The sequence below is a fragment of the Pelodiscus sinensis genome, chromosome 32 (genome assembly GCF_049634645.1).
Source record: "Pelodiscus sinensis isolate JC-2024 chromosome 32, ASM4963464v1, whole genome shotgun sequence".
NCBI classification, from domain to species: domain Eukaryota; kingdom Metazoa; phylum Chordata; order Testudines; family Trionychidae; genus Pelodiscus; species Pelodiscus sinensis.
The window spans coordinates 270,208-410,200 of NC_134742.1; the positions used below are offsets into that span (position 1 = coordinate 270,208).

Genomic DNA, 139,993 nt, shown 5'->3' on the forward strand with positions numbered 1-139,993 from the left:
TCTGACAAAAGGGCCCAATCCAGTAGATGTTTTCTGAGCTTGCCTGCCTCTCTGGTATGAGAATCTTCTTTGGAGCCTTTTGGACCTCAGGATACTCACCCAGGGTGTGTGAGACTATGTCAAAGCCAATCCCTCCCCTTAAGCCAAGGTCTTAGAGCAGGGATCTGCCACCTCTAAGGAGAGTACCCAAGCCTCGCAGCTATCAGGACACCCATCTAGGAGGTGACTATCCCTGAATCCAGTCCCTTTGCTCCAGAGACTCTTAAATTTCCCTGAAGACAAGACCCTAAATCCTGTCACAAAGAATATTCCAGAAATCCCAGCTGCTAAGAAATTCACAGAGGTTTTGGAAATCAGCTGTTGTTGCTAAAATTCCAGAGGGGATTTCTGTGCAGCTGGGAAGTTGGAATTTCACCTAAGAGAGCATAATTCTTCCTTTCCTAGAACACTGACCCCATTAGAGTTCAGTTCTGTTCCTGAAAACTAGAGTCTTGGGCTGGTAGCTGCTGTTAACAGAAAGTTATCAGAGTCATATCAATCCAACAACTACTGGCAAGGATCCTAAAGTCATATGGCACAAAAGGAAAGAATGATGCCAGAAACAGTCAAAGTAGTACAGCCTTCACTTCTGACAACAAAACTGAATTTGGTTAGCGGTAGAGCCCTATCAAATTCTTGGTCCATTTTTGTTAATGTTGCAGTCATGTGATTTTTAAAAATAAATGTTGTGATGTCAGATACTTTAATGTGAAATTTAATGGTGGTGTAATTGTGGGAGTCCTGATCTAAAAAGGAATTGTAGGGAGTGGGGGTGTCACAAGGTTATTATCTGTGTGTGTGTGTGTGTGTGTTTTGGTATTACTACCCTAATGTGCTGCCTTTCATGGGGTGCTGCACCTCCCCAGCACCACACATCTGGATGTCTGGAGTGATTTTCAACCTTGACACCAGGCTGGTAAGTTATTATGCGGGTTTCCTCATCATTGCAAACCCAGCTGTCTATGTTTCTGATGATCAAATCCCCCATTACTAACACGTGTCTTTTCCTAATGACTGGAGTTCCCTCCCCCAGAGAGGGATCCTCCGAGCGAGAGGGCACAACATCATCATCTGGAAAGAGGGTCCCAACTACGGGATCATTTCCCTCTGCTCCTGTTGAATGTTCTCCTTTCCTGAGCCTTTCACGCTCCTCCACAGTACAGAGGTTGTCTGACCAGGGGGGCAGGTGGGAGGTCTGTTCTACTGTATCCCAGAAAGTCTCCTCTATGTTCCTTTCTGCCTCCTTTAGCTCCTCTGATTCAGCCACTCTGGCCTCCAAAGTACGTATGCAGTCTCTCAGGGCCAGGAGTTCTTTGCACTGAATGCACAAATACACCACCTCTCAGGTAATCATACATTAATCCCAGGGTTTGCTCAACTCCCACTCCACCTGAGACTCTGCTCCCAACTCCATCTGTTCCTTGAACGTGCAACTTAGACACGCCTCTTCCCACCCCCATTCTTCTCCTCTCTTCCAGCAGATGCCCATAAGCTGGGAAATCTAGAGTCATGTCCTGGCACAGTCCAAACCAGTCCCATTGAAATATGGCCGTTTAGGGCTGTGAGAGAGGCCGTCCAATCTGTCACCTACAGATAAAGAGGAGAGCCTAGAAGATTTAAAGAAAACTTAGGCTGATACCTCCTTGTCTGGCAAGGCCCCACGGATCAGTAGTTGGGGCTGTGAAATGCTGATTTCTTTATTATTTTGTTATGCGTTCCACCTCTGTATTGTTTCTCTGTACTGCCTGGCTCTGTCTACACTGGCACAATCTTGCGCAAAAGCATCCGCTCTTGCACAAAAACTTGCTGCCTGTCTACACTGGCCGTGTGTTCTTGCGCAAGTAAACTGACGTTCTAATGTATAAAATCAGGGCTTCTTGCGTGAAAATGCAGACATTCCCACTCAGGAATAAGCCCTCTTGCGCAAGAGCTCTTCCAGAAGAGGCCAATTTAGACAGGCAACATGAATTTCTTGCACAAGAAAGCTCTATGGTTAAAATGGCTGTCAGAGATTTCTTGCGCAAGAAAGGGTCTACACTGGCATGGATGCTCTTGTGCAAATGCACATGCCAGTGTAGACGCTCTCTTCTGGAAGAGCTTTTGCAGAAGAGCTCTTCCACAAAAGAGTTTTTGTGTGAGAACGTGCCAGTGTAGCTGTCTCTGGTTCTTTGATTGTTCCTCTTTGCTGTTTAAATAATTTTTCTGGGTGTACACCAATTAAGGTGGCGGGATATAATTGGTTAGATGATCATGTTATTGGCTAGCTAAATGTCAGTAGAAGGATTGGTTGAGGGATAGTTGAGAATATTGGGGGCAAACAAGAAGTGGGAGGGGAAAAAAAGCAGGGGAAAAAGGAAAGGATACTGGATTCATGCTTGCTGGAGGCTAACGCCAATACACATCAGATTGTTTACATCTCCAGACTTCAGGGCTACATCTACACTGCAGGCTTTTAGTGCAAGAACTGTTTTGTGCAAGAGTTCTTGCACAAAAGGTCTTGCACAAGAGCGTGTCCACACTGCCGTGTGCTTTTGAGCAAGGGATGTGCTTTTGCACAAGAGCATCCATGGCAGTGTGGATGCTCTCTTGCACAAGAAAGCTCTGATGGCCGTTTTAGCCAGTGGGGTTTCTTGCGCAAAAAACCCATTGCCCGTCCACACTGCCTTTTTGCACAAGAGCGCTTATTCCTCGTGGGGAGAGGAATAACTCTTGCGCAAGAAGCCTTCTGTTCTGACGCCTTACTGTAAATTTACTTGTGCAGGAATGCGCGTGCAGGATAGACACTCCACAAGTTGTAGTCACTGGGGCTGCAAGTAGACGTAGCCCTAGTAGTGGTTTTCTCAACCCAGGGTTCTCCCCCTTGCTTTCTCCAGCTGCTCACCACACCTGGCTCTGACCTGCTCCAGCCCCAGCTCTGCTCTGCTGTCACACTGCTGCTGCTCTGCCTCCTGCCCCCTGGATTGCTTCTCTGCCTCTGGTGGCTGCAGCCCAGCTCCCAGCACAGGTCAACTCCATAGGCTGCTTTCTGGTTGTCTCTGGATTATGTAGCTCTACTCCCCAGCTTGGCTCAGGTCTCTGCTCTCTCCTTAACTTGGCCCCACTCTGTCCTCTCCCTTTGCCCCAAGTGAATGTTAGTCTCAGAGTCCTGATTTCCCATTAACCTTTCTCCTTTCTTTTGGGGCAGGGGGCTAGCCCCAAGTCCCGCTGAGAATGAGGGGCCAACAGTCTCCCCTACACAGCAATGATCTAATGGTGAGCACTAAAAGAATTGTGGCGGAGTGGGATGGAAAGACGGAACAAACAGCCATCAGGTCAACACCCAACTCAGACGTGCAGACAGCAGCTGCTGCCACTGAGCCTCAGGTGGCCAGTCTGAATATAGAAAAAGCACAGCAGCTGCATGGGGCCATGAGGGGTAGGTAAGGTCCCATGGGAAGCAAGGCCAAGAGGAAAAACAATTGAAAAGAACTGGCAGTTTTTCATAGGGACTTTATTAAGGGCCCCAAAAGCAAACTATTCCACTGTGTAGGAAAGATAGGAAGTCTGGCAAGAGACCACCTTGGCTTAACCAGGAAATCTCGAATGATCTAAACATCAAAAAGGAGTCCTATATTAAAAAAAATTGGACTCTAGGTCAAATTACAAAGGGTGAACATAAGCAAATAACATAAGTGTGTAGGGGTAAAATTAGAAAGGCGACGGCCCGAAACAAGCTCAGCCTAGCTAGAGACATAAAGGGGAACAAGAAAACATTTTGCAAATAGACTAGAGGCAAGAAGAAGACCAAGGATAGGGTAGACCCACTGCTCAATGAAGAGAGGGAAATAACAGAAAATGTGGAAATGGCAGAGGTGCTTAACAACTTCTTTGTTTCAGTTTTCACCCAGACATGTGATGGTGGTTGGATATCTACAGTAGTAATGCTGGGGGAAAGGAGATAGGTTCAGAAGTTAAAATTGGAAAAGTCACCAGGGCCTGATGAAATGCATCCTGGAATATTCAAGGAACTAAGAAGATTTAACTTCTCTGGGTTTTAACTTCCCGTTTTTTAACTATGCTTTTTTTGTCTCTCACTGTTGCTTTTCTTGGTTCTTTTACTGTGTATTTTTTTTTTAAAAAATTGGGATATACATTTAAACTGAGTTTCTACTATGGTGTTTTTAAAAAGTTTCCATGCAGCTTGCTGGAATTTTACTTTTGACATTATTTCTGTTTAGTCTCCTCATTTTTCTATACTTCCCTTTTCTGAAATTAAACGCCACAGTGTTGGGCTGCTGTGGTGTTTTTCCCACCACAGGGATGTTACATTTAATTAGATTATGGTCACTAATTCCAAAATAGTCCAGTTATAATCACCTCTTGGACCAAGTCCAGTGTTCCATCTAGGACTAAATCTAGACTTGCCTCTCCTCTTGTGGGTTCCAGAACCAGCTGCTCCAAGAAGCAGTCATTTAACATGTCAAGAAATTTTATCTCTGCATCCTGTCCCATGCACCCAGTCAATATGGATATAGTTGAAATCCCCCATTATTACTGAGGTTTTTTTTTATTTGTACGGTCTCTCTAATTTTCCTTAGCATTTTGTCATCATTACCGTGGTCAGGTGGGTAGTAATATATCTCGACTGCTGTATTCATATTATTAGAGCATGGAATTACTGTCCATAGAGATTCCATGGAACAGTTTGATTCATTTAAGATTTTTACTTCTTTTGATTCTAGGCAAGCAAACACCTCCTAATCATGTATTGTAACTGACTCTCAGAACAAGAGACCCACAGCATACAGATTGTACCCTTGACAAGTTTATTGCAAGCAATTCAGGAGGAAATTTTAAAAGCGCTATATGTATATGTATATTTAGTACTTAAGCAATTAAAACAGCATGAAAAGACATTAAAAGGCATTAATCAATATTTAAATGGAATAATTAACAATCTACATCTAATCCTTAACCCAATTTAGCAGCCTAATTCTTAGTTCAAATTAACACACACATACACACTCACCCTCACCCTCTGGGGCTGGCCAGACCCCAGGTAATGTTGGTTAATTTGGCTGAGGCGGAAGCCCGATGTGCACGTCACCCCAATGTGCTGAATCAATGGACTCCCCATCGTGGGGGAAAATGGTGTGGTATGTATCCCCTCGGCAGGGGCCAGTCCGACGAGATGCCATCCACTGGTTGCACGCAGTCCAGATGAGGTGGTGTCCATGAGTGACAATCCCTTCTTCTTACTGGTGTGTTTATGACCAATCCAGAAATATCTGGTTTTTGCACCACTTGCCTCACCACAAGTGTGAAACAATGATCTGTCCTTGGTTAGCTTGTTACTTGTTAATTTTCTTATGTGGCAATGCTGGGAACGCTTCCTCGGCCACATACACAGTTCTTTTATTTCACAGTCCTTTTTCTTAAAAGTTGTAAACAAGTCCATAATCTTCCAGGGCTCTTGCTCCCTTCAGCTCATTTACTGTTGATTGACTCATGCTAACCAGTCACACTACCCTGATCCGTGCCAATGACGAGCTCAGTAACACAAAACCAAAGATGGGTTTGTCTGTGGTTAGAATGGGACTGCACTCAGCTAATTGAGACTGAAAATATACAGGATGGGATATCCCACGATAAACAATTCAACTTGACTTTGAAATAAACCTCCCCCCCCCCCCCCGCCACATTTATTTAAGTAATCAAACATGACAAAAGAAAATCTTTAAACATTTCAAGAAGGCTTATTCAAATTAGATGTGCCAGATTTTAAAAAGGGAAAATAAAAAGAGTGCTACAATGTAGCAACTTCAAAAACAAATTCTTAACTAAAAATTGAAATTCTGTAATCCAAAATTAAAACAAGGCTGGTTAACTCTGTTGAATGGTGTAGTGTTGTAAAAGTGGGGATAGAATTCTAAAACCTTTGTGTTATAACCACAGTGATATTTGCTTATTTTTCACAGCATACAGACCACACCCGTAGGTTGTTTGCTGTAACTCAAATTAACTACTAGCTAACAATTAGCAGAATTCAACAGCTATACTTAAAGAACCAAGTCTGGCCTACATTTCATAGTTATGCTGATGTCAATCATCTTGTGTCAGTCTAATTCTGCATGAGCCCCACAGAAGCCCAACCATGTAACACCCCCCATAGTTTTGAAATACTTTTTTCAGATTGCCCAGCCTGGAAAGCACCCCTAGCAGTGCTCCTGTGTTGCATATGGCTGCCCATGCTAATTACCTGTGCTAGACACATGCTTGGAATAAACAGGGGGCATTGGAAATCACTTGGCCCCCAAGGCTGCAGTTCTTCCTGGGGTCTGCAAATACCAGAAGGCTCTTCAGCCTGTGTGTGCAGCATTCATGACGCACAGAGAGAGCAAGAGGAGAGTGAAAGTGCTCTGGGGTAAATAGAAGCATCCCTGAGGCAAGGAGCCACGTTTGCAACGGTTCTACTAACCACGGCCACTTTCTGCCGCTGTCACTTGCATTGGCCACAGTTTGTAATGTGAACGTGGCCCTCACCTCAAATACATTCAGTGGAGTAACTTGGTTAAAACTATAATTTGACTGGCTCTTAAAACTTTTAAACTAAGCAAAAAATGAAACTGAACAAAACCAGAGCAATGGGATGGGACGAGCAAGTTCAAATTGGTGCCAACAAAAATCACTGATGTGTCTCTTAATTTGATTTAAGAAGGCATGATTCTTAGGCTTAGCAGGATTTGTAAATGAAATTCAGTCATATGCTCGCGGTTGCCTGAAATGCAGCAGCTTTTAGACCCATCTCTGGCTGAAAATGGTTAGAATCACACACACAGGAGGGGAGGATACATGACTCACCGGTTCCAAAGCAAGAAAGTCACCAGAACCAAGCCAGGGCTGCACACTGACAATCCCAGCCCATTCCCGCACCTGTGTGTATCCACTGTGCTAAGGAAAGGGGGAGGGATTCACACAGGTTCTCAAGCACCCCTGTGATTACCACATTCCCACTCCGGGGCCATCTCTTCCCATCGGCTCTGGAGCTCACTCAGCACCTACGCTGTCGCAATAAAAAACCCGCCCAATACCCGTGCTACTTCTGAATGTAAAAACCCTTCTGCTTCTGGGCATATATATGGCTGCCTCACTGTAGCTCTCCCCTAACCCCAGTGTGATTCACAAGCCAAGGGAAGGTGGGGCGAGGCCTGATCTGGCAGGCCTCACCAGAGGCTGCTTCCTGCTACACAAATGAGCCAGGGAGAGGGTGAAAGGAGATGGTTCCCTCCCAGCTTTCGGCCTAGGGTGCCTACCTAGAGTGCAGTTTAAATAGCACCAAGTCAGTTTTAGGCTACGTCTACTCTGGAAAAGTTTGGCGACAAAAGTGCTGTCGACATGCAAAAGTTGCCAAAAATGAAAACTGGTCAAACCGGTTTTTCTGCCTCCCATTGTCGACATTTCATGGCCACATTGCTAGCTTCCCTGTCGACAAATAGAGCAAAGCACTGTGGGTGAGCATCTCACAGTGCAGTGGGAAGGCAAAGCCGATCCCTGCACTTTTTGGGATTACCTCCTAGCTCTGTGAGCTCTCTGTGCAGAGGAATGTCCTTGTAACACAGCCATCTCTCTAGCCCTTCCCCTGCAGCAGCAGCCGGAACAGGAGCACTCCAGTGATTTGCTCTTTGTTTATTCCCCAAAAGGCAGCAGCTCACTTAGCTGTCAGACACTTGCTGGAGCTTCGAAATGGGAGGGGAACAGCCTGCAGGGCAGCAGAGATCATACAACACTGAGCACAGCTATCACAGCAGGCCTTGTGGTATACTGGCAGTAGTCAGTTCTCTCGGCAAAACAACAGAGTCCATAGTGAAAATAAAAACAGCCATCAGACCAAAGATATTTATCAAGTAATGCTTCTCCTGTCATCCATTTCCAGCCACTGACAAACAGAGGCTAGGGACACCATCCCTGCCAAACCTGGCTAATAGCCAGGGCTTGACAAATAATGCAATCTACTCGCCCGTGGCAAGTAGATTGCAACCCAGAAGAGCCAGGTTCGGGCGATCTGTGCTGGACAATGCGGCTGGCAAGCAGGGCTCGCCGCAGTTTGATGAGCCCTGCTAATAGCCATTGATGGACCTAACCTCCCTGAATGTATCTAGTTCTTTTTTGAACCCTGTTAAAGTCTTGGTCTTCACAACATCCTCTGGCAAGGAGTTCCACAGGTTAACTGTGCGCTGTGTTTCTCTCCTATGTGGGTTCTCTGATGAGCAAGAAGATATGAGCGCCGAGTGAAGTTTTTCCCACAGTCAGAGCAGCTGAAGGGTTTCTCTCCTGTGTGGGTTCTATGATGACTGTTAAGACATGAGCGCCGACTGAAGCTTTTCCCACAGTCAGAGCAGTTGAAGGGCTTGTCTCCTGTGTGAATTTTCCTGTGTCTAACAAGCTCGAAGCTCTGCCAAAACCTTTTCCCACAGTCAGAGCAGTTAAAGAGTTTCTCTCCTATGTGGGTTCTCTGATGTGTATTAAGAATTGAGCGCTGACGGAAGCTCTTCCCACACTCAAAGCAGTGGAAGGGTTTCTCACCGGTGTGCATCCTCCTGTGTCTAACAAGGTCTGAGTTCCCACTGAAGCTTTTCCCGCAGTCAGGACAGTTAAAGGGTGTCTCTCGTGTGTGTAATATCTGATGCTTAGTAAGGTATGAGCGCCTACTGAAGCTTTTCCCACAGTCAGAGCAGCCGAAGGGTTTCTCTCCTATGTGGGTTCTCTGATGATCAAGAAGATTTGAGGGCCGATGGAAGCTTTTCCCACAGTCAGTGCAGCTGAAAGGTTTCTCTCCTGTGTGGATTCTCTGATGATCAAGAAGACTTGAGCGCTGACGGAAGCTTTTCCCACAGTCAGAGCAGCTGAATGGTTTCTCTCCTGTGTGGATTCTCTGATGCTTAATCAGGGTTGCATTCTCAGTGAAGCATTTTCCACAGTCAGAGCAGCTGAAGGGCTTCTCTCCTGTGTGAGTTCTCCTGTGTTTAACAAGGTCGGAGCTTTGCTGAAACCTTTTCCCGCAGTGAGAACAGTTAAAGAGTTTCTCTCCTGTGTGGGTTCTATGATGACTATTAAGATATGAGCGCCGACTGAAGTTTTTTCCACAGTCAGAGCAACTGAAGGGTTTCTCTCCTGTGTGGGTCCTATGATGAGCAAGAAGATATGAGCGCCGACTGAAGTTTTTCCCACAGTCAGAACAGCTGAAAGGTTTCTCTCCTGTGTGGGTTCTATGATGACTGTTCAGACATGAGCGCCGACTGAAGTTTTTCCCACAGTCAGAGCAATTGAAGGGCTTCTCTCCTGTGTGAATTTTCCTGTGTCTAACAAGCTCGAAGCTCTGCCAAAACCTTTTCCCACAGTCAGAGCAGTTAAAGAGTTTCTCGCCTGTGTGGGTTCTCTGATGTGTATTAAGAATTGAGCGCTGACGGAAGCTCTTCCCACACTCAAAGCAGTGGAAGGGTTTCTCACCGGTGTGCATCCTCCTGTGTCTAACAAGGTCTGAGTTCCCACTGAAGCTTTTCCCGCAGTCAGGACAGTTAAAGGGTGTCTCTCGTGTGTGTAATATCTGATGCTTAGTAAGGTATGAGCGCCTACTGAAGCTTTTCCCACAGTCAGAGCAGCCGAAGGGTTTCTCTCCTATGTGGGTTCTCTGATGATCAAGAAGATTTGAGGGCCGATGGAAGCTTTTCCCACAGTCAGTGCAGCTGAAAGGTTTCTCTCCTGTGTGGATTCTCTGATGATCAAGAAGACTTGAGCGCTGACGGAAGCTTTTCCCACAGTCAGAGCAGCTGAATGGTTTCTCTCCTGTGTGGATTCTCTGATGCTTAATCAGGGTTGCATTCTCAGTGAAGCATTTTCCACAGTCAGAGCAGCTGAAGGGCTTCTCTCCTGTGTGAGTTCTCCTGTGTTTAACAAGGTCGGAGCTTTGCTGAAACCTTTTCCCGCAGTGAGAACAGTTAAAGAGTTTCTCTCCTGTGTGGGTTCTATGATGACTATTAAGATATGAGCGCCGACTGAAGTTTTTTCCACAGTCAGAGCAACTGAAGGGTTTCTCTCCTGTGTGGGTCCTATGATGAGCAAGAAGATATGAGCGCCGACTGAAGTTTTTCCCACAGTCAGAACAGCTGAAAGGTTTCTCTCCTGTGTGGGTTCTATGATGACTGTTCAGACATGAGCGCCGACTGAAGTTTTTCCCACAGTCAGAGCAATTGAAGGGCTTCTCTCCTGTGTGAATTTTCCTGTGTCTAACAAGCTCGAAGCTCTGCCAAAACCTTTTCCCACAGTCAGAGCAGTTAAAGAGTTTCTCGCCTGTGTGGGTTCTCTGATGTGTATTAAGAATTGAGCGCTGACGGAAGCTCTTCCCACACTCAAAGCAGTGGAAGGGTTTCTCACCGGTGTGCATCCTCCTGTGTCTAACAAGGTCTGAGTTCCCACTGAAGCTTTTCCCGCAGTCAGGACAATTAAAGGGTGCCTCTCGTGTGTGTAATATCTGATGCTTAATAAGGTATGAGTGCCGACGGAAGCTTTTCCCACACTCAGAGCAGAGGAAGGGTTTCTCCCCTGTGTGGATTCTCTGATGATCAAGAAGATTTGAGCGCCGGTTGAAGCTTTTCCCACAGTCAGAGCACTTGAATAGGTTTGCTACCTTGTGGTTTCTCTGGTGTTCAGTAACACCTGATTGGCATACCACGCTTTTCTCACAGTCAGGGCAGTCACAGGTTTTGTCAGTTGGATGCAGTCCCTGACTGAAGTTATTCCCACAGTCAGACAAGTCAAAGGGTTGCTTGCTTGTGTGGATTCTCTGGTGTGAAATGAGGACCCGTCTACATTGGAAACTTTTCCCACACTCACTGCAAGTGCAGGGTGCGAGTTGATGGGGGATTTTCTGTTGAATGGCGGTTTCTCTGTTTCTTTTCACCCCTCTGCTCCTGTGACTGGTTTTACGCTGTCCCTCCCTTGCATGGTTTCCCTGCTGCCATTCTGGGCTACGCTGACTCTGCCAGGTCTCTCCCAGCACAGGACTCCCATAAACATGCTCTTCAGATCTTCCTGGTAACATCCCACATGGAGCCACGTGCTCCAGTCCTTCCTGCTGAAGTCTCTCCTCATTGTTCTCACGCAGCGTCCCATCACCTGCTGGGAGAGAGAGAGAGAGAATCCAGACAGGAGTCATTCTTTGTGCTGAAAGGGGAACAGGAAAGGGGGAACACAGCCAAAGAATGGCTGGAAAGGAGGAATAATCATGAGCTGAATTCCTTCTCCTTCCTCACAACCGTTTCCCAAAGGAGAGAACCCAGCCTTCACCTCACCCCACCCACCCTCTGGCTGAACCGGATCACAGGCTGGCGAGTCAGTTAGACTTGATGAAAATGCAGAAGTGACACCTGCTATGAGGACACAGAAATTGAGTCAGTTTAGCTGATTGCTCACCTGTGTGGGTGTCACTGCCGAGCCCCCCTTCCTCAGAGCCCTGGAGATTTGGGATCCGCAGCTCCTCCCCACGCTCCACCCAGGAGATCGCGTGAGCTTTGGGGACTGGAAATCCTGCCCGGGGAGCAATGAACCCAGTGCTGATCTTGTACATTAAGGTCTGTGCCATTACTGCTTCCAGAGCCAGGATCCGAGTCACCCACCCAGAGAGGCTCCTCCCCCCTTGCAGAGACGGGGCTCTGGCTGCTACAAGATCCCATCTCACACTCACCTGCAGTAAAGGTGCAGCCCCCCTGCCTTGGGAACAGCCCAGCTGATTCCTGGGGGAGCTGAGCTCTCTGCTGCACTCTCTAGGGTGCAACTCAGTCTGCCTCACGGCCCCTCCCATCCCAGGGCAGGACGGGATCACACTGCTCAGGGGAGCTCTGGCCAGGGCTGACACCGAGGCCCCCAGGCAGGGCTCAGACTGCAGCTGCCACATGGCAGGTCACCGGGACCTGGAGAGAAAGGCCCCAGCAGCGCTCTGGCTCCCCAAGGACTCCACCCACACCGCTCCTGGCTGGGGGGGCTCGGCTCGCCCTGCTCTGTGGCTTGGGGGTGGGGGCTCAGCTCGCTCCGCTCTGTGGCTCGGGGGCTCTACTAGCGCCGGGAGGCGGCAGAGGAAGTTGTCTGAGCAGCAAAGCGAACCCTTAGTCCCTGCTCTTCCCTTTCCCGTAAGGGCCCCGAGGAGGGGCAGACTCTTGCTGACCTGCCCTGGCATCGGTTTCTCCAGTTTGGTTTGGGTTCCCCTCCCAGGAGAGCACAGTGTGGCCCTAGTGCCGTCCCTCCCCTGCCGCTCAGTCCCCATGTGACGAGGCTCCTCTCCCAGGGGCTGCAGCGGGTGGAGGGAGATCGGGTGGGAAGGGACATAGGGTTCCCTGGCCACCGTTCATACCCTGCCTTGGGATACCCCTGAGTGTGACCAACCATCAGCTCACCCTGGAAGGGTAATGGGGCTCTGCCTCCTCCCAGGGCTAATGCCAACCCCCGGCCAAGGAGAACACTGCTGGGTGTGTTTTCCTCTCCTTCTGCAAGGCCTCTGTCCACCAGCAGGGCCCACACCCAGGCCTCTGAGACGCCGGTCCAGGGCTGCAGTTAATTCAACCTCTACATCATCACCCAAGCCACCTGCCTCTGCTAAATCTGCATCAGCTCCCTCCAGGCCTCCACAAGAGGCAGAGAGATCGTTACCGCCTGTGGAGTCTGCCTGGCCCCGTGTGTCGCAGGCTTTGGGGGAATTCGTTGGGACTGCCCTTCCCTCTGGGGCTCTTTCCTTCTGCAGCAAGGCCCAGGGGCCATGCGGTTCGGGGGACGGTGCCCTGGGGTGGATGGAGGTTGATGTAGGAGAGGAGTTTTCTCTCTCTGGCAGGCAGAGCAGGAATCACTGAAGTGGAGCCTGCAAACTTCTGTTAAGTCTGTGGACTTTTTGCTTCCATGTTTCTCACGGGACAAACTGTGCCGGTTCCCAGAGTCTCTGTGTGGCACCGGGAGGGGTGCTGAATCCTGACAAAGCAACCCACTGTATATATGAAAGAGTCTGTCCGTCTGCAAGTGAGTGAGTCAGTCTGTCTGTTTGTCCAAGGACTCCTCCTACACGGTAAGAGCTAGCACCACCAAATTCGGTAAGCAGCTTCCTCTGATCGTGCCTTAAAGCAAGGTCGGGGTTTGGTTGTGCCAGGACAATGGGATGTGCCTGGAATATGAATGTTGCTCATAAACTGGAACAGGAAGGATCTAATCACAGGGAGAGTTATACTGCACACTGACCACAGGGTGGGCAGCAAGGGGCCAGACCCTATTGAAACAGCAGGGGTGGAGACAGGGACAGCTATCTGCTATATATTTGAGGGAATCTGTTTGCATGTCTGTCTGCCTGTCCCCCACCTGGGGACATGCACCTCTCCCGTGGCTGTGCCAGCTGCAGTGGCCATGGACAGTAACTTCCCCCCTGTCCCCAAACTGCTGCGGTGTGAGAGGACAGGGGTTGTCTCATCAGAGAGCTAGAAAGAGCCGCCCTGAGCAGCCATAACGACGCGCTGTAGCACCAGCAGCAATTCGTACCGCACCACAGCCACTTCAGGAAGCAAAGATTATCAGCCACAGCAGCACCTGGGATCCCTGGTGTCAGTCAGGACCCCACTGTGCTGTCGGGTTCTTATAGGGGGCTGAGCATCTCCCCTAATGTATGTATTCTTCCCCAGCCCTGTGAAGCAGGGACACACTGTAATAGCTATGAGGAGACCAGACACAGAGAGTCTAAGTGACTTGCCCAGGTTCACACAGGAAATCTGTGGCAGGGCAAGGAATTGATCGCAGATCTCCCAACGCCAAGCAGAGTGCCTGGAACGCAAGAGGAGCTCTGCTCATGTTTATTTACCTCAGAGCTAACCCCCACTGAATGCTCGCACGGCGTGAACGGCCTCATCCACCCCCCTCATCTCCAGCCCCCAGCCCCTCTCCCTGGCAGGAACCAGCATGTCACTGCGATCAGCCACAGCCAGGGAAGGAGTCCGGGAACCGCATCGTCCTTCCAGGGGCTTCTTCCATGGGTGAGATGGTGGGGAAGAGCATTGAGACCCTGGCAGTGGGAAAGGCAGTACTATTGGTATGTCTCTCAACTTGTGTCCCCTGGAAGGTGGCGTGGAGGGGACAGTCTTTCACACAGGAGCCAGGATTCTGGGGCTCAGACTCTCGACATTGGGGAGCAGGGAACAATGAGGGACTCTGAACAAAACCCAACCAGCTGCTCCCGAGGTCCCCCAGCTTGTGATACCCGCGGGGACAGGAATCCTTACCCAGCCAGCTCACAGCCTCGTAATTCTCCTGCATCACGTCCCAGTAGAGGGCTCTCTGGCCCGGGTCCAGCAGAGCCCATTCCTCCTCGGAGAAATACACAGCCACCTCCTCGAAGGTCACCGGCCCCGCCGCGGCCATTTCCTGTCCCTGGCTCTGCAGGCCTGGGGCTGAGCTGGAGACAGACATGGGTGTTCTACAGCCTGTCGGGGGAGAAGGGCCATTGGAGACATTTCAGAAGGGGCTTTAATCCTTTCCACGCTCCCATTCTGCCCAGACGCTGTCCCTGCTGACACACAGGCTGGACTCGGCCGCTTTGGGCGAATGCTGGAATCTAGATATCCCACGAACAGCACACACAGGTTAGATCCCAAATCCATATGCCTCTCCCTCAATACCCGGCTCGAGTTCCACATCACTGCGCCTGCCACAATGGGATTCGGTTCTGAGCGTCCAGTGGTTCTGACCCACAAGCCGCACGTTCCCCTGCCTAACGATGGATATAGGTGTCTATGTTCAGGCCCCTAGTCTCCCTCCATTTCTTTGTAGCACAGACCTAGGCTCTCTCACCAGGACTAAAGGGACAGAGACTTTATAAACCCTCCCCCAGCATAGAACCATAGAGCTGGAAGAGACCTCAGGAGGTCATCAAGTCCAGCCCCCTGCTCTAGGCAGGACCAATCCCAACTAAATCAACCCAGCCAGGGCTTTGTCAAGCCGAGACTTAAACACCTCTAGGGATGGAGACTCCACTACTTCCCTAGGGAACCCATTCCAGTGCTTCACCACCCTCCTAGGGAAATAGTTTTTCCTAATATCCAATCTGGACCTCTCCCACCGCAACTTGAGACCATTGCTCCTTGTTCTGCCATCTGTCACCACTGAGAACAGCCTCTCTCCATCCTCTTTGGAACCTCCCTTCAGGAAGTTGAAGGCTGCTCTCAAATCCCCCCTCACTCTTCTGCAGACTAAACAAACTCAAATCCCTCAGCCTCTCCTCCTAGGTCATGTGTTCCAGCCCCCTAATCATTTTGGTTGCCCTCCGCTGGACCCTCTCCAATGTGTCCACATCCTTTCTGTAGTGGGGGAGCCCAGAACTGGACACAATGCAGAGATGAGGTGAAGTTAAGGGGACCAAAAACCATTGCAGTGTTTGGAAGGGGCTGTCGCTTAAATATTTCACTGTGTCTCCTCCCATTTAGCTGGCGAATCCAACAGGGAAGATCTGCCAAGTCCAGACCCTGGGACACTGTGCCAGTCAGAGCACAGCTCCGGGAAGCGGCACTGAGATGGGAAACACTCCGCATGCCCCAGCAGCAGTCTCCCTCTCCCTGCCCCTCCCCTTGTCCCGAGAGAGGCTCTGCGGGGAGGGGGGGCACAGGGAGCCAGGACCCCCCCATTGCTCCTGCTGCCCGGGGCGCGCCCCTCACCTGCAGGCTGCGGCTCCGGGGCTGGGCGCGCGGGGCTGGCTCCAGCCGGGCCGGGCGCCGCGCGGCGCTGGGGACTGGACCCGGCTCCCCGCACCCCCCGCCAGCTGATCCGCGCGGGCTCCGGGCTCACAATGGAGGCGGCGGCGGCGTCTGACCCAGGAAGTCCAACCCCAGTCTCCAGCGCAGACAGCCCGAGAGCAGCGAGCAAGCAAAACCGGAGAGTAGCACTTTCTGCCTATACACCGGCCCCACAGCTGCTCCGGGCAGGGGCCGATCGCTTCGGCGGCCCCCAGGGGGGGAGCGTGGGGAGGTGGCCGCAGGGTGAGACCCGAGACACGCAGGGCCGCAAACACTGCAAGCCAGGCAATGGTATGAGCGACCCCCCCCCCCCCCACACACACACACACAAGCGCAGGGGTCACTATGTGAGGATGTGACATGACACTTGTAACCGCTGCGCGCGCACAAAACACACACACAAGTGCACAGCTGCACACACACGTGTACGGGATCACTGTGCACAGCTGCACACACACGTATACACAAGTGCACGGGATCATTGTGTGAGGATGTGACATGACACTTGTAACTGCTGCGTGCACACAAAACGCACACAGAAGTGCACAGCTGCACACACACGTGTACGGGATCACTGTGCACAGCTGCACACACACGTATACACAAGTGCACGGGATCATTGTGTGAGGATGTGACATGACACTTGTAACTGCTGCGTGCACACAAAACGCACACAGAAGTGCACAGCTGCACACACACGTGTACGGGATCACTGTGCACAGCTGCACACACGTATACACAAGTGTACGGGATCATTGTGTGAGGATGTGACATGACACTTGTAACTGCTGCGTGCACACAAAACGCACACAGAAGTGCACAGCTGCACACACACGTGTACGGGATCACTGTGCACAGCTGCACACACACATATACACAAGTGCACGGGATCACTGCGTGCGGGTGTGACATGACACTTGTAACCGCTGCGCGCACACAACACACACACAGAAGTGCACGGGTACACTGCATGCACAGCTGCACACACACGTGTACGGGATCACTGTGCACAGCTGCACACACACGTATACACAAGTGCACGGGATCACTGCGTGCGGGTGTGACATGACACTTGTAACAGCTCCATACACACAACACACACAGGGGTTGGCAGAATTCCATCCCCCAGACCAACCCCAGCTCCTGCCCCCCCAGTTTGCCCCCCCCCAGCCGCTTGTTCCCAGGCCACTGCAATCCCCCGCCCCTCGCCCAAGGGATTCTTACACACAGTGCGGGCAGAGCGAAGGGCAGCGGCTTCAGCAGAGCTGGCGCGCATGCGCCTCGCCCCCTGCGGTCTCCCGGTGCAGTGACTGGCGCCAAGTGAGGGCGGAGGCAGGGCAGCGGCCAACGCCGCGGTCACTGCGCGTGCGCCGCGCGGATGGGGCCGCGCACGCGCGGTGCGCCCTAAAGTTGCGCGTTCGGAGCTGGAGTAGCGCGTGCGGCTGCCCGGTCCCTGCGCCCCAGCCCCGCTCCCTGCGCGTCCCCCCCCTCCCGGAGCCACCGCCTGCAGGTGAGGTGCGCGCCCCGGGCAAAGGGCGGGGGGGTCCCAGCTTCCAGCCCCCCCAAGTCTTTACAGCCCCTCCTGGGGGGCAGAGCCTGGCAGGGGCAGCAGGAGCCAGGGGGGGGGGGGGTCTCATTTCCCCAAATCTCTGGGCGCATTCACTCCTGGCCTGTTCCCAGCGGGTCCATGGCAGGAGATGAGCAGGACACAGACCCGGTGTCCAAGGCAGATATTGCCTGAGGGGCAGGGACCGTGGGAACCATCCCGACCCCTGGGAGTTAGTGTTCAAACGTCCCTAGGGCTTTTCTGCCTGCACTCCCAGATCCCCTGGGTGACACCCGCTCCCCCTCACCCCCTGGGTGACACCCGCTGCCCCTCACCCCCTGGGTGACACCCGCTGCCCCTCACCCCCTGGGTGACACCCGCTGCCCCTCATCCCCTGGGTGACACCCGCTCCCCCTCACCCCCTGGGTGACACCCGCTGCCCCTCACCCCCTGGGTGACACCCGCTGCCCCTCATCCCCTGGGTGACACCCGCTGCCCCTCATCCCCTGGGTGACACCCGCTGCCCCTCACCCCCTGGGTGACACCCGCTGCCCCTCATCCCCTGGGTGACACCCGCTGCCCCTCACCCCCTGGGTGACACCCGCTCCCCCTCACCCCCTGGGTGACACCTGCTCCCCCTCACCCCCTGGGTGACACCCGCTCCCAGCTGCTTGGGGCAAATCATGCGGCGGGGGTTGGGAATCGGTGTGTGTGCAGGAGCTCAACTGAACACACGGGTGAGGGTGGGGGGTGTCACATAGCTGGCTGCAAGGAGCAAAATCAGGCCTGGCAAAAGGGTTCAGAAAACTGCAGAGGCCCTTCCAGCCAGTGGCAGAGGAGAAACCCAGGTATAGCGGGGGGCCGAAGGGGTGGAAGTGATCGCAGGTTGCAGTTGGGAGCTGTTTGTATAGAGGGGCAGAGGAGCTTCTTCCCAGTCCCAGGATAGGGCATCTCAGGGCCGGCTTCGCAGTGCTGTGCTCCGAGTGGCACAGTGTCCCCCAGGGACCGGACAAGGCAGCTCTTCCCTTCCGGATAAGATGCCTGCTAAATGGGACTAGACACAGTGAGATATTTTAGAGACAGCCCCTTCCACACACTGTAATGGCCAGACCTGGTCTTAGGGTCTAAATCAGTGTTTCTTAAACTTTTTAAGGCCGAGGAACACCAAACAATCATTTATCTTTATGAGGAACACCAAGTTTTTTTTGTTGAGCAAAAAAAAAAAAAAAAAAAAGGTCACCTGCCCCTTTAAGTTCTGTTGTTCTCCGCAGCCACAGAACACAGTGTAAGAAACACTGGTTTAAATGAATCCCCAGTGGATTTCTGCATCTGCTTAAAGCTTCAGAGGAGTTTGCATGTGTCTTGCGCCTGCTTTTCCCGTTGCTGGAATTGCAGGGCCTTTATCCTGTGGTGTCCTTTTATCCCTTCCAGTCTGTGCCTTTGGAAAGTTATTTCTGTTTATTTCCGTTACTCGGGTCCCTTCCCCATTTCCCTCCACTGCCGTTGTGCACAGAGCTGTTGTCGGCCATCGCGGTATATTCTGTGGCCAGAGATCCCGGAAAGCATTCGGTGGCTGGCAGTTTGAGCAGTCCCACAACCCAGTGTTTCTAGTGTAGCTCTTCCTGCTGGCGCTGCAGCTTCAGTTTCTCATTTTCCATTTTTGTTCCTTTCCCCCCCACAACAGAAGTTTATTCTTTGCGACCATGTGATGTCCAGGCTGACAGATTCCTGAATTGGCATCAAAACTCCTTCAGTTTCCTTCCATCCTCCACTGGGGACGGCCTTTGTTAGCTGTTGTTTTGCGCCTCTACCCGGCACATTAACGCTTTGTCACAGGTCACCACTTGGGTAGATCTCGGATCCCAACTGTTCACTACGGGCCAGATTTTTAAATGTGAAAGCTCCAAGATACTTTGGAAAATCCTTTTGCAATTGAAACATATTAAAAATCCTTATTTCTGTAAGGAATTCCCCAGTTTACAAAGACTGAAGTACACACTTTACCCTTCTACTACAGTAGACTTCCGATTATCCGGCACCTTTTGCACCTAGGTGGGTGCTGGATTATCAGATTTGCTGGAGAATCGGGAGTTCCCGGTACAGCTCCCTCCCTCTCCCCTCCCCTTTACTCTTCGCTTCTCCTCTGTGCTGTAACCTGATCTTCCTCTCCCTCCCCTCCCCTTTCCCCTTAGCTGAAGCAAAACTGCTCTTCTCCCTACTGTAACACGATCCCCTCCTCCCCCAACCTTATGCTCCCTCTGGTTACAGCCAGCATGTGTGCTGAGCGACAGGCTTTTTAATCAGCTGGTCAGGAGCGCTCGGCGGAACAATTGGATGCCGGACTATCAGAGTTTTACTGTACTTTGTGTATTGCATATTTAAGTGTTGGGTTTTCAACTTTATTGTTTATATGTCTAATTGCACATTTTAATGTCCTAGATTTTTATGTAGGCTCCATCTGTTGGTATGATCCATTTCACTGGTGTTCTTCCTTCTGACAGTGCAACCGTTCTGTGTGGCTGGAATCCAGGATTTTAAAATGCATAATCCTTCTTTGCGTTGGTGGGGTCTCTGGCGTAGAGCTGACCTGGCTGGATTTGGCTTTTTCCCTGGTGTTTCTACAGGAAACTAGCTCGTGCTCGTTAGTGGCTGGCAAAACAGGCATTATCTGAGCAATGAGAACATGGACTATAATACTGACTCACATGTGAGTCAAACGTTATTAAGACGGCTCTGGTACCGATTGTAGGGCTACCGGTACTACCTTGCTGTCACAGCTCTTTGCGTCTGAGTATCTGCAGCCCCCTGCATGCCTAACTGTTATGGAAAAGCAGTTAAAACATTTCAAACTAAAGGAATTAACTTTAGGGGTTTTTTTTTTTTACTCCTACTTCCCATTATGTCTTCCCCTTATGAAGGGTTTGTCTCCGTGGCATGATGCTAAAGGTGTGATGTTACAGCTCAAAAGTTACAGCCCTGAGGAGACTGAACGTTGAAATCTCTCCTTTTCAGTGTGATTAAATATTCTGTTGTTTTTAAACAGTAGGCCGAAAACTGCCTGGCTATCAGTCTGTTCATGGAGAAAAACTGCTGGAACCACAGTGGCTCCTCAGTCTGAGGATACGGCTCCGTGTGAACCAAGAACGGGAAGATGAAGCCAGAAAAATTCAGACGAGGGAGGGGGCAGGGATGTTTGGTGAGGAAGATGATTAGCCGCTGAATCAAATGGCTGAAGAACTGGTGGATTCTCCAGCTCTTGAGTGTCTTCAAAGCAAAACTCGACGACTTTCTAGAAAATATGCTCTGAGGGAATAAAGGTTCGTCCTGGGATAACGGGATTAATTACAATAGCTTGTGACACAGACCAGAGTATGTGATCTAATGATTCCCCCCTCCTCCCCAATTCTGTGAGTCGTAGGAGTCCATCCTGTAAACATTCAGCAGGTGTGTTTAATTGGTTGTTCAGAACCACTGGGCGCTCAGAACCAAATCCCGTTGTTGCAGACACAGTGATGTTGAAACTCAAGCTAGATATTGAGAGAGATGGATATGGATTTGGGATCTAATCTGTGTGTGCTGCGTGTAGAATATCTAGACTCGGGTATTTCCCCAAAACGGCCGAGTCCAGCCTGTGTGTCAACAGGGACAGAGTTCAGGGAGAACGGGGGCGTGGAAAGGATTAAAGTCCCTTCTGAAATGTCTCCATTTGCCCTTCTTCCCCTGATAGGCTGCAGGACGTCCATGTCTGTCCCCAACTCAGCCCAGGGGCTGCAGAGCCAGGGACAGGAAATGGCCGCGGCAGGGCCAGTGACCTTCGAGGAGGTGGCTGTGTATTTCTCTGAGGAGGAATGGGATCTGCTGGACCCGGGCCAGAGAGCCCTCTACTGGGACGTGATGCAGGAGAATTACGAGGCTGTGAGCTGGCTGGGTAAGGATTCCTGTCCCCTGGGGTATCAGAAGCGGGGGGGGGGGCGCGCCTCTGGAGCAGCTGGGTTGGGTTTGGTTCAGGGTCCCTTATTGCTTCCTGCCCCCTGTTGTCAGGGGTATGAGCCCCAAAATCCTAGCTGTGTTAGAGACTGTCCCCTCCACACCTCCTCTCAGGAGACACGGGGTCAGGGACATACCAATGGTGCTGCTCTTCCCACTGCCAGGGTCTCAATGTGCTTCCCCACCATCTGGCCCATGTTGTGCCTTGGCCGGAGGTGTCGGTGGAAGGGCCAAGGCAGGAACGGCAGGTACTGGAGTTCTGGGACAGGGTCCCCCTTGTGCCTGTGGCTGAACCCCTGAAAGGAGGGCGCTGTTCCCAAAGTCATTCCCTTCCTGTGGCTGATCTCTGTGCCACACTGGTTCCTTCCAGTGAGAGGGGCTGGGCCTGAGGGAGGGCGAGTGAGGCCGTTCACACACTGCAAGTGTTCTGTGGGGGCAGCTGTGTAGTATAGTACTAGCCTTGGTATCTGGCCCTTTAATGTCTCGAAAGCTCGGTGAACTGGCATCTGCTGTGGACGGTAACACAAATCCCCATTCAGTTATCCGGGAACGTTCCAATAGCCCCCCCAGCATCATTTCCCAGCCTTGGTGGAAGTTGCATTTGTAGACTTGTGGCAGTAAAGCCTGTTCGTGTCATGGGTCTGTGTGTAATATAGTGCCATAATCAGGTGTTATCTGACCCATCCTACAGCTATGGCTGGCCATGCACCATCAGCAACCAAAGGGCAGAAAAGAAAACGTGTGGTGCTGACGATCACCCAGAAACTGGACCTCATCAGGCGCCTGGAAAGAGGAGAGAAGAGGAGCCAGTTGATGCAGGAGTTTGGTGTCGGTTCATCGACCATCTACGATATTAAGGCGCGGAAGGCAGATCTCCTGAAATTCGTGTCGGTTGCCGAGACGAGCCAAGCCTTGGAGCAACGCCGGACTTTGCACAAACCCAAACTGGAGCAATTAGACAGCATGCTGTATGAATGGTTAACCTTGAAGCGTTCCGAGGGAGCGTCGATTTCCGGCCCAATGTTGATTGAAAAGGCCAAGGACTTGTATCAGCAGCTTGCAATGACTGAGCCCTGCGTTTTTTCTGATGGTTGGCTGGCACGCTTTAAGATGCGGCATGGTATCAGGAGACTTGATATCTCTGGAGAAAAACAGCCTGCTGATCCTGAGGCCGCAAAGAAATATTGTGTGTTCTTTAAAAAGCTGATTGGGCAGCATGGTATAACCCCAGAGAACCTCTACAATGCTGCCAAAACGGGCCTCTTTTGGCGTTGCCTGCCATCTTCAGCCCTCGCTGGTGCAGGTGAAGTTGGTGCACCTGTATTCAAGAGGAACAAGGACTGCGTCACCCTGCTGACATGTGCAAATGCTACTGGCACACACAAAATCAAGTTGCTAATGGTTTCAAAATTCAAGCAACCAGGATCATTCAAGGGTATTGTTCATCAGCTGGTGGAGTACAAGACACAGCCTAATGCATGGGTGGACAAGGACATATTTCTGTACTGGTTCCACCATATCTTTGCTCCTGCAGTGAAAGACCACCTGAAGGAACGTGGACTGGCAGAAGACACAAAGGTTATTCTGGTTTTAGATGACTCTCAAGCTCGCCCTTCTGAAGCAGAGCTTGTGTCTGGCAATATTTTCACCATCTTCCTGCCTGCAAATGTCACCTCACTCATTCAGCCCATGGATCAGGGAATTACGCAAAACCTAAAAGCCCTCTACAGAAGGGAATTTACGAGGGAGCTGCTCAACTTTGAAGGGGCGGTCCAAGAGTTTCAGTCCCGGTACAGCATCAAGGATGCAGTCTTCAACGCGGCTCGTGCCTGGTCTGTTGTCAAGCCCACAACTTTAAAGCGAGCGTGGAGAAAATTGTGGGCAGAAGGGATATTTGCAGAGGGGTCCTCTGAGGAAGAAGAATTTCAAAGCTTTAACAGAAGACCAACAAGTAGAGCGCATCCGGAGATAGTTGGTGTCCTTCAAAATGGTGACCCCGCACACCTGATCGCTAAACTGAAGGATGATGAATTTGAAAAGTGGGTCAAAGTCTATCAAGGCCTAGATGATGCAAAATCCCTGACGGACTCTGAAATGATGGAAATGGTTGTCTATCCGGAGAGAAATACCTGTCCTGCAGGTGACCTCGATTCAGAGGCAGAGGAGCATAGTGAAGAAACTAAAGTTTCTTGGGCAATGGCCGCCCAGTGTCTGGAAACGTTGGTGAAGTTTGCTGAGCAGCAACCTTCTTATTCTGCTTCGGAAGTCACCCAGCTGCACGTTATCCACAATAACTTCCTCAAGAAAAGGCAACTGACTTGCAGGCGGGCTGACATCAGCAAGGTGTTTCAAAAAGCTGCCACTGCGTGTGCCACTGGTCTAGCACCATGGACAGCAGCCGTTGTCAATCTTGAGGAGCAGTAAAGCACAGGACTGGGTGCAGTGAGTGTCTTGAAAGGCGTAGCGTGAAGTCAGGTTATTTCATTTCTTAAACATTTTTCGTTTGGTGGAAAAGCTCAAGTAACCAGTGTGATGTTGCTGGATTTTTATACGAACAGGCAGACCATAATTGCCCCACATTTTGTACAAAAGGGGGCTGAGTCAGGTGTCTGTTGAAATACTTTTCTGATTCTCTTTCTCTACATAGATATAGAAATTTTAGAGTGCGTCTGTCTGTGAGTCCATTTGTTCAAGACCACATCCTAAATGGTAAGAGCTAGGAGCTCCAAACTGGGTAGGCCGCTTCCTCCTCACCTAACTTAAAGCAAGGCCAGGGTTTGGCTGCACCAGGACAACTGGAAATGCTGGGAATGGGACTGTGTTCCGTATTCTGCAAAGGGAGGGACTGTTGCTTGGAAGGAGGTGATATGAAAGAGGCCACCGGGGGGCAGCCAGCAGCTGGGGTGGCAGGGAGAGATCAGGCCCCAGGCTAGGTGGCTTTGGGATGAGAGGTTGCCTGGGAGGGAGGGAACAGGTGTAGGGTGTTTCTCTGGTGTGGATTCTCTGGCGGTTCATGAGCGTAGTGCTCTCAGAAGAACTTTTCCCGCGCTCTGCACATCTGTAATGCTTTTCTCCCACGCGGCTTCTCGGCTGAGTAAGATGGGCTGATCTCCTAGGGGTGCTTTTCCTACAGTCACCCATTCGGTCTCTCTCCGGTGGGGATTCTCTGCTGAGCTGTTTCTTTGATTTTTCCAACCCCTCGGCTCCGGTGAGTGGATTTACCCTGTCTCTGCCCTGTCTCTTTCCCCTGTTGCCTGGGCTGAGTCTTACACGTTTTTCCTCGTCTCTGGAAAGCATTCAGCTCAGGTCTTCCCAGTCTGTCTCTGTTCTGGACTCCCAGCTGAGGATTCTCCTTCTCGGTCTCCCTCGGCATCCCGTCACCTGCTGGGAGAAAGAGAGAACCCGGTTTGGAGTCACGCTCTGCACGGCAGAAAAAAGGGGGCTCCGGAAAGGGGAGTGTGAAAAGAGAAACAAACCAAACACCTGCCCCAGAAAGGGAACCAATTCTGCCACCTCCTTCCCATGTGAATAAAGAGGAAAAAGTTTCCACTGGGCTGGCAGGACTGGTGAAAACTCTGGTGTGGAATTTGTCACGGGCACGTAACACAGTATTGGAGCCGCTTTTAACAATCCCTTACCTTGGCAGGCAGTTCTCAGTATTGGCGTTTCCTCGTCTCCTGGAGATCGGGTAGACTCCCAGCTCCTCCCTGCCAGGAGATCACATCCGGTCTGGAAATGGGTAACGTCACAGCAGGGCTCAACATTCAGTTCTCTCAGTAAATAGCCGGAGTTTCAAAACGTGGGGCCTGTAACACTGCAGTTCGGTTCCCAGTGTCCAGAACTGTTAGTAACCGGGCCAGGTATTCTGCTGTCAGAGTGTGGATTTAGAAATTTGCTTTTAGGCTACGTCTACACTGGCGGCTTCTTGTGCAAGAACACCTGTTCTTGCGCAAAAACTTGCCAGCTGTCTACACTGTACGCGTGTTCTTCTGCAAGTAAATTTACAGGATAGCGTTGTAAAACAGGGCTTCTTCCCGAAGAGTTAGTCCTCATGAGAACATAAGAACATACATAAGAACATAAGAACGGCCGTACTGGGTCAGACCAAAGGTCCATCTAGCCCAGTATCCTGTCTACCGACAGTGGCCAGCACCAGGTGCCCCAGAGAGGGTGGACCGAAGACAATGGTCAAGCGATTTGTCTCCTGCCATCCCTCTCCAGCCTCTGACAAACAGAGGCCAAGGACACCATTTTATCCCCTGGCTAATAGCCTTTTATGGACCTAACCTCCATGAATTTATCCAGCTTCTCTTTAAACTCTATTATAGTCCTAGCCTTCACCGCCTCCTCTGGCGAGGAGTTCCACAGGTTGACTACACACTGTGTGAAAAAGAACTTTCTTTTATTAGTTTTAAACCTGCTACCCATTAATTTCATTTGGTGTCCTCTAGTTCTTCTATTATGGGAACTAATAAATAACTTTTCTTTATCAGCCCTCTCCACACCACTCATGATTTTATAGACCTCTATCATATCCCCCCTCAGTCTCCTCTTTTCTAAACTGAAAAGTACCAGTCGCTTTAACCTCTCCTCATATGGGACCCGTTCCAAACCCCTAATCATTTTAGTTGCCCTTTTCTGAACCCTTTCCAAGGCCAAAATATTGCTCTCCTGCTCTGCCAGCTCCGAAGGAGTGGACAGAAATAAGAGAGGAACTTTTCCTTTGCAGGAAAAGGGTCGAGTGCAAGCACAGGGGGAGCCAGACTGGCTCAGTTACACAGACAAGGGCAACAAGTAATAGGTCGTACTGAGGCCAGGCACTAAAGTCAATACCAGCCTACATTCTCACAGAGGCTGGGTCCCCTTTCTGTACCTTCATACCCCCCTGGTTCAGTCTGTCCAGCCACATCCCTTCCAGGAGAGAGCAGGAAGGACGGCTCCTCAGATTCTGCTGCTGACTTCAGAGGAGTTAGATCACACAATATTTACTTCAGGGGGGGAGCTGAGTGAGTTGGTAACTGGAAAAACTTAAATACCCACAGATAGTCTGGTAGCACCTTAAAGACTCACAAAACATGTCGGTGGGATCGTGAGCTTTCGTGGGCACAGCCCACTTCTTCAGATGAGTGGAGTATTCAAGTCTTTTAATACTCCAGTCATCTGAAGAAACAAAATTTACAGTCATTCTGGGACCTGCGGCAAACTATTGTAATGTCTTTCTACAAAATATGCCTTATGACATGGGTCCTGCAATTGACAGGTACTTCTTCTGCTGTTACAGATCTCTTGGATTCTGTTATTTCCACCCCAATTCATCTGAGGAAATGGAGTTCACCCACGAAAGCTCGTGATCCTCTATGTCAGGGGTTCCCAACCTTTTTCTGTCCCCGTATCCCCTTGGCTTTTAGTAAACCTTCCCATATCCCCTATTCAATAGGAAAGGAAATAAATTCTAGACTCTAGAATCCACAACTTTTTTCACTCACACAACTACTTTTGGAATATTTCAATGAGGATAATCTAGTTATTTACCAAATATTCCCCGTATCCCCTTGACAAGCTTCTCATACCCCAGGCATACCCCAGGTTGGGAAACCTTGGTTTAGATGGTGCTTGGTCCTGCCATGAGGGCAGAGGACTGGACTTGATGACCTCTCAAGGTCCCTTCCAGTTCTAGTGTTCTGGGCTTCTAGTGAGAGTTGTGTGGTCTGAGATCTTAGGTTCAGTTACAGACACTGATACGTGGTTCCCAGCACATGACCAACCCTGATAACTCCATAGACCCCGTCTGCAGAGATGCCAGACCCATCTTGTTACCTTTCTGTTCCTGGAACTCTGTCTCCATGACAAATTTCCTTCCAGGGGAGAAGCTTTTCAGCTCAGAGCCAGGCGGCTGCGGCTGAGACGTGCGATCTTCCTCCCTGAAGACAATATTAATTCTCATCATTACCTGGCTCTTTCCCCGCTGTTGTGGGTCCGGACCACCGTACAGTGAATCTCATAGACTCACCTTTGGCTCCGGCTGTCTGACACCCCCTAGAAGGGAAGGGGGAAACGGCAGTCAGATGCCATTCTGCAATATGGTCTGTGCTGGTGTCTCTGTGGTGATTATAAAACAATCTGACTGGCAGGATCGTTTGTCTGAAAACCCTCCTCTTGTCCACATTGCTCAGCACCCAGCGGCTCCCATTTGGGGACAGAGGGACCATGAGGAGTCTCCATTGTTCTTAGCAGGAGCTGTTCAATGGGAGCCAGTGCCGGAGGGCAGTTCGTTTAAATGAAAAAATCGTCATTTGGACTGAAAAGATGTGCTGTGGCTGGTGCGGGCAGAAGCAGAGTTCAGTGTCAGCTGCTCCTCGCTGCGGACTCGCTCCTTCCCCTCTACTAGCAATTTCCCACAGAGGAGTTTTACCTTGAAATGTGCTGCTACTTTGTCTGGTAGTCTCTTGTGCTCCTTTTCTGGCACGCTCTAAGGACGGGGCTTGCAGTCCTTGTTCTCAAGCAGCTGCAGTTTCTCACAGGCAGACTCAAGTTTCTCCAGGTTCTTTCTTATTGTTTCCTTGAGCCACAAAAGTGTAAAAGAAACAAAAAACCATGTATGGGGGCAGATGCTAATGGCTGCCATCAGGCTGATCTTTGATCTAGACCCGGGGTCTCCAACCTTTTTAAGCAGGAGATCACTTTCTGAATTTAAGTGCAATCCTTCGTACCCCTTCTCTGAGGCCCTGCCCCTGCTCACTCCATCCTCCCTCCCTCCCCCATCCTTCCTCCCTTTCACCAGGCTGTGGTCTTGGGCTAAGGGGTCTGGAGTGTGGGAGGGGCTCTGAGCTGAGCCTGGAGCAGGGAGTTGGGGTGCTGGAGGGGGTTCAAACCAGCGTTAAAGTGGACTAATGTGCTACGTACCTTTTATATTGAATGGGAGGAGCTGTAAAGCTCTTTTATGAACTCTCCGTAAACAGGGGAAGCCACCGCCCAAGGCAATGGACTTCATGATAAGACCCAATCAAAAGCTAAACCACGTGAGCTGGGTGGTTCCCAAATTGCAAAGACGAGAAAGGAGGTGGCTGGCAAGCTGTGCGTGAGAAGAGGAAAGCCAGAAGACGGGAGAAGCACTTGTGAGGGAGACCGAGAGAGGCCGCAGCATCACAGAGCTTATTGGGGCACAGGACCGGCTGGAGAGAGGGGTCGGGGAATAGTGACCAAGGGAATGGCAGGCTTTATCTGATATATGGTGTTTAGGGAGACAAGATTTCGGGTCCATTCTTTGTAAAGAAACAGGGTTGCACCAGAGAAACACCTGACCCATTTCATTCATTTCTCCTCTGTATGGGAACAACCCACTGAGCCGTGAATACTGGAAAACTCCTTGAGACTTGGGCTTGGTTTGCCTAAAAGAGTCAGATTGCCATCAGTTTCTTTGTGTCAGCCTAGCTGGGTAAGGGTGCGTCTACACAGCAGGGCTTAATGCGAAATAAGCTACGCAAATTGAGCTATGTCAGTTGCGTAGCTTATTTCGAAGTAGCTTATTTTGAAATTGGGAGTGTCTACACAGCACTTATTTTGAAATAGAGCACTCTTCCTCTGACTTCCCTTACTCCTCATACACTAAGGCTGTGTCTAGACTGGCAAGTTTTTCCACAAAATCATCTGCTTTTGCGGAAAAACTTGCCAGCTGTCTACACTGGCCGCTTGAATTTCCGCAAGAACACTGACGATCTCATGTAAGATTGTCAGTGTTTTTGCGGAAATACTGTGCTGCTCCCATTCGGGCAAAAGTCTTTTTCCGAAAAACTTTTGCGTAAAAGGGCCAGTGTAGACAGCTCAGATTGGTTTTCCGCAAAAAAGCCCTGATCGCAAAAAAGTGCATCTAGATTGGCCACAGACGCTTTTCCGCAAAAAGTGCTTTTGCGGAAAAGCGTCCTGCCAATCTAGACACGCTTTCCCGAAAATCATGCCAGTGTAGACGTAGCCTAAGGGTTACAGGAGTCAGAGTAAGAAGTCCAGCGTGAGAGTATTTTGACATTATTTTGAAATAACTGGCTGCTGTGTAGATGCAGACTAAGTTATTTCAAAATAATACTGCTATGTAGACATACCAGAAATGTCTACACTCAAATGTGTGATAACTAACAGGCAGCATAGATTTGTCAAGAACAGATCCTGTCAATCCAAACAGATAGCTTCCTTTGACAGGATATCAAGCTTTGTGGATAAGGGAGAAGCGGTGGAAGTGGGATACTTAGACTTTAGTAAAGCGTTTGACACGGTCTTGAATGACCTTCTTATCAATAAACTAGGGAAATACACCCTACATGGGGCTACTAGAAGGTGGGTCTATAAATAGTTGGAAAACTGTTCCCAGAAGTTGTTACCAGTCAGGGCCACCCCTACCAAGATGCAGAATGAATTTTGTTATGTGCAGCAATAAGGAAATGATGTGTCACAATCACTTCCATCCTTATTGGTGCAACTAAAATGTATTCCATTCCCAAACCAACAATTCGGGGGCCCACTGCTTGCAAATGCTTTGGAGGGCAGGGCCAGAATTCCAAATGACCTGGACAAACAGGAGGAATGGTCTGAGGTCAATAGGATGAAGTTCAATAAGCACAAATGCAAATCCAATCGCTTCCACCATTCCCCCCACCAAACACATCATCTCTATCCTGGGGCTACCAAAACTCTGCCTTTTTTGATCAGACAACTTAGCAGTCTAGTCTCACTTTGTTACTAACTCTGTGGAGAGAGAGCCAGAGACCCCGTCAGGACTCCTGGGCTGGCTCCCAGCTCTGGGAGGGAAGTGGGGTTTAGCGGGGTACAGCAGATGCAGTACAAACCATTTCCAGCAGCATGCCAGGCAGTGGGACAGGGCAGCCCAGGGCTCTGCTTCAAGGTCAGACAGGGCTGCCGAGTGTCGCCAGGAATGTTTTCCTCTGCAACGCTCCAGCCGGGCCTCATGGAGGGGCCCGGTCTGTGTGAGCACCTGCAGTGTGAGACAGACTGTACCTGGCCCCAGATAACTCGCTGAAGGGGGAGAAGGTCTGTGAGGCTGGGCAGAGGCAGAACCCTCTGACTCGTTGAACCCAGGGTTGTAAATGCGCCCACAGAGCATCCCCCGACACAAATCTGTCAGGCTGGAGCTGAGGTGGCTGCTGCACTGGAAGGGTTTCTGCATCCAGCGGCCTGTGGGATTCGGAAAAGCCCGTTAGGAAGCAGGAAATGCTCAGCTCCAGGTGTCTCCACGTCCCCCCTCCATAGACGTTCACGTGCAGAACAAACACAAACCACAGACTCACACACACCGGGAAATGGTTTGTTACAGGTGCTGCTTCACACCCTGCACAAATACCAACACCCCGGTCTTATCTAAGATCAGCCTTTCCCTCCAGTCGTGGTACACAGTGGGCCCCGTTTCCACGGCTGCTCACCCAGGCTACATCTACACTACAAGGTTTTTGTGCAAAAACCTGCGGCGCGTCCACACCTCAAATAAGCTCTTGCGCAATTAAATAGGCAGTTACATGGCAGAACAGAGGGTTTGTCCGCCGTAGGTAAACCTCCTTTTCTGAGGCGTAACTGCTTTTAGCACTACAGCTATTTCACAAAAAGGCAAGTGTGGCCCCACTGGGAAAACGCACAGGTGCTCTGATGGCCATTCATCGAACTAAAGCCTAGTTCGAATTTACTAGTTCGAATTAAGGGGTGTGTAGCCACTTAATTTGAACTAGTGGGAGGCTAGCCCTCTCCAGCTTTCCCTGGTGGCCACTCTGGGCACCACCAGGGAAACTCGTCTGCCCCCTTCCCGGCCCCAGAGCCCTTAAAGGGGCACGGTCTGGCTACAGTGCTTGTGCCAGGTTCAAGCCTGCCAGCACCCAGCCAGCAGACCCTGCACCTGGCACGGCATGAGCCAGCCACCCGCTGCCACCCAGCCCTCCGCCTCTTCCCAGGACCAGGCTGGCGGCTCCCAGGAGCCTGCCCAGGGCCGCAAGAGGCGGGCGCCCACCTGGTCTAGTGCAGACATCGTGGACCTCATCCAGGTTTGGGGGGAGGCCTCCAACGGCCACGACCTCCACACTAGACACAGGAAAGTGGCCGTCTAGGGCAGGATAGCTCCCAGCCTGGCCACCCAGGAGCAGGTTGGCATGAAAATCAAGGTGGTCCACTGAGACCCCCGGCCCTGAGCTTAGAATGGCCGTACTAGGTCAGACCAAAGGTCCATCTAGCCCAGTATCCTGTCTGCCGACAGTGGCCAGCACTAAGTACCCCAGAGGGGATGGACTGAAAACAATGACCAAGCCATTTGTCTCGTGCCATCCATCTCCAGCCTTCCACAAACTTTGGGCAGGGACACCACTCCATGGACCCAACCTCCATGACTTTATCTAACTTCTCTTTAAACTCTGTTCTAGTTCTAGCCTTCACAGCCTCCTGCAGCAAGGAGTTCCACAGGTTGACTATTTGCTTTGTGAAGAAGAACTTTCTGTTATTAGTTTGAAGCCTGCTACCCATTCATTTCATTTGGTGTCCTCTAGTCCTTCTATTATGGGAACTAATGAAGAACTTTTCTTTATGCACCCTCTCCACACCACTCATGCTTTTATAGACCTTTATCATATCCCCCCTCAGTCTCCTCTTTTCTAAGCTGAAAAGTCCCAGTCTCTTTAGCCTTTCTTCATATAGGACTGTTCCAAACCCCTGATCATTTTAGTTGCCCTTTTCTGAACCCTTTCCAAGGCCAAAATATATTTTCTGGGGTGAGGAGATCATATCTGTACACAGTACTGAAGATATGGCGTACCATAGTTTTATACTTCCCCCTCCTCCTTCTTCCCCTGGCTTCCCCCTTCCAGCTCCCTCCTCCCAGGTTTTCCCCTCCCCTCTCCCACCCTCTCTCTTCCCCTCTCCCACCTCCTTTTCCCAGTCTCCCCAGAGGTTAATTCCCCCCCCCCCCCCCTGAGTTTTGGTCAATAAAGAGAGTTTCTATTTTTGAACACACGTGTCCTTTATTTTTTACATCAGGAAGGGGGGCTACGGAGGGTTAAGTGGAAGGAGGCAAGGGAGGAATGGGGTACGAGCCCCTGATGGGGAGGACTGGGGTGGCTCTGCGGGCTCCTCGGGGTGGAAGCTCTCCTGCAGCCCCCCATCGGGCTGATGGCCGAGTGCTGTGATGTGCTGAGTGCAGGCATTCAGGGCACTCCAAGCCAGGACTGCTTTGCGGTCCCTCATCAAGTTAGACAAGTGAGCGGGGGACCCCTGAGAACTGTCTGTCCGGGGTGGGGGTCGGGTCCCTTTAAGCACAGCCCTCGGCTAGCCTGAGACAGCAGCTCCACGCTCTAAGTCCTAACCTGATGCCCTGCCGGCACTGCTTCCGGCCAGCCTTAACCTCGGTTCAGGGTCCACTCAATGTGGACATACTAGTTCGAATTTGCAAAATGCTAATTCGAACTAGTTTTTAGGTCTAGATGTGCTAGTTTGAATTAGCTTAGTTCGAATTAGCTAATTCAAATTAAGTTAGTTTGAATTAGTGCTGTAGTGTAGACATACCCTAATTCATTTACACTGGCCCTCTCTGCCTGTGTGAAAGTAAACTACAACGTTAGAGCTGATGAGTTACACCCCGAAATTATAACTCAGTTTATATGAATCACCAGTTGAGGTCAGTGAAATGTTCATTGCAGGCAGGAGGTCAAGCGGATATGGGACCCCACAAACCAGAGGTGGAAGAAAGGGAAAACTTTCTCTTTGAACGTGGCCGTGAGAGAGGAGATCAGAGCCATGTTCTCAGCATTGTAAAATCTCACCTCTCCCCTTGCATAGTCCAGATAAACGCCGACCTTCCTGGATTTACAGGGCATCTGACAGGACTCTAGAGCCCAAACCCCAAAATAAGGAGTACAGGTGACATTTCCCTTCCTTTGCACAGAGTCTCTGGCAATTCCAATTGTCCAATGTTCCCCAGCCCCCACCTCCACCTCCCAGTAATGTTTCCCTGAAGTGAAGCCCTCAGACCCTAGCACAGAAGTAGAAACATCAAATCTGTCTTGGTTGTCGGGCAGAACCTGCCAAGGGTCTCTATATCTCACGCTTTTCCGATCCTCAGACAGGACGAGCTGAGGATGGGCCGTGGCTGGATCCAGAGTCACATTTGCTGGGGGGAGAGAGAAAAAAACCCACTTTTTACTATCAGAGCTGGGCAAAGGTCCCACTTTGATCTGTGAATTTTCATGACGCAGAATTCCCCAGAGCCTATGAGGAAAACATAAAAGTGGGATCCAGTAAACAGGACTCGGTATTCACTAGTTTCTGGTCTATAATTAAAGTGAGCTCTAGCAACATTCCCTGCCCCCAAAACCTTTAATGGTCAGGATGGCTTTGTCCCAATCTCCTCTTTGAACACAAGGGCCAGTGTTGTGTTCATTCCAGTTAAGGAGACCATGATATATGAACCCTCTCCTGAACATGAGAATGTCAGTTTAAATACAGGGTGTGGCATTGCAAACATTCCTCAACCACCCCTCTTTCGACAAAGTGCATTGGATTCCAGCCACTTTCTGTGCTCTTGGCCTTGGTGGGAGTGACACAAAATGCCAAATAAATGGGACGCAGCAGCAGCAGCCGGCTTGTGTGGAGACAGACAAGCAGATAGGCTGGCACTGCGGTGTGCCTTTAAAAATGCAGAGGGGCGGGGTGAGGGTTTTCTTGAGACTGGGTGGGGGACCAGAGAATGAACCAGTGTTTTTGCCTGCAGGCTTGTCTTTGGCCCTTTAAGAGTGGGGTGGGGTTAATAGTAATACCCAATACGCTCCTGCTTATCCAGTACTCAACTACTTGACTCTCCTTCACATCCTTAGAGTCTAAGGATGAAATAATCCCAGTGCTACTTTCTCACAGGGCAGGGCAGGACCCCTCACTTTACCTTCACACGCCCGAAACTCAGCCAGTATGTCCACATGCTGTGCAAGAGAGACGCCGTCCTGCCTTCTCCCTCTAGGATCCCTGGCTACATTCAGAGACATCAGACCCTGCGGGCTGGACAGGAGATTGTCTGTCAGTCTCGCTACCTTTTCCAGCCAGGGACACACGGTTCCCCGGGAAGGGGGGGAGCAGGAGCCTTGCAAACGGCAGCCCCAGGGATTCAGTGGGGACAGGGGGGTGGCAGGGAGACAAACCCACCTGTCACTGCGGGACGGTGCATCCGCCTAGGGGGGAAGCAGAGAGACGAGGGTTCAGATTTCGCTCAGCAGGAGGGTTCTGCCCCCTGCCCTGGGAACGGGTCGCCCTCTGGGCAGAAAAATGTGTTCACCAGGTTCATTTATGGGAATAATCCAGGGGGCCTCTCCCACTGCTGCCAGTTTCTCAGTAGCCCTGCCCCCACACAAACAGCCCACAGCTCCCTTGTGGCAGCAGGTAAGGTAAGTAACCCGGCCCCAGGGTTCCCCGACACTCCCCCCCACCCCAAGCCCTGGTTCCTGAGTCCTGCCCCTCCTCCCCACACACCCACATTGTGTGCTGGACAGTTAATTCGATTGGAATTTTCAATGATACTCCCGTGGGGCGTTGGAAAGGGGGGCGGGGACTGAGGCGGTTCTGAGACGCCGAGACGGGGAGAGCCCGGCCCCGAGGGGTGGCCCTGCGCTAGGCTCCCGGAGGGGCTGTGACTCGGCCGGTGCCTCATCCCAGAGTCGCACGTAGAGACGCCGAGACGGGGAGAGCCCGGCCCCGAGGGGTGGCCCTGCGCTAGGCTCCCGGAGGGGCTGTGACTCGGCCGGTGCCTCATTCCAGAGTCGCACGTAGAGACACCGAGCGACAGGCTGAACGAGTCCCGGGACACGGCGGTGGGAGAATAGAAATGAGTGTTCAATTTCTGGCTCCGTGAATCTCCCATCAGGCCAGACCGAAGCTTCTCTGGGCCCTGGGCCCATCGCTCTGTGAAGGGCGGCACCAATACCTGGCTGAGCTCACTTACCCCACCAATTGTGGAATGTCCCTGGGGATTTCTTCTGGCCGCCCACCTCGAGGGTGCAGCCTCTTTGTGGACACGAGTTTCAGTCGCTTCCTGCTTCTCCGGCGCCTCCCCCGCTGGCCCTGCGTGTGACACAAGGGTGGGGTCAGTCACACAGCTCGGCCCTGCCCGGCACCTTGCTCCTGCCCCATGACCCCCCCCCCCCGCCCACTGGCTGAATGGGAACAACCTCCCCCCACCAGCCCTGACAGGCTTCCAGCCCCTGCGCTATGAACCCCCTTCTCACACCCCAGATGAGAGCGTCCTTCAGTCTCTATGGCCAGGGGCCTGGGCAGGCCTGAGCCAGCAGCTGGGGGCAGGGAAACCCGCCCAGGGTTTTTCCCAGAGGGGGCACAAGGGGTGTCGGGCTGCCCCAGGGACCCAGACAAGGGCCTCGAACACACACGGGCCTATTGGACCCAGGCACTAATCAGAGCAGGGACCCCGTCGTCTGTCTGGGCCAGGCCCTTCTCTTTACCTGCACGGCCTCGCGCTGCCCCTCGGTCGGGAACAGCAGAGATGCCGACCTGCCCGATGCCGCCAGGACCCATCCCAGGTTTCACAGGGGTCTGGTCCTGAAAGCTGAACAAATTCACTGATGTCACTCGCTGCCTTTCCCAGGCAGGGACACACGGTTCCCGGGGAGGGGTGGGGAGCAGGGGCCTTGCAAACGGCAGCCCCAGGGATTCAGTGGGGACAGGGGGGTGGCAGGGAGACAAACCCACCTTTTTATGAGGGACTTTACATCCGCCTAGGAGGGAAGCAGAGAGACGAGGACGTTCAGATTTCGCTCAGCAGGATGAGGGGCAAAGCCCAGGCCCCACTTTGAGCAGCCCAGCTGGCCCATCACCCCTCTGAGCACTGCAGAATCTCTGAATCCCCACAGTGCGCCAGAGGGGGAGGGGCTGCTGGGGCCTTGGGCTGGGGGGGCTGAATGGGGCCTGCCCTGCTCCCCACCTCTTCACACACAGCTGTGTATCAGCAACCCTCCCCCTCCCGTCCTCTTCCAGTCCCCATGCTGTCTGCAAACGTCCCCTGTGAGCATTTGGACAGTTCGCTGGGACGGGACCAGGCAGGGCACGGGACCTTGGTTTGCTGGCAGGGCCTGAGGGCTGGGCAGGCTGCAGGCTGGGCCCCTCTGGGCTCCCACTCCCTGCCCGTAGCCTGCACCTCCTGGGCTGACAGCTGGGACTGGACGTCTGTGCGCTGGGCCAGCTGAGACGCGGGCTGGGGATTTGGCACTATTTTCCCTGTGTAAGTTTGGGGCATTGGCGCGTCAGCGACCGGCCCTGCTCCCGTGGGCCTTTGTGAAATGGAGTAGGGGGACTGAGGCGGTTCTGAGACGCTGAGACGGGGAGAGCCCGGCCCCGAGGGGTGGCCCTGCGCTAGGCTCACGGAGGGGCTGTGACTCGGCCGGTGCTTCATTCCAGAGTCGCACGTAGAGACGCCGAGCGACAGGCTGGACGGGTCCAGGGACACGGCGGCAGGCGAATAGAAATGAGTTTTGAATTTCTGGCTCCGCGAGTCTCCCTGCAGCACAGACCGGAGCTTCTCGGGGCCCCATCACTCTGTGAAGGGCTGCACTGAATACCTGGCTGAGCTCACTTATCACACCAATTGTAGCATATCTCTGGGACTGTCTTCTGGCCACCCGTCTCAGGGGTGCAGCCTTTTCACGGACACAAGTTTCAGTCGCTTCCTGCTTCTCCGGCGCCTCCCCCCCTGGCCCTGCATGTGACACAAGGGTGGGGTCAGTCACACAGCTCAGCCCTGCCCAGCACCTTGCTCCTGCCCCATGACCCCCCCCCCCGCTCCCGCCCACTGGCTGAGTAAGAACAACTTTCTGAGGAGATTCTAGCACCTACCTCTAAGCCAGGGGCCTCCAACCTTTTTAAACACAAGATCACTTTCAATTTCAGCGCGATGTCAGATCTACTTCAAACCCAAGATCTGAGGAAGTGGGTCTGGCCCATGGAAGCTCATCGCCTAATAAACCATCTTGTTAGTCTTTAAAGTGCTACATAGTTTTTCCTTTTGGTTTAGCAAGATCAGACTAACATGGCTACCTCTATATTACTAGAATACTCAAGGAACTGATAGGGGAGGTATCTGAGCCTCTAGCGATCATCTTTGAAAAGTCATGGGAGACAGGAGAGATTCCAGAGGACTGGAAAAGGGCAAATCTAGTGCCCATTTATAAAAAGGGAAATAAGAACAACCCAGGAAACTACAGACCAGTTAGTTTAACTTCTGTGCCAGGGAAGATAATGGAGCAAGTAATTAGGGAATCCATCTGCAAACTCTTGGAAGATAATAAGGAGATAGGGAACAGCCAGCATGGATTTGTAAAGAACAAATCATGTCAAACCAATCCAATACCTTTCTTTAATAGAATAACAAGTGTTGTGGATAAGGGAGAAGCGGTGGATGTGGTATACTTAGACTTTAGGCATTTAAGACTTTAGAATCTAAGACTTTAGATTTTAAGGCACTTGATACGGTCTCTCATGACCTTCTTATCAATAAACTAGGGAAATACAACTTAGATGGGGCTACTATAAGGCGAGTGCATAACTGGCTGGATAACTGTACTCAGAGAATAGGGAATAACAAGTGGGGTTCTGCAGGGGTCTATTTTGGGATCCGGTCTATTCAATATCTTCATCAACAATTTAGATATGGGCGTAGAGAGTACAATTATGAAGTTTGCAGATGATCCCAAGCTGGGAGGCATTGCAACTGCTTTGGAAGATAGGGTTTAAATTCAAAATGATCTGGACAAACTGGAGAAATGGTCTGAGGGAAACAGGATGAATCTGAATAAAGACAAATGCAAAGTGCTCCACTTAGGAAGGAACAATCAGTTTCATACACACAGAATGGGACTATATAGCACTTTAAAGACTAACAAGATGGTTTATTAGGTGATGAGCTTTTGTGGGCCAGACTCACTTCCTCAGCTGAGGCAGTGGGTCTGGCCCACGAAAGCTCATCACCTAATAAACCATCTTGTTAGTCTTTAAAGTGCTACATTATCCTGTTTTTGGTTTCAGCTAGACTAGACTAACACAGCTACATCTCTATTACTACACACAGAATGGGACGTGACTGACTAGGAAGGAGTACTGCAGAAAGAGATCCAGGGGTTATAGTGGACCACAAGTTAAACATGAGTCAACAGTGTGATGCTGTTGCAAAAAAAGCAAACATGAGTCTGGGATGTATTAACAGGTGTGTTGTGAGCAAGACACGAGGAGTCATTCTTACGCTCTACTCTGCGCTGGTTAGGCCTCAGTTGGAGTGTTGTGTCCAGTTCTGGGCACCGCATTTCAAGAAAGCTGTGGAGAAACTGGAGAAGGTCCAGAGAAGAACAACAAAAATAAAGACAGACCTAGGGAACATGAGCTAGGAGGGAAGACTGAAAGAACTGGGTTTGTTTAGTTTAGAAAAGAGAAGACGGAGAGGGGACATGAGAGGGGTTTTCAGGTATCTAAAAGGGTGTCAGAGGGAAGAGGGAGAACAATTGTTCTCCTTGGCCTCTGAGGGTAGGACAAGAAGCCATGGATTCCACAGAGAGCTAGATCCTGAACCCTGACTCTGGGAGGAGGGGGAAGAGTGGGAGGGGCCCAGGGCCTGTATCTCCGGGGCAGGGACAGGCGAAGGCCCTGCCCCACCAGCAAGGGACGGGCCCGGTTACCAGACACCGGCCAGGTCTTAATGAATGGAGGGACTGACGCGAATGCAGCGAGACCTTCTCACCGGGCCGGGCCCCTTTCTGTCCCCGTCCCCCCCGTCACTCGCCCGGAGAGGCCCCGTTCCCGTAACAGAGCCAAGCACCAAACCCAGCCCACGGCACCTTCCCACGGCGCAGGGCCCCGGCTCACCTGTGTCACCCCCCGACTCGGTCTGGGCGGCCCCTTTCCATCTAGGAGAGACACCGTTCTTCTGTCTCCCCACACGGAGCACCGACAGGGCTGGAGATGTTGGCTTTTCAAACCTAAACACAGAATTTCCCGTCATCACTTGGTGCCTTCTCACCACCCACCCACCGGCACCAGGGGGAAGGGAGGGACGTTGAGCTCCTGGCCCAGGGGTCACAGGGGGACGTGAGAGTCAGCGGGGAGGCAACGCCGAATGGCACCAGCCATGAATAGCACGTCCCTCGTTTCCTGTCCCCTCCCCTCCCTCCCACCTCCCCCAAGGGCTGAAATGACTCGAGGAACGAGTGAAATGTCCCCATGTTGATGGGAAGGCAGAGTGGCAGGGGGGCCAAAGGAGCTCGTGTCTGGGTCTCTCACACACTGTCCACAGCTCTTCCCATTGTGGTACCCGAGGGGCGGGAGGTTTCCCCAGCGCCCTGCAGAGCAATTCACAAACCCACCTGCTCCTCAGGCTCTTCACATCCACCTGCCGGGAAACAGGGAGAGAAGAGGCACCGAGATGAGATTCCATCAGAACGTTCCCCCTGATGCGCTGGGGCCTGCGTCACCCTCTGCCCTGCGGAAACCACCCCCCTTGGCGTCCATCCCCTCCCCTCCCACGGGGAGAAGGTCTGAGCAGAGAGGAGGGGAAGGGGCTGGCGGAGCTGGAATTTCCCTCCAGCACGGCCACAGCTGTTCTCTCGCCATGGCCCCTTGCCACCGATGGGCCTGACGGGCGGTTTCCGTGTCTCTCGCGGCTCAGGGGTTCTGCTCACAGAAGTGCAGGAGTGTCGGGGGGAGCGAGAATCCCCAACGTGCGTCGGTTGGAAATTCCCAGCCAGAGACCCTGGGGAGCGGCTGTGACACAAGCCGTCTCCACGTGCTTTACGCGACCGGGCCCCTCGGTTCTCCCAGCTGCCTCTTGTGGGGCTTCCCCAGCACTTTCAGCGGCTTCTCACTGTCTGGAGCCGCTGCCCGTCTGGAGCCGCTGCCTGTCTGGATTTCCCGCGCGGCGGCTGCTTCCTCTGAATTTCCCGGTGGACAATGTGATGGGCCCGGGTGGCACAATCCCTCACCCACATAAAGGGCGGGAGGAGGCTGTAGACAGACATCCCCAGGCCCAATGGGGAGAGGCCGATGCTCCAAGACTGGGCACCACAGGGCAATGGGGGAGGGATTCAGGGAGCCAAGACCCAGGTCGTGGGAGAGTCTCAGACTCAGACGGAGACTCAGAGGCATCAACCAGCCCCTGGGGCCCTCCTGGCGCTGGACTCTGTTCCCACCCCCCCGCCGAGGGGCTGCCGAGGGGCTGCAGCCGGGCAGGGCTGCAGGCGAGGGAAGGGGCAGGCAGGGGGCTGGGGGTTGCTGGGTGGACGCAGGGGGGCTGGGTGTTTGCTCGCTGGCTCTGTGGCTGGAATGTCTTCAAATCCCCCCAGCCCAGGGGGACCCTAGCCTGCTCCTCTTCCTCAGCTCCTGGCCACATTGCTTGGGGAAGGGCCCAAGGGTGGGAAGCAGCCTGGCACAGCTGAGAGCTCTGGGACAAAAGCAGGGGGGCTTCATTGCTCCGTTTCCTCCCCCCACTGCTGATGGGGAGTGTGGGGTGCCCCACCGCTGCTGCTGGCAAAAGACCTCTAGCCCCAGGATCACCTGTGTCGCTCAGGGGAGAGGGCTTGGGAGAAGAGGCCGGGCAGGAGGCAGAACAGGGATAGGGCAGGGGAGGCTGGAAAGAGGCAGCATCTGGGGGGATATAGTTCCAGCCCTCCCCCAGGGCTAGGGGTGACACAGAGAGAGTCAGGTGTGTGTGTGTGTGGGGGGGGGGGTGCAGTCATGTGTCTCATTGGCTAATCACAGGGGAAGCCAATGACGTTCCGCGGATGAAGGACGGAGCCTCCCGTTTCCAGTCCTTCTGCCACCAAATAGCTGCCAGAGTTGGAAAGTTCTGAGCAGCTGCTGTGTGTGTCACTGCCTGTGCGAGGGAGCAGGGGGAGACGGCGCTGGACTTGGGGACCCCCGACACAGACCCCCCCCAGCCCCTGCGGCAGAACGGGCCCGGTCTCAGCACGACCCCCTCTGGGTGCAGATCTCACAGCTCCCAGCGGCCAGGAGCAATTGCCGCGCCGGGGGCCGGCCCAGCCGCACGCTGACGGGACCCCCCTGCAGCTCTGGGACGCTGCTAAATCCAAAGGGGTCTGAGCGTCTGGTCCCAGAGCGTTTGCGCTGTCACTGCCCGGCCCGCGGAGAAGGGAGAAACGCGGCGACGCCGGACCCCTGTGGGCTGTGGAACATGCTCACGGCTCAGCCCCCGTTTCCTTTCTCCTCTCCCCCCTCCGCACGGCTCACTAGCCGCCAGGCGGGTGGGAGAGAGACGCCGGCTCCACCCCAAGGCCGCACGCTCCAGCCAGGCCCTGACGGAGCCAACACGGGATCTCACTTGCCCTGCAGTGGGGGAGTCGCACCCCCGTGTGGTTATTGTGTACCTGGGGCTCAGCATCTTCTCTTGTGTCACTGATCTTGTGAACTCCTGGGTCCAGGGTTGCCTGGTCGAGTCCATATTTGGGGGTCGGAGCCTCTTCACAGACGTGAACGACATGACTCCCCGTCTCCTCCTGCTTCTCAGCCGCTGGCTCGCTGCCGGGTTCCCTCCCTGCCGGTGAATGGACGGTGGGTTATTGGCACCTGCTCCCGGCTGCGAGTCGCTCCTGTCCCCTGCTGCCCGGCCCCCTCCCCGGCTGACAGGCAGCAGGAGCGTCTCTGACTAGAGCCCATCACCCGCCCCTCAGCTACACCCCCCACCCACAGACCCCTCCCCCTGCAAGCCAGCCTGGCCCTGGCGGGGGGTCTCCTGCAGCGCTCTGGGACCCCCATGGGCAGGGAGTGAAACGTGCCAGAAAGGACCTTCCTAAGTTATCATGTGGGGTGCTGACACCCCACCCCCACACTTGGAGGGGGGCTCAGCGCTCCCAGCCCCCTGAGTTCACTGGGTCGTTCCCCAGCAGCCCTGGACGTCCGGTCTCTGCTATCTCAGCCGGGCGCCCAGAGCCAGGGGCACGTCTGACAATCGGCCCGAGCTGCCCCCCAAGGCGGAAGGGGGGGCGCTGAGAAGCCCTGAGCTCTGGGGGCGGCCAGGCGGTGACTGTCTATGGGGAAGGGCAAAGGAACACGCCCCTGGGACCTGGATTTCACACCCAGGCCTGGTCTCAGTCCCTGCCCCCACCCACGTCTGAGCTGCGCCTGGTGCCGGACCCACAGACTCAGCGCTGCCGGGACAGGACTCCAGGGCTGGGATCCGGTGGGGGGGCTCTTGGGTCCGTCTGTGTCCCACGGCTCCTCGAACCAGGCAGAGGGACAGGAACTTGTCTGCTCAGTCGGATTTCCCTGCGTGGGGCTGGCTCCCCTGGGCTCTGGGTAACCTGGCCCTGCCTGACCCCTGACTCTGTTTGCCCTCTGGCCGAACAGGCTGATCCCCGGGGATCCAGCCCAGCAGGGCTCCCGGCTTATTGACGGCCCAGTGGCCAGGCCACCCCCACCCCAGCTGGGAGGCTGTCTGTGTCTGGCTGGGTGCTGCGCAGCCGGGGCGCTGATCCGAGACTGGGACTGGGGCGTTGCAGGGAGGGGCCGAGCGGAGCGATCGGGGGCTGCAGGTCCAGTTACACAAACACGGACCCAGCGCTCGGAGGTGCTGATCCACCCTGGTAGCTCCACAAACCCCCCAAGCCTCATGCGCAGGCACCGGGCCCATCGGTTACCTTGGCATTCTCGTAACTCGCTCCTCATGGCCACTCGCCTTCCACGTCCCCTCCGGTCAGGTTCACGTGGCTGGGGCTGAGAAGCGAGAGCTTCAAACCTGCGCAGAGCGACCACTCTCGTCAGTGTCTCCCCTCTTTACCCAGGGGCACGGTGAGTTCTTGGGGGCGGGGGGAGGGGGAGGGAGAGGAGCAAACACCTTGTAACAAGGGTACGAATGGCTAACACGGGACATGGGATTTAGCAGAGATGTGGCCAAATTATGGGAAAATTCTGCAATTTCTTTCCCCATTTCCTTTCCTTTCCAGACTCACAGACCTTCCTGCCGACATTAACCTGCTGCGCTAGCAAAGCAAAGTGACTCCAGATTGCAGAGGGAAACCCAGGATCTAACCCCCAGCGCTGTCCCACGCTGCCGAGCTCTCTGTACGCTGGGGCGTGTGTGGAACAGGGATCTTCCCCCAGAGACCCCCCCGCATCCCAGGGAATTTCACAAACTCACCTTTGCCTCAGACTCTTTGTATCCACCTGGAAGGGAAGAGAAACAACAACGCTCAGCTCCCGCCCTGCAGCGAGGTTCCCACGAGACGCGGTGCCAATGGATCTCTGCCCGTCGGACTGTAAAGCCGGGTCTGAGATCCCCTCCTGGCTCTGCTGGTGCCTCCGTTTGGCTCCTGGGCCCAGCCAGGCCAGACCCAGCTGGCTGTAACCCTGCCTAGTGGGTGCGGGTCACTTTCCTAGGTAGTGGCACCGAGAAACCACTTGTAGAGTGAGCTAAAACTGAGGGTACGTCTACACTACAGTGCTAATTCGAACTAATTTAGTTCGAATTAGTTAATTCGAACTAAGCTAATTCAAATTAGCGCAACTAGACTTAAAAACTAGTTCCAATTAGCGTTTTGCTAATTCAAACTAGCACGTCCACACTGAGTGGACCCTGAACCGAGGTTAAGGCTGGCCGGAAGCAGTGCCGGCAGGGCATCAGATGAGGACTTAGAGTGTGGAGCTGCTGTCTCAGGCTATCCGAGGGCTGTGCTTAAAGGGTCCCGACCCCCACCCCGGACAGACAGTTCTCAGGGGTGCCCCGCTTGCAAAGCAGTCCTGGCTTGGAGTGCCCTGAGTGCCCACATTGGGCACATCACAGCACTCGGCCATCAGCCTGGCTGCATTTGCCGCAGGCTGCCATCGGGGGGTGGGAGGCAATTGGGGGGCTGCAGGAGAGCTTCCACCCCGAGGAGCCCGCAGAGGCAGCCCAGTCCTCCCCATCGGGAGGCAGTACCAGTCCTCGTACCCCATTCCTCCCTCACCTCCTTCCACTTACCCTTCCCTAGCCCCCTTCCTGATGTACAAAATAAAGGACACGTGTGTTCAAAAATGGAAACTCTCTTTATTGAACAAAACTGGGGGGGGGGGGATTAACCTCTTGGGAGACTGGGAAAAGGAGGTGGGAGAGGGGAGGGGGAAACCTGGGAGGAGGGAGCTGGAAGGGGGAAGCCAGGGGAAGAAGGAGGAAGGGAAGTATCAAACTATGGTACGCCATATCTTCAGTACTGTGTACAGATGTGGTCTCCTCACCTCAAAAGAGATGTTTTGGCCTTGGAAAGGGTTCAGAAAAGGGCAACTAAAATCATCAGGGGTTTGGAACAGGTCCCATATGAGGAGAGGCTAAAGCGACTGGGACTTCTCAGATTAGAAAAGAGGAGACTGAGGGGGGATATGATAGAGGTCTATAAAAGCACGAGTGGTGTGGAGAGGGTGCATGCAGAAAAGTTTTTCATTAGTTCCCATAATAGAAGGACTAGAGGACACCAAAGGAAAGTAATGGGTAGCAGGCTTCAAACTAATAAAAGACAGTTCTTCTTCACAAAGCAAATAGTGAACCCGTGGAACTCCTTGCTGCAGGAGACTGTGAAGGCTAGAACTATAACAGACTTTAAAGAGAAGTGAGATAAAGTCATGGAGGTTGGGTCCATGGAGTGCTATTAGCCAGGGGATAGAAATGGTGTCCCTTGCCTCTGTTTGTGGAAGGCTGCTGATGGATGGCACGAGACAAATGGCTTGGTCATTGTCTTCGGTCCATCCCCTCCAGGGTACCTAGCATTGGCAGCTGTCAGCAGACAGGCTACTGGGCTAGAAGGACCTTCGGTCTGACCCAGTACGGCCATTCTAAGCTCAGGGTCGGGGGTCTCAGTGGACCCCCTTGATTTTCATGCAGACCTGCTCCTGGGTGGCCAGGCTGGCAGCTCTCCTGCCCTAGACGGCCACTTTCCTGTGCCTAATGCAGAGGCCGTGGATGAGGTCCACGATGTCCGCACTAGACCAGGCGGGCTCCCGCCTCTTGCGGACCACGGCAAGCTCCTGGGAGCCGCCAGCCTGGTCCCGGGAAGAGGGGGTGGGCTGGGGGACATCGGGTGGGTGGCTCGAGCCGTGCCAGGTGCAGGGTCTGCTAGCTGGGTGCTGGCAGGCTTGCACCTGGCACGGGCACCGTAGCCAGCCCGTGCCCCTTTAAGGGCTCCGGGGCTGGGAGGGGGGCAGAAGAGTTTCCCTGGTGTTGCCCAGAGTGGCCACCAAGGCAAGCTGGGGAGGGCTAGCCTCCAACTAGTTCGAATTAAGGGGCTACACAGCCCTTCATTCGAACTACTTAATTCGAACTAGGCATTAGTCCTCGTGCCATGAGGTTTACCTAGTTCGAACTAAGCGCTCTGCTAGTTCGAATTAAGTGCAAACTAGCGGTTTGTATGTGTAGTGCCTATCAAAGTTAATTCGAACTAATGGCTGTTAGTTCGAATTAACTTTGTAGTGTAGACATACCCTGAGGGAGCTCTCAAGCTGAGAGCCAGCTGGCTTTATAGCTCAGGCTGGACAGGCTCCCACAGGTCCTAGGTTCTGTTCTGCCTTCAGGTAGTTACTCAAGTGCGCTACAACTGCTGCGATGAGTTAGTGTTTTTCCAGATGAGAAACACACAATCTGTACTTGCCCCGGGCAGGGCCGTCCTTAGGTATACCTGGAGTACTCAGTCGCGTAGGGCAGCACACTTTCTGGGGCACCGGCACCACTTTGCTGGCCCGGCACGGAAGGGAAGCATATGTGTGCGCTCTGCACCGGAGCCAGTAGGGGCACTGCCGGCACTTACGGCCCCATGAGAAGACCCCACCGGGCTGAAGGACTCCGGCGAGGAGGCCGGCAAGCTGACCCCGGCTGGAGAAGGAGAGCTGTCAGCCTGGGCGTCAGCTTCATGAGGAGCTGGGGCTGCGCCGGGGGCGGGGTCACGTGCAGCTTGGCGTTGCAGCATCGTTTTTAAAAATGGTCAAGCTGCACCTCAGAAAGAGATGCGCCGAGCAGGGGAGCAGAAGCCTCGCTAGGGCGGGACTGGCTGTGTTGTGATGGGCTGGGGCTGCGAACACTGAGTGGCCCGGCTCCAGTACTGGCATGTGGTCTGGAGCCCAGGCTGCAGGGACTTCTGGGGCCCGACTGCAGCAGAGTCCAGCCCTGCAAATGGGAAGGCAGAAGGGAGGCGAGGGGGAGGGGTGGAAGAGGAAGGGGCTTGTACTGAGGGGGGGAGAGGGGACAGGTCAGGAGAAGAAAGGGGAAGGCACCAAGGGGCGGGGTGCAGGAGAGACTAATGCGGGGGGGGGGAAGGCAAGTGGAGACTGAGGAAAAGGGCAGGAGGGGAGGTGTCAGTGGGAGGGGGGACAGGGTGATGCTGGAAGAGGAGAGGGGAAGGGCATTGGGGACTAGAGGGGGAGGTGCTGGGAGAAGGCTTGAAAGAAGGGGTGGGCATGAGGAAGGTAGAGATGGAGCAAGTAATGTGTGAGGGCACAGAGGGGCAGGAGGGGAACAGGGGGCAGAGGGTGGGCATCAGGGAAAAAGGGGGCAGGGGCAGTGAGGGAAGGGGGGGCACCAGAAGGGTGCAGGGCTAAGGGAAGGTGCAGGTGCCAGGGGATTCTGGGGGTGAAGCAGAAGGGCAGACACTTGCAGGGGAGGGACCAGCACCAGAGGAGAGAGGCAGGGCAGGTGTGTAGAGGGAGGTGTTAGGAAAGGGGATGAGGAAGGGTAGCTCACATGATCAGAGTGGGGCTACTGGAGGAGTGGGCACAGGGGGGAGAGAAGGGCTGATGGAAGGGGGCAGGTTGCAGGAGGGCTGAGGGCAGTGAGAAGAGCAGGAGTCAGGACAGCAGAGGAGGATGAGGGGTTGGGGGGCAGCAGGCACCAGGGGAGCTGATGGAGCAAGGGGAGGAGACAGGGCAGCAGAGGGAAAAGGTCGAGGTTTATAAGATATTGTTTATTAATAACTTGGGTGCCACAGTGACACATGCAGACAAGCCCCATGAACTCAGTGCTGGTGCACAACACAAAATTCATTCTGCTCATGGGAGGAAACTCTTAGAGGGAACTTCCCCCAGCCTCTCCGCCCCCGAGTTAATGTCACGCACATTGGGGTAATGCAATTGCAGGATAGTTGCATGAAGGGGGTTTGGTGGGGGCCAAACTAATCCCTATTGGAAGGAGGATGGTGGGAAAAGTCCTTGGGGGGGTCACATGGCACCTTTTACTTCTGATCATGTGTCAATCTTGCCCCGAGCGTGTTACCTCCAGAGGCGTGGCTAACGGGGGTCAGGGGTGTGGCTAATGGGGGGTGGTCAAAGTACTTTTAAAAAAATGTCTTTGGGCACACACCCTAATGCAATGTGCTGCGCACGTGTATGACAGGGAGCAGTGGAGCATGTAACAGCAGGGCTGGGTCCTAGAGAGCCGAATGCGCAGCCTGCAGCACAGTCTGAGGGAAGGGATTGGCTGCTGGGTCTCTGGGAAGGGGAGGGAGTAGGGGGTGGAAGAGCAAGTCAGACCTAGGGGCACTAGTTTAATAATCCCGCGTTGGGCACCAGAAATCCTAAGGACGGCCTTGACCCCGGGAGACCTTTTGTTCTGTCTGATTTGCTGGGATGGGAAACTCTCCCTCGGGCTGCACATTTGAGTGTCTGTGGCAGACACACAGCTCAGGGCCAGCGGCTCCCTGCGGGGTTACTGGGGGGTCCCCGTTTGGGGCAGCCTGTGTCTGCAGAGGCATTTACCTTGAACAGGGTTGCTGTGCTGTCAGTGAGTCTCTTCAGCCTCCTGTGCGTCTCTTCTGCTGCACTGGGGGAAACGTGTTTCCGGTCCAGGCTCACCAGCGGGTGCAGTCTCCCGTAGGTGGACTCCATTCCCGCCAGCTGCTTTGTTATAGTTTCCTTCAGACACAAAAATTACAGTGAACGTGGTTTGTGCCACTGGCTGGCTCAGGTGTCGGCCATCGCTTGGGGCCAGGCCGGGCAGACGCTTTCTGGCCTGATTAAAGCTGCTTCCTGTGGGGGCCTGCAGGGGTGACGGGGCGGGATGGGCCCCTCCCATTCTGACCTGCCATGGGCTCTGGTTGCTGCTGCTAATCTCACCATCTGTTTCTTACAGTCTCCCCTTCCCTAGCGACAGGTATCCAAACTGTAATGCTACAGAGCTGTCCCGTTCCCAGGGTCTGTGGGCCTCCCAAGGGTGGAGCCAGGGCCGCATTATGACTTTCGTGGCCCTAGGCACTTTTGCCTTCATGGGCCCCTCCCCCCATAATAATATCAATAGTAAAAAATATTTTTGATATAACTTTAAATACTTCAACATTTTATTTTTTTTCTGTTTTAGGCAAAATGTAATAGATTTTCGTGGGCCCTAAAAGTTTCATTTTTTTCTGATGTGAGAAAAAAATTAAAACATTTTCTTCGACCCTAAAAGTTCATTTTTTTCTTCTGATTTTAAAAGAAATTAAAAAATTTTCATGGGCCCTGTAGAAGCAGCACAAACCATTTTATGTTTAGCTAGAAACCATCTTGTATAACAGAAACCATTTCAGCTTTTTTCCTTTGCACGTAGGCCAGAGTGAACTTTCTGTCACCCCATGCGCCAGGCCAAGACAGATGGGCTATTGGTATGTGTTAATTGGGCTGGTTGGGACAGGAGATGTACTCCCTCGTACCTGTCCGCCATCTTGTTGATAAGGCTTTGTTTTTCCTAGTTTAATTGATTATTTCTGTAATTGGATGCCCTGACGTCAGACTGTTTGGCTAAGGGTATAAAAATGCTATGATTAATTGTATTAGCAGCTTTACTGGGCCCGGCTTTGCTGGGACCACGTTTGGCTCACTTTGCTTTACTAATCAATAAAGCAATCAGTTGTTAGCCGCCTAAACAGAGAGGAGGGTGTTTTTGCTTCGACAGCCCCTAAAAGTATCGTGGGCCCTAGGCACTGTGCCTAATGGATAAGTCGGCCTTGGGCGGAGCTGAGAGGGCACTAGAGGAGTCGGGGGAACCTTGAGTTTGTATCTTCTTGTTTTTAAGGATTTATTAGTGAGCTGCACCCTCCCCCCCGCTCACTGTGCTCACCAACCCCCACTCCTGGGGGTAGGAAGCCCTGGCTCTCCCCACCCCCAAACACTAGGACGAGGCCGTGACCCAGGAGCATGGGGGCTGGGGGAGAGAGCTGCACGGCTGAGGATGGAGGTAGAAGGCAGGACACAGGGTAATATGATGGTGTCACTGTCATCCTACAGGAAATTTAGTTTAGTTTAGTTTAGTTTAGTTTAGTTTAGTTTAGTTTAGTAGATAGATAGATAGATAGATAGTGTTTGTTCTCTTAGTGTACATCTACACTTGCACCCTATTTCAAAATAGGGATGCAAATGTAGGAATTCAAAATTGTAAATGAAGCCGGGATTTAAATATCCCACCCTTCATTAGCATAATCGCATCCGGGTGCTATTTTGAAATCGTGCTATTTCAAAATAAAACGCCCTGTGTAGCCGCATTATTTCGAGGGAAAATCCTTCTTGTGTAATAACTGGTAAATCTCATCGTATGAGAAATAAGAGCTATTTGAAGAGAAGGGTTTTCTCTCAAAATAACACAGCTACACAGGATGTTTTATTTTGAAATAGCACGATTTTGAAATAGCGCCTGGATGCAATTATGCTAATGAAGCTCAGGATATTTAAATCCTGACTTCATTTACAATTTCGAATGCCAACATTTGCATCCCTATTTCGACCTGGGGGCAAGTGTAGACGTACACTTAGTTTTCCGATGTTTCACCTTTGCCCCTCTCCACTCTCTGGACGGGGACGGGGAATCCCTGGGCAGCCCGGACTCTGTGCTGAGCAGTTCTGGGCAGTTAATGTCAATACCGATTGCGCTTTGGGAAATCGGTCTCTCTGCTTTTCAGTGTACGGCGTGTGCAGCAGGGCAGGGTCTCTCTGCTTTACAGCAGTGACTGGCCGGGCAGGTCTGTGCACTCACGCGTGGATCTCTAACTGCAGCGGGAAACACGGCGTCAGCCCAGCGGCTCTAAACATGCCAGGGCTTCAAGAATTAATCCCTTCCACACAGCAAATAGCCAAGGGAAACATCAAGGCTACGTCTCCACTGGCATGATTTTCTGGAAATGCTTTTAACGGAAAAATTAAAAGCATTTTCGGAAAAGCACATCTAGATTGGCACAGACGCTTTTCCGCAAAAGCACTTTTTGTGGAAAAGCGTCCATGCCAATCTAGACGTGCTTTTGCGCAAAAAAGCCCCGATCGCCATTTTCACGATTGGGGCTTTTTTGTGGAAAACAAATCTGAGCTGTCTACACTGGCCCTCTTGCGCAAAACCTTTGCGCAAAAGGACTTTTGCCCGAACGGGAGCAGCATCGTATTTCCGCAAGAAGCCCGGATTTCTTACAGTAGGAAGTCAGTGCTTTTGTGGAAATTCAAGCGGCCAGTGTAGACAGCTGGCAAGTTTTTCCGGAAAAGCGGCTGATTTTCCGGAAAAACTGGCCAGTCTAGACACAGCCCACCCGACTGAGAGTCAAAAGTCTCCAGTTACAGCCCTGCCACCTAACAATCACTCAGGTTTACAATTGGTTTTGCAGCCACTATTAGTTCGCCTCACAAGAAACACTCCAGGCAGAAATCCCACGTCCTCCCCCTATAGCCAGGGTCAGTGTGACCAGCAGGTTGGTAGAAGGGCCAACTGGAACCCAGATTGCAGAGGGGTAGTCATGTGGGGCTCACGCCCCACCTCCATCTCTTACCCCTCTGAAAAAGTGAACCATAAAATCCAAAGTAAAGACATGTTTACTTTCCCCTGCAGTTTACTGAACAAAACCAAATAACGGTGCCTACCCAGTGCTCCTGGACAGCCTCCTCCACGGGAACCACCATGTGACGGCGGTGAGCCTGGGACTCCCTGCACACCAGGCATATGGGCGTCTGATCCACCTTGCAGTAGAGCTTCAAAGGCTCTTGGTGTCCCTCACACATGTTCCATCCTCTCGGCTCTCCCCCAGTTTGTGAACGTAACAAGGGGGGTAAGGATTCCACCATGTTCCTCAGCTCCCAGTTGGGCCGTAAGTGTTTCTTTTGCAGCTTCTTTCTGCACTGAGGACAGGCGACGTCTCCGTCTCCCTGGCAGAGCCGGGCGATACATTCCCGGCAGAAGCTGTGTCCACACGCACTCATCACAGGGTCCCGAAATAACTCCAAACAGATGGGACAAATAGCTCGTTCCTTAAGGTCCTTCACAGGATCTGCAGTCGCCATGGTGCTTTCCAGGAGAGGACGAACAAGTTCCCTGCCACCCTCACCTACCTCCTAACATGTCCGTCTGGCGGCAGGAAGGTGCCTCGCCCCTCAGGTATCGTGTCAGTCCAAAGGCCTTGCTGCGTTTTATTGCTCCAGGAAGCCAGAGACAGAACAGAGACCTTTGGCCTCTCAGGCGCATAGATAAGGTCCTCTCTCCACCACCGAGTGCTCCTCCCCGCAGGCAATAAGGGAGCCGCTCCTTGGTCCCCTCTGTGCGAGGAAAGTGACCCATTTCTGACCCCAGTGCCAGCAAAACACCCATCTCACCCCCACTGGCGCTGACAGGGCCCTGGCTGCCCCCGTCCAGGAGGTAAAAGCCATTTGGAGCCGCGCCCCAGAGAGCCTGCGAGGGCCCCTCCCGACCGGCCAAGGGCTCCGCGTCGCGCTCAGACAGGGCTGCTGAGTTCCTGCAGGAATGTTCTTCTGTGGAACCCCCCCCATGCCCACGTGGACGGCCCGACTGTGGGACCCTGCAGCCTGAGCCGGGCTGGACCCGCCCCAGAGAACTGAGCTGGGGGGGAAGGTCTGGGAGGCTGGGCAGAGACAAAACCCTCCGACACGCCGAGCCCAGTGTCCTCAATGCCCCCCCCCCCAGAAGTGCAGAGAAACCCAGAGCTCGTTCGCCCCAGAAATCTCTGTGCAGTCGCCTGCACCCGGGTGGCCCGTGGGACTCGGTGTCTCGGCCGCAGCTGTGAGAACGCAGGAAACGCTCAGCCCAGCCGCGTACCCCAGCCCGGCCCAGCCCCCAAAGTAACGTTCCTGTGAGGAGCCGGCACAAACCACAGGCCCCCCGGCCCTGGGAAACAGAGACAGGTGCAGCCTCCCCCCCAGCACCAGCCCCCGCGCTTAGCTCTCACCCCAGGGCCTGTCTCCCCCTCACCCACAGTGCACCCCCCTCTCCTCGGCCTCTCTCCCCTCTGGGATCTCCCAGCCCCCTGGTGTCTCCTCTACCCGCCCTGGTCTCCTGCCCCACACGGACCTTTTCTCTCTGCCGTGGGGCCTGGGAAGATGAGGGTTTTATTGCAGAAGGGGGAGGGAGCAGCGAGGGGCGAGGACGGTCTGGGGGGGATTGTGACCAGGTGAAAGTGATCTCGAAATGGCAGCGTTTGTGATTCTAAGGAAGCGGCGGAGGGAAAACTGCAGAACCGGGGTTGTGGGTTCCAGGCAGGCAGACTTTCCCAACACACACAATTGCAGACAACTGGCCGTTTTTCAAAGGGACGTTATTACGGGCAGGAGAGCAAACTAACCCACTGCATGGAACAGATAGAAAATACAGAAAGAGACCAGCCTGGCTTAACCAGGAGATCGTCAATTACCTGAAGATTTAAGAGTCCTACAGAAAGTGGAAGCTGGATCAGATTGTGAAGGGTTAATATAAAAAGAACAACACAGACATGCAGGGACAAAACTAGAAAGGCTGAAGCCCAAAATGAGTGTAAACTAGCTAGTGGCATAAAGGTTAACCTGTTCTACGGATACAACAGAAACAAGAGAGAGACCCAGGACGGGGCAGGCCCACTGCTCAGTCAACGAGGAAAGACAGTAACAGAAAATGTGGAGAAGACAGAAACGCTGAATTACTTTTTTGCATGTTTTCACCACCCAGGTTAGCAGCGAGGGGACGTCTAAGGGTCCGTCTACACTAGCCCCCTACATCAATCTAGGGAGACTAATGAAGGCAACCAGAATTGCAAATCAATCCGGGCTTTAAATATCCTGCGCTTGATTTGCATCTTCCCTGCCGGGTCACCATTTTAGAAATTGACTAGCCCGAAGTAACTGCCCATGTCTACACGCGGCAGTGAAACAGGATTCCGGAATACAACCCCTAAATCTAATTAGGTGGTAAACCTCACTCCACGAGGAAAACCTCAGGTTTAACTGGCAATTGGAAGTAAGGGGTTTATTTCGGAATCCCCCTTCTCTGCCGCATGTAGACGCAGGCAGTTCCTCTGGGCTAGTCAATTTCCAAAATGGCGACCGGCCAGGAACATGCTAATGAAGCGCAGGATATTTAAACCCTGCGCTTCATTTGCAATTTCGGTCGCCCTCACTAGCCGCCCTAGTTCAAACTAGGGGGCTAGTGTAGACGTACCCTGAGAGAAGTGAAATGATTTCAAGTCACCGGGCCTGGTGAAATGCCTCCTAGGACACTCAAGGAGCCGACTGAGGAGCTATCTGAGCCATTAGCGATCATCTTCAGGCACTCACGGAAGCGAGGAGAGCTCCTTGCTCCACCAAGGGAAGGTTCCCGTGGCTGTTGTTAATTCCCCCCTCGGGAGCCGGTGGCCAGGCGGCTGGAAGAATTCTTCCCGTGGCTGAGGCCGGCTCTGCACTAAAAGCCCAGCCCAGCGACACGGCTCAGGGCTGTGACAGGCCCACACTGAGCGGGGGTGAGGCCGACCGACGTCCCAGTGCGGACAGGGCCGTGTGGCAGGGAGAGTTCCTCTGTCGCGCTGGCTGCCGCCGCTCAGGTGTGTGACCTGCGCCTACAGGAGCCACCGCCCGTCGCCCTAGGCAGGGTCTGCAGTGATGTGGGACGTGGGGAGCCGCAGCATGTCAGGGAAAGACAAGCCGCTCGCGGTGTCTCGACAGGGCTGTGGTTGGTTTGACTTTGGTTCTCAGGGACTGGAGTGTTCACACCCCACAGTGACAGAGCTAAGCTTTAGGGGACCTGGTTCGGTGACCCCTCCCCTGGGAGGACACGGGGACCAGAGTCAGGTCTCTGATCACACGGGTGAGCGAGTGAACCACGGGGCTACGGGACACTCTGAGCCGGGGCTGCCTCCGTCTGCTGAGCGGAGCCGTCCCAGTGCAAGTGAAGAATGAACCAGTTACGGGGGAAGACAGACCCCACCCTCCAGCAGTCAGGGCGCCCCCCTGGAGCCCCACAGTCCAGCCCCAGGGACGAGGTGAAGACTGATACTGACGGAACAATTTGAGCAGCTCTCACCCGGTCTCACCATGCCCAGGAGGGCGACGTGCCCTGGTCTCATGCCCCCGCCTGAGCGCTCCACCCCTGGCCCAGTGTTACAAACCCCATCTCTGGAGCCCCGCAAATCCCTGTCTAGCTGCTTTATTGCCACAGGCATCCGCGAGTGCGGGTGGGAAATTCACGGCTCGTTTTCCCGCGGGTGGACGCAGGTGAAGAGACACCGCGAGGCTGCGAGTGGCAGGAGGGCGCTGACTGGGCAGGGACGAGGGCGCTGACTGGGCAGGGACGGGGGACGCAGCAAAACCCGTCTCTAAGGAGGGCGCTGGACTGTACCAGGCTGCCGGGGGGCCTGGCTGGAAGAGGCCGCAGACAGGCTCTGACACCCCCCAGCCACAGGGCTCTGGCTGCTCCAGTCATGTGCCCCCGGCTGTGACGGCTCCTGCCACCCTCAGCCCTGCTTCTACCCCCTGGCTCACTCGAGGGAACCCGGGCTGGCCCTGGGCTCTCACTGCTGCCCCCTGACCTCAGCTCTGACCCTTGGCTCCGGCCTCTGACCGTGCGCTGATTCCTGGCTGCTGACTCCTGTTCTCACCACTAGGCCAGACCACCCCCAGCCCAGTAACTGACACTGACATCCCCAGTGAGTCCCAGCCTAGGTTCCCCTCTCAATCTAGAGGCACCCAAATGCCTTTGAACATCTGCCCTTAGCCGAGCACCCAGCTGGTTCAGAGAAAGGCTGGAGGGACTTGGACAAGGGGCCTTTCCGAGGCAGGTCTGGCTTTGACTCTGCCTCTGGGGACACGAGGAAGAGCTGCAGGCCTGGCTCTGGGAGCAGAGCCCTGGCACTTCCTGTTGACGACACCCAGAAAATGTCAGCGACGAGCCAAAGTCACAGGCTTAATCATTGAACAAGCGGGAGTTCAAGCTGAGTGCAAGGTTTGAAGCACGTTGATAATTCCACCCCCAGCAAAAGTGAAACTGGTCTAAGTCTCAGGACCCCACCCCACAGGCTCCCTGACGGACACGGGGATAAGTGACCCGGCACGGCTGTGATCAGGGCTGGATTAACGCAGGGGCCTTCGTGGCTGCAGCCCAGGCACCAGGCTAAGGGGCCCTGCAAAAGATCTGAACTCCTGGTGGCCTGGAGATCTGCTTGTGGGGCCCCCTTAGCCTGGGGCGCCGGGCTGCAGACACTAAGGCCCCTGCACTAACCCAGCCCTGGCTGGGCTGTGGGGTCTCTCATGGGCATGGGCTGTATTGACATGCCTGGATTTATAGAGGAGGGGCCACAGGAACCTCCCCTCCCCAGCCATTAGAGGGTGCAACGGGAACCCGTCCCAGAGCAGCCTGGCAGCATCCTCTCCCCTTCCCCACATGTGTCACAAATCAAACTCTCCCCCCTTCACCCGCCCCTTCCCAATAAGTCCTCCCCCCATCCCAGGTGTCTGCTGGGACCTGCCCCACACGTGGGCTTTGCAGGGCGCCCAAAGGCCAAGTGATGGAGGCATTTCCAGACCAGCGAGCCCCCTGCCAGCACCTCCCCCACCCGCCCAGCAGAGCAGTTTCGGGGGGTGTGCAGGGAGGGGCTCAGGCAGGGAGCTCTATGTTGCCGACATCCTGGCCACGGGCAGGAACGAGGAGGATCGCCTTAAGAACTTAGAGGCCACCCTGCAAAGACTGGAAGAGCAGGGCTGCGAGTCTGCAAAGCCAAGGTACGTTCTTTCAGCCCTCCGGTGAGTGTTTGGGACAACATTGGTGCTACCGGCCTTCGTAAGGCCCCTTCGAAAGTTAAGGCTACTGTGGAGGCTCCACCCCCTCAAAACGTGAGTCGGCTCGGCTCGTTTCTAGGACTATGGAACTATTGTGGAAGGTTCATTTCACAGCTAGTCACACTGATAAACCCACTTTGTGAGCTCCGTGGCCAGAGCACGGCCTGGACGTGGACTGACTTCTGTGATGGTGCATTTAACAAGGCTAAATGTGCATTGCGAGACTCAGAGGTTCTGACGCATTTTGATCCATCCGTACCGTTACAGTTGGCCTGCGACGCCTCCTCATATGGCGTAGAAGCGGTCTGGTCACACATGATGCCTTTGGGAGAAGAGAAACCCGTCGCTTTTGGTTCATGCACTTTAAGCCAGGCTGAAACTAACTAATCGCAAATCGAGCGTGAAGCCCTGGGGAACATTTGGGGTTTGGGAATTCCAGCAGGACCTGTTGGATGGAAGTTTACTTGTCTCACTGGCCATCGACCCCTGAGGCAGTTTTTGGTCCACACACGGGCATTCCACCGCTGGCTGCCAGGAGTATGCAGCGATGGGCCCTGTGGTTTCGGGACACACCCAGGAGATCAGCTATCGGAGATCCACTCTGCATGGCTGTGAGGATGGTCTCCCACGGCTGCCTCTGTCAGTACAACAGCAAGAGACTGGCCAGGAGGAATCTTCTGCTCCAAACAGGCAGAGAACAGCCCGTCACTGCTGCGCATGCTAAGTCATGGGAGGCGATGCTTTGGCCTTAACGTGACTGTGAGACTCTATCACACAGAAGGGTCCTGGGGCTGGGGCGGGCGCTGCCCAGGGGCTGGGATATTGGGAACTCGGCCTGGCTAACACGGCTGAGAACAGAGCGCGGGAACAGTCACAAACAGGCCCCTGGGAGATGGGGGGGCTGGGACCCAACAGGCCTTTCCCATCCCTGCAGCCCCGTCTTCAGAGGCAGGTGATGGGGCAAAGGCAGCAGCCACTGACACAGCTGCCCACCAAGGTTCCCTCTAATCCTTCCCAGCCATGTGTGGAATAACTTTATTACATGCACCAAGGCACGTGCACCACTCGGTCAGGTGGCACTTGAATCTCTCCAGAGAAGCTGCACAAGCACCCAGCTCACAGGAAACGCTGCAGCTCCCCCCTCCCACCAAGACAGAACTGAGTCACTCCCAGATCCGTGTGCTCAGGGTGGGAGCAAACACATCTCTCTGCGACTCCAAAGGGACTTTGCGCCGTGCAAGGGGAGCGGCTCCGGGCTGTAAAACGTTTATCGCCCGGTGCAGGAGACATTAGGTCCCCTGGGGTCAGAGTCCCCTTTTCCTTGCGATAATCAGAGGTATCAATATTTTACAACACACACCACGTGTTGATTACAGCGAAGGTGGCTTAGGTGGGAAAGGTCCTGTCACAGCTCTAGAGCTGCCTGGGGGGGTGCTAAAGGGAGAGGTCTGTAACAGCAGGACTTGCACAAGGGACACTGATCCCCCACAGCGAGGCTCTGTCTATACTACGGAGTTTTTCTGAGAAAACTCACAGAGTGTCCACCCAATTTTGCGCAAGTGAATTGAAAGAGCAGAGGGGTTTTGACAAGGGGTGTCCCTCTTTCTGCGTGGAAGAACACTTGCAGAGAAAGGCTTGTGGACGGGGAAGAGGGTTTTTGCTCAAGAAGAGGACAGAAAAAAAAGCCCAGGTGCCCTGGTGGCCAATCTGCGCATGGCAATCAGAGCGTACTTTGGAGACAGAGTCCAGGCAGTCTGCTGACTCTCTTGCACAAAATCACAGCACTTTTTTGATGCACTTTTGCAGTGTGGACGCGCTTTTGTGCAAGAAGTTTTAGCAGAAGATCTGTTCCAATAAAAGCTTCTTGTGCAAGGAGCCTGCCATCGAGACGTAGCCTATTAGACCATGCACTGTCGTCCGGACACCCAGCGCGCTGCCAGGGAAACACCATTTCCCATCCAATGCTCTAAGGCCGCGGTGCGCCAGACACTCGCCCCAAACAGCCCCTGGCTACTGGGCCGGGTGAGTGGGGCTAGCTGGCTCACACAATTATTTCTGTTTTCAGAACAAGGGGGCTAATTCGCTGTAACAGTCGCCACGAGAGCGGCTGCGGTGTCAGAACGGGTCGGGCACTGCGGCTCTGCGGCCAGGTTAACAGACGGTTTCTGTTCTCGCTCAGGAACCAGCATCGCCAGCCCTGGGCAGCCCCTTCCGTGTGGGCGTCGTCCTGCTGGTGTGAAGGGGCCGGTCTGGGGCTGGGTGTTCTGGCAAACACAGGAAATCCAAAGCACTGGGGATAAATCCTTCCAAATCGCTCCCCGGGCGAGACCACGACACGGCCCCGCCAATCCCTGGGGCCCGCTCAGCCCCCAACCATGGGCATGGAGCAGGGTCCCACTTGGCTGGGTGCTGCACAGACCGTCCCAGGGGTCTATCCGGGTTTCTATGCTTCCCAGCTCAATGAAGCTTTATAGTTTGCCCAGCATGGACTGGTGCAGGGAAGGAGAAAGCCGAGTTATCAGAACAGCAGAGCGGCCAGATGGGGTCAGACCAAAGGTCCAGCCAGCCCAGAGTCCCATCTGCCCACAGTGGCCAGTGCCAGGTGCCCCAGAGGGAGGGAACCGAACAGGGAATGACCGAGGTTGGGAGCCAGGAGCCCTGGTCAAGACTTGGAATTTCCATCCCTTGGGAAATTGACGTTGCAATTTGATGCTGTGACATAGTGGGGGTACCTGGCTGGTTTCTATGCTGCTGGCTCTGGGGTAACCCCCACTGGCTGCCGTGGGTACCACGACCCAGCAAAACAGGATGAGTCACTATGCAAACCAGTGGCCAGACACCCCCCATGGAGAGGAACAAAGGAAGGTGGAGGCTGCCCTGGCTGGGGGGCAGGGCTGGAAGTTAGTTAGTGAGTTGTTGGCTGGAAGCATGGAGGAGACAGCCTAGGGAAAGGGGCTGGAGTTTAGGGGCGCAGTCTCCCCCATCTCAAGGGGGCCTGAGGCATCCTAGCCCAGCTCTGTGACCAGATTCCATCTGTGCTGTGCTGTATGCTGGAGAGGCAATAAACAACCTCTATTACACCAGCTGGTGCAGTCTGTTTGTGCCATTTCGGGGTGCAGGAGACGGGGGAACCCCATCGCGCCGTCACAGATGCCAACCCAGTTCAGAATAAAACCAAGTTGTATGGATCTGGCACAGCTGTGAAACCACGTTAGACAATGGAAAAGTGACGAGGGGTCCTGTGGCCCCTTATGGACTAACAGATTGGTTGGAGCGTATAACTTCATCAGACACATGCTCTGCCCGTGAAAGCTTGTGCCAGGCCTGTATGGTGACATTCTCGGAAATGCTTCCCGTTCCATGTGCAGGGCCAGGTCGGCAGGCAGAGCTTCAGAGACTCAATGCGGGGATGAGACGATGGGGTAGGGAGGAGGGGTTTAGATTTATGCGAAGCTGAGGACACTTTTTGGATGGGGGGAGCCTGTACAGGAAGGCTGGGCTCCACCTAAACCAAAATGGAACCAGTCTGCCGGCACTAAACATTCGAAAGGTTGCAGAGCAGTTTTTAAACCAATAACACGAGGGGGACTAATTTGGCTACAAATACTCAAGAGAGACCTGGGAGTCACTGTGGAGAGTTCTCTGAAAACACCCACTCAATGGGCAGTGGCCATCAGAAAAGCAAACAGGATGTTAGGAATCATTTAAAAGGGGATGGAGAACAAGACAGAGAAAGTCTTATTGCCTCTCTATACAACCATGGGATGCCCACATCTTGAATCCTGTGTACAGACGTGGTCTCCATCTCAGAAAAGATCTCTTGGCATTGGAAAAGGTTCAGAAAAGGGCAACAAAAATGTGGAGGGTTAGGGTTAGGGTGCCATATGAAGAGAGATTAAAACAACAGGAACTTTTCATCTTAGAAAGGAGGAGACTAGGGAGGATAGGATAGAGATCTATAAAATCATGACTGGTGTGGAAACAGTGAATAAGGAAAAGTTGTTTTCTTGTTCCCATAATAGAAGCACTAGGGGGTCACTAAATAAAATTAATAGGCAGGAGGTTTAAAAATTTTTCTTCACTCAGCGCACTGTCCACCTGTGGAACTCCTTGCCAGAGGATGTTGTGAAGACCAGGACTTTCAAAGAGTACAAAGAACAGCTAGATAAATTCATGGTGGTTATTGGCTTAGCCAGGTTGGGCAGAGCTGGTGTCCCTGGCCTCTGTTTGTCAGGGGCTAGAAACGGGCAACTGGAGCGAGATCACTTGGTGATTCCCTGTGCTGTTAACTGCTTCTGGAGCACCTGGCATTGGCCACTGGGCTAGATGGACCTTTGGTCTGACCCCGTCTGGCTGCCCTTGTGTCCTTATGCCCAAGCTGCCGGCAGCAGGCAGCCCCTGCGAGGAGGAATGCTGCGTCTCCATTGGCAGGGCCACACGGGAATGACAGAATTCCAGGAAAAGAAACGTCTGGGACACGTGAAAATCACTTTCCTGGAGCTTCGTGGCCCCCTACTGGCGGGATCGGAAACACGCCCCCAGCCCGACCAGCTCATCAGTCGGTGCCACATGCCAACGTCTTTCTGGCCGACCTGGAACAGCGTTTCCTCCGCCCCGCCCCCGAGCACGTGACTCTACTTACGCCACATAGATGACATCTCCATTGCATGGACCCAGGGGAAGGAGACCCTGGAAGAATTCCACAGGGATCTGAACAACTTCCCCCCCATCCCCTTCAGCCTGGGCCAGTCCCCACGGGAGAGCCACGTCCCGGACACTCCAGTGCACGGACACGACAGACCCATTTCCACCCCCTCTGCCGGAAACCCACCGACCGCTGCACCGACCTTCACGCCTCCAGCTTCCGGCCAGACACATTTCTCAGTCTGTCGTGTAGCGCCAGGCCTGGGATACAACCGGATTTGCTCCAGTCCCACAGACAGGGACAGACACCCACAGGGTCTCTACAGAGCATCCCGCACACTGAACTGCCCCCCGGAGCAGTGAACACACAGAGCGACAGAGCCAGACGCGTCCCCGACACGAACTGCTCCTAGACAGACCCCAAAGAGAGACCCACAGAATTCCACGTGTCACCCCCACCGCTCCCAACTTAACCCCCAAGCTTTCCCTGTGAATTTGGCTTGAAGAGCTGGCCTGTGACAAGTCCACCCCCAGCAGGTCTGTAAGATTATGGTTAGGCAAGCAGAAATGTTCCCCCATGGGAGGCAGTGAAGCAGTCAGAGGTGTGCTGCGGAGGACAACAGAGTTCAAAATGGCCACCCTTAAATGGGCAGGCAACCTTTTTTGTTTTTTTGCTCAATAACTTCCCCTGAGGCCCTTACCCCCTCCCCTTTTATTTTCTTGCTCAACAAAAAATCCTTGGTGTTCCTCATAAAAAAAAATTATTCTTTGGTGTTCCTTGGCCTTAAAAGGTTTAAGACACACAGATTTAAATGAACGCGTTCTCCTTAGCTGCAGCACTAGCCAAATGGCTCGAGTGTCATTATGCAATTAACAGTGAGTTTCCATTAGCCACTAGGGGGCCACAGAACGGTTTGCATTAACCCAGGTGGTCCATGGGTCAAAAAGTTTGAGACCCTTAGCACAGAAGGGCTCAACTACCTGGCTGTGGGCCAGTGGCGGGCTGCAACCCCCTGCCTGCCATTGCCTGGCCATGCCCCCAGCTTTTAATTAGCCCTGCCCACTGGGGCTCCCCCTAAGGGATACCCCTCCCGCAGCAGCAGCAGGGTGAGTAAGGGGGGCACGCTGCGGCTGGAGCCAGGCCACTGTGAGGTTCTCCCTACCAGGGCAACCTCACCAAGGCCCTGGACCCAGCTCCAGAGGCTGCTACGTGGCCCACTTGGTGGGGCCACGTGAAAAGTGGCTGCAGTGCTCAGCCCCGGCCCCAACCTCCGTTTTGTGTGGAGTTGGGAAAACCAGAGGGAATCCACAGACAACAATGGACTCTGCCCTTGGAACTAGGCCTGGAGTCCCAGGGACACAACAATCAATCAATACCAGTTAATTAAAAAAAATATTTTATTATCAAAACAAAACTAGTTACAAGCACAGTAAACTGGCTAGATGGAGGAATCACCATTTGATAAAGATACTCAGGGAAAAAACCCTGGGTTGCAAGGCTTAGTTACAAAAGAAAAAAAAACCAATTAGCCAGCTCAGACATTATTTCTAAATCCACAAACAAGGAAAACAACAATCCGTGATGGACTAGCTACACTTTTCCCTACTTACACATGTTAAGAAGTCCATTCTTGGAGAGAATACTTGGGAGAAACTGCTCTAATCTCAAACAAAGGAGAGAGTGAGAAAAAAACCCTCTTGTTCCAGTTTGAAATTCCTACCTGCATTATTATTGGCTAGGCACCCGAGTTAATCCCTTAGGGTATGTCTACACTAGCTCGTTAATTTGAGCTAGGTAGGCAAATGAGGGCAACCGGGGTTGCAAATGAAGCCCAGGATTTAAGTTTCCCGGGCTTCATTTGCATGTTCCCGGGTGCTGCCATTTTTAAATCCCCCTTGGTCTGAACTAACTGCCCGTGGCTAGACGCGGCAGTTAAACATTAATTCGAACTAACTCCTTAGTTCGAATTAACTGTTACTCCTCATGGAATGAGGAGTAACAGTTAATTCAAACTAAGGAGTTAGTTCGAATTAACGTTCAACTGCTGCATCTAGCTGCGGGCATGAAGTTCAGACTAAGGGGGATTTAAAAATGGCGGCACCCAGGAACATGCAAATGAAGCCCGGGAAATTTAAATCCCGGGCTTCATCTGCAACCCTGGTTGCCCTCATTTGCCTACCTAGCTCAAATTAACGAGCTAGTGTAGACATACCCTTAGTCACCAGGTGCTGGCCAGCACTCCTGATTATGACAGTGAATAATAAACCTAGTCTGGCACCTTATCTGAGTTTCTGGTCCTTTGGGGGTTCCCTTGGCCACTCCCCACCTCACCCACAGTCTCAGCAGCCACCCCTGACATTACCCCCCCACATCACCTGTGCCCCTGGCAGCTGGCTCCCTCTCCCCCTACTCTGCCCTTTACACCATCCCCATGGGGACAGCCCTGGGAGGGGCCAGTGTGTACCCGCAGGTGTCCCCCACAGGGATGGAGAGTCCCTCCGGCCCGTGATGGGACTGGGCAGATGCTCAGGGGAGCCGCGTTTCTGCCCCCAGCGTTAAGACCGGGATTGAAGAAAGGGCGCAGCGTCCCGGAGAAGGTGTCGGTGAAAGCGAAGAGCTGGGACCCGTCAGTCACATTGTAAAACGAGACCTTGCTCGCTTCACAGTGCAGGAAAATCCCCACCCGGCTGGGCCTGGCGCTCACGGGGAGGGAGGTCTCGGGGGAGGTGCAGGCCAGGTAATTCCCATCCTTCAGCCACACGGCCCAGTATCCATTCTCAGGTGTGAAGCTGACCTTCCCTTTCCTGTTCGCCGACTCCCTGCAAACCCCCAGAGCCCAGCCTGTCTTGTCTCCCACCTCCACCTCCCAGTAACGCTTCCCGCCCGTGAACCGCTCGGCGCCCAGCACCGAGACACAACGATCAAACTGCTCAGAGTTGTATGACTGAGTCCAGCATGTGTCTCCATGTCTCACTTGTTTCCGATCCGCAGACAGGATGAGATTGGGATGAGCTGTGTTTGGATCCAGCGTCACGTCCACTGGGGAGAGAGTCACAGAGTCAGGGCTGGGGGCAGGGGCGGGTCCCTGGGACCAGAGGGAAATTAACCCACCTCCCGGTTAATTGCTGTGCCAGGGGATTGCTGCCCATCGCGGGGAGTCAGGGCCCTGTCTGCCCATGACTGAGAACTTGAGGGGAATGGCCTGGGGATGGTGGGTAGGAAGGTTTCGGCTGGAGGAGGGGAGGAGCAGCAGAGGGAGGAGGGAGGAGGCAGAGCAGATGAAGGGAGAGGAAAGGCAAGGGGAAGAGGGGACTGAGGGGAGGGACAGGCACGTGGGCAGTGGGGGACAAGAAAAGGAGCTGGCACCAGGGGAAAAGGGGTGTGAAGGGAGGGGCAGGTTCCAGGAGCTCTGGGGACGGAGGGCAGGAGAAGAAGGGGACAGACACGGGGGAGCAAAGGAGTGGGTGGACAACAGGGGGAGAGGAACCGAGGGGAGGAATGGAAACTGGGGCTGGGAGGATGAGGAGTGGAGCAGGTGGCAGGATCATGTGGGGAGGGGAACAGGCAAACACCGGGGGGCAGAGACTTAAGGGGGGGGTCAAGCAGAGGGCAGATGAGAAGAGGGAAAGGGGGGAGGAGGCAGAGTGGGGAGGTGAAGGAGCAGATGATCTTGGGGGGATCAGAGAGGAGCGCGAGGGGGCAGAGGAGAGTTCAGGCTCAAGCTGGTGGTCAGACTTGGAGACTAAGCTGAGATTGGGGAGTATGGGGGCAAAAAAGGCCCCAGCTTCCCTCACTGCGCTCCCCCTGGAGCCAGCCTGTACCCTCCCACTGCACCCCCCTTCAGTGTGACCACAGCGATGCTCACTGCTGCTGGCTGTCCGCACCCACCCAAGGAGCAATGGGCACGTGCTACAACCAGGCAGACTGAGGCTGGAGATGAGGAAACCTGCTCCTTCCAACCTGCCCCCCAGGACACTGGTGTTCCCAGCCTGTTGGATTTCCCACGCCATGTGCAGGGAAAGGGCTGGGGATGTGTGTGTCTCACCACAAATCAAATTCCCCACGGTATGTACAGTACCTGCATGGAACCAGGCACGTCCCCATCCTGCAAGTGACACAGACAAAGGGATGAGAATGCTTGTGAACACAGACACACTGCGCAGGAGAGAGTCTCTCTCACACACACACACACACACACACACACACACACACACACACACACACACACTATTGAGGGGAATACAGGAACTTACTCAGCTCTGCCTGGGGCTTGTCTGAAAATGAAGCACAGAGATATGAGTCGGCGTCGTATCTCGCAGAAGGGAAGCGTGTCAGAAGTTAAGGGAAGTTACAATCTTTAGACTCAGGTTATGTCTACACTGGGAAGGTTTGGCGACAAGTGAAAGTTGGCAACAGTGAAAACGGGTCAAACCGGTTTTTCTGCCTCCCTTTGTCGACAGTTCCGGGACACATGGCTAGCTCCTCTGTTGGCAGACAGAGCAAAGCATTGTGGGTGAGCGTCCCACAGTGCCGTGCGGTGGGAAGGCAGAGCTGATCCTTGCGCTGCTGGGGATTCCCCCTTAACTCTGAGCTCTCCGCACTGAGGAATGTCCAGGTAGTCCGGCCGCCTCCCAGCCCTCCCCCTGCAGCAGCAGCCGGCCTGCCGCTGGTTCCTAGCAGGGCAGAACAGGAGCAATCCAATGATTTGCTCTTTGTTCGTTCCCCAAATGGAGCTGCTCACTCAGCTGCCAGACACTTCCTGGAGCTGAGAGAGGGAAGGGGCGCATGCCTGCAGGGCAGCAGAGACCACACCACACTGAGCACAGCTATCACAACAGCCAAGTGGGATACTGGCAGAAGCCCCTTCTCTGGGCCACCAAACAAACAGCAGAGTTTACACTGGACCTTTGTCAGCAATAAAGGGAGAGGAAAAGACAAAAGTCTCTGGCAGGGCTGGAAGGTTTTTAATCACCAAAACTGGGTGTTTTTCTTGACAAAAGTCGCATTGCCTTGTGAACGCTCTCCCTCCTTTGTCACCAAAAGGTAGTTTTTGGCAACCAAACGTGCCAGTGTAGACAAGTCCTCGGCCTGGAGGCTACATCAGCAACCAAAGCCTGGCACCTCCTGGCAACAAAGGAATCAGGAAGAGGAGAAACTCAGTAACCCCACTCAGCCACCTAGCCTGGGGCAAGAAGAATCACAGAATCATAGAGCATTAGAACTGGAAGGGACAGGAGAGGTCATCAAACCCAGTCCCCTGCCCTCACGGCAGCACCAAAGACCATCTAGACCATCCCTGAGAGGTGTCTGTCCAACCTGCTCTTAAATATCCCCAGAGATGAAGATTTCACAACCTCCCTGGGCAATTTATTCCAGTGTTTGACAACCCAGTGGCTACGTCTACACTGGCCACAATTTCCGGAAAAGGGATGCAAATCAGGTAAGTCAGGATAGGGAAATTCGCGGGGGATTTAAATATCCCCCGAGGATTTAAATAAACATGTCCGCCGCTTTTTTTCCGGTTTGGGGAAAAGCCGGAAAAAAAGCATCTAGACTGGCGCGATCCTCTGGAATAAAGCCCTTTTCTGGAGGATCTCTTATTCCTACCTCAGGTACCAATATCAGATGGGCAGGGCTCAGTGAGAGCAGGGACTAAGGCGAATGCTACATTCCCAAGGGTCGGGGCCCCTTTCTTTACCTGCACATTCCCGTAACTCAGGAGGCAGGGCCACATGCCCTGCAGGAGAGACGCTGTCCTGTCTGCTCCTTCCAGGTTCCCTGGCTGCTCCGGCCGAGGTCAGATCCTGCAGGCTGAACAGATTTTCTATCATTGCTCACCAGCTTTTCATGGAGCTTCTTGTGTTGTGCAGGAAGGAGTAAGCCTTTCCTTATTCTACTCCCCCCTCCAGTCATGGTCTTCTAGACCCCTCTCATAGCTCCCCACCAGGCAGTGGGTGACCCCTTGGCATGGGGAAGCAGCCTTTCTCCATCTCCCTGCAATGCGGCTGTTGGTTCTTGCCCCCTCTCTGTCCCCAGGCGGTGTCCCCAGCCTCTCCCGCCCCCAGAGAGCTAGCAGGAGGTGCAGCCCCCACCTGCCCCAGCTCTGGAGCTCTGGAAATCTGATGGGCAGCTTAGCCCCAGCCTGCCCCAAAGCTCTGGAGGGCCGTCGGGTGGTGCGGCTGCAGCCTGCCCCAGCTCTCCAGAGCGCCAAAGAGTCACGTCACCCACACCCCGACCTGCAAGGCCTTCCCAGCAGCCGAGCCACCGGCCTCAGCACCGACCCTAGCAAGGGGAGGACAGGCCGTGTGGTGCAGCCCTCGATTTGCCTGCCTCAGCCTCTGGCATCGCAGCGGCAGGCTGGGGACTTTGCTGGAGCATGGGCAGGGCCAAGTCAGGCAGTCTGGGAAGGAAGCGCCTTCCTCTGCCTAGGGCCTCTCCTGCCCCGACCCTTTTCTTTCCCTTGCACACACGGTTCCCAGGAGAGGGAAGGGGCCTTCCAGACGACAGCCCCAGAGACACGGCCATGAGCAGAGAGACAAACCCACCTAGCACTGGACAACGTCGCGTCCACCTAGCGAGGAAACAGAAAGAACCACATTCAGATTTCCCTCTGCGGGGTGGCGCAGTCCGTGCTGCAGGAAGGGTTCACCAAAACGACACTGCTCCAGCCCGAGGGGAATTCCCCTGCCAAGTAGCAGAGGCTGGCAGCCAAAAGTGAGAGGGGTTTTCATTTTAAAAGTAAGTCACGGGAATCCTTTGGGACGGGGGGTGTCAGGCAGCCTGGCTGATGAGGGTCCCTGCTAGCTCTCCCTGCAATGTTCGCACTTCTGATTGTTTGTGGCCAGCTGTGCTCAAAGACATCCTTGATCTTCCTCTTGCTTTGGTCTTACCCCATCCTTGGTCTTCCTCTTGCTTTGGTCTTACCCCATCCTTGGTCTTCTTCTTGCTTTGGTCTTACCCCATCCTTGGTCTTCCTCTTGCTTTGGTCTTACCCCGTCCTTGGTCTTCCTCTTGCTTCTAATGTATTTGTAGGATGCTTCCCTTTATGTCTCTAGCTAGACTGAGCTTGTTTTGGGCCTTTGCCTTTCTAATTTTCCCCAATTTGTGTGGTTTGCTTATATTTGCAGAACTGAGAGGCAAGATCAAATCAGTATCTTAGGTGCCTATATACAAATCCAAGGAGTATGGGGAATAAGCAGGAAGAACTGGAAGTGCTAATAAACAAACACAACTATGACGTCGCTGGTATCCCAGAGACTTGGTGGGATAATACATAATTGGAATATTGGTAGAGAAGGCTACAGCTTGCTCAGGAAGGACAGGAGACGGAAAAGGGAGGAGGTTTTGCCTTATATTTTAAAAATGAACACAATTGGACTGAGGTGGAGATGGACGTAGGAGACAGATGTGTTGAGAGTCTCTGGGTTAGGCTAAAAGGGGTAAAAAAAATCAAGGGTGATGGCATGCTAGGGGTCTACTACAGGCCACTTACCCAGACGGAAGAGGTGGATGAGGCTTTTTTTTTTTAAACAACTCACAAAATCATCCAAAGTGCAGGATTTGGTGGTGATGGGGGACTTCTACTACCCAGATATATGTTGGGAAACTAACACAGCGGGGCACTATCCAATAAGTTCTTGGACTGCAATGGAGAAAACAGGGAGACTGAAGTGTTCCCCTACAGGGTTTTGTATATTGCCATTCCTAATATCCAGTGTTGTCTTCAAGTCGTCATTGTCAAGTCCAAGTCGAGTCTCAAGTCCCTAAAGTCACTTTTGAGTCAAGTCCCAAGTCAAATCAAGTCTCAAGGCTGGGGACAGGGGAGTGGGGACAGAGTTCTGTGGCCGGGGACTGTGGAAGATAATGAGCCTTCACTCTGCGTTGTGTTTAAGCAACAAGTTGCCAGAGGCAGTTTATTCGAGCAATATACAAAACCCTGTAGGGGAACACTTCAGTCTCCCTGGACACACAATTGCAGATGTAAAGGTAGCCATCCTGCAGCAAAAAAACTTCAAGACCAGACTTCAAAGAGAAACTGCTGAGCTACAGTTCATCTGCAAATTTGACACCATCAGTTTAGGATTAAACAAAGACTGTGATTGGCTGGCCAACTACAAAAGCAGTTTCTCCTCTTGGTGTTCACACCTCCACATCACCTGCTAGAAGTGGGCCTCATCCTCCTTGACCCGCTCCAGCCCCCTAGTCATTGTGCTGCCCTTTTCTGAAACTTTTCCAGTGCCAGGAGATCTGTTTAGGGATGAGGTGACCACGTCTGTGAGTGGGATTCAAGCTGTGGGTTTATTTGCTTCGGGGACAGATCCTACTGAACATATTTACAAATGATTTGCTCCTACACACAGAGTGGTAACAGTTAATTTGGTCCCCATCATATTGTGTGTATAGTTGGGATTATGTTTTCTGATGTGCATCACTTTGCATTCATCCACATTAAATTTCATTTGCCATTTTGTTGCCCAATCACTTTTTGTTGCCCTCCCCCAGTGCCCGCTGCCCCTGCCCGTCGTATTCCGTGGGGTCTCTTGTGACATTTCACGCCCAGCATGTGAGCAGATTCTGCAGTTTGTGCCGGTCGGGGCCTTGGGCTGACGCGTCTCCGGGGCCTCGGGGTCGTTCAGTCGAGTACCGAGCCCCCCCGCAGGGAACGTTTCCTCCTTCTCTCTCTATTCCCTGTCCCCTCCTCTGGCCACTCAATTGCCTGGTGGCTACTGTTGGCCTCCACCCGGTGAATCAGAGCAGAGCCTCCTGGGCGGTGGTCGTGGGGCTCCCTGACCCCTGCAGCAGTTTGACAGTCACACGACCTACCTGCTGGTGTTTCCCTGAGAGAAGCAGAAAGACAGGGCTTTTCGGAGGCACGGGGGGACGGTTGGCCTTTGTGTGGACACAAGTTACAACCGATTTTGGTTTCTCAGACCTTTGTCCTTTTCTCCCTGTGAGTAACACCGAAGGGGGGGTTATTTAGCCCCAGTGTCTGGCCTGGAGCATTGTCCCTTCCGCCTGTCACCCCTTCCCAGTTCCCACAAACAGTAACCCCCATATCGAGCTTCCAACACCCGCCTCTCCACCAAAGAGCTCCCCACTCCACAAGGGCGGTCCAGCTGGCACCCAGGTCCTGGCCGAGTCTGCAGGGCTGAGACGTTGGCTGCTCATGGCAGATGAAAACCGCACACACCTAACACCACACACTCTGTTCACCACACACACCTAACACCAAACATACGCACCCCTCCAGCTTCCCAGCTTGTCCACAGGGAGAGTCAGCCCATCCTGACATAGGCCGTACACCAGAGACTTTTAAGCCAGCAGTTATAACATCTCTGCTAAGAGCCTGCATCGAGAACTGAGAGATTCGATGCATGTAATGTATTCTCCTTAATCTCACTCGCCTGCTTTTCTTTCTTTCATTTATAAAGCATTAGACTTTAGATTCTAAGGGATTGGCCTAGCGTGCTCTTGTCAGTAAGATCCAAAATGTAAATTGACCGGGGATTTGTGGCTGGTTCTTTGGGACTGGAAAGACCCGTTCGGGGGAGGTGAGATTGGGTTCTAAAACCCCTTGCCTGTGTGTGGGCCCGGGGCTGACCGGGGCACAGAGAGAGCTGGGGTGTCCGAGGGGTTTTGCTCGTGAGGCTTCCTGCTGGCTGGATTGGCAACTGAAGCGCTCGGTGTGACAGGTGTGTGGCTGGTTTGGGAAAGATCTCCAGTCTGGGGCGGTAAGGAGAGTCCACCTCCACTGGCTAGCAGGAGCTGGGAACGGATAAGGAGGACATTGAGGAGTTTTTGGCCACCTCTGAACGTATTTGCAATGTGACCGGGATCCCCGCTGACCAACGCATGCCTGTCTTGATGAGCAGACAGACTGGCAAGGCCAGGGAAGTATTTAATGACCTGGGGGAGGAAGAAGTGTTAGACTATGGGCGGTTTAAGGACTATGCACTGAGATGGTTCAGGGGTACCCCTGAATCCCACCGGGTTAAATTTAGGAGCTTTCAAGTGTGCAGTGACTGGACTTGTGTGGAGTGTGCTCACAAGCTGATGGGCTGTGTCACACAGTGGGTCGTGGGGACAAAAGCGAATGGGAATTGAGAGAGATTGCTGGATTTGATCACCCTGGTCTGCTCCGTTCCCCTGCCCTCCCGTCTCCGTGGGACTCAGAGCACTCCGGCTCCAGGGCCCTCCCCCTGGCCAGGGGGTCCATGCAACAGGCAGGACAGGCTGCTGGGCTGCTCCGGCTCCTGCCGCCCCTGTTGTGACCGGGGAGGGGAGTCGAGATTTGATACCCCTCATCCCCTGGCCACATTGCTCAGAGGAGGGGGAAGGAGGTACGGCAGCTCAGGGGTGTTTTTTGCTGGGAGCCTCAGAGAGTCTGATCCTGAACCCCAACCCTGGGGCAGGAGTGAGGGGGGAAGAGTGGTGGTGGGCCTAGGGCCTGTATCTCCGGGGCAGGGACAGGCAAAGGCCCTGCCCCACCAGCAAGGGATGGGCCCGGTTACCAGACACCGGCCAGGCCTTAACGCATGGAGGGACCGACGCGAATGCAGCGAGACCTTCTCACCGGGCCGGGCCCCTTTCTGTCCCCCCCCCCCCGTCACTCGCCCAGGGAGGCCCCGTTCCCGTAACAGAGCCAAGCACCAAACCCAGCCCCACGGCACCTTCCCATGGAGCAGGGCCCCGGCTCACCTGTGTCAGCCCCCGACTCGGTCTGGGCGGCCCCCTGCCTTGCAGGAGAGACACGGTTCTTCTGTCTCCCCACAGGGACCTCTGACGGGGCTGGACACGTTGGCTTTTCAAACCTAGACACAGAATTTCCCGTCAGCACTTGGCGCCTTCTCACCACCCACCCACCGGCACCAGGGGGAAGGGAGGGACGTTGAGCTCCTGGCCCGGGGGCCACAGGGGGACGGGAGAGTCAGCGGGGAGGCAACGCCAGACGTGTCTCCTATTTCCCCTCCTGTCTGGTCACTGGCACTGCAGTGATTCCCCAGGGGAACGGGGATCAGAGCAGGACAGGGGTGGGTGGTAGGAGATGGGACAGGAACTCGTCTCTAGGACTCTCACACTGCCCACAGCCCTTCTTGTTGTGGTGCCCGAGGGGCGAGAGGTTTCCCCAGGGCCCTGCCGAGCAATTCACAAACCCACCTGCTCACGAGGCCCTTCACATCCACCTGCCAGGAAACAGGGAGAGAAGAGGCATCGAGATGAGATTCCATCAGAACATTTCACCTGACGCGCTGGGGACTGAGTCACCCCCTGCCCTGCAGAAACCACCCCCCCTTGGCATCCATCCCCCTCCCCTCCCACGGGGAGAAGGTCTGAGCAGAGAGGAAGGGAAGGGGCTGGCGGAGCTGGAATTTCCGTTTGCGACAATCATCGATAAACGTTCTCTCCTCTTTGCCGATTTCCACTGACATTCCAGAGTGAAAAACTATTTCCCGAGGTGGGTGGTGAAGCACTGGGATGGGATCCCTAGGGAGGGGGTGGAGTCTCTATCCCTAGAGGTGTTTCAGCCCCGGCTTGACCAAGCCCTGGCTGGGTTGATTTAGTTGGGATTGGTCCTGCCTTGGGCAGGGAGCTGAGGTCTCTGACCACCCTGAGATTCTAGGATTCACAGCTTTTGATGTGGAAATGTGAATATCAAAGGCAGGGAAATTGCCTTTGTCGTGCATTAACCAGTTAATATCTTTATTCAAGCCTAAGCTGAGGTCCAGGTTGGACATTAGGAAAAACTATTTCACCAGGAGGGTGGTGAAGCACTGGGATCGGTTACCTGGGGAAGTAGTGGAGTCTCCATCCCTAGAGGTGTGTCAGTCCCAGCTTGACCAAGCCCTGGCCGGGATGATTTAAAAGCATCAGGGGTGGCTGAGTAGGTCTGTGCAGGATAAACGTAACAAACAACACACGGTCTGGTAGCACTTTCCAGACTAACAAACCACGTCGAGGGGTTCGTGAGCTGTCGTGGTACAGCTCACTTCTTCAGATGGCCGGTGAGTGTGGGGGCCCCCACCCCTCCTTCCAGAAACAGACCCCCCAGCTCTGCAAATCTCCTGGGCTGAACCACTCAGGGGAGGGGGCCGGGGGAAGGGGCAAGGTGGTGCAGGCACAGAGAGGGGGCAGGTCGGGGTGGGGTGGGAAGAGCCAGGGTCCGGGGCAGAGGGGGGGTTGACCCCACCCTGCCTTATGCTAGGGATGATGCGGGGAGGAGTCGTGGGGGTGTGTAGGGAGGGGGGGTCACATGTCTCATTGGCTTCGTTCAGTGTCTGAGCCCAGGGGGAGCCAGTGACGTTCCGCGGATGAAGGACGGAGCCTCCCGTTTCCAGTCCTTCTGCACCAAACAGCTGTGAGAGTTTGGAAAAGTTCTGAGCAGCTGCTGTGTGTGTCACTGCCTGTGCGAGGGAGCAGGGGGAGACGGCGCTGGACTGGGGGAGCCCCGACCCAGACCCCACATTTGCAGCACAAGCCCCCCCAACCCCCGCGGCAGAACGGGCCCGGTCTCAGCATGACCCCCTCTGTGGGCAGCGGGAGCAGTTGCGTCACCTGGTTATTTCCTACCTTGTACTCCTCAGCCTCTGTTGTGTCACTGATCCTGTGCACTCTTGAGTCCAGGGATGTCTGGTCGAGTCCATATTTGGGGGTCTGAGACTCTTCACAGACGTGACCGACATGACTCCTCGTCTCCTCCTGCTTCTCAGCCGCTGGCTCGCTGCCGGGTTCCCTCCCTGCCGGTGAATGGACGGTGGGTTATTGGCACCTGCTCCCGGCTGTGAGTCGCTCCTGTCCCCTGCTGCCCGGCCCCCTCCCCAGCTGACAGGCAGCAGGAGCGTCTCCGACTAGAGCCCATCACCCGCCCCTCAGCTACACCTCCCACCCCACAGACCCGCTCCCCCTGCGAGCCAGCCTGGCCCTGGTGGGGGTTCTCCTGCAGCGCTCTGGTACCCCCATGGGCAGGGAGTGAAATGTGCCAGAAAGGACCTTCCAAAGTTATGATGCGGGGTGCTGACACCCCACCCCCACACTTGGAGGGGGGCTCAGCGCTCCCAACCCCCCTGAGTTCACTGGGTCGTTCCCCAGCAGCCCTGGACGTCCGGTCTCTGCTATCTCAGCCGGGCGCCCAGAGCCAGGGGCGCGTCCGACAATCGGCCCGAGCTGCCCCCCAAGGCGGAAGGGGGGGCGCTGAGAAGCCCTGAGCTCTGGGGGCGGCCGGGCAGTGACTGTCTATGGGGAAGGGCAAAGGAACACGCCCCTGGGACCTGGATTTCACACCCAGGCCTGGTCTCAGTCCCTGTCCCCACCCACGTCTGAGCTGCGCCCTGGTGCCGGACCTACAGACTCAGCGCTGCCGGGACAGGACTCCAGGGCTGGGATCCAGTGGGGGGGCTCTTGGGTCCATCTGTGTCCCACGGCTCCTCGAACCAGGCAAAGGGACAGGAGCTCGTCTGCTCAGCCGGATTTCCCTGCGTGGGGCTGGCTCCCCTGGGCTCCGGGTAACCTGGCCCTGCCTGACCCCTGACTCTGTTTGCCCTCTGGCCGAACAGACTGATCCCCGGGGATCCAGCCCAGCAGGGCTCCTGGCTTATTGACGGCCCAGTGGCCAGGCCACCCCCACCCCAGCTGTGAACATAAGAACGGCCGTACTGGGTCGGACCAAAGGTCCATCTAGCCCAGTAGCCTGTCTGCCAATAGCGGCCAGCACCAGGTGCCCCAGAGAGGGTGGACCAAAGACAATGATCCAGCGATTTGTCTCCTGCCATCCCTCTCCAGCCTCTGACACACAGAGGCCAGGGACACCATTTTATCCCCTGGCTAATAGCCTTTTATGGACCTAACCTCCATGAAATTATCTAGCTTCTCTTTAAACTCTGTTCTAGTCCTAGCCTTCACAGCCTCCTCTGGCGAGGAGTTCCACAGGTTGACTAGATGCTGTGTGAAAAAGAACTTTCTTTATTAGTTTTAAAGCTGCTACCCATTAACTTCATTTGGTGTCCTCTAGTTTTTCTATTTTGGGAATTAATAAATAACTTTTCTTTATCGGCCCACTCCACACCACTCATGATTTTATAGACCTCTAACATATCCCCCCTCAGTCTCCTCTTTTCTAAACTGAAAAGTCCCAGTCGCTTTAACCTCTCTTCATATGGGACCCGTTCCAAACCCCTAATCATTTTAGTTGCCCTTTTCTGAACCCTTTCCAAGGCCAAAATATCTTTTTGGAGGTGAGGAGACCACATCTGTACACAGTATTCAAGATGTGGGCGTACCATAGTTTTATACAGGGGCAGTAAGATATTCTGGGTCTTATTTTCTATCTCTTTCTTAATAATTCCCAGCATCCTATTTGCCTTCTTGACCGCCGCTGCACACTGTGTGGTTCTCTTTTTGGCTGGTTGCTGCGCAGCCAGAGCTCTGATCTGAGACTGGGACTGGGGCGTTGCAGGGAGGGGCCGAGCGGAGCCATCGGGGGCTGCAGGTCCAGTTACACAAACACGGACCCAGCGCTCGGAGGTGCTGATCCACCCTGGTAGCTCCACAAACCCCCCAAGCCTCATGCGCAGGCACCGGGCCCGTCGGTTACCTTGGCATTCTCGTAACTCGCTCCCCGTGGCCACTCCCCTTCCACGGCCCCTCCGGTCAGGTTCACTTGGCTGGGGCTGAGAAGCGGGAGCTTCAAACCTGCACACAGCGATTACGGTAATTACTCGTTTAACACGTGCCTGTTTAACACGTTTTCACAATAGTACAATTTTTTTTAAGGGAACGTTTTTCAAATAATACGACTGACCCCGAAATAACATGAAAATAATTAGGTGGCGGACTACTTCGTGTAGCAGTATGAGTTGGCAAAAACAGTGGTAATACGCATGAGCGGATGAACACACGTGGTTATTTTTGTGTTTGAACAAAGCGCAGTGACTTGTGAAGCTAGATATCTTGTGTTGCTAGAGATCTTGTGTTGACATTGATGACCCAACACCAACAAAAAATCGACTTTGCTACCAGCAGCTGAAACGCAACCCCCACCTTTTCCATTGATCGCACATAGCACGTTTTCGCTTAGCACGAACATTTTCAGAAATGCATCTATAGTATTAAAGGAGGAATTACTGTACTCCTGTCAGCATCTCCCCTCTTTACCCAGGGACACAGCACCTCACTGGGGGAAAAGAGGGGGAAGAAAAAGGAGGAAATACCTTGTAAAAATTATACAAATGTCTAACAGGTGGGATTTAGCAGAGATGTGAGCAAATAATGCAAAAATTCTACAATTTCTTCCCTCTTTTGTTTTCCTTTCCTGACTCACAGACCTTCCTACCGACATTAACCTGCTGGGCTAGCAAAGCAAAGTGACTCCAGATTGCAGAGGGAAACCCGGGATCTAACCCCCAGCGCTGTCCCACGCTGCCAGGCTCTCCTTACGAAGAACTTCCCCCAGAGATCCCCCTCACATCCCAGTGAATTTCACAAACTCACCTTTGCCTCGGGCCCTCTGTGTGCACCTGGAAGGGAAGAGAAACAACAACGCTCAGCTCCCGCCCTGCAGCGAGGTTCCCACGAGACGCGGTGCCGATGGATCTCCGCCCGTCGGACTGTAAAGCCGGGTCTGAGATCCCCTCCTGGCTCTGCTGGCGGCTCCGTCCGGCTCCTGGGCCCTGCCAGGCCAAACCCGGCTGGCTGTAACCCTGCCTAGTGGGGAGGGGGGGGGTTCTGTCCCAGGTAGCGGCACTCAGAGCCCACTGGCAGTGGGAGATGAGGAGCGTTCTGTCTGGTTTGCTGGGATGGGAAACTCTCACTCAGGCTGAACATTTGTGTTGCTCTTTCTGTGGCAGACACACAGCTCAGGGCCAGCGGCTCCCCGCTGGGTTACACAGGCATGCGCATGGGGTGTGCCCAGGCACACCCTAATGCAGGGGCTGACTGTCCCAGTGGGCCATTGTAATGGGCTGGCCGAAGCCCACACTACAGGCAGCACGACCCCACACAATCCACCAGTCTGGCGGAGGAGCAGAGCGCTGCCAGGGAGGGGGAAGTGTGGCCATTCTGGCCGCCAGGCTGCCTACATGCAGCTCCGGTGCGAACAGGTGGGGCGTAAGCCAGAGGGCGGGACGCCAGCAGATGTCAGGGTGCTGGTGTGACATCACAGCCGGCAACCGCCAGATTAAAAAAGTCTCCAGCAGCCCCACACACTGGAAAACAGAAGCCAGGTAGGGGAGAGGAAGGGGGGAAAACAGGGAGAAGGGGCTTGTGCTGAAGGAAGGGGCAGGTCAGGAGAAGAAAGCAGAAGGCACCAAGGGGCAGGGTGGAGGAGAGACAAATGGCAGGGGGCCAAGTGCAGACAATGAGGGAAAGGGCAGGAGGGAGGTGTCAGTGGGAGGGGGGCAGGGTGATGCTGGGAGAGGAGAGGGGAAGGGCATTGTGGGCTAGGGGGGAGAGGGAGGTGCTGGGTGAAGGCTTGAAAGGAGGGGTGGGCGTGAGGAAGGCGGGGATGGAGAAAGGCGTGTGTGAGGGCACAGGGGCATGAGGGGAATGGGGGTAGACGGTGGTGAGCATCAGGGGAAAGAGGGCAAAGGGGGCAGGGGCAGTGAGGGGTGGGGGAGGCACCAGAATGGTGCAGGTGCCAGGGGATTCTGGGGGTGAAGCAGAAGGGCAGACACCTGCAGGGGAGGGAGCAGCACCAGAGGAGAGAGGCAGGGCAGGAGTGTAGAAGGAGGTGTTAGAAGAGGGGATTGTGACGTAGTGGGGGGTACCTTGCTGGTTGCTATGCTGGGCAGTGGGTTGTGAGTGACCCCCACTGGCTGCAGCACGGCCCAGCAGGGCAGGGGATGAGTCATTATGCAAGGGGGCTAAGAACCTGTCTGACCAGTTATCTCCCAGGGAGCGGAACAATGGGAAGAAGGGGAGTGGAGCCCTGGCTGGGGGGTAGGGCTGGAAGGGAGTTAATCTCTGTCTGGTAGGATGGAGGAAGCAGCCTAAGCAACAGGCTAGAATTTAGGGGCCCAGTCTCCCCCATCTCTAGGGGGACTGAGGCATCCTAGGCCTGCCCTGGAACCAGATGACATCTGTGCTGTGCTGTATCCTGGGGAAGCAATAAACTCCCTCTGTTCTACTGGCTGGTGGAGTCTGTTCGTGCCACTACAGGGGTGCAGGAGACAGGAAAACCCCAATGCGCTGTCACAGAGATGAGGAGGGGTGAAGCAGAAGGGCAGACACCTGCAGGGGAGGGACCAGCACCAGAGGAGAGAGGCAGGGCAGGTGTGTTGAGGGAGGTGTTAGAAGAGGGGATGAGGAGGGGTAGCTCACATGATCAGAGTGGGGCTACTGGAGAAGTGGGCACAGGGGGGAGAGAAGGGCTGGTGGAGGGGGCAGGTCTCAGGAAGGCTGAGGGCAGTGAGAAGGGCAGGAGTCAGGACAGCAGAGGAGGGTGAGGAGTTGGGGGGCAGCAGGCACCAGGGGAGCTGATGGAGCAAGGGGAGGAGACAGGGCAGCAGAGGGAAAAGGTCGAGGTTTATAAGATATCTATTAATAACGTGGGTGCCACAGTGGCACATCCAAACAAGCCCCATTAACTCAGTGCTGGTGCACAACACAAAATTCATTCTGCTCATGGGAGGAAATTCTTAGAGGGGACACTTCCCTCAGCCTCTCCGCCCCCGAGTTAATGTTACACACATTGGGGTAATGCAAATGCAGGTTAGTTGCATGATGGGGGTTTGATGAGGGCCAAACTAATCCCTATTGGTAGAAGGATGGTGGGAAAAGTCCTTGGGGGGGGGTCACGTGACACCTTTTACTTTTGGTCTTGTGTCCCCCTTGCCCCTAAAGTGTTACCTCCAGAGGCGTGGCTAATGGGGGTCAAAGTACATTTAAAAAAATTCTTTGGGTGCGCACCCTAATGAAATGTGCTGCGCTCGCCTATGCTGGGTTACTGAGGGGTCCCTGTTTGGGGCAGCCTGTTTCTGCAGAGGAGTTTACCTTGAACAGAGTCGCTACATTGTCAGCGAGTCTTGTCAGTCTCTTGTGCACTTCCTCTCCCGCGCTGGGGGAAAGGTGTTTCCGGTCCCTGCTCACAAGCGGGTGCACTTTCCCATATGTGGACTCGATTCCCGCCAGGTGTGTTCTTATTGTTTCCTTCAGAAATAAAACATAAAATAAAATAAAAGTTACAGAACAACATGGTTTGTGCTGCTGGCCAGCTCATGTGTCAGCCATCGTGTGGGGCTGGGACAGGCAGATGTTTTCTGGCCTGATTAAAGCTGCATCATGTTGGGGCCTGCTGAGAGGGGGGAGTGCAGGGCCCCTCCCATTCTGACCTGCCAAGGCCTCCGGTTGCTGCTGCTGCTGCTGATCCCAGTACCTGCCCCTCGCAGCCTCCCCTCCCTTGGCAGCAGGTGTCCAAACTCGGATGCTGCAGAGCTAAGTGGGGGCTGGAGGAGTCGGGGGAACCTTGGGTTTGTATCTTCTTCTTTTTAAGGATTTACCTGCAGGCTATGTCCTCCCCCCCCCCCCCCCCCCCCCCGTCTCTCGCTCATTGTGCTTACCAGCCCCCCTTTCTCTGGAGGTAGGAAGCCCCAGCTCTCCCCACTCCCAACCACCGGGATGAGGCCGTGAAAGCCCCAACCCCAAAGCATGTTGGGAGGGAGGAAGGGAAGAAGCTGCGTGGCTGAGGCTGGAGGCAGAAGGCAGGACGCAGAGTGATATGATGACCTCACACTGTCATCCCACAGGAAAAATTATAGATTGATAGATAGAGAGAGAGAGACATTTGGTCTCTTAGTTTTCTGAGGAATCCCTGGGCAGCCTGGACTCTGTGCTAAGGAGTTCTGGGCAGTTACTGTCCATACCTATTGCGCTTTGGGAAATCGGTCTCTGCTTTTCAGTGCATGGCATGTACAGCTAGACAGGGTCTTTGTGCTTCACACAGTAATTGGCAGGGCAGGTCTGTGCACACTCAGAAGTGGATCTCTAACTATACCGGGAAACGCGGCATCAGTCCAGCAGCTCTATACACTGAAGGGCTTTAAAAAATGAATTCCTTCTCCAGAGCAAACAGCGAAGAGAAAGATCTCGCCTCCGGGAGCCAAGTCTCCATTTACAGCCCTGCCACTGTCTGTCTTAACAACCGCTCAGGTTTACAGTTGATTTTGCAGCTACTATTAGTTTGGCCGCACACGACACACGCCAGGGGGAAATTCCACGGCCTTCCCCTATAGCCAGGGCAGTACAAGGTCAGTGCGACCAGCCAGTTGGTAGGAGGGTCAACTGGGACACAGATTGCAGAGGGAGCGGGGCAGCCGCGTTCGCCTGTATCTGCCAAAACAACGCGGAGTCCTGAGGCACCTGAGAGACTCACAGATTTAGCCGGGCAGAACTCAGTGAGATACAACCCACTTCACATCAAGCATCTGAAGCCGTAAGCTGTAGCTTACCAAATAAGATAAATACATTAGTGCCCCAGGTTGCATCCACATAGCATAGTTATTTCGAAATAACAATACGAGTGCCTACACCAGTGTATCTCAAAGTGGAGGTGTGCCACAGAGAGCAGAAATCAAAATGGCTGACCTTAAAGGGACAAATCTCCTTTTTTTTCCTCAACTTTTTCTGGGGGCTTTTTTTCCCCCCTGAACAACAAAATCCTTTGTGTTCCCCTTAAAAAAATTGTTTGGTGTTCCTTGGTCTTAAAAAGTTTAAGAAACATTGATCTACACAGCAATTCCATTCTTTCAAAATAATATCAAAATAACGGGCAGCTTCTTTCAAAATCTGCAAACTGCATTCCATGAGGAATAACGCCGCTTCCGCAATAGCTATTTCAGAATTGCAGGAGTGTGGACGCTCCACTGTCGCTATTCCAAAGTAGCTCCTGCCCCATGGCCACTCAAAGTAATTACTGCCCCGGGCCTCCAGGGGCTCTAAATCGAGGCAGTGCACCCACATTAGGGGACCCTGCCTTAGATTAATTTGGAGGCTTCCCTGAAGTGTATATGTGCTATTTTAAAATAACCTATTTTAGAAAAATGCCAAAATAATTTATCTCAAAATGAGCGTGCTGTGTAGACACACCCCAAGGTGCTCCCTGGCCCTTTGTTGTTCAGTTAGAGCACAGACGTCCTCAGTTGGTCTCACAGCTGGATCCCAGGGGCCCATTGCCTCTCTGGGAAATCACTCACCTTCCTGTGCACGGCAGAATTCACCACAGGAAAGGCCTAAGAACACTGGGCCCTGTGAGAACACGGGGATTTGAGCACTGGGGGCTCCCACCCCTCTCTGAAAACGTGGCCCTTTCTATTAAAGGGAAAAACATGTTTATTTCCCCCCTGGAGTTTAATGAATAAAACTAAATAACGGTGCCTACCCAGTACTCCTGGACAGCCTCCTCCACGGGAGCCACCGTGTGACCTCGGTGAGCCTGGGACTCCCTGCACACCAGGCAGATGAGGGTCTGGTCCTCTGTGCAGTAGAGTTGCAAAGGCCGTCGGTGTGGCTCACACATGTTCCCGCCTCTCGGCTCCTCCACTGGTTGCGACCTTAAGAACTCCACAATGTTCCTCAGCTCCCGGTTGGGCCGTAACTTTCCCTTTTGAAGTTTTTTTTTGCACAGAGGACAGGCAACGTGTTTGCAACCCTGGCAGAGCCGGGTGATACATTCCCGGCAGAAGCTGTGTCCACACGCACTCGTCACAGGGTCCAGGAATAACTCCTGACAGATGGGACAGGTGAGTTCGGCCTTAAGGTTCTTTACACACTCTGCAGCCACCATGGTGCTTTCCAGGAGAGGATGAAGAAGTTCCCTGCCGCCCTCACATACCTCCTAACATGTCCGTCTGGCGGCAGGAAGGTGCCTCACCCCTCAGGTATCGTGTCAGGCCAAAGGTCCCTGTGCATTTTATTGGCCCATGAAGCCAGACACAGAACAGATACCTTTGGCCTGTCAGGAAGATAGAGAAGCTTCTCTCACGGAGCCCCTCCATGGCAAAGGTTTTATTGCAGAAGGGGGAGAGAGCAGCGAGGGGCGAGGATGGTCTGGGGGGGACCAGGTGAAAGCGATCTCGAAATGGCAGCATTTGTGACTCTAAGGGACAGGCAGAGGGAAAACTGCAGAACCGGGGTCGTGGGTTTCAAGCAGGCAGACTTTCCCAACACACACAAGTGGAGATAGCTGGACGTGTTTCAAAGGGACGTTATTAAGGAAACCAGAGCAAACTATCTCACTGCACAGCACAGATAGGAAGTACGGCAAGAGACCACCCTGGCTTAACCAGATCTTCCATGGTCTGACATTTTTAAAAAGGGTCCGATAGAAAGTTGAAGCCCGACCAGATTATGAAGGGTTAATATAAAAACAACACCACACGAGCATATAGGAACAAAACTAGAAAGGCCAAAGCCCAAAATGAGTTTAAATTAAGTAGTGGCACATAGGTTAAGCAAAAAAACTTTCTACGAATACAATGGAAAGAAGATAAAGATTCAGGACAGGGCAGGCCCACCGCTCGGTCATTGAGAAAAGACAATAGTAGAAAATGTGGAAATACCAGAAGCGCTAAATGACATTTCGTTTCAGTTTTCACCACAAAGGATAGCAGCGAGGGGACATCTAACCAGTGAACTCCAGTGAAAATCATAGACTCACAGATGCATAGACTCCTAGAACTAGGAGGGACCTCAAGAGGCATCAAGGCCAGTCCCCTGCCCTCATGGCAGGGCCAAGGACCATCTAGCCCATCCCTGACAGGTGTCTGTCCAACCTGCTCTTCAACATCTCCAGGGATGAAGACTCCACAACCTCCCTGGGCAACTTATTCCAGTGTTTCACCATCCGGACAGGCAGGAAGTTTTTCCTAATGTCCAACCTCAACCTCCCTTGCTGCAGTTTAAGCCCCTTGCTTCTTGTTCTATCCCCAGAGGCCAAGCAGAACAATTTTTCTCCTAACTCATTTTAAGATGCTGAGGTAGGATCTCTGGTTAAATAGGGAAAGAACAGGTTAAATATTACTTAGAGAAGTAATATAATATAACCCGACTGAGGAGCTATCTGAGCCGTTAGGGATCATCTTCAGGCACTCACGGAAGCGGGGAGAGCTCCTTGCTCCACCAAGGAAAGGTTCCCGTGGCTGTTGTTAATTCTCCCCTCGGGAGCTGGTGGCCGGGCGGCTGGAAGAATTCTTCCCGTGGCCGAGGCCGGCTCTGCACTGAAAGCCCAGCCCAGCGACACGGCTCAGGGCTGTGACAGGCCCCCACTGAGCGGGGGTGAGGCCGACCGACGTCCCAGTGCGGACAGGGCCGTGTGGCAGGGAGAGTTCCTCTGTCGCGCTGGCTGCCGCTCAGGTGTGTGACCTGCGCCTACAGGAGCCACCGCCCGTTGCCCTAGGCAGGGCCTGCAGAGACGTGGGGCAGCCGCAGCTCTGCCTGGGGACGTGCTTCAAGTGAGGACAAGCCCCTCGGCGTGTCTACACAGGGCTGAAGTCCGTTTCACTACAGCCGGCCCTGGGCTAACACGGCTGCCACCTGACTCCAGCGCTGCCCCCTGACTATGGGTTGATTCCTGACTGCTGACTCCTGCTCTCACCACTAGGAAGGACCACCCCCAAACCAGTAACTGACACCGACGTCCCCCCAGTGAGTCCCAGCCTAGGTGCCCCTCTCAACCTGGAGGCACCCAAATGCCTTTGAACATCTGCCCCTTGCCTTAGCCAAGCGCCCAGCTAGTTCAGAGAAAGGCTGCAGGAGCTGGACAAGGAGACTTTAAGGCAGGTCAGATTTTACTCAATGCAGAAAAGCTGCAGGCCTGGCTCTGAGAGCCGAGCCCTGGCACTAAGGCTGTGTCTACACTCGCCGCTTCTTGCGCAAGTACGGCCATTCTTGCGCAAAAATCCGCAGAGCGTCCACACTGCCCGCCTGCTCTTGCGCAAATAAATTTACAGTCCGGCGTGGGAAGAGAGGGCTCCTTGCGCAAGAGTTACACTCTTTTTCAACAGGTGTAAGCCCACTTGCGTAGGAGTGATCCAAAGTCACAGGCTTAGCCACTGAACAAACAGGCGTTTGGACTCGGCACCAAGCCGATAATTCTACATCCCACAATTGCGCCACCCCCTGAGATAAATGACCCATCAGGGCTGGATTAACACAGGGGCCTTAGCAGGCCAGGCACCAGGCTAAAGGGCCCTGCAAGAGATCTGGACTTCTGGTGACCCACAGATCACCTTGTGGAGCCCCCTTAGCCTGGGGCACTGGGATGCAGGCACTAAGGCCCCTGTGCTAACCCGGCCCTGGCTAGGCTGCATAGCTGTCCCGTGCGCAGTGATGGGCTGTAGTCACATTCTGGGATGTAGAGACGAGGGGCTACAGAAACCTCCTCTCCCCAGCCATTGGATGGTGCAACGCAAAACCCACCCCAAAGCAGCCCGGCCAAACCCACGCCACAGTAAAACAGGACCACCTCCGCATGTGTTACAAATCAGACTGTCCCCGCCCATCCCATCTCCCCCGGCCCTCTCCAAACACCTCCCCCATCCCAGCTGCCTGCTGGGACCTGCCCCACATGTGGGCTTTGCAAGGCAACCAATGGCCAAGAGATTGAGGCATTTCCCGACCAGTGAGACCCCTGCCAGCACCTCCCTGCATCCACCAGCAGAGCAGGGTCGGGGGTGCCCCAGGACGCACGGCGCGTGAGTGGCCCCGCCCCCGGGCGCCCGGCGCGTGAGTGGCCCCGCCCCCGGGCGCCCGGGAGCCCATAAAGGTTGGGGACCACTGTTCTAGACTAACTGAAGTGTAGGAGCATAAGCTTTCAAAGACCCACTTCGTCAGATGCATGCCCACGAAAGCTTATGCTTCTACACTTCAGTTAGTCTATAAGGTGCCACAGGACTCCTCGTCGCTTTTGCAGATTCAGACTAACACGGCGACCCCTCTGATACTTGACACAATGGACAGTTCACTCCACACAAAGGACAACAGAGTTATTAAAAGACACAACTTAGTTTGCAAGGGGAAATGAGGAGCAGTGTCTAGACCAGCACCCCCTGGTGAGCCCAGCGTAACAGCCCAAGAAAGGAAACACCCAACCAGTGTTTTCAACAAACTGTGTCAGAAGCCAGACCCAGCATTTCAGGGCAGAACGGCCCGCAGCTGTGCTGCCAGTCAAGTAGTGAGTGAAAGACAGGAAACAGTAGTTACAGTTAGTATTTAATAAACCTACAAATTGTCTTCAAAAACGGTAACACAAGAGTTCACACAATCCCTAACACTCCCATCTGTGAAGAGGAAAATACAACGTGAGCGCTCAGACACCAGCTGTCGACTTGCACCCGGAGCCGTAACCTGGTGTCTATGAATGAGCAGCTGCCGTCCGTGTGTCTGTTCTACACGGCTCTGCGGGGCAGTGAAATGCTCACATCTGGCACGGGGACAACGAGATACGGGATCCTCTAGTCCAGAGGCGGAAGAAAGGGACAAGTCTCCCAGTGAGTGTGTCAGTGCGATAGGAGATCAGAGCCATGGTCTCAGCGTTGTAAAATCTCCCCTCTCCCCTTTCATAGTCCAGATAAACGCCGACCTTCCTGGGGACCTCGGAGAGCCCAAAACATAAAGTCAAGATTCAGTTGGATGTTTCCCTTCCTCTGCACTGAGTCTCTGGCAACTCCGGTTGTCCAGCTTCCCCTCGGTCCCATCTCCACCTCCCAGTAACGACTGCCCGAGGTGAACCCCTCTGACCCGAGCACACAAACAGAAGAGTCAAATCTCTCAGGGTTGTCGGGCAGATCCTGCTGTTTGTATCCATGTTCCACACTTTTCCGATCCTCAGACAGGACGAGCCGGGGATGGGCCGTGGCTGAGTCCAGAGTCACCTCCACTTGGGGGGGGGGGGGGAGAGAGAGAGAGTCAGTTTTTACAAAAGGAAAAATGATGCAGCACTTTAAAACTAACAAGATGGTTTAATAGGTGATGAGCTTTCGTGGGCCAGACCCACTTCCTCAGATCATATTCTGAAAGGGAACTGGCATGACCATATATACCAAAGGAATACAATGAAAAAAGTATTAGAATATATGAAAGCTCATCACCTATTAAACCATCCTGTTAGTCTTTAAAGTGCCGCATAGTTTTTCCTTTTGTTTTCCCATGATCAGACTAACACGGCTATCTCTCTATTACTAGTAAGTTTTACAGTCAGGGTGACCAGCTGGCCGGATGCTGCAGGGACCGTGCTGGGATTCGGGGCTTTGTCTTGTACAGGCTCCTATTGCCCTCTCCCCCCCCCCCCCCGCTCTGGTTGCTAGCTGGTCCCCCATCTCCACCCCCTGGATCTGAGCCCCTGGGGATCGCCGAGATACCCCTCTTCCACCTGTGGGGCCAGGTGACGGACAGGCTGCCGGCCGGACAGACCGGAGCTTCAAACCTGCACAGAGCGACCACTCCCGTCAGTGTCTCCCCTCTTTACCCAGGGACACAGCAAGTTCTTGGGGGAAGAAGAGGAAGCAAGAGGAGCAAACACCTTGTAACAATGGAACAAATGGCTAACACAGGGACATGGGATTTAGCAAAGATGTGGCCAAATCATGGAAAAATCTACAATTTGCTTTCCTTTCCAGACTCACGCACGTGCCTGGTAGCAAAGCAAAGTGACTCCAGATTGCAGAGGGAAAAATCAGGATCTAACCCCCAGCGCTGTCCCACGCTGCCGAGCTTTCTTTACACGGGGGGGGGGGGGGGGTGTGGAACAGGGATCTTCCCCCAGAGACCCCTCCCGCATCCCAGGGAACTTCACAAACTCACCTTTGCCTCCGGCCCTTTTTAGTCACCTGGAAGGGAAAAGAAAAAGAAACATTCAGCTCCACTTCTGCAGAAGGATTATACATAACATGGGGGAGGTGAATTTCTACACATCGGACCGTAAAGCAGGGTCTGAGATCCCCTCCGGTCTCAGAGGGTGCCACTACCCTTGTTATTTTGAAATAACTCCTGCTTCGGAAGAGGAACAGCACTGTTTGGAAATTGTTGTTTTGGGGAAAGCGGCGAGAAGTCCTGTGGCACCTTCTAGACGAACAGAGCTGAAGGAGCATAAGCTTTTGTGGGAAAAAACCCACTTCGTCAGATGCATGTAGTCTATAAGGTGCCACAGGACTCCTCGTCGCTTTTGCAGATTATCAGACTAACACGCCTACCTCTCTATTACTAGTAAGTTTTACAGTCAGGGTGACCAGCTGACCGGATGCTGCAGGGACCGTGCTGGGATTCGGGGCTTTGTCTTGTACAGGCGCCTATTGCCCCTCCCCCCGCTCTGGTTGCTGTCTGGTCCCCCTGTCTCCACCCCCAGGATCTGAGCCCCTGGGGATCCCCGAGACTCCCCCCTTCCACCTGTGGGGCCAGGTGACGGACAGGCTGCCCGCCGGACAGACAGGGGCTCTCCCAGGCTGCCTCCCACACCCAGGTGCAGCCACTGAGTTTCGGGGCCGCGTAAAGGCCCCCTGGAGCAGTGGGGAGCCCGAGCGCCTCGTCCTTGTGACTGGCGGGGGAGGGGCAGGTGGCCCCAAGAGAACAGAAGAAGCCTGAAGTCCCAGAGCTTCCCCCGGGGAAGAGACGGGGGGGGGGGGCACGGCCTTTACTCCGGAGCAAACACCAGCGAGTGGAGTGTCCCCCCCCCGATGGAAAACCAGCGCGGGCACCGGGGGGGGGGGGGGCTGGCTCCGTTCTGCAGCCCCTGAGTCCCAGTGGCCAGGCCCTAAGGAATGTGGGGACCCAGTGAACACCCCCCCCGGGGCAGGGCCCCTTTCCTCACCTGCACACCCCGCAGCACAGGCAGCCGGACCACACCCCTTTTAGGAGAGAGACTGGCTGTCTTCCTTCTGTCAGAAGGTAGCTCTGGGCTCACCGGGCTCTGAGCGCTCTGACCCTGCAGGCTGGACAGGAGATTGGCTGTCACTCTCGCTGCCTGTTCCAGGCAGGGACACCCGGTTCCCCGGGGAGGGGGGGGAAGCAGGGGCCTTGCCAACGGCAGCCCCAGGGATTCAGGGGGACAGGGGGGTGGCAGGGAGACAAACCCACCTGTCACCGCGGGATGGTGCATCCGCCTAGGGGGGAAGCAGAGAGACGAGGGTTCAGATTTCGCTCGGCAGGAGGGTTCTGCCCCTGCCCTGGGGACGTGTCGCCCTCTGGCCCCCAGAGCCCCCCCGGCTTTGTCTCCGGGCTGGGATTGGTCCCAGGCTGCTCCCGGCCTGTCCCAGCCCTCGGGTCAGACTCAGCCTCCGCGCCCGGCCGGGCAGCCCCTGCCCTTTGCCCCCAGCCTGGGCAGCCCCGGCTCACCAGGCAGAGGGGGGCCGGCAGCAGGGGGTGGGGCTGGGGGTCTCTAGCCAAGCAGGCTGCGGGAGGGGCAGAGCTCAGCTCCCCGCTCTAGCCAGCCCCAGACATCGCCCTGTGGGGCAGGGCAGCCTGCCCAGCACCTCCCACCTTCAATCTCTGCTGAGGGCCCCTCCCAGCAGCACTGTCTGCTCAGCAGGCAATCCCTGCACTGCCCCAGAGTGGGGAGGGGCTGCCGGGGGCCATGTGTAGGGTTGCCAGGTGTCCGGTATTGACCCGGACAGCCCAGTATTATCGCCTCCTATCTCGTAAAAAAAATCAGAAAATAGCGAACACCTGAAATGTTCAGTCCTTTCTGATTGGCTTCTTGGTTCTGCAGGGGAGCTGTCTGGCCCAGAGCAGGGAGACAAGATGGCCGTTAGCAGCCTGTTAGGGCCCAAAAGCTTCAAAAGTATTTCTTAAAGGGGCCATGCTGGTGTTGGGTTTTTTTTTTTTTTTTTTTTTTTTTGGCTTAATAACTCTCAGGAGCCATGTGCTTGGCCTGGGGCTGAGGCTGGCAGCAGGGGGCTGAATGGGGCCTGCCCAGCTCCCCATCCCCTTCACACACAGCTGTTCTGGAAGCCCCTTGTGCTGCTGCTGCACTGACAGCTGGGCCTGGCCTGGGCCCAGTCAATATATCCAGCAGGGACCACCTTAGGAAAAGTCTGCAACTTGGGGGAGGGGCTGGCGCATCCGGCCTAGAGCCATGGAACCGCTCCCATGATCCTTGTCTGTGATGAGCATCCCAGCCTCTATCCAGGAGCACCCCCCTCTCCTGTGCACTCCCCTTCCCTCCACAGGCTCCTGCCAATCAATAAGAGTATGCAAATAAATCAGTGCGGGAAGGTGACGATTGGCTGAGTTACCTCTGACGTCACAATGACTACAGCTACACAATGACGTGGCCCTGACTAGACTCGCAATAATGAGGTGCAACAGTCATTAGTAACTACGATTAATTACAAAGTAATGTCTTGAAACTGCGGCACAGGAACGAGATTTCAGGGAGATTTAACGCTACCTGAGGGTGAAGAATCAGTCTTTGTGATGCACCTAAATTCAACTCCTCCCTGAATAATAATTCTATCAAATTTGACAGCTAAATAAATACATTCTGAGGGAGAGGGACGGATTCCCCCTTTCGGTGCAAATCTGAACTCAGCCGTAGCTGTGGCATTGTGCACCACAGCCCCTAAAATACTGGCGCATGATCCCTGACCTGGGGACAATTCCCCGTAAGGAATCCTCTTCCGCTTCTACCTCTGGGTGCTGGGCTGGCTGAGCGAGCGCCTAGCAGCCAATGTTGGCCTCTCCCTCTGAATCTGAGCAGAGTCCCGGCGGGACCACCAGGCAACCGACCTGCCCACGACATACCTGCTTGTGCACCTGGGAGGCAGGCACAGAGCTCCTTCCTCTGTTAGGCCTAGGGAATGGAGCATGGCTTTGGACACAAGCGGCAGCCTCCTTCTGTTCCTCAGACACTTGTCCTCCGCCTCCTGAGGGTGACACAAGGGGCTGGAGCGTTTCCTCTTCCTGCTGCCACCCACGTCCCCGAGCCCCCAAAACAACAATCCCCTCCACCCGTCAGACCAAACTTTCCAACCCGCTAAATCTCACCAGCGGACGTCCTTGGAATGCTGGGTGCTCTGAGCGAGAGAGCAGCTCGAGAGGGGATTTGTTGGAGGGAGGCGTAATAGAGACATGGTGGTTAGGAAAGGGCCCCTTTCTGTCCCCCCCCGTCACTCGCCCGGGGAGGCCCCGTTCCCGTAACAGAGCCAAGCACCAAACCCAGCCCACGGCACCTTCCCACGGAGCAGGGCCCCGGCTCACCTGTGTCACCCCCCGACTCCGTCTGGGCGGCCCCTTGCCCTGCAGAAGAGACACTGGCCTTCCTTCTCCCCACCGAGCTTTGAGACAGCAACTGGTCAAACCTAGTCACAGAATCTCCCGTCATCTCTTGGCGCCTTCTCACCACCCACCCACCAGCGCTAGGGAGGGACGTTGAGCTCCTGGCCCGGGGGTCACAGGGGGACGGGAGAGTCAGCGGGGAGGCAACGCCGAATGGCACCAGCCATGAATAGCACGTCCCTCGTTTCCTGTCCCCTCCCCTCCCTCCCACCTCCCCCAAGGGCTGAAATGACCCGAGTAAACGCTAAACACCCTCGTGCTGATGGGGAACAGAGCGGGGCAGGGGTGGAGGAGATGGGACAGGATCTAGTTCTGGGTCTCTTTACCCCCATCCACAGCTCTTCATGCTGTGATCCCCAGGGGGCAGGGCGAGCGCTGCAGAGCAAGTCACAAACCCACCTGTTGGCGAGGGTCTTCACGCCCGCCTGGCCGGGAAACAGAAAGGAAGAGGCGTTTAGATTCCAGGAGAATGTTCTACGTGAACCGGGGACGTGGGAGAGTCTCAGACTCAGAGGCCCCAACCAGCCCCTGGGCCCTCCCGGCGCTGGACTCTGTTCCCACCTCCCCGCCGAGGGGCTACAGCCGGGCAGGGCTGCAGGCGAGGGAGGTGTGTGGGGTGGGAGCTACTTGTTGGTTGGCTGGGTGCAAGAGGGGTGGGTTGAGAGAGGCGGTTTTCCTGCTGGCTCTGTTTGCCTGCCATGTGGGGCTGGCCTCAGGGTACTCTCCTGCAGGGTTGCTTGGTGGTTTGAGGGCTCAGGGGGCTAAGCTGGGGGAGCTGTGTTTGTTTGCTGACTCTGTCTGGAATTTGGAAAAAACCCATTTGAAATCTGGCTTCTTTGGGACTTATTTCCTGGGTGCCACATTTGCAGCACAACCCCTCCCCCCCCCCCCCCAGCCCCTGCGGCAGAACGGGCCCGGTCTCAGCACGACCCCCTCTGGGTGCAGATCTCAAAGCTCCCGAGGCCAGGAGCAATTGCCGCGCCGGGGGCCGGCCCAGCCGCACGCTGACGGGACCCCCTGCAGCTCTGGGACGCTGCTAAATCCAAAGGGGTCTGAGCGTCTGGTCCCAGAGCGTTTGCGCTGTCACTGCCCGGCCCGCGGAGAAGGGAGAAAACGCGGCGACGCCGGACCCCTGTGGGCTGTGGAACATGCTCACGGCTCAGCCCCCGTTTCCTTTCTCCTCTCCCCCCTCCGCATGGGTCATGGGATACCAGGCTGCTAGAACGCCAAGAGGTACGAGGTGGCGCTGCCCAATGGCCCACGCGCGCCAGCCAGGCACCGACGGAGCCAACAGAGTTCCCCACTCAGCACCGGGAGTATTCACACAACATTGTTAGTTTGTACCTTGGGCTCAGCGCCCTCTCGTGTGTCACTGATCATGTGAGATCCTGGGTCCAGGGATGCCTGGTCAAGTCCATATTTAGGTGTAGAAGCCTCTTCACAGACACGAACGACATGACTCCCCGTCTCCTCCTGTTTCTCCTCTTGTGTCTCAGCCACTGGCTCGCTGCCGGGTTCCCTCCCTGCCAGTGAATGGATGGTGGGTTATTGGCACCTGCTCCCGGCTGCGTGTCGCTCCTGCCCGGCTACACACTCCCAACCTCCAAAATCTCCCACCCTGCGAGCCAGGGTCAGTTTCCCATTGATGGAGTCAGTCCATTCTCACGGGGTCACGTGTCGTGGTTCGGTAGAGTCCACGGGCAGCTCTGACTGCACTTGGCTGAGCAATAAACCTGGCTGGGCCCCTTCCATCCTTATTGGATTCGGGGTCCCTCTGGGTCGGCCATGGTCATTCACTGCACAAGTCGACGCAAGCACCCTTCCGGCTCTCAGCATCGACAGAGACCTGTGAGTTCACCATGGCAGAAAATCACCAGGGACCCCGATGTGATAGCAGTCGAAAACAGGCTGCGTGTGGCTGGGTGCTGTGCAGCCGGAGTGCCGATCTGGGAGACTGGGGCGGGCACAAACAGGCCGTAAGGGAAGGAGAGTGTCTAAGGTGGACATTTCCTGTGACTGTCGAACACCCGAACCCCAGCAGGGTAACAGGGCCCAGGCTGGCTGGCTGCTGGAGGTATAAGGAGGCCGAGAATGAGGGGACTCTTCAGGATCCAGGAACAGGGACAAGGGCAGCATTTCCCTGGACAAATGGTGACCGATTGGGCTTTGCAGGGAGGGGCCGAGCAGAGAGATCGGGGGCTGCAAGTCCAGTTACTCAAACACGGACCCAGCGCTCGGAGGTGCTGATCCACCCTGGTAGCTCCATAACCCCCTCCCCCCCCCCCCCCCCAAGCCTCATGCGCAGGCACCGGGCCCATCGGTTACCTTGGCATTCTCGTAACTCGCTCCCTGTGTTGATTCCCCTTCCATGGCCCCTCCAGTCAGGTTCATGTGGCTGGGGCTGAGAAGCGAGAGCTTCAAACCTGCGCAGAGCGACCACTCTCGTCAGTGTCTCCCCTCTTTACCCAGGGGCACGGCAAGTTCTCGGGGGCAGAAGAGGAAGCAAGAGAATCAAATACCTTGTAACAACGATACAAATGGCTACATGGGATTTAGCAGAGATGTGGCTAAATCATGGGAAAATCTACAATTTCTTCCTTCCTTTGCTTTCCTTTCCAGACTCACGCACGTGCCTGGTAGCAAGGCAAAGTGACTCCAGATTGCAGAGGGAAAAATCAGGATCTAACCCCCAGCGCTGTCCCACGCTGCCGAGCTTTCTTTACACGGGGGGGGGGGTGTGGAACAGGGATCTTCCCCCAGAGACCCCTCCCGCATCCCAGGGAACTTCACAAACTCACCTTTGCCTCCAGCCCTTTTTAGTCACCTGGAAGGGAAAAGAAAAAGAAACATTCAGCTCCACTTCTGCAGAAGGATTATACATAACATGGGGGAGGTGAATTTCTACACATCGGACCGTAAAGCAGGGTCTGAGATCCCCTCCGGTATCAGAGGGTGCCACTACCCTTGTTATTTTGAAATAACTCCTGCTTCGGAAGAGGAACAGCACTGTTTGGAAATTGTTGTTTTGGGGAAAGCGGCGAGAAGTCCTGTGGCACCTTCTAGACGAACAGAGCTGAAGGAGCATAAGCTTTTGTGGGCAAAGACCCACTTTGTCAGATGCATGTAGTGGAAATTTCCAGAGGCAGGGATAAATATGCAGGCCAGAATCAGACTAGAGATAATGAGGTGGATCCAATCAGGGAGGATGAGGCCCACTTCTAGCAGCTGATCTTCAACAAGCATTCTGGAAACTACGATACCCACATGAGAAAGTGAGGAAACAGATTAACAGAGCCAGACGTAGGCCCAGAAGCCTGTACGATGTGTACAGTACGGCATGGTAGGAGAGGGCTTCTTGCGCATGAGCTACGCTCTTTTTTAATAGGTGTAAGCCCTCTTGTGTAGGGGGCTCTTGCGCAAGAGCGCAGTGTGGACGCTTGGCAGGGATTTCTTGCACAAGAAAGCCCTATGGCTAAAATGGCCACCAGAGCTCTCTTGCGCAAGAGAGCAGCCACACTGCCATGGGCGCTCTTGTGCAAAAGCACTGCTCGCACATGGCAGTGTAGACATTTTGTTGCACAAGACTTTTTGCACAAGAACCCTTGTGCAAGATGTTCTTGAGCAAGAAGCCTCCAGTGTAGACATAGCCCTACAGTCCTCAGCTAAAACCTCCCCTATGTGTCATCCGTGATCTACAACCCATCCTGGACAACGATCCCTCGCTCTCACAGGCCTTGGGAGTCAGGCCAGTCCTTGCCCACAGACAACCCGCCAACCTGAAGCATATTCTCACCAGCAACTATGCACCGCACCACAGTAACTCTAACTCAGGACCCAATCCTTGCAACAAACCTCAGTGCCAACCCTGCTCACATATCTACACCAGCGACACCATCACAGGACCTAACCCATCACTGGTTTATTCTCCTGCACATCTACCGACATAATATACGCCATCATGTGCCAACAATGCCCCTCTGCCACATACATCGGCCAAACTGGACAGTCCCTAAGTAAAAGAATAAACGGACACAAATCAGATATTAGGAATGGCAACATACAAAAACCTGTAGGGGAACACTTCAATCTCCCTGGACACACAATTGCAGATCTCAAGGTAGCCATCCTGCAGTAAAAAAACTTCAGGACCAGACTTCAAAGAGAAACTGCTGAGCTACAGTTCATCTGCAAATTTGACACCATCAGCTCAGGATTATGCAAAGACTGTGAATGGCTTGCTAACTACAAAAGCAGCTTCTCCTCTCTTGGAATTCACACCTCCAGATCAGCTACTAGAAGTGGGCCTCATCCTTCCTGATTGGATCCACCTCGTCATCTCCAGCCTGATCCTGGCCTGCATATTTATACCTGCCTCTGGAAATTTCCACTGCCTGCATCTGACGAAGTGGGTCTTTGCCCACGAAAGCTTATGCTCCAACACTTCAGTTAGTCTATAAGGTGCCACAGGACTCCTCATCACTTTTGCAGATTATCAGACTAACACGGCCACCCCTCTGATACTTGTTTTTGGGAGTTATTATTCTGAAATAACTCACTTGTGTAGACCTGCCCTAGTGTAGACATGTAGACTGTTTCAGCAGCTGGGTCACTGAGGGATCCCGGTTCTGGGCAGCCTGTTTCTACAGAGGTGTTTACCTTGACCAGAGTTGTTGAGTTGTCAGTGAGTTTCTTCAGCCTCCTGTGCATCTCCTCGGCTGCGCTGGGGGAAAGGAGTTTCTGGTCCATGGTCACAAGCGAGCGCAGTCTCCCGTAGGTGGACTCCATTCCCGCTAGGTGCTTTCTCATTGTCTCCTTCAATAACAAGTTAAAATGAACATAACGACGTGGACCTTTCTATTTGTAAGCAGGGGCCAAACTACTGCTTGCAATCAGCCAGCTAAAAGGAGAGAGTTGCCCTGGAGGTTGGGTATGCTCACTCAGTTAATTAACTGTTAATTGTTCATATGTAAATACAGCTCAGGCCAGGAGGGGGAAGGAATCCGAGGGGTGGGTCTGTAAATCCAACTCAGCCAGGGCTGATGGAGGGTCAGTGTTGGAATGGAATGTGGTGTATTGTAACTAATTTGGGCTGTTGTGGGGGTCACAAATCATGCCACCCCTAAATGTAGGAACTGTAAACTATGACTCCACTGCTTGCAGGAAAGACACCATCATTGTAAGAGGTCTGCGAGGAACAAGCCTCCTCCTTCCAGAGTCGAGTGTAATAAACTGGGGAGAGGTAGGGGGAAAGGGCTTGAGTCAGCCTGCTTCATGCCTGCCAGGTGTGAGCTGTAAGGCTATGTCTACACTGGCATTATCTTGCACCAGATGTATGCAAATGAGGCTAAGCATAGAATATTGCTGAGCCTCATTTGCATATCTAATGAGCCGCCATTTTTGTGGAAGAGGCTCTTGCACCAGAAGGAGCTGTCTACACTGCCCCTTCTTGCGCAATGCCGTTATGCTGATTATTTTCAGGAATAATGGCAGCGTGCAAGAGGGTTTTTCTTGCACAAGAGGGCTGTGTCTAGACTGCATCCCTTTTCCGTAAAAGGGATGCAAATTAGACACATCGCAATTGCAAATGAAGCAGGGATTTAAATCCCCCCCCCCCCGCTTCATTTGCATAAAAATGGCTGCCGCTTTTTTCCGGCTCGGAGCTTTGCCAGAAAAAAGCGCCATTCTAGATGCGGATCTTTCGGAAAATAAAGCCTTTTCTGAAAGATCCCTTATCCCTCTAGGGCTACGTCTACACTGGAATGATTTTCCGGAAATGCTTTTAACGGAAAAGTTTTCCGTTAAAAGCATTTTTGGAAAAGAGCATCTAGATTGGCAGGATGCTTTTCTGCAAAAGCACTTTTTGCGGAACAGCATGTGTGGCCAATCTAGACGCGCTTTTGCACAAAAAAGCCCCGATCACCATTTTCGCGATCGGGGTTTTTTTGCGCAAAACAAATCTGAGCTGTCTACATTGGCCCTTTTGCACAAAAGTTTTGCGCAAAAGGGACTTTTGCCCGAACGGGAGCAGCATAGTATTTCCGCAAAAAGCACTGATTTCAGACAGTAGGAAGTCAGTGCTTTTGAGGAAATTCAAGAGGCCAGTGTAGACAGCTGGCAAGTTTTTCCAGAAAAGTGGCTGATTTTCTGGAAAAACTAGCCAGTCTAGACACAGCCAGCCTGAGACTGGTTCAACCTGCCTCTTTCCCTCTCGTTTCAAGGACAGACCTAAAGCAGACTCCATGGCTATGTCTACACTCACAGCTTCTTGCACAAGTATGGCCATTCTTGCACAACAATCTACAGTGTCCACACTGCCCGCCCACTCTTGCACAAGGAAATGTGCAGTACGGCGTGGTAAGCGAGGGCTTCTTGCGCAAGAGCTACGCTCTTTATTTAACTGGTGTAAGCCCTCTTGTGCAGGAGCTCTTGTGCAAGAGGGCATTGTGGACACGTGGCAGGGGATTTCCTGTGCAAGAAAGCCCTTTGGCTAAAATGGCCATCAGCGCTTTCTTGCGCAAGAGAGCATCCACACCGCCATGTCATGGATGCTCTTGCACAAAAACACAGCTCATACATGGCAGTGTGGACGTGTTCTTGCGCACGAAGCTGCAAGTGTAGACATAGCCTATGAGGAGTCTTTCTGCTAGTCCAGTGAGAGTTGGAATCTTTTGCCAGCCTAGGTGGTGGCTAAAGAGTTGAAATTGCTAAGAGCTGAAGTCACGGTTTTGGCCTAGAGCCAGACCCATTGCAGCCAGCGGAGAGGCTGGCGGGAGCGACCGGTGGGCAGCCAGCGGCCGGCCGGTAGGAGTGGCGGCAGGCAGAGTTAGCAGACAACAGGAGCAGCCCGAAGGTGGCCTAGCCTCAGTCTCAATGAGCAGAGTCATCAGGGTGAAGTGTCAGAGTCTGCACAGATCTGTAGGTGGGGCGTTTGAAGTGGGGTACTGGGAAAGTTTGGGTAAATGAATGGAACCTGACCTTGGACTGGTGAGCCTGAGAGACAAAAGCCATTTCTCAATCCATTTGAGCTGGGGCGGTTACTCGTGGGGGGCTATGAACTCCGTTTGTGGTATTTTCCCAAGCTAATGCCATGTGACTACTCTCTCTCTTCCATTAAAAGTTTCTTTCTACACTCAGAGTCTGTGCGTGCGAGTGGGGAAGCATGGCCTCTCAGAGGCACCCAGGGGTGTGTGAATTTCCCAGGCTACTGGGCGGGGGCTCGAGCCGGTCCTGTGTGAGATGGTCCCCTAGATATTGAACCTGGCCCTGTTTGCTGCTGGGCCTACCCGTCAGAAGGGTTACGTATTAAAGGGAAAAAGATGTTTATTTCCCCCCTGAAATTTAGTGAACCAAACTAAATAACGGTGCCTACCCAGTGCTCCTGGACAGCCTCCTCCACGGGAGCCACCGTGTGACCGCGGTGATCCTGGGACTCCTTGCACACCAGGCAGATGGGGGTCTGATGCTCCTTGCAGTAGAGTTGCAAAGGCTGTTGGTGTTTTTCACACGTGTTCCTTTCTCTCGGATCTCCCACAATCTGTGCCCTTAAAAACTTCACAATCTTCTTCAGCTCCCAGTTGGGCTGTAAGTGTTTCTTTCGAAGTTTCCCTTTGCACAGAGGACAGGTGACGTCTCCGTCTCCCTGGCAGTGCCGGGCGATACATTCTCGGCAGAAGCTGTGTCCACACTCTGCAGTCACAGGGTCCCGGAATAAATCCAGACAGATGGGACAGGTGACTTCAGCTTTAATGGGCTGGAAAGGCTCCGCAGCCGCCATGGTGCTTTCTAGGCAGGGACAAAGAAGTTCCCTGCCACCCTCACTTACCTCCTAACATGTCTGTCTGGCGGCAGGAAGGTGCCTCGCCCCTCAGGTATCATGTCAGTCCAAAGGCTTTGCTGCAATGGAATGGCTCCAGGAAGCCAGAGACAGAACAGATACCTTTGGCCTCTCAGGATCACAGATAAGCTTCTCTCTGCACCCCCCAGCCCGCCTCCCTGCAGGCAATAAGGGAGCCGTTCCGTGGTCCCCTCTGTGCTAGGAAAGTGACCCATTTCTGACCCCAGTGCCAGCAAAAGGCCCATCTCACCCCACTGAGGCTGACAGGGCCCAGGCTGCCTGCGTCCGGGAGGTAAAAGCCATTTGGAGCTGCGCCCCAGAGAGCCTGCGAGGGCCCCTCCCGACCGTCCAAGGGCTCCGCGTCGCGCTCAGACAGGGCTGCCGAGTTCCTGCAGGAATGTTCTTCTGTGGAACCCCCCCATGCCCACGCGGACGGCCCGTCCGTGGGACCCTGCAGCCTGAGCCGGGCTGGACCCGCCCCAGAGACATGAGCTGGGGGGAAGGTCTGGGAGGCTGGGCAGAAGCAAAACCCTCCAACACACCGAGCCCAGTGTCCTCAATGCCCCCCCCCCCAGAAGTGCAGAGAAACCCAGAGCGCGTTCGCCCCAGAAATCTCTGTGCAGCCGCCTGCACCCGGGTGGCCCGTGGGACTCGGTGTCTCGGCCGCGGCCGTGAGAACGCAGGAAACGCTCAGCCCAGCCCCGCACCACGGCCCCAAAGTAACGTTCCTGTGAGGAGCCACAAACCACAGGCCCCCGGCCCTGGGAAACAGAGACAGGTGCAGCCTCCCCCCAGCACCAGCACCCGCGCTGAGCTCTCACCCCAGGGCCTGTGCTCCCCCCCCACAGTGCATCCCCCTCTCCTCGGCCTCTCTCCCATCTGGGATCTCCCAGCCCCCTGGTGTCTCCTCTACCCGCCCTGGTCTCCTGCCACCCGCACGGACCTTTTCTCTCTGCCGGGGGGTCTGGGGAGACGAGGGTTTTATTGCAGAAGGGGGAGGGAGCAGCGAGGGGCGAGGACGGTCTGGGGGGGATTGTGACCAGGTGAAAGTGATCTCGAAATGGCAGCGTTTGTGATTCTAAGGAAGCGGCGGAGGGAAAACTGAAGAACCGAGGTCGAGGGTTCCAAGCAGGCAGACTTTCCCAACACACAATTGCAGACACTGGCCGTTGTTCAGAGGGACGTTATTACCGGCAGGAGAGCAAACTAACCCACTGCATGGGACAGATAGGAAGTCTGGCAAGTGTGCTGTGAGCCACACCGTGGCTGGTAATTACGGCTGGGGCTGGTCATCCCTCCCCACACCCCCAGCCTCTCCGCCAGCGCTCGCCTGTGGGCAACTCACTTCCACGCAGGAGCTGGTCAGAGGCCGCTCAGAGCATCTCAGGACGTAAGAACCAAACTCCCCTCCCAAAGTGGAATTCCTCCCCCAGCCTTTCGCTCTGTGCTGTCCCAGACAGGAGATTGCACTGTCGGCTTTGATCATGCCACACCCCTGTCCCCGCTCCGCACCCCTCCCGCCTGGCCTGACTCCCTGCTGGGCTTGGACATCCACCAAAGTGTGACCCACATCACCCCCCTAGGCTGGGGGGGTCTTCTGTGGAGTCTCTGGTGCCTAATAAAGGCCGAGCGGCACCCAAAGTTTTTCCCACACTCAAGGCATTCGTTGGGCTTTTCTCCCGCGTGGATCTTCTGGTGCTAGTGGAAGGTGGATCTGTCCCGGGTGCTTTCCCCACAGGCCAGGCACTGGTAGGCTGTGTCTACATTGCATGCTTCTTCCGCAAGAACAGTTGGTCTTGCGCAAAAACTTGCAGTGTCTACACTACACTCCTGTTCTTGCACAAGTAAATTTACAGTGTAGCGTCAGAAAACAGGGCTTCTTCCGGAAGAGTTATTCCTCTCCCCAGGAGGAATAAGCCCTCTTGTCAAGAGTTCTTGCACAAGAGGCCAGTGTAGACAGGCAACATGAATTTCTTGCGCAAGAAGCCCCTATGGTTCAAATGGCCATCAGAGCTTTCTTGGGCAAGAGAGTGTCCACACTGGCACCAATGCTCTTGTGCAAAAGCACATGGCAGTGTGGACGCTCTCTTGTGGAAGACTGTGACGGGGCGGACTGTCTCTGCCCGTCCGAAGATGATCCGCCCCGCACTGATCCCGCGGTAGCGCTCGCACTCCTCGGAGGTGACCGGGAAATGCAGGTTGTTTGTGTCCGTTGCTTGGCCGTGGCGGGGCAGCTGATAGGCGGGGGCGAGGCAAGCCGGGGGGGGGGGTAGGTCGAGCGCCGGGGCACGCTCAGGGCGGGAGGACGCCCTGCCTGTCGACAGGGTCAGCGGGTGACGTCACAAGGTCAGGGTGAAGATAGAGGTTAAAAGGCAGAAGAGGAAGAGAATGGGGGAGAGAAGGGAAGGTAGGAGGAGGAGGACCAGGAGTCTGGAGAGGCCGAGGGGGCGAGCGAGGTAGGAAGTAGCCCAGGGCAGGGCCTGGAGATTGGGCCGGCTGGCCGGTGAGTTTCAGGCTAAACCCCCACCGGCTGGACAAGGCAAGCCGAGCCTGTCCTTAGGGCCCTGGGCTGGGGCCCGTGAGAGAGGGTGGGCCTGGGCCCCCCTACTCCGTGTTCCCAGACCGGGAAGGCTACAGTGCCCAGAGTCAGGACTGCCAGTCGCCCTTGAACTAAGGGGTGACGCAGGCCAGGGACTGGCCCCGCGAGCCAGAAAGACAGGCACGGGAGTGAGCACGGGGCCGCCCGTGTACAAAGACCTTTTGCACAAGAACTCTTCTGCAAAACAGTTCTTGCGCTAGAAGCCACCAGTGTAGCCGTAGCCGTAGGGTTTTTCTCCTGCCTTCTGTCTCGGGTGTCTAACCAGCTGTGTGCGCTGGCGGAAACTTTTCCCGCACTGGGGGCATGTGTGGGGCGTCTCCCCCGTGTGGATTCTCTGGTGTTTGTTACAGGTGGAGCGATCCCGGTATCTCTTCCCGCATGGGCATGGGCAGGGGCTCTCCCCTGTGTGGATTCTCTGGTGTTTGTTACAGGTGGAGCGATCCCGGTATCTCTTCCCACATGGGCATGGACAGGGGCTCTCCCCCGTGTGGATTCTCTGGTGTTTGTTACAGGTGGAGCGATCCTGGTATCTCTTCCCACATGGGCATGGGCAGGGGCTCTCCCCCGTGTGGATTCTCTGGTGTTTGTTACAGGTGGAGCGATCCCGGTATCTCTTCCCACATGGGCATGGGCAGGGGCTCTCCCCTGTGTGGATTCTCTGGTGTTTGTTACAGGTGGAGCGATCCCGGTATCTCTTCCCACATGGGCATGGGCAGGGGCTCTCCCCTGTGTGGATTCTCTGGTGTTTGTTACAGGTGGAGCGATCCCGGTATCTCTTCCCACATGGGCATGGGCAGGGGCTCTCCCCTGTGTGGATTCTCTGGTGTTTGTTACAGGTGGAGCGATCCTGGTATCTCTTCCCGCATGGGCATGGGCAGGGGCTCTCCCCCGTGTGGATTCTCTGGTGTTTGTTACAGGTGGAGCGATCCCGGTATCTCTTCCCGCATGGGCATGGGCAGGGGCTCTCCCCTGTGTGGATTCTCTGGTGTTTGTTACAGGTGGAGCGATCCCGGTATCTCTTCCCACATGGGCATGGGCAGGGGCTCTCCCCTGTGTGGATTCTCTGGTGTTTGTTACAGGTGGAGCGATCCCGGTATCTCTTCCCACATGGGCATGGGCAGGGGCTCTCCCCTGTGTGGATTCTCTGGTGTTTGTTACAGGTGGAGCGATCCCGGTATCTCTTCCCGCATGGGCATGGGCAGGGGCTCTCCCCCGTGTGGATTCTCTGGTGTTTGTTACAGGTGGAGCGATCCCGGTATCTCTTCCCGCATGGGCATGGGCAGGGGCTCTCCCCTGTGTGGATTCTCTGGTGTTTGTTACAGGTGGAGCGATCCCGGTATCTCTTCCCACATGGGCATGGGCAGGGGCTCTCCCCTGTGTGGATTCTCTGGTGTTTGTTACAGGTGGAGCGATCCCGGTATCTCTTCCCACATGGGCATGGGCAGGGGCTCTCCCCCGTGTGGATTCTCTGGTGTTTGTTACAGGTGGAGCGATCCCGGTATCTCTTCCCGCATGGGCATGGGCAGGGGCTCTCCCCTGTGTGGATTCTCTGGTGTTTGTTACAGGTGGAGCGATCCCGGTATCTCTTCCCACATGGGCATGGGCAGGGGCTCTCCCCTGTGTGGATTCTCTGGTGTTTGTTACAGGTGCAGCGATCCCGGTATCTCTTCCCGCATGGGCATGGGCAGGGGCTCTCCCCTGTGTGGATTCTCTGGTGTTTGTTACAGGTGGAGCGATCCCGGTATCTCTTCCCACATGGGCATGGGCAGGGGCTCTCCCCTGTGTGGATTCTCTGGTGTTTGTTACAGGTGGAGCGATCCTGGTATCTCTTCCCGCATGGGCATGGGCAGGGGCTCTCCCCTGTGTGGATTCTCTGGTGTTTGTTACAGGTGGAGCGATCCCGGTATCTCTTCCCACATGGGCATGGGCAGGGGCTCTCCCCCGTGTGGATTCTCTGGTGTTTGTTACAGGTGGAGCGATCCCGGTATCTCTTCCCGCATGGGCATGGGCAGGGGCTCTCCCCTGTGTGGATTCTCTGGTGTTTGTTACAGGTGGAGCGATCCCGGTATCTCTTCCCGCATGGGCATGGGCAGGGGCTCTCCCCTGTGTGGATTCTCTGGTGTTTGTTACAGGTGGAGCGATCCTGGTATCTCTTCCCACATGGGCATGGGCAGGGGCTCTCCCCTGTGTGGATTCTCTGGTGTTTGTTACAGGTGCAGCGATCCCGGTATCTCTTCCCACATGGGCATGGGCAGGGGCTCTCCCCTGTGTGGATTCTCTGCTGTTTGTTACAGGTGCAGCGATCCCGGTATCTCTTCCCACATGGGCATGGGCAGGGGCTCTCCCCTGTGTGGATTCTCTGGTGTTTGTTACAGGTGGAGCGATCCCGGTATCTCTTCCCACATGGGCATGGGCAGGGGCTCTCCCCCGTGTGGATTCTCTGGTGTTTCTTACAGGTGGAGCGATCCCGGTATCTCTTCCCACATGGGCATGGGCAGGGTCTCTCCCCCGTGTGGATTCTCTGGTGTTTGTTACAGGTGGAGCGATCCCGGTATCTCTTCCCGCATGGGCATGGGCAGGGGCTCTCCCCCGTGTGGATTTTCTGGTGTTTGTTACAGGTGGAGCGATCCCGGTATCTCTTCCCGCATGGGCATGGGCAGGGGCTCTCCCCCGTGTGGATTCTCTGGTGTTTGTTACAGGTGGAGCGATCCCGGTATCTCTTCCCGCATGGGCATGGGCAGGGGCTCTCCCCTGTGTGGATTCTCTGGTGTTTGTTACAGGTGGAGCGATCCTGGTATCTCTTCCCACATGGGCATGGGCAGGGGCTCTCCCCTGTGTGGATTCTCTGGTGTTTGTTACAGGTGGAACGATCCTGGTATCTCTTCCCGCATGGGCATGGGCAGGGGCTCTCCCCTGTGTGGATTCTCTGGTGTTTGTTACAGGTGGAGCGATCCCGGTATCTCTTCCCGCATGGGCATGGGCAGGGGCTCTCCCCTGTGTGGATTCTCTGGTGTTTGTTACAGGTGGAGCGATCCTGGTATCTCTTCCCACATGGGCATGGGCAGGGGCTCTCCCCTGTGTGGATTCTCTGGTGTTTGTTACAGGTGGAGCGATCCTGGTATCTCTTCCCGCATGGGCATGGGCAGGGGCTCTCCCCTGTGTGGATTCTCTGGTGTTTGTTACAGGTGGAGCGATCCCGGTATCTCTTCCCGCATGGGCATGGGCAGGGTCTCTCCCCTGTGTGGATTCTCTGGTGTTTGTTACAGGTGGAGCGATCCCGGTATCTCTTCCCACATGGGCATGGGCAGGGGCTCTCCCTCGTGTGGATTCTCTGGTGTTTGTTACAGATGGAGCGATCCCGGTATCTCTTCCCGCATGGGCATGGGCAGGGGCTCTCCCCTGTGTGGATTCTCTGGTGGGTACTGACGGTGGATCTGTCGCTGAGGCCTTTCCCGCACTCGGGGCATTTCTAGGGCCTCTCCCCCATGGGGATCACCTGTTGGACAGAGAGGGCGGAGCGGCACACGAAGCTTTTCCCGCACGCCAGACATTTGTGAGGCCTCCCTCCCGTGTGGACTCTCTGATGCTCGGTGAGGTTGGAACCGGCTGACGCTTTTCTCACGGGCAGGGCACTGGTCCGGCCTCCCTCCCGTGTGGACTCTCTGATGCTCGGTGAGGTTGGAACCGGCTGATGCTTTTCTCACAGGCAGGGCACTGGTCTGGCCTCCCTCCCGTGAGGACTCTCTGATGCTCGGTGAGGTTGGAGCCGGCTGATGCTTTTCTCACAGGCAGGGCACTGGTCTGGCCTCTCTCCCGTGTGGACTCTCTGATGCTCGGTGAGGTTGGAGCCGGCTGACGCTTTTCTCACAGGCAGGACACTGGTCCGGCCTCTCTCCCGTGTGGACTCTCTGATGCTCGGTGAGGTTGGAGCTGGCTGACGCTTTTCTCACAGGCAGGGCACTGGTCTGGCCTCTCTCCCGTGTGGACTCTCTGATGCTCGGTGAGGTGGAGCCGGCTGACGCTTTTCTCACAGGCAGGGCACTGGTCTGGCCTCCCTCCCGTGAGGACTCTCTGATGCTCGGTGAGGTTGGAGCCGGCTGATGCTTTTCTCACAGGCAGGGCACTGGTCTGGCCTCTCTCCCGTGTGGACTCTCTGATGCTCGGTGAGGTTGGAGCCGGCTGATGCTTTTCTCACAGGCAGGGCACTGGTCTGGCCTCCCTCCCGTGAGGACTCTCTGATGCTCGGTGAGGTTGGAGCCGGCTGATGCTTTTCTCACAGGCAGGGCACTGGTCCGGCCTCTCTCCCGTGTGGGCTCTCTGATGCTCGGTGAGGTTGGAACCGGCTGATGCTTTTCTCACGGGCAGGGCACTGGTCCGGCCTCTCTCCCGTGTGGACTCTCTGATGCTCGGTGAGGTTGGAGCTGGCTGACGCTTTTCTCACAGGCAGGGCACTGGTCTGGCCTCTCTCCTGTGAGGGCTCCCTGGTGAAGAACGAGGAAGGACCGCCAAGGGAACCTTTTCCCACAGTCCTTACACAGGCGGGGCCTCTCTCCAGGGGGGATTCTCTGCTGGCCAGTCAGTGCCTTGGATTATTTCAGCTCCTCTGGTCCTCGGCAGGGACCGACCCCTCTCTCCTGCGGGTGGTTTCCCTGCTGCCTCTCTGGCCTGCGCTGAGTCTTACGGGCTTCTCCCTGCTCCGGACACCGGGACACCTCCCCTTCGGCTCTTCCCAACCCTGCTGGTTCAGGCCCCTCTTTCAGGGTATTTACAGCTCTGAGGCCTAGGCACCAGGGAAGCCCTCCCAAGGCCAGGGAGCTGCCTGGTCAGCGGGGCGGGGAGAGGTAGGGGGACCAGGGCCCTCCCGCTTCACTGGGTCCCAGCCCAGGGCCCTGCGGGCAGAGGCGAGTGCTGCTGCCTGCTCCGTGGGGACTCCTGCCGATACACACCGAGCTCCGGCGGATAATCCTCTGCCCTGGGCTACTTCCAACCACTCCCTGCGGACTGATCAGTTCACTGCGCTCTTGTAGGCCACCCCCTTAGCTGGGGCTGTCGCTGGGGCTGGGGCTGCAGGGGCTGCTCCTCGGGAGGCGGCGGCTTCAGGGGCTGCTCCTCGGGAGGCTGTGGGCACTAGAGGGACGACTCGGGAGCTCTGGCCCGAGCTCCTTCCCCTCCAGCAGCCAGCCCCAACCGAGTGGCTCCCTGGGCTTTTATACCCGGCCTCCCCTGGGAGCCTGCCCAGCAGGGCTGTGGGGTGGGGCCTTTTCCGCCAGCTGGTCCAGGGCCGCTCCATGCCCATCAGCGCAGGGTAGGTTGGCCCCGTCACACTGGGCTGTAATGGCCACGTGCATGGATGGCAGAGGGGGGTTGTAGAAAGCGAGGGACCTGTAACCAAGGAACTGAAACAGAGGGTTGTGACTTTTCAGCTGCGTTCTTCACAACAACATTGTGGTGGGTTTAACACAACGCAGGGCCCACTTCAAAACAACGTACCTGGGGCACAACATGCCCACGATCTGCCTGCCCACCCGGCTGTGCTGGGGAGGCCACAAAAAATGTGCAGGCGGGAACTCTTCTCCCTGTGCTGGTGGGTGAAACGGGGCAGGCAGGACCTGCCATTAAGGCAAGAAGACAGGGCCCCTCTCACCGCCACTGTGCCTCCGGGATGTCCCTTGCCCCAGAGCCCTCTAGGGGTTTGGAACAGCTGCCATAGGAAGAGAGGCTAAAAAGACTGGGACTTTTTAAACTTAGACTAGAGGAGACTAAGGGGGGATAGGATAGAGGTCTATAAAATCATAACAGGTATGGAGGAAGTGAATAAGGAAAAGTTATTTACTTGTTCCCACAATAAAAGAACGAGGGGTCACCAAATGAAATGAAGAGGCAGCAGGTTTAAAACAAACAAAAGGAAGTTTTTCTTCACACAGCGCACAGTCAACCTGTGGAACTCCTTGCCAGAGGATGCTGTGAAGGCCAGGACTTTAATAGGGTTAAAAAACAAAATGGATAAAATTCATGAAGGACATGTCTATCAATTGCTATTAACCAGGATGGGTAGGAGTGGTGTCCCTAGCCTCTGTTTGTCTGGAAACAGACGACAGGAGAGGGATCACTTGATGATTCCCTGTTCTGTTCACTCTCTCCGGGGCACCTGGCACTGGTCACTGGGGGCAGACAGGACATGGGGCTGGATGGACCTTTGGTCTCACCGAGTTCGGCCGCTTCTACATACGGGGGTGCACATGGACTCAGCAGAGTGGAATTTAAACAAACAACAAAAGAAAGGGGGGAACAGCCTTGCATTGGTGGCAGCGGTGGGATGTGTAGGAAAGAGTAATGCCCCTCCCATCCCCCACAGTCTCACACGAAGTGGCTTTGATGTTGGAAAAAGGGAGAAGTGTTATTACTATAATGAGGTTAACTGACCTGTTGTTATGACATGCACACGAGTGGCAGCTTTTAGACGCCCCCCTGTCACCCGCCTGGTGAGCAGTCGCAGATTCCAGAGCTTCACACCAGCCACTGAGCAAAGGTCACCACCTGCCCCCTAGGAAAACCAGTCAGGCCGCAGCCTCAGCTGCCACAAGACTGCTCTGAGGAGACAGGAAACCTTCTTGCTGGTATAACCGCTTCCCACAAAGCAAGGAGACTGCATGGCCAGGCTGAATTTGCCCAGGGCTTGTCAGAGCTGAGCCTGGCAGCTCTCAGACGCTTCTCAGAAGCAGGCGGGAACTTTTTCAGGGGAAAAGGCAAGACGTCACATTTATTGAGAACTAGCAGAAATACCCGGCATCACCCAGGGAAAATATAGTAAAAGATGTGATGAAGGAACTACATCAGTGACATTAACATGGCATATTTTATTGGAAATATTTTTCTCTTTTATATTACTTTAAGAAATTCATGTAGCTAGTACTTCTTTTGTTCTCTCTCTCTTTCTCTCTCTGGGTATGTCTACACTACAGAGTTAGTTCGAATTAGTTAATTCGAACTAAGCTAATTCGAACTAACACGTCTAGAACTAAAAACTAGTTCGAATTAGCGTTTTGCTAATTCGAACTAGCATGTCCATATTGAGTGGACCCTGAACAGGGCTTAAGGATGGCCGGAAGCAGTGCCGGCAGGGCATCAGAGTAGGACTTAGAGCGTGGAGATGCTGTCTCAGGCTAGCCGAGGGCTGCGCTTAAAGGGACCCGACCCCCACCCCGGACAGACAGTTCTCAGGGGTGCCCCGCTTGCAAAGCAGTCCTGGCTTGGAGTGCCCGGAGTACCCACACTGGGCACATCACACCACTCGGCCATCAGCCCGGCTGCACTTGCCGCAGGCTGCCATCTGGGGAGAGGGGGCAATTGGGGGGCTGCAGGAGAGCTTCCACCCCCAGAAGCCCGCAGAGCCAGCCCAGTCGTCCCCATCAGGGGCTCGTACCCCATTCCTCCCTCACCTCCTTCCACTTACCCTTCCCTAGCCCCCCTTCCTGATGTACAAAATAAAGATAACGTTTCTTCCAACATTGACTCTGTCTTTATTGAACAAAACTGGGGGAGACTGCGAAAAGGAGGTGGGAGAGGGGAGGGCAACTAACATGATCAGGGGTTGGGAACAGGTCCTAGATGAAGAGAGGTTACAGAGACTGGGACTGTTCAGCTTAGAAAACAGGAGATGGAGCGGGGACAGGATAGAGGTCTCTAAAAGCAGGGGTTGGGTGGAGAGGGTGCATTCATAAAAGTTCTTCCTGAGTTCCCATAAAGAAGGACTAGAGGACACCAAAGGAAAGGAATGGGTAGCAGGCTTGAAACGAGTAAGAGCAAGTTGTTCTTCAGAAAGCAAATAGTTAACCTATGGAACTCCTTGCTGCAGGAGGCTGTGAAGGCTACAACTAGAACAGAGTTGAAAGGGAAGTGAGATCAAGTCATGGAGGTTGGGTCCATGGAGTGGTCTTAGCCAGGGGGTAGGAGTGGTGTCCCTGCCCAAAGTTTGTGGAAGGCTGGAGAGGGATGGCACGAGACAAATGGCTTGGTCACTGTCTTCGGTCCATCCCCTCCAGGGTCCCTAGGGTTGGCTGCTGTTGGCAGACAGGCTACTGGGCTAGATGGACCTTTGGTCTGACCCAGGATGGCCATTGTAAGCTCAGGGCTCAGGGTCGGGGGTCTCAGTGGACCCCCTTGTTTTTCATGCACACCTGCTCCTGGGTGGCCAGGCTGGCAGCTCTCCTGCCCTAGACGGCCACTTTCCTGTGCCTAGTGCGGAGATCGTGAACGAGGTCCACGATGTCCGCACTAGCCCAGGAAGGTGCCCGCCTCTTGCGGTCCCGGGTAAGCTCCCGGGAGCTGCCAGCCTGGTCCCGGGAAGAGGGGGAGGGCTGGGGGACATCGGGCGGCTGGCTCGAACCGTGCCAGGTGCAGGGTCTGCTGGCTGGGTGCTGGCAGGCTTGCACCTGGAACGGGCACCGTAGCCAGCCCGTGCCCCTTTAAGGGGTCCGGGGCCGGGAGGGGGGCAATAGAGTTTCCCTGGTGTTGGCCAGAGTGGCCACCAGGGAAACCTGGGGAGGGCTAGCCTCCCACTAGTTCGAATTAAGGGGCTACACACCCCTTAATTCGAACTAGTAAGTACGAACTAGGCTTAGTCCTCGTGGAATGAGGTTTTCCTAGTTCGAACTAAGCGCTCCGCTAGTTCGATTCAAATTCGAACTAGCGGAGCGCTAGTGTAGCGGCTATGAATGTTAGTTCAAACTAACGTTCGTTAGTTCGAACTAACATTGTAGTGTAGACATACCCTCACACACACACACACACACACACACATCCTGCAGAGGGTGCATAGTTACCAGTCCATCGTAGCTCAAGTCAGTCTTTTGCTGTGTCTAGACTGCACTGTTAAATTGGAAAAAAATACACAATTTGCAGTCATTGCGGATCTTTTTCCAATTTAGTTTCGAAAGAGGCTCTTTCCAAATTTGGCATCTACATAGTGCCAAATTGTGAAGAAAGTGCCCTTACGAGCCATCCCTTGTTCCTCATAGAAAAAGGTTTCCACGGATGGTGAAAGAATGCATCTGTTCTTTCGAAAAAAAATGTTGTGGGTTGTGCCCACAAACTCTCATGCTCCCATCTACCTGGTTTGTTAGGGTATGTCTACACTACCCTCCTAGTTTGAACTACCTAGTTCATGCCCCGTGTAGCCGCGCTGCACGGGGTTCGAACCAGCGGGGTTTTAAAAATGGCGGCTCCCCGCTTATGCAAATGAAGCCCGGGAAATTCAAATCCCGGGCTTCATTTGCAAGTGCGGTATGCCTACATTACCCCCCTAGTTCGAACTAGCGGGATAGTGTAGACAGACCCTTAGTCTTTAAGGAGTTACCAGACTATTTGTTGTTTTTTTAGCTTTTCCTGTTACAGACTAACTCGCCCCCCCCCCCGGAAGCTCAAGTCTTTTTGACTGTCTGAAACTTCCTGACACCCTTCTCATGCATTCTCCACTTCCACCACACAATGGACAGATCACTTTATACAAAGGACGACAGAGTTACTAAAGGACACAGCTTGGTTTGCAAAGCAGACACACTCTGCCCATGAGACTCATGAGAAACAGCATGAAATAGACGCATACAGAACTTAGATGCAAATCCTTACACAGCAAATCAATATGCAGCATACTTGTGCATTCCAATCAACACACATTTTGGCTACATCAGCTTGGCAACTCTTAGTCTGGGCTTTTGCCAGACCAGTTATGAACGTGCAGAAATTGCGTGAGTCCTGGCACCTCTTCCATTGCAAATTGAGCATGGAGCATGTCCACTGACCATGCAGCATTGCTTCAGAGACAGGGCCTGTCCTCCCACACAACGGGAAATGGGGAGCAGTGTCTACACCAGCAACCCCTGGTGAGCCCAGCGTAACGGCCCAAGAAAGGAAACACCCAACCAGTGCTTCCAGCGAGCTGTGTCAGAAGCCAGACCCAGCATTTCAGGGCAGACCAGGCCTCGGCCGCGCTGCCGTTCAAGAGGTGAGTGACAGACAGGAAACAGTAGTTACAGTCAGTATTTAATAAAGATACAGATCATCTTCGCAAATGGCACCTCTGATAGTTTACACAATTCCTTCCCCCCCCCCTCCTGCCATCTGTGTGAAGAGGAAAATAAAAGTGGGGGCTCAGACACCAGCTGTCGACTTACATCCGGAGCCGTAACCTGGTGTCTATGAATGAGCAGCTGCCGTCCGTGTGTCTGTTCTAAACGGCTCTGTGGGGCAGTGAAACGTTCACCTCTGGCACGGGGACAATGAGAGACGGGATCCTACAGTCCAGAGGCAGAAGAAAGGGACGAGTCTCCCAGTGAACGTGGCCGTGAGAGAGGAGATCAGAGCCATGGTCTCAGCATTGTAAAATCTCACCTCTCCCCCTTCATAGTCCAGATAAACGCCGACCTTCCTGGGGACCTGAGATACACATAAGGAGCCGAGAGCCCAAATCCCCAAGTCAGGTTTCAGTCGGATCCTTCCCTTCCTCTGCACAGAGTCTCTGGCGACCCCAATTGCCCAGTCTCCCCTCGGTCCCACCTCCACCTCCCAGTAACGTCTCCCCGAGGTGAACCCCTCTGACCCGAGCACACAAGCAGAAATGTCAAATCTCTCAGGGTTGTTGGGCAGATCCTGCCAGGTGTCTCTGAGTTCCGCACTTTTCCGATCCTCAGACAGGACGAGCCGGGGATGGGCTGTGGCTGGGTCCAGAGTCACCTCCACTGGGGGGGGGGGGGAGAGAGAGAGAGAGAGAGAGAGAGCCAGGTTTTAACCATTCAAAATGGGGCAGGTTTGCTCATTTGAGCAGCAGGAAATGCCCCGGCCTGAGATCTGGCCCTGCCTCCCCCTCAGCCGGCATCCACCAGCGCCCACGTGGGCAGCACGGGCGTGGGAACCAGCAGAGACGCCGACCAGCCAGGTCCAGTGTCTGCTCTAGAATTCAAGTGAGTTCTCGCAGAGCTAGGCCCAGCGACACCCAGCGGAGAGCCCCACGTCCCGGCCTCCTGTGTGAGCGCAGGGCCAGTGCTGGGTCACTGTCAGTGAGGGAGACCAGGAGTCTCAGACACTGCTCAGTGCAGAAATTCACCCTCTCTGGGCGGCTCTTTTGAACACAGAAATCTCTGGTCAATGTGTCAAATTCTCTCAACCCCCCCCCCTTCAGACAAGCTGAATTGGACCCACCCGCTTCCTGCTGTCCCGGCCTGGGTGGGAGTGACACAAAACAAACCCGGATCTGGGCGTGGGGCCCTGCAGCCCTGGCACAGGACAGGGGGATGCAGGGAGCCAGGCTGAGAGATTCCCGTCCCTCCCGCTCGGCTCCTAACGCCGTGTCCTCTAGGGTGACCAGCTGACCGGATGCTGCAGGGACCGTGCTGGGATTCGGGGCTTTGTCTTATACAGGTGCCTATTGCCCCTCCCCCCACTCTGGTTGCTGTCTGGTCCCCCTGTCCCCACCCCCAGGATCTGAGCCCCTGGGGACCCCCGAGACCCCCCCCTTCCACCTGTGGGGCCAGGTGACGGACAGGCTGCCCGCCGGACAGACAGGGGCTCTCCCCGGCTGCCTCCCACACCCAGGTGCAGCCACTGAGTTTCGGGGCCGCGTAAAGGCCCCCCTGGAGCAGTGGGGAGCCCGAGCGCCTCGTCCTTGTGACTGGCGGGGGAGGGGCAGGTGGCCCCAAGAGCACAGAAGAAGCCTGAAGTCCTAGAGCTTCCCCCGGGGAAGAGACGGGGGGGGGGGGCACGGCCTTTACTCCGGAGCAAACACCAGTGAGTGGAGCGTCCCCTCCCCCCCACCTCCATCCACGACGGAAAACCAGCGCGGGCACCGGGGGGGGGGGGGGGGCTGGGCTGGCTCCATTCTCCAGCCCCTGAGTCCCAGTGGCCAGGCCCTAAGGAATGTGGGGACCCAGTGAGCACCCCCCACGGGGCAGGGCCCCTTTCCTTACCTGCACACCCCTGTAACTCACGGGGCCGGGCCACACGCCCGCCAGGAGAGACGCCGACCTGCCGCCTCCATCCAGAAAGTGATGCTGGTCTCACAGGACTCTGAGGGCTCCGACTCTGAAAGCTGAACAGGAGATTGTCTGTCACCACTCGCTGCCTTTTCCAGGCAGGGACATGCGATTCCCGGGCGGGGGGGGGGAAGCAGGGGCCTTGCAAACGGCAGCCCCAGGGATTCAATGAGGACAAACCTACCTGTCACTGCCGGACTTTCCGTCTGCCTAGGGTGGAAGCAGAGAGACAATTCAGATTTCGCTCTGCTGAGCGGTTCTGCCTGAGAACCTGGAGATCTTTCACTGGAACCACAGAAATGGCTGCTCTGTTAGCCCCCCGCCTGCTCCTGTCCAGCCTGGCCTCCCTGTCTGTGTCCACAGTAGAGCAGCGGGTGCTCGGTGCCTCGGGAAATTAACCCCAAGGTGGCTCACAGAGTCACAGACAAGGTGAGAGGTCGAGTCCAGTCCCCTGCCCTCATGGTAGGGCCAAACCCTGTCTCTAGGGTCATCTCTCAGGGATGGTCTAGACCAGTGTTTCTGACAGTTTCCTGAGGAAAGTTTTCCCAAAGTTTACAAAGTTCACTTTGAGAAACACATTAACTGCTCATCCCTTGGCTGCAAAGGGCAAAACGGAGCCAATGGAAGCCACAAGGCTCCATGGCTGCGGTGCCGGTAAATAAACAAACCAGGGCAGCCAGTTCATGTGTTTCTCAAAGTGATTCTCCAGATCACTTTTAGAAACACAGGTCTAGACAGTGCTGGGTCCTGCCGTGAGGGCAGGGGATTGGACTCGATGACTCTCGAGGTCCCTTCCAGTCCTAGTGTTCTAGGATTCTATGAAAAGTGTCTGTTTAACTTGATCTTAAATATCTTCACAGATGGAGATTCCACAACCTCCCTGGGCAATTTATTCCAGTGTTTCACCATCCTGACAGTTAGGAACTTTTTCCTAATGTCCAACCTAAACCTCCCTTGCTGCAATGTAAGCCCATTGCTTCTGGTCCTGTCCTCAGAGGCAAAGGAGAACAATTTGTCTCTCTCCTCCTTATGACACCCTTTTAGATATCTGAAAACCGCTGTCACATCCCCTCAGTCTTCTCTTTTCAAAACTAAACAAGCTCAAGTGCAGAGTAGAGCGGAAGAATGACTTCTCGTGTCTTGCTCACAACACACCTGTTAATGCATCCCAGAATCCTGTTTGCTTTCTTTGCAACAGCATCACACTGCTGACTCCTATTCAGCTTGTGGTCCACTCTGACCCCTAGATCCCTTTCTGCCGGACTCCTTCCTAGACAGTCACTTCCCCTTCTGTGTGTGTGAAACTGATTGTTCTTTATTAAACTTCACCCTGTTGACCTCAGATTATTTCTCCAATTTGTCCAGATTATTTTGAATTATAACCCTGAACTCCAGATTAGTTGCAACCCCTCCCAGCTTGGTATCACCTGCAAACTTAATAAGCATCCTCTCTATGGCAATATCTAAATAGTTGATGAAGATATTGAACAGAGCCGGTCCCAAAACAGACCCCTGCGGAGCCCCACTTGTTATGCCCTTCCAGCAGGATTGTGAACCGTTAATAATGACTCACCTACAGGATCTTTACAGAGCATTCCTAAAACCGAAATACTCATCTGGAGAAGTGAAAAAACAAATTGACAGAGCCAAAAAAGTACCCAGACATCAACTACTTCAAGACAGACCCAAAAAAGAAAACAACAGAACTCCTCTTTTTGTTCCCTACAGTCCATAACTCAGACCCCTCCAATGCATCATACATAACCTACAACCCATCCTGGAAAATGATCCCTCACCCTCAGAGGCCTTGGGAGAAAAGCCCATTCTCACTTACAGACCACCCCCTGAAACAAATTCTTTCTGGTAATCAGGCTACACAACCACGTCATAAACATCCAGGAACCCAGCCCTGCAACCAAAAGAGATACCAACTCTGCCCACATATCTACACTGGTGAATTCATCACTGGAGCCAACAACACAAGCCACAAAATCAAAGGATCATTTGACTGCACATCCAGTAATTTGATCTATGCCATCAAATGCCAACAGTGCCCCTCTGCTATGTATATTGCTGAAACTGGACAGTCTCTGCGGGGAAGAATCAATGGATACAAATCAGATATGCATAAGGGAAACATGCAGAAACCTATCGGGGAACATTTTTAACCTTCCAAATCATACTATGACAGATCTCCAAGTAGCTGTCTTGTCACAAAGCAGCTCTACAAGCCAGATCCACAGGGAAGCCTTGGAATCAGAGTTCATCTGCAAATTCAATTCACATGCTAATGGACTCAATCGTGAAGACGGCTGGTTGGGATACTACCAATTTCACAACCACTGAAGGTGCTAACAGCTCTCTGAGTAGTATCCTTCCTGACATGGGAATCTATCTATTGACTTTGATGTTTATCTGCTTAGGTTTAAGTACCCATTCTCCAGATACTTACTGATGCTCTGTCTCACACTCCCTCCCTTTATCTTCCACCCCCCTTCCCCTCTCCTATTTACTTCGAGTGTTCACATCCCAAACTCAAAACTCCGGTCATCTGAAGAAGTGGGCTGTGCCCACACGAGCTCATGATCCCATCTACATGTTTTGTTAGTCTTTAAAGTGCTACCTGACCATTGGTTGTTTTTTTTCTTCTGAGAACAGTTCTCCAGCCAGTTACGCACCCACCCACTTGCTCCCACCCATCGTCTGAGGAAGTGGGTTGTGCCCATGAAAGCGCATGATACTAATATGTAATATTTAGATGAGTCTCTAGGGTGCTACAGGACGGCTCCATTTGTTCATGTGTTTTCACTGAAGCTCTGGGCCATTGGCCAAATCAAACCAAGGGAATTTTTTGTGCCTAGAACGTTTGCACTTTCACTTTTTAACCAACTCAGGAGACACAAAACGCGGCAATGTCAGACTCCCCTGTGGGCTGGGGCATGTGGTCACTGCTCAACTCCGGGAGTTTCCTTTTATTGTCTCCTCCTTCCGCACAGCTCATTGGATACTGCTAACATGCCAAGAGAAAGGCGGTGGCATTGCCCAATGGCCCACACGCTCCAGCCAGGCACCGACGGAGCCAGCAGAGTTCCCCACTCAGCACTGCAGAGGGAGTAGTCGCACCATGTCAATATTTTGTACCTTGGGCTCAGCATCTTCTGTTGTGCTACTGATAGTGTGAGGTCTTGGGTCCAGGGATGCCTGGTCAAGTCCATATTTGGGAGTAGGAGCCTCTTCACGGATGTGACCGACATGACTCCTCGTCTCCTCCTGTTTCTCCTCCTCCTTCTCAGCCGCTGGCTCGCTGCCGGGTTCTCTCCCTGCCGGTGAATGGACGGTGGGTTATTGGCACCTGCTCCTGGCTGCGAGTCGCTCCTGTCCCCTGCTGCCCAGCCCCCTCCCCGGCTGACAGGCAGCTGACTAAATCCATCACCTGCACTTCAGATACACCCCCCCACAACCTCAAAGAACCGCTCCCCCTGCGAGCCAGCCTGGCCCAGGCGGGGGGGGTCTCCTGCAGCTCTCTGGTACCGGCCATGAGGAGAGAGTGAAATGTGCCAGAAAGGACCTTCCAAAATTATTATTTCGGGGGAGATGACACCCCATCCCCACACTTGATGTTCTGTCGGCTTTCCCCTGCTTGGGAAATGTGGGACTGAGGGCATAAGTTGAAGGAGTTTTGTCCCCTTCTACATTTACGGTGTTTGCTGTAAGTGCGGGGGGTCAGAATTCGGGCTGTTGGAAAACGGGGCCTCCTGTATTCCTCGTGTGATCCCTCCCTTGTCACCCCTTCCCAAACAAAACAGAGGCTGGGGACACCATCCCTGCCCATCCTGGCTAACAGCCATTGATGGACCTAACCTCCATGAATCTATCGCTCTTTTTTGAACCCTGTTAAAGTTCTAGCCTTTACCGCATCCTCTAGCAAGGAGTTCCACAGGTTGACTATGAGATGAGTGAAGAAAAACTTCCTTTTGTTTGTTTTAAACCTGCTAACTATCCTATATTGTGGGATAAGTAAATAACTTTTTCTTATTCACTTTTTTCCATACCAGTCATGATATTATAGACCTCTATCATACCCCCCTTAGTCTCCACTTTTCTAAGAAGAAGGTCCCAGTCTTTTTAATCTCTCTTCATATGAGACCCGTTCCAAACCCCTCAGCATTTTTGTTGCTCTTTTCCGAACCTTTTCCTGTGACAAGAGATCTTTTTGAGATGAGGCGACCCACACCTGTGTGCAGTATTTGAGATGTGGGCATACCATGGTTTTATAGAGAGGCAATAAGATATTCTGTCTTATTCTGTATCCCTTTTTTAATGATTCCTAACATCCCATTTGTTTTTTTGACTGCCACTGCGCACTGCGTGGACGTTTTCAGAGAACTATCCACGATGACTCCCAGATCTCCCTCTTGAGTGGTTGTAGGCAAATTAGTCCCCCTCATATTGTATGGGTAGTTGGGATTATGTTTTCCGATGTGCATTACTTTACATTTATCAACATTACATTTCATTTGCCATTTTGTTGCCCAATCACTCAGTTTGGTGAGATCTTTTTGAAGCTCTTCACAGTCGGCTTTGGTCTGAACGACCTTGAGCAGTTTGGAATCATCTGCAAATTTTGCCACCTCCCTGTTTACCCCTTTCTCTAGATCATTGATAAATAAGTTGAATAGGATAGGTCCCTGGACAGACCCTTGGGGGACCCCACTAGTTACCTTTCTCCACTCTGAAAACTGACCCTTTATTCCTACCCTTTGTTTCCTGTCTTTTAACCAGTTCTCAATCCAAGAAAGGACCTTCCCTCTTATCCCATGGCCATGTAATTTACACAAGAGCCTTTGGTGAGGGACCTTGTCAAAGACTTTCTGGAAATACCCAATGTGTGAGCCAGAAACCAGCCCTCAGGTGAAACCCTGTAACTTTCCCGGAAGAGCTATTCCTGAGGATTTACCCCCATCGATGTTCCTTGCCTGAGCCTCAGGAATCCCAGCTGATGCACAAATTACTAGCATGGAGCAGCTGCACAACTCCCAGGAAGGGATCACTACATAAGGGGCTGGGTCTGTGTTTTCTCAGGACCACTCAGAGTCTTGGTCCTGAACCTGGGACTCTGCCTGACACCCCACTCTCTGTTTGCCCTCCGGCCTCACTCTCTCTGATCCCACCCAGCAGGGCTCCCAACTTATGCTGTGACCAGTAGCCTGGCCACTCGCATCCCAGATGTGACGCTGAGTGTGGCTGGTGGTGCGAAGCTGGAGAGCGGATCTGAGACTGGGATGGTCAGAGCGGGGGAAGGACTGTGTCTCTGATGGGCATTCCCTGGGACTGTCTCACACCCCGAACCCGGCAGGGTGACAGGCCCCAGCTGGCTGCTGGAGAGCTCAAGGAGGCCGAGAATGAGGGGCCCTTTCCAGCCACGGAGCAGAGTAACATCTCCCCGGCCAGTGCCCAGGGGCCCACAAGGGGAGGGCTGGGCTGAGCACCCCGAGGTCTCAGGGTCAGTGACAGGCGCTGACACGCGGCTCCAGGTACCCCCATAAACATCAGACCCCACGTGCACAGACACCGGCCCCTTGTGTTACCTGTGGGTCCCTGGGACTCTGTCTCGCCAGCAGCTTCCCTCCCGGGGGAGACACCTCTCCAGTCAGGATCACGTGGCTGGGTCTGAGAAGCAGCATCTGCAAACCTGCGCAGAGCGACCACTCTCGTCAGTGTCCCCGTCCTTTACCCAGGGGCACAGCACCTCACTGGGAGCAGGGGAAGGGAGAGGAGCAAACACCTAATAGCCACGATACAAATGGCTAACGCGGGACATGGGATTTAGCAGAGATGTGGCCAAACCATGGAAAATTCTACAATTTCTTCCCTCATTTGCTTTCCAGACTCACAGACCTTCCTGCCAACATTAACCTGCTGCGCTAGCAAAGCAAAGTGACTCCAGTTTGCAGAGGGAAAACCGGGATCTAACCCCCAGGGCTGTCCCACGCCGCCGAGCTCTCTGTACGCTGGGGCATGTGTGGAACAGGGATCTTCCCCCAGAGACCCCCCCGCATCCCAGGGAATTTCACAAACTCACCTTTGCCTCGGGCCCTCTGTGTGCACCTGGAAGGGAAGAGAAACAACAACGCTCAGCTCCCGTCCTGCAGCGAAGTTCCCACGAGACGCGGTGCCGATGGATCTCTGCCCGGCGGACTGTAAAGCCGGGTCTGAGACCCCCCCGGCTCCGCTCACATGAGAATTGTGTCTGAGACGGGTGTGAGGAGGAGTTTGGGAACGTGACGCTCTATGGACCTGGACACGGCCTGGCCAGGCCTGCGGGCGGCTCTGAGCCCAGCCAGCCAGACACCGCTGCCTCCCGCCGGCCTGGGTGTGGGAAGGGCTCTCGGCAGCCTCTGCCCAGCTGCCCTCCCTGGACAGACTGTCCCCCCGGCTCAGCCCCAGCCGCTCCCACGGGCTCTCAGGGGCAGAGGGGCCTGGGGAGTCTCCGGTGTTCCCAGTGGGAGATGCTCAGCGCGAGCTCTTGGGAACATCTGGCCAGATGTGTGTGTGTGTGTGCGTGTGCGTGTGTGTGCGCACGCAAACACGCCTGCAGACCATTCCAGGGGAGGGACACAGACACACCCTGTGCACTCTCCACTGCGGCCTTTTTGTGCTTCCTGGCTTTGCTGCTCTTGCAATGGGAAATTCTCATTCAGACTGAGCAGACGGGATCCTGTTTGTGCGGCAGCTGCTCCTCGCTGAGTCCCTGGGGCTTCCCCCTTTACAGCGTTTGGTCAAGAAAGGCTCCTTTACCTTTAAAAGCGTCGCTACGTTGTCAGCGAGTCTCTTCAGCCGCTGATGCTCCTCTTCTCGCTCACTCTGGGGAAGGTACGTGCAGCCCGTGGTCAGGAGCTGGTTCAGTGTCTCATAACCGGACTCAATTCCCTCCAGTTGCTGTCGCATTGATTCCTTCAGGCACAGAAGTTAAAATGAAAACTCCACCCAGTGCTGGCAGGGAGGGTCAGCGGCAGCCAGCCAGTGAGTGGGGGGGTCGTCGCCTTTCTCTGGCTGGGCAGAGCTGATTCCTGGGCTAAGCACCCTTCTTGCAGGAGACAATAAAGCCTCTTTCTGCAGAGAGAACTGGAAAAACAGAATCCCCCTCCCGGAGCCCTGGGCTGCACGACAGGCCTGATTGGAAGCGAGGTCACGTGCAGGGGACCATACGGCACGGTCTGGCCAGGACAGACCCATTTTTAAGCCCTGTCTAGACTGGCGTGATCCTCCGGAATAAAGCCCTTTTCCGGAGGATCTCTTATTCTACCTTCAGGAAGAATAAGAGATCCTCCGGAAAAGGGCTTTATTCCGGAGGATCGCGCCAGTCTAGACGCTTTTTTCCAGCTTTTCCCCAAGCTGGAAAAAAAGCGGTGGCCATGTTTATTTAAATCCCACGGGGGATATTTAAATCCCCCGTGGATTTCCCTATTCCAAAGTCTGAAATTAGCATGGCTATTTCGGAATAGGGGCCAGTCTAGACGTAGCCCTAGTGGGGCATGGAGGAACACGTGGGAGATTGGGGGCGAGTGACAATATCAGCCCCACTCTGGAGGGAGGGCTGAGGACAGTAGCTGAGGCTGGCTGGCCCCACAGCCGTCTCTCTCTGTAACGGGGTGGTACAATTAATAAGGGCTAGAGAGCCTGCAGAATAGGAATTCATTTACAGATTTGACACAGTCTCCCTGGGCTTGAACAAAGACATTCACTGGCTGGTGCATTACAAAGCCAATTTCCCCTGCCTTTAACATTCCAATTTTCACATCCAAAGCTATACATGGGACACATTGAGCCCAGCCCACTTAATTAGCCTCATTGACACAAGTTCTTCAACTGACAGGTAACTGTTTTTGCTGTTCTATGTACTTTGAATTCGGTCATTTCCACTCCATCTCTTCCGATGAAGTGGGCAGAGCTTGTACTGAAAAACAACCACTCCTGTCTGCTTCTTTCTGCCCCTCTGGGCCCAGCAGCTGGGCAGGAGCAGTAAGTTTGTGAGTGGGCAGAAGGGCCTCCATGGGTGGATCTGGCCCTACAAGCCAGTGGATCTGGACCTCGGAGACCCTTTTGCCCACCCTTGGCTTACAATGCACTTTGCAGACATGATAGCTGCATCTAGACTGGCAAGTTTTTCCACAAAAGCGATTGCTTTTGCGGAAAAACTTACCAGCTGTCTACACTGACCACCTGAATTTGCGCAAGAACACTGACGGTCTAATGTAAGATTGTCAGTGTTCTTGCGCAAATACTATGCTGCTCCTGTTTGGGGAAAAAGCCCTCTTGTGCAAATGTATTTGTGCAAAAGGGCCAGTGTAGACAGCTGAAAACTATTTTGCGCAAAAAAGCCCCAGTGGCGAAAATGGCGATCTGGGCTTTCTTGCGCAAAAGCGCATCTAGATTGGCATGGACGCTTTTCTGCAAAAGGCACTTTTACGGAAAAGCGTCCTGCCAATCTAGATGCTCTTTTCTGCAAATGCTTTTAACGGAAAAACTTTTCCGTTAAAAGCATTTGCGGAAAATCCTGCCAGTCTAGATGTAGCCGATTCGTTTATCCTGACAACACTTGTGACAGAGGAAATCTCATTGCCTCCAATTTACAGCAGGGAAACACAAAGCCCTACCCTGAACTTCCGCACAGCCTCCTCGACGGGAATCACCGCGTGACCCCGGTGAGCCTCGGACTCTCTGCAGATCACACAGAGGGGGCACCGGTCACTTTTGCAGTAGAGCTTCAGAGGCTCCTGGTGTTTCTTACACTTGGCGACTCCTCCTGGTTCTTCCTCGCCTTGTAAAGCTGACGACTGGTTTAGTGAGTCCACAATGTTCCTCAGCTCCCGGTTTGGCCTCAGGCTTTCCCTGCGGAAGGTCCTTTTGCACAGAGGACAGGCAACGTCGAACGCCCTCCCCTCGCAGTGCCGGGCGATGCACGGCTCACAGAAGCTGTGTCCACACTCGGTAGTCACTGGGTCCCGAAACAACTCGGAACAGATGGGACAGGTGACTTCTGCTTTAATGGCTTTCACAGACTCTGTCGCCGCCATGGCTCTTCTCCAGAGAGGGCGAACCAGTTCCCTGTCACCCTTTCGTAGCCCCACACGATGTGTCCAGCAGGAAGGTGCCTCGCTCCGCAGAAACCGTGTCAGACCCCACGTCCCAGCTGCGTTGGCATTAGCCCTGTTCCCGGGAGCTGCTCCAAGACACTGAACCTTTGCTCCCTTAGCGTCAGAGACAGGCCTTTCCTCAATGCCCTTGAGCTCCGCCCCGAGGGAACCTGGGAGGGGCACCTTGGCCCTGTCTGTGCCAGGAAAATCACCCGTTTGTGACACTAGGATTCATCACAAAATCCATCTCACCCCGAACTAGGGATGTTAAAATGCCGTTAATTAATGGAATTTCCATCCACTACTCGACTAGTCAACAGGCAGATCAGCTGTGCAGCGGCTGCCCCTTTAAAACACCCTCCTGCCATGTCAAATGGGCAGCCATGGTCCCGGGTTCTGGGAAAATGCCGCACACAGCCCAGGATCAGCTCGGGAGTCCCCAGCTGACCCCGGACTCCATGGCTGCCCCTTTGAACTGCAGAGAGATGGCTGATGTGCGGATCAGCTGTGCAGGGGTTACCCCTTTGAAATGCTGCTTTGAAGTACCCCCCTTTCCAATCTATTTCACAGAGGCAGCAAAGGGGGGAGGGATATCGACTAGTCAACAAGCCAAAAGCAAATCTGATAAGCAAATGCGTATCCGATAGCCGACTAGTCGTTAACGTTCCTACCCTGCACTAGGGCTGAAAAGGGCCTGGCTGCCCGAGCACAACCCATTCCCAGCAGCGCTCCAGGCAGTGGGACAGGGCCGGCCATGCTGGACCAGGTCAGACAGGGCTGCCAAGTTTGAGAAACTGAGAAACTATAACTGAGTAAATAGAACTGCCCAGTATTTTCTCAATCAGATTGTGATGTAAATTGTGATGTAATGCCAAGTGTGTCCTGTATTTTTGTGGAAACCATCTGGCAACCCTAGATGCCTCTGATACAGCGGCAGCAGTGCAGAGTGGCAGGGAGCTGCTCAGGTGTGGGGCTGGAGGGCTCGGGCCCTAGGACTATAGAACACCTTATAGACTAACTGAAGTGTAGGAGCATAAGCTTTCGTGGGCATGCATCTGACGAAGTGGGTCTTTGCCCACGAAAGCTTATGCTCCAACACTTCAGTTAGTCTATTAGGGTGTGTCTAGACTACAGGGTTTTGTCGACTAAAGTGGACTTTTGTTGACAAAACTATACCTGTGTCCACACTGCCTTTGAGTTATGTCGACAGAACGACAACAAAACTCAGCAGTTTTGTCGACGTATGTAAACCTCATTCTACGAGGAATAACGCCTTTTGTTGACAGAGTTCTGTCAATAGAAGGCATTATTGCAGCTACACTGTCCTTCGCGTCTACACTGTTATGTCGACAAAGCGGCTTGCTTTGTCGACAGAACTGGATGTCGTCTAGATGCTCTTTGTCGACAGACACGTTGTCGACAGTATCTGTCAACAAAACTTCTGTCGACAAAACCCTGTAGTCTAGACGTACTCTTAGATGCCACAGGACTCTTCGCCGCTTTTGCAGATTCAGACTAACACGGCTACCCCTCTGATACTAGAACACCTGAGTAACCGATAAAAATTCATGAGGTTAATTGACTAGTCGATTAATTGATAGTCAACATCCCTAGTCGGGATGAAGTTTTCCAATGTGCATGACTTTGCATTTCTCAACATTCAATTTCATTTGCCATTTTGTTGCCCAGTCACGTAGTTTGGTGAGATCTTTTTGAAACTCTTCACAGTCGGCTTTGGACTTAACTCTCTTGAGCAGTTTGGTGTCATCTGCAAACTTTGCCACCTCCCTGTTTACCCCTTTCTCCAGATCATTTATGAACAGGTTAAATAGGGTTGGTCACAGTAGGGACCCCACACAAAACCCCACAAGTTCCCGCTCTCCGATCTGAAAATGGACCATTTATTCCTGCCCTTTGTTTCCTGTCTTTTAACCAGTTCTCAGTCCAAGAAAGGACCTTCCCTCTTGTCCAGTGTCAACTTACTTTACTTGAGAGCACTGGTCAGCTCCTCCCTGGAGCTTACGAACAAAGTGGGGGCTTTTGCCATTAGACACTCGGTCGCCGGGTGTCCGGTTGTGAACCAGGCAGTCTGCTATTGAGCTTTCTGTTTGCGAAACAAATTGAGAAAAAAAACGGGCAAATAGAACTGTCGGGTGTTTTCTCAATGTCGAGTGTGATGTCATGCCAAGTGTGTCCCATAGTTGTGTTGAAACTGTCCGGCCGCCCTATTAGACGCTGGGTTGGGTCCTCCAAGCCAAGCCTCAGAGGAGCCTCAAAATGTGATTGACAAGACACCAACTCCTCCTTCTGCCAGTCTGACCTGGCCTGTAAGACTGACTTGAGCCAGGGCAGACTGGTAACCATACACCATCGGGCACATGGCTGTTTCCTGGGTATCTGCTGGGAGCAGCCAGACAAGAGGGGCTGGACAAGGGGCCTTTCCGAGGCAGGTCGGACTTTGACTCTGCCTTGGGGGACACGAGGAAGAGCTGCAGGCCTGGGTCTGGGAGCAGAACCCTGGCACTTCCTGGTTATGACTCCCAGAAAATGTCACTAACGATCCTGACAGTTACAGGCTTAATCATTAGCAATAGGTGTTCGATCCGGCTTTAAACTTTGCAGTAGGTCGGTAATTCCACCCCCAGCAAAAATGAAACTGGTCTAAGTCTCAGGACCCCACCCCACAGGCTCCCTGACGAACACGGGGATCAGTGACCCGGCAGAGCTGTGATCAGAGCTGGATTAACGCAGGGGCCTTAATGACTGCAGCCCAGGCACCAGGCTGAGGGGCCCTGTGAAAGATCTGCACTTCTGGGGGCCTGGAGATCTCCTTGGGGGGCTCCAAAGCAGCCTGTTAAAACCCGCCCCAATGTAAAACAGCAGCATCCTCTCCCCTTCCCCACGTGTCACAAATCAAACTCTCCCAGCATCCCATATCCCCAAACCCCCCCGCCCCCATCCCAGCTGCCTGCTGGGATCTGCCCCACCTCAGGGCGCCCAATGGCCAGGCGATCGAGGCATTTGCAGACCAGCGAGCCCCCTGCCAGCACCTCCCCCACCCGCCCAGCGGAGCCGGGCCAGGGGACGGGACGGGAGGGGGCTCAGGCCATTCCAGACTGTGTCAAAGCCAACGCATCAGACACCACATGGCACGGGTGGGCAGGGGGGCAGAGCAGCCCTGGGCCCCGCCTGCGCTCCGGGCCCTGCAGCTGCCACACGGCCGGGGAGATGCCGCCTGGAAGGGGCTTTTCTGGTTCTGCAGGCGGCCTCCTGCCCCAACGGCACATGGGGGTCGGCAGAAGCATTTCTCCCCCCCTGCCCCAGGCCTGTGATGTGCGGATGGGCATTGACAAGTGGGGCTGTTCCCGGGGGTGAGCCGGCAGCAAACGCACTCAGGGTGCAATAGAGGAACCTGCTCCAGTCGAGGGCGATGGCCGGGGGAGCCGAGAGAGAGTACCACAAACCCCCGGCAGGCGCCGACCCCACGGCGGGAGAAGCATTGATTGGGGGGATCTACTTTGGGTGCGGTGGGGGACGGGGTGGATGAGAAGGACAACAAGGGACAACGTGGCTGAGTCCCAGGAAATAATTATTTGGGGTGTTGATCGATCTGAGCCGCTTCCCACGGGCTGGGGTGGGTCTTCTGTCACTGGGCGCCACTTGTCTGAGCTGGGAAGACACGTTCTGAAAGACCAGGCCCCCCCCCCTTCTCCCCAGTCACCGAATGGGAAGCACCAGTCAGCCAGTGCGAGTCTTTGGCCTTAGCGTGACTGTGAGACTCTGAGAAGGGCCCTGGGGCTGGGGCGGGCGCTGCCCAGGGGCTGGGATATTGGGAACTCGGCCTGGCTAACACGGCTGAGAACAGAGCACGGGAACAGTCACACACGGGCCCCTGAGGGATGGGCGGGCTGGGACCCAACAGGCCTTTTCCCATCCCTGCAGTCCCGTCTTCAGAGACAGGTGATGGGGCAAAGGCAGCAGCCACTGACAAAGCTGCCCACCAAGGTTCCCGCTAATCCTTCCCAGCCATGTGTGGAATAAATTTATTACATGCACCAAGGCATGTGCACCACTCAGTCAGGTGGCATTTGAATCTCTCCAGAGCATCCCATAAGCGCCCAGCTCTCCCCTCCCCCCATGACACAACTGAGTCACTCCCAGATCCGTGTGCTCAGGGCGGGAGCAAATGCATCTCTCTGAGATCGAAAGGGACTTTGCGCAGTGGAAGGGGAGCGGCTCCGGGCTGTAAAACGTTTATCACCCTGGCGCAGGAGACGTTAGGTCCCCTGGGCTCAGAGTCCCCTTTTCCTAGCAATAATCAGACTTATAAAAATTTTACAACACACAGCACTTGCTGATTACAGTGAAGGTGGCTTAGGTGGAGAAGCTCCTGTCACAGCTCTAGAGCTGCCTGGGGCATGGATGGCAGTGCTAAAGGGAGGGGTCTGTAAGAGCGGGACTTGCACAAGGGACACTGACCCCCCCACAGAGAGGCTCTGTCTACACTATTGGCATTGAAAAAGGTTCAGAAAAGGGCAACAAAGATGCGGAGGGGTTCGGAACGGGTCCCATCGGAAGAGATTAAAATGACAGGAACTTTTTATCTTCAAAGAGCTTTTCATCTTACAAAAGAGGAGACTAAAGGGGGATAGGACAGAGATCTAAAAAATCATGACTGATGTGGAGAAAGTGAATCAGGAAAAGTTGTTCACTTGTTCCCGTAATAGAAGAACGAGGGGTCACCCAATGAAATTAATAGGCAACAGGTTTAAAAGTTTTTCTTCACTCAGCGCACTGTCAACCTGTGGAACTCCTCGCCAGAGGATATTGTGAAGACCAGGACATTAACAGGGTTAAAAAAAGAGCTAGATAAATTCATGGATGTTTGGTCCATGAATGGCTGTTAGCCAGGATGGGCAGAGCCGCTGTCCCTGGCCTTTGTTTGTCAGAGGCTGGGAACGGCCGACAGGGGAGGGGTCACTGGATGATTCCCTGTTTGGTTCCCTCCCTCTGGGGCACCTGGCATTGGCCACTGTGGGCAGACAGGACACTGGGCTGGATGGACCTTTGGTCAGACCCCGTCTAGCTGCCCTTGTGTCCTTATGCCCAAGCTGCCGGCAGGAGGCAGCCCCTGCGAGGAGGAATGCTGCGTCTCCATTGGCAGGGCCACACGGGAATGACAGAATTCCAGGAAAAGAATCGTCTGGGACACGTGAAAATCACTTTCCCGGAGCTTCGTGGCCCCCTACTGGAGGGATCGGAAACACGCCCCCGGCCCGTCCAGCTCATCAGTCGGTGCCACATGCCAACGTCTTTCTGGCCGACCTGGAACAGCGTTTCCTCCGCCCCGCCCCCGAGCACGTGACTCTACTTACCCCACATCGGTGACATCTCCATTGCATGGAGCCAGGGGAAGGAGACCCTGGAAGAATTCCACAGGGATCTGAACAACTTCCCCCCCATCCCCCTCAGCCTGGGCCAGTCCCCACGGGAGAGCCACGTCCCGGACACTCCAGTGCACGGACACGACAGACCCATTTCCACCCCCTCTGCCAGAACCCACCGACCGCTGCACCGACCTTCACGCCTCCAGCTTCCGGCCAGACACATTTCTCAGTCTGTCGTGTAGCGCCAGGCCTGGGATACAACCGGATTTGCTCCAGTCCCACAGACAGGGACAGACACCTACAGGGTCTCTACAGAGCATCCCGCACACTGAACTGCCCCCTGGAGCAGTGAACACACAGAGCGACAGAGCCAGACGCGCCCCCGACACAAACTGCTCCTAGACAGACCCCCAAGAGAGACCCACAGAATTCCACGTGTCACCCCCACCGCCCCAACGTACCCCCAGCGCAGTGTCCACATCTGCACCCCAGCCTGGAAAATGGCCCCTCGCTCTCCCAGGCCTCGGGGACAGGCCCGTCCTCGCCCACAGACACCCCCAAACCTCAGACAAATTCTCTCCAGGACCCGCCCCACACACCTCCCGCGTATCCATCCAGGAACCCAGCCCCACGACCAGCCTGGCACTTGCAGCCACGTTTGTGCCAGGCAATGGGATGAGAACACCAAGAACCTGCAGAGCCCAACAGCCCCGAGGCCTGGAGCACCAGCGGGGGGGGGCCTGCGGTGGGGGAGGGATGAAAGTGCCGACCATCACCACCAGACCCGGCTCCCCGCTCGAGTCCCCCGCCCTCCCCCCCCGGAGAGCTGTCCCGGTAGAGCTGGGAGCAGGGTGCAGACGGGCAGAGCGCCGGCCTGGCCCGACGCAGGGGTGGGGGAGTGAGGCCCGGCCTGCTCTCAGGGGGGACAAGGGTGCCCAGGTCAGCCCCTTGCTCTGAAATCAGCCCCGGCTCTGACAAACTAGCCCCCTCCCCACAGCTGAGGCTCGATCATCAACCCCTTTAGCATCACAGCAGGGAGCTGAGGTCAGCACCAACAGTCCTTCCTGAAACCCTCGGATTGACTGTGCAGTGCTGCTGTTACACAGCTCCACCCCAGAGCTGGCTGCATCTCAGCACGGAGCAGGGGATCCCTGACTGTGCGGTGCTGCTGTTACACAGCCCCACCCCAGAGCTGGCTGCATCTCAGCACGGAGCAGGGGATCCCTGAGTGTGCAGTGCTGCTGTTACACAGCCCCACCCCAGAGCTGGCTGCATCTCAGCACAGAGCAGGGGATCCTGACTGTGCAGTGCTGCTGTTACACAGCCCCACCCCAGAGCTGGCTGCATCTCAGCATGGAGCAGGGGATCCTGACTGTGCAGTGCTGCTGTTACACGGCCCCACCCCAGAGCTGGCTGCATCTCAGCACGGAGCAGGGGACCCTGACTGTGCAGTGCTGCTGTTACTCAGCCCCACCCCAGAGCTGGCTGCATCTCAGCACGGAGCAGGGGATCCTGACTGTGCAGTGCTGCTGTTACTCAGCCCCACCCCAGAGCTGGCTGCATCTCAGCACGGAGCAGGGGATCCCTGACTGTGCGGTGCTGCTGTTACACAGCCCCACCCCAGAGCTGGCTGCATCTCAGCACGGAGCAGGGGATCCCTGAGTGTGCAGTGCTGCTGTTACACAGCCCCACCCCAGAGCTGGCTGCATCTCAGCACAGAGCAGGGGATCCTGACTGTGCAGTGCTGCTGTTACACAGCCCCACCCCAGAGCTGGCTGCATCTCAGCATGGAGCAGGGGATCCTGACTGTGCAGTGCTGCTGTTACACGGCCCCACCCCAGAGCTGGCTGCATCTCAGCACGGAGCAGGGGACCCTGACTGTGCAGTGCTGCTGTTACACAGACCCACCCCAGAGCTGGCTGCATCTCAGCACGGAGCAGGGGATCCCTGACTGTGCGGTGCTGCTGTTACACAGCCCCACCCCAGAGCTGGCTGCATCTCAGCACGGAGCAGGGGATCCCTGAGTGTGCAGTGCTGCTGTTACACAGCCCCACCCCAGAGCTGGCTGCATCTCAGCACAGAGCAGGGGATCCTGACTGTGCAGTGCTGCTGTTACACAGCCCCACCCCAGAGCTGGCTGCATCTCAGCATGGAGCAGGGGATCCTGACTGTGCAGTGCTGCTGTTACACGGCCCCACCCCAGAGCTGGCTGCATCTCAGCACGGAGCAGGGGATCCCTGACTGTGCAGTGCTGCTGTTACACGACCCCATCCCAGAGCTGGCTGCATCTCCACACAGAGCAGGGGATCCTGACTGTGCAGTGCTGCTTTTACACAGCCCCACCCCTGAGCTGGCTGCATCTCAGCCTGGAGCAGGGGATCCCTGACTGTGCGGTGCTGCTGTTACACAGCCTCACCCCAGAGCTGGCTGCATCTCAGCACGGAGCAGGGGATCCCTGACTGTGCAGTGCTGCTGTTACACAGCCCCACCCCAGAGCTGGCTGCATCTCAGCACGGAGCAGGGGATCCCTGACTGTGCAGTGCTGCTGTTACACAGCCCCACCCCAGAGCTGGCTGCATCTCAGCCCGGAGCAGGGGATCCTGACTGTGCAGTGCTGCTGTTACACAGCCCCACCCCAGAGCTGGCTGCGTCTCAGCCCGGAGCAGGGGATCCCTGACTGTGCAGTGCTGCTGTGACGGGTGACTGGGGGTCGGGCTCATTAGCCCTGTTGCTTCTCAGTGGGGCAGGCGGGTGTGGTGGTTATTTGAGGCTATAGTGGGGCAGGCGGGTGAGGTGATATTTGGGGCTATTGTGAGGCAGGCGGGTGTGCGAGTGTAATGGGGTCGACTCACCAGCGTGGTGCCCTCAGCGAGGCGCCGTGGGGAATTAGGTGGCTGTTTCGACGAGCGCCCTCTGTTCACTGGTGTCTCCCCCACGTCCTCCATCGGTTCGGTTTTGTGTTCAGGGCACCGCCCTCTGGCCCTGCCCCCTCCGGTCTCTGTCTGCCCCCCCTTCCGGGGGGGGGGTTCTTCCTTCACTGCTCTCCGGGGCCCTCCCTGCTCCCTGGGACCCCCAGTGCTTCTGCCCAGGACCCCGGTTCCCCTGCCCCCTCCAGGCCTCAGTGCCCCTGCCAGTCCCTCTCTCCCCTGTGTCCAGGCAGGCTCAGTCCCTGCCGGCCACTCCTCCCTGGCCGAGGGTGCGGACCGGCTCCCTCTGCCTCCCAGGCGGCCTCCTGCCACTCGGCTTCAGGCCTGGCAGCCTGGGGCTTCCCCCGCCCCAGCCTCCCGCGTCTGCCTCCCGCAGCCCTAGGGCCTCAGGCCTGCTAGCCCGGGTTGTCCAGCCCAAAGCCGCCCCAGCCCTGCCCTCTGCCAGGAAGCCTCTTGCTCCCCCGGCCGTCCGGTCCCTGCTGCCCTCGCCCAGAGCCACAGGAAGGTCTCCGCTCCCTCCTGCTTCCAGGAGTCCCGTTAGAGCCTCCAGCTGGGCTTCCCTGACCCCCTCTCAGCCCTTAAAGGGCCAGTGCAGGGCCACACCTGCCACAGGGCCCCGCCGGGTCTGAGACGTGGCGCCGGCCGGCCAATCAGCGCGCACAGCGGGGCACACGCAGGTCCCATCCCCGCGGGAAAGAGACTCAGGCAGCACCACCCGTGGGGGGCAGGGCTATGGGGCACCTGCCTGGGGGCTGGGATGCCCCCTCATGGGGGGAGGGGCTGCTGCTGGCAGGTGACCGCGGATGGGGGCAGATCGGGGCAGCCCAGTACACACAGGTATGGCCGGACTGCCGCCCCTGGAAATGTGCCGCCCCCAGGACGTGCTTGCTGTGCCGAGAGCCGGCCCTGGGTGGCCCCTCCCCGCAGCGCGGCACCGGCGTCGTGTCCTGAGTCCCTGCTAAGCCGTGTGGCCAGGCCGTCCAGACACGCCCCAGAGAGGAGAGACGCTTGGGAGCTGCCAGCCGTTCCCAGGCTTTGTTCAGCCCTAAATGGCCAGTGTCCGATCTGCAAACCAACGGTCGCGCTGCAGTTTCTCTCTGAAGTCTAATTAAATCAGCACAGTCCTGCGGTGCGGACTGGCAGGTCTCAGACATCTCCCCCCTAACATAAAACTCCCTCCCCCCCCACACACCCCAAGCTTTATTTTGCTTGGAGCTGGGGAAGAAAAGAGACATTGGGCTGCACTGACTGTGCAGTGCTGCTGTTACACAGCCCTACCCCAGAGCTGGCTGCATCTCAGCACGGAGCGGGGGGGGACTTCAGCCAGAGAAACGTCTCAGTGGTCACAGCTGCCTGTGACAAAACTACAGTTGCAAGCCTAGTAAATCAGCTGGGTGGAAAGAGCCACCAGTTGACAGAGATTCTCAGGGAAAGTCCCCAGGCTGAAGGGTTAGTTTCAAAGGAAAAAAACAACCATGGGACAAGCTCAGACATTATTTCCACATCCCCAAACACAGAAAACAACAGATCCTGCTGGACTAGCTAACGTTTTCCCTACATACACCTTGTAAGACGTCCCTTCTTGGGCTATGTCTAGACTGCAGGCTTCTTTCGAAAGAGGCTCTTTCGAAAGCATCTTTTGAAAGAGCCTCTTTCGAAAGAGAGCGTCTAGACTGCACGGAGAAATTTCGAAAAAGCGGCTTGCTTTTTCGAAAGAAAGCATCCAGTGAGTCTGGATGCTCTCTTTTGAAGAAGCTCTATTTACATTGAAGAACGCCTTCTTTCGAAAGAGGAACTTTCGAAAGAAGGCGTTCTTCCTCGTGAAATGAGGTTTACCGCCATCGAAAGAAAAGCCGCGTTCTTTCGAATTAATTTCGAAAGAACGCGGCTTGAGTCTGCACGCAGGGGAAGTTTTTTCGAAAAAAACCCTGAGTCTGGACACAGCCTTGGAGAGAGACGTGTCTCCCATCTCCCTCAGTACTTGGCAGAAACTGCTCTGCATCTCAGAAGAAGAAGAAGAAAACTTTTCTTCCCGTGTGAAATTCCTACCTGCATAGTTATTGGCCGACCACCGGATACCTGGCTGGGTACAGGAGACATTAATTAACCCCTTAGCCACAGGGTGCCGGTCAGCCCTCCTGATTATGACGGGGGGTTACGCAGAAGGAATCAGCAACATTTGGCCTTAGCCTGGCTATAAGGGCGCAAGTTAAGGCCGTGCCCAGGCTGCAGGCTGGAGGGCCAGGCGGGGCGGTGCTGACATGCCCAGTGACTGAGAACGGAGGCCTGGGGAGCTTTGCAGGGGGCAGGGGCGCAGGCTGCCTGTGCGCTGGGGAGAGGCCGGGGGGGGGACTTCAGACAGAGAAACGTCTCAGTGGTCACAGCTGCCTGCTGCGCCTGCCTAGGATCCGGGAGGCGACGGGAGAAAAGTTCCCGCGGGCGGGGGAGGAGGCAGGTCGGGCCCCTGGCTGCCGACTGAGACTGGAGCGACCAGGCGCTGAGCAGAGCCCGGCACGAGCGACTCAGCGCAGGGGGATCTGGAAAGGTCACTGAACCCTGGGCCAGAGCAATGCGCTGGGTGCGGGCTGGGCGACCCGCCCGGCCCTTGTGGCACAGGAGGAGCCGTGTGACCACACACCCATTGGTTTTATGTGACTGATCCTGTGAGTCGTGTGACACCGTCCTGCACCAGGTGAGCGGCTGCTTCCAGCGCTGCAGAGGATGCAGCAATAGACGACGGGAGCCAGTAGAGATTAGTGTCAAAATAGCGAAGTTTTATGTTGGTACAAAAACACACACGGGAAATTTTAAACAAATATTTTGGGAATAAAAAAACCAAAACACCCCCCCAACCCTTCATCAAAAGAGCAGAACTTATAAAGAGTAAAAAACATTTAAGCTAAATTCAGACCAACTATGGCATTGTGTATGTGACATTGTGTATGTGTATGCGACATTGTGTATGTGTATATGACATTGTGTATGTGACAGTGTATGCGACATTGTGAAAGTTTGAATGTTTGCCTGTGGTGACGTGGTCGGGTCCTGCAGTTACCCCTGATGCCATAGTCAGTGTCAGGCCATGGGGGACAGCTGCCAGAGGACTGTTAGGATCTATACAAGTAACACAGTGTCTACAGTACTACTGCACCAGCGTAGGTACAACGAGCATGGCTCTATACCAGGCATGCAGGTGTTGTTGTTACACTGACACAGCAGAGGGCTGACATGAGCGGGAGACAAATTCAAGTTCAGACACTCGCACCCCTCGGCTGCAGAGAGGACGGGTGAGTTCCGTGTATTCCAGCCCCTCCTCTCCGCAGCTGCTGCAGGCTGAGACACCGGCCAGCGCTTGCTCTCTGCTGCTGCTACGTCTGATGCTAATTCTCATTATCTTTCCTCTTCTTTGCTGGATGCTGCTGTCCCTCTTCTGCAGCTTTGGTTCCGCTGCTCTTCGCTGCTCCTGCAACATCACACGGGGAGGTTACGTCACGTACCCCAGCTCCAGGGGAAACCCTTGCTCCCCGCAGACTCTGTGTGGCCGTTCACTGCCCCACTGCGGCCCCACTCGATCTAGGGCCGAGCCCCAAACCCTGCTCCAGGACCTCAGCTCCAGGAATGACCAGCCAGAAATAAGGCCCCACGACGGAGTCTGATCTCCCCGATCTCGCAATGCCGGTGGGAGCGTGTGTGTGTGCGTGTGCCCCGTGCTTCGCCCTCCTCCCCGCCATGTACCGCTCACACGACGTCTGTGCTTGGCCAGGCATCTCCCCTGCTGCGCGCCAGGCAGAGTAGGGAGCACGGGGCAGCCAGACGGACTCACTGCTGCAGCGCTAAGTCCAGGCCCTGAACCCCACAGACAGACACTCCCGCAGGGCAGGGCCCCTCTTACCTTCTTCCCCGCTGCTCACAGAGCTGGCATCTGTCCTGCTCCCTCCAGATCCCTCTGCTGGCGTCAGGGATGACCCGTCCTTAGCCCTAAACACAAGATTTACTGTCATCACTCCCTTCTCCTTCACCCAGGGCCCATCAGTTACAAGAGGAGGGACGGGGCATGTAAACGCCTGGCCCAGGGACTGCACAGGGACGTGAGAACGGCCACACTGGGCCAGACCAATGGTACCTATAGCCCAACCCCCCTCCGTGACTGTCTCCTGAAGCGCTGGTGCTGACCACTGTCGCCATCTGGCCTTCTTACGGGTCCTCCTATTGCCTGTTCCGACTGGGCAGATAACGGCTCACAAGCCGTCGCGCATGGTGTCTAGGGATTCTCCGGGAGACGACTCCCAGCGGCTCAGGGAATTTCTAGCCTGTCTCCCGTCTCCTCCCTTCCCCTCGTTCTGCCCCTTTCCTGGTGACTCAAATAACGACAGATCAGTGACACCCGGCAGGTCTGGGGGGCGGGGGGGGGGGGGCGTTTGCTCTTCACACCCCAGCGCCCCTCACAACCCACCTGTTCTCCGCTTCCTGTGCGTCCACCTGGGGAAGAGACACAGGAGACGATCAGCTGCCCGTGTGGAAGAGAATCTCAGTCCCGGGGGGGTTTTACACTCAGCCCCACAAACAGCATTTCCCATTTGATCCTCGACCCTCCCGCACAAGCCACCCGCTGTCATGGGACACGGGGCCTCTGGCCACGCAGGCTGGGGGAGGGGCAGAGCCCGGCTCCCCGCTCTGGCCAGCCCCAGACATCGCCCTGTGGGGCAGGGCAGCCTGCCCAGCACCCCCTCTGGGGCTGAATGGGGCCTGCCCAGCTCCCCACCCCTCGCACACAGCTGCTCCGGCAGCCCCGGGTCCCCAGCGCTCTGCTCCTGTCCTCAAGTCTCCAGTGGAGCCGCAGGTACAGTGGGATGGCTCATGGGGAGGGGACAGGAAGAGCCGGGGGGGCCCTGGGCTGGGCAGAGTGGGGGGAGTCCCCTGCGTTTTTGCATAAAGCAGCCCCAGGACCCAGCTCTCAGTGAGCATCCCGTGTGCAGCAACTCTGGCCCCTCCCCATCCCGTCCTGCCCGGTTCGTGACCCAGCCCTGGTCTCACTGCTCAGGCCAGTGTCGTTAGGGACAAAATCTCCCCCAGACCCTCCATTTCCAGGGGGGTGACCACGGGGCCCTTTATTGGTGCCAGGTTCCCTGGCCCAGGCCGGAAGCCCCCGTCTTACAGGGCCCAGGCCTGGAGGGACCTTCCCCTGCAGCTGGTGTAAGAGGCAGAAGAGACCAAAGGCCAAGGGAGCCCTGTGAGCTGCAGTTACAGCCTCACCGCCGAGGAACCACAGACCCCAGAGATGTGACCTCCCCGGGGGCAGAGGAGAAGAGCCTCCGTAGTGAGACCTTTCATTGGTCCCTGAACAGCCAGGCTCAGGGGCGATCCAGTGACACTTGTGTGAGGAAGGACAGAGCCTTGTTATTCCATCATGTGGTACCAAAAATGACCACCCTGACAAGCAGGAAGTTTTCCCTAATGTCCAACCTCAACCTCCCTGGCTGCAGTTTAAGCCCATTGCTTCTTGTTCTATCCTCAGAGGCCAAGGAGAACAAGTTTCCTCCTCCCTCCTTAGACACCCTTTTAGATACCTGAAAACGGCTCTCATTCCCCCCTCAGTCTTCTCCTTTCCAAACTAAACAAACCCAATTCCTTCAGCCTTCACTTCTAGCTCCTGTTCTCTCGACCTTTCATCATTCTTGCTGCTCTTCCCTGGACCCTCCCCAACTTCTCCACATCTGTCCTGAAATGCGGTGCCCAGAACTGGACACAAGACTCTAAGTGAGGCCAGATCAGCACACATGAGGCCTAATCAGCCAACAGACGAAGAGGGCCCTGCCCAGTGAATCAAGCACAGGAACCAGGCAAGGCTGGTTGGCTTCTGGACCTAACTGATTCACCCAGTGTAACAGGGATATTTACACTACATTGGTATCTTGTACCTTGGGTTCAGCATCCCCTTTTGTGCCACTGATTCTGTGAACTGCCTCGTCCAGGGCTGCTTGGCTGAGTTCACATTTGCGGGTCGGATCCCTTTTGCCACCACGACCGACACGACTCCCCGTCTCCTCCTGCCTCTCAGCCGCTGGCTCGCTGCCGGGTTCCCTCCCTGCCGGTGAAGGGACGGTGGGTTATTGGCACCTGCTTCCGGCTGCGAGTCGCTCCTGTCCCCTGCTGCCCGGCCCCCTCCCCGGCTGACAGGCAGCAAGAGCGTCTCCGACTAGAGCCCATCACCCGCCCCTCAGCTACACCCCCCACCCCACAGACCCCTCCCCCTGTGAGCCAGCCTGGCCCTGGCGGGGGGTCTCCTGCAGCGCTCTGGGACCCCCATGGGCAGGGAGTGAAACGTGCCAGAGACTGGTTGGAAAGGTCCCTCCGAAAGGGCTGGGTTTGGGGGATGCAGCCCCTCCCCTCCTCTCACGAGGGGCTCAGAGCTCATGGCCCCCTGAGTTTAACGGGGGGCTATTCCTCCAGACCGCGGAGAGTCAGGTCTGTGGTAGCTCAGACTGGCCGCTCCAAGGCGGGGACCCTTGTGCACCCTGGGGTGAGAGCGCCGGAGAGGGGAGGGGAAGGTGCCAAACACGGCGCGGTAGCTGGGGCCGTGGTCGTGTGACCCCAGACGTGTGGAAATGGCACCTCACAGACACGGGCGCTAGGCCTGGGTTGCTCACCGGGGTCTGTTCTATCCGAGAACAGGGACGTGGGGACAGGCTGTGAGGGCACCGACCCCAAAACCCACCCGCACGCTCACCACAACCGGCTTGTTACCTGAGCATCCCTGTTGCTCTGTATCCTCATAATCTTCACTTTCAGAGGAGTCGCTTTCTGGTGGCGATTCCTTTGGCTGAGATGCTGGATCTGCAGACCTGAACAACAATAATTACTGCACACGTTAACTCTGCTCTTTATGCTTTAGCGCAACGTACTGGAGAGAGGCAGGAGGGAGGGAAAACAAATACTGTAAAGGAGTAAAAGGGGAAGGGAGAAAGAAATCTCTCTGTCTATATGAAAAATTGTTATTCCTGTGGGACACAGAACGACATCATCACGTCTCTCTGCGTCCCACAGGAACAAGCTCCACCCGCCCCCAGCCTGGCCCTTCCCAGGGCCCATGGGGAGGTCTGGGGCTGCCTCCCCTCCCCTTCCCAGCAGCCGGGGGAAACTGAGCCCAGAATGGGTCAGGCCCGGCCCAGCCTGTCTCATGACGTGGCCTGTCCCTGGCTGGGGGGGGTTGGAGTCAGGCTGTAGTGGGGGTGGGGATGGAGAAAAGGAGCCCTGGGCTGGTGCGGCAGGGGATGGGGGATGGAGAAGGAGCCTAGGCTGGCAGAGGGGAGGGGGGAAAGGAGAAGAGACCTTCCCACTGGACCTCACTTCCGGCCGGCAAACCCAGACCGATTCCAGAGGGACCGAGGGGAAACTGGGTCTCACGTCTGGCCCTGCCCCACCCTGACGGACTGGCTTTGCACTGGGGCGTGTGGGGCACAATCAGCGAATTCCATCCACTCACCTTTGCCTGGGGATCCCCGTGCGCTTCTAGATAGGAAGAGGGAAAACGAGTCCCGTCAGTTCTCAGTGCGGTTCCTACGTGGTTCAGTTTGTGCTCCAGCCTGATCTGCAGAAATCCCTGCCGGGCGCCCCCCCTCGCCCCCCACCGCGAGGATCGGGGTCAGGTCGGCGCTAGGGAGGCTGGACTGTGGGCGCCTGGCCCTGGCCTGGCTCCTTAGCACCGAGCACAGCCAGGCTGAGTGTGACTTTCCCACCCGCCTGCCGTGTGGGGGGGGCTCTCTGCCCCCTCGGCCCTGCTGCCATCGGCCCTTACGGGACAGGCCGGCCCCCCAGCTCAGCCCCAGCAGCTTCCACTTGTTCTCAGTGGGGTGGGGAGCGCCCAGGAGGGGGGCCCAGTGCTCCCGTCTTTAAAGACAGAGAACTGTTTGCGGGGCCCAGAAGCTCTGTGTGTGTGTGTGTGTGTGTGTGTGTGTGTGTGTGTGTGTGTGTGTGTGTGTGTGTGTGTGTGTGTGTGTGTGTGTGTCCCTTTACCATTAGCTCTTCCGTAGGGGAGCTCACCTGCAAAACTCTTAATTTCTCAGACACTCTCGCCAGATTCTGACGTTCCTCTTCTTGTTCATTCTCTGGCAGCTGCTTCCAGATCTCACTCACAAACTGGTGCAGTTTCCCAAAACAGGACTCAATTACCCCCAGCTGCTCTGCCATTTTTCCCTTTGGTAACAAAAGTTACAACGTAAAAATAAATACACTGGGATGCTGAAGTGTTACTGGCTGCCCTCAAGTAGGGCCAGCACAAGCCATTCGTGCGCCCCAGGCACTGGGAGTGTGGCGCCACCCCCGGGAGTGCGCCGCACCTCCAGGCTCCGGGAGCCAAGTCCATGCGTGGCCCCACCCCCGCTCAGCCCAGCAGCCCCGTGTGGTGCCCTCTACAATGGGGCGCCCCGGGCGGTAGCCCAGTCAGCCCGTAACATGGGCCAGCTCTGCCCTCAAGTGGGACTTGCATCTACAAACATTCAGAGTGTCGTTAACACTGTTTTGTCAGGCTACATCCAAGGAGCAATAAAGCCCTTAAACAGTGTGATAACTGGAAAGAAGGATTCCACCGCCCAAGGCACTGACCCTCCTGGCCAGGCCTCAGAAGAACCTGAGCCAGGTGAGCCGAGCTGTTCCCTGGATGTGAAGATGGGGAAGGGGGTCGTTTGAGAGGCTCCCCATGGGAGAGTTCGTGAGCCTGGGTTGTTTGTTCTTGGTGGGGGTTTTACTCCCACTGCAGCAAGGGTGCGAATCCTGTGCTGGCTGGAACCAGGCTAAACGGGGGATTCTCTGTAACGTGGGGTCTTTAAATCCAGGTGTGAAGGGCTGGGCAGCGCAGCCAGAGGCCAGGGGTCTGGTACAGGTGAGGGTGGGGGAGGTCCTGCGGCCTGTGACCAGGTGATCGTGATGGTCCCTTTTGGCCTTCAAGCCGATGAGTCTGAGACCTTGTCTACACTCACCGGGAGACTGGCACTGCAGGGATGGATCCGGGGGGGCTGGTTTAGTGGATCCTTAACTCAAATACGTTTGGGGTTTTATTTATGTAAATCATTGCTGAGGGGCTGGGCTGCAGACGGGGTCTGCGGAGGGGCAGGTAAATATAGCAGGTGAGGCCAGTCAGGGGCTAACCCTGGTGAACCGCTGCCATTGTATCACCACCCCTGGGTTAGAAGGCGTCTTGGACAGACTCACAGACGGACGGACAGACAGACAGAGACACGTTTCTACAATCGAGGGGAAGACGACGACGGGCTCTCCCTCCCCACAGGTATCAGACCCGCCCGCTCCTCTCGCTCTCCCCCTTCTAGTGCATTTTAGAGCAGCGTCTGCTCTCCACTGCGGTGCCTTGCCGGGTGCCACTTGCTCTGGGCATTAGCCTTCCTGACTGTGTTTCTACTTGAGCCCTGCTGTGTGTGTTCCTCAGCAATTCATCCCTGTCCCCGCTCTCTGTGGGGCTCCTTAGTTATTGTAAAGTCACAAAACAGCTCCTGAGGGGGCCAGACTGGCCTCTTCCTGTCCCGCCTGGCATCCCTGTGCAGCAGGAGAGGTGGCAGGTGTCTCCTTGAGATGCTGCCATCGCGCCTGAGCTCCTTCCAGCCTGGGAACGTCTCCCCTCGGGACCGTACGTCCCAGTTCCCTGACTCGGTCAGTCCCAGGCCAGTGTCTGTTCTGCTCCTCTCTCTTCTGCAGACTCGGGACATTTATTATTTCATGGTCACTTTTACCCACGGGTGAAAGGAAACTCTCTTAGGGTATGTCTACACTACCCTCCTAGTTGAAACTAGGAGGGT

General features: G+C 54.8%; 3 protein-coding genes and 2 long non-coding RNA genes across 13 annotated transcripts in view; 1 reads left to right on the forward strand and 4 right to left on the reverse strand.

The window, feature by feature from the left end:
* The window catches only part of LOC102460554 (uncharacterized), a 32,985-nt gene extending 16,873 nt beyond the window's left edge, over positions 1-16,112 (reverse strand). Inside the window, exons 1-4 of one of the 7 annotated variants that reach the window (XM_075913547.1) lie at positions 15,750-16,105; positions 14,322-14,494; positions 11,488-11,601; positions 8,304-11,193 (exon numbers count right to left, since the gene is read on the reverse strand). In XM_075913547.1, the coding sequence (XP_075769662.1) occupies positions 8,304-11,193; positions 11,488-11,601; positions 14,322-14,460 (3,143 nt within the window). In that variant the 5' untranslated portion in view covers positions 14,461-14,494; positions 15,750-16,105. Of the gene's footprint in view, positions 1-5,092; positions 11,194-11,487; positions 14,105-14,321; positions 14,523-15,749 lie in introns of those variants that run through there. The other 6 variants (XM_075913541.1, XM_075913545.1, XM_075913544.1 and 3 more) reach the window with 6 other exon arrangements.
* A 1,065-nt stretch (positions 16,113-17,177) lies between these two features.
* On the forward strand, positions 17,178-25,418 carry JRK (Jrk helix-turn-helix protein). Of its 3 annotated transcripts, XR_012898456.1 has the most exons (5): positions 17,178-17,337; positions 20,417-20,690; positions 21,101-21,301; positions 22,052-24,288; positions 24,328-25,418. XR_012898456.1 is itself a non-coding variant. In XM_075913578.1 (4 exons), exons 3-4 carry the CDS (start codon positions 21,115-21,117, stop codon positions 23,782-23,784), a joined length of 1,920 nt encoding a protein of 639 aa, XP_075769693.1. In that variant the 5' UTR covers positions 17,178-17,337; positions 20,417-20,690; positions 21,101-21,114; the 3' UTR covers positions 23,785-25,418. The 3 variants fall into 3 exon arrangements, 2 of the variants coding, with proteins under 2 accessions (XP_075769693.1, XP_006114656.2); XM_075913578.1 differs by having other exon boundaries at positions 22,052-25,418; XM_006114594.4 differs by lacking the exon at positions 17,178-17,337 and adding an exon at positions 19,875-20,080 and having other exon boundaries at positions 22,052-25,418.
* A 37,776-nt stretch (positions 25,419-63,194) lies between these two features.
* On the reverse strand, positions 63,195-119,980 carry LOC142823141 (uncharacterized). Its single transcript, XM_075913617.1, has 13 exons — positions 119,535-119,980; positions 118,819-118,844; positions 118,325-118,428; positions 73,592-73,758; positions 72,810-72,911; positions 72,182-72,207; positions 71,723-71,835; positions 69,848-69,972; positions 67,570-67,595; positions 66,723-66,835; positions 65,278-65,298; positions 65,103-65,129; positions 63,195-64,063 (listed from the first exon to the last, which is right to left on the reverse strand). The coding sequence occupies exons 1-13, from the start codon at positions 119,682-119,684 to the stop codon at positions 63,396-63,398; spliced, it is 1,668 nt and encodes a 555-aa protein (XP_075769732.1). The 5' UTR covers positions 119,685-119,980; the 3' UTR covers positions 63,195-63,395.
* LOC142823182 (uncharacterized) lies at positions 85,731-88,447 on the reverse strand. The gene is made up of 4 exons (XR_012898476.1): positions 88,079-88,447; positions 87,813-87,933; positions 86,810-86,835; positions 85,731-85,886 (listed from the first exon to the last, which is right to left on the reverse strand). It is a non-coding gene; the product is annotated as an uncharacterized LOC142823182 (long non-coding RNA).
* Positions 89,749-90,839, reverse strand: LOC142823192 (uncharacterized). The gene is made up of 3 exons (XR_012898491.1): positions 90,677-90,839; positions 90,200-90,300; positions 89,749-89,865 (listed from the first exon to the last, which is right to left on the reverse strand). It is a non-coding gene; the product is annotated as an uncharacterized LOC142823192 (long non-coding RNA).
* Positions 119,981-139,993: the final 20,013 nt, after the last annotated feature.

Coding starts and splice junctions, on each gene's coding strand:
- JRK (XM_075913578.1), top strand. CDS start 21,115: ATGTCTGTCCCCAACTCAGCCCAGGGGCTGCAGAGCCAGGGACAGGAA. Junction 21,302..22,051: donor CGAGGCTGTGAGCTGGCTGG/GTAAGGATTCCT, acceptor CCCATCCTACAG/CTATGGCTGGCCATGCACCA.
- LOC142823141 (XM_075913617.1), bottom strand. CDS start 119,684: ATGCGACAGCAACTGGAGGGAATTGAGTCCGGTTATGAGACACTGAAC. Junction 72,912..73,591: donor CAGAGGCTGAGGAGTACAAG/GTAGGAAATAAC, acceptor TATCCTGCACAG/ACCTACTCAGCCACCCCTGA. Junction 67,596..69,847: donor TCTCAGGGAAACACCAGCAG/GTAGGTCGTGTG, acceptor TTTCCTCGCTAG/GTGGACGCGACGTTGTCCAG.